Raw genomic sequence first — 144,179 nt, forward strand, 5'->3', positions numbered from 1 at the left:
AGAGGAAGGGAGAGAGATAGAGAGTTAGAAACATCGATGAGAGAGCAACATTGATCAGCTGCCTCCTGCAAACCCCCTACTGGGAATGTGCCCACAAACAAGGTACATGCCCTTGACCGGAATCGAACCTGGGACCTTTCAGTCTGCAGGCCGATGCTCCATCCACTGAGCCAAACCAGTTAGGGCTAAACTGTAATCTTAATACATGTGAACTCGCATTAATATTTAAGATTTTTAATCAGGAAAAAAATATAATTTTTATTTTACTCAGCAATGCATCTATTTTTTCAATTTTTAAAACTAAACAACTTGGAGGAAAAAAAGTTTATTATAAATAATTATGGTAAAAGGTTACAATGACTCAGATAAATTATTCTGACAATTGTAGAAATGATTCCATTTCTACATGGAATGCTTGTTTTCATTGACAGACCAAACAGATATTTAAAAAATAATGGAGAAAATGTGTTTTATTTAGTCCTCCAAATAAGAAAAGTAATTGAGATTTACTTTGAGCTACATTATATCAAAATGTTCCTTTTTCTCCGCCCCCATCCCCCATTCCTCACCACACAATTTTAACTGAAATGGAGTACTAATAATGATTTCTTATACTGGTAAGTGCTTCTCACTTTATAATCTGTCTTCATATCCATTATATTTTTCAACCTTCACAATAACACTGGGAGAAAATTCAATAGAAAAAAATCAAAAGAAGTTAAATGATTGGCAGAGATTTCACAACTGGTAATTGAAACTAGAAATTAAAATCAAATAATCTGATTCTTCAATTAGTGTTCTGTATTATGCAATAAGCAACCAATATTCCACTTAATATTTTCTTACTTTATGGAAAGCTTACTTTATTTTCTTTCATATTTCAAAATCACTAGTAAGAAAGTAAGCCGACTGACTCACTCCACCTAAAAATGGGTAAGAGTTTACCTGGTTTATTTTACTAACCTGCTTTTAAAAGAAAATAAAAATAGATATTGGTATAGTAAATACAGATTAAATCCTTTGGCAGGTATATCATTATACTAATTTCAGTCTTTTTTAATATAAAAGAATATTATGCTTATTAAAAAATAAAGAAATGGAAATATTTGTGGAAGATTTTCTACTTTAAGTTTTTTCTACAGTTCTTAATTTTTATCCAACTCATTTAGTTGGGTACCCAGGTCAACAGGAATCCCTAAAAGTTCGTTTGCATGCTATGTCCTTGTTAACAAGCCATTTGCTTCTTTTCACCAATTTTTAAAATAATAAATATTGCTAGGCCAGCTTTTTTGCTTATTGTTTTTGCATTACTGATGTCAAGCTGTGAAAAATTAATGGGATGACATCACTGTCATTGTACCAATTTCCATGCAAATTGTTCTTTCTCAAAAAAAGAAAATAGACTTAATAAAGAAGACACACTAAAGTTAATTTACTAGTGTCACGAGACTTTAATGTATATTAGAGAGGAGTCATAGGGAAAAGGGAGAAAATTACCCAAACTAAATGCTAAACTATAATTTAGAAAGTCAGATTGATAAATGCAAATGTATCTGTTGGTATATCAAATCAATGGTTGCTTCATATTTTATAGTGAGCATTTCCCTATTGTGCTGGCTTTATTGGCAATTTCATCACTACAGCATGACAACTTACTATTTGTCTTAAACTTAGAAAAATAATTGGGCAAAAAGAGACTGAGACAAAGATGTATTATGTGACACTTCTAGATGAATATGTTTGTCATATATATAGTACCTTATAGCATAATCAGTAAATATACTATGCATCTTACTCCGTATTTTGTATCAATGACAGATATTACCAACCAATCATGATTCTTTTCCTCACTGAAGTCAAAAGTGGTGACTATTTTTTAAAAATTAAATTTATGAGAGTGACATTGGCTAATAAGATCATATAGGTTTTAAGTGTACATTTCTATGATACATCATCTGTATATTGCATTGTGTGACCACCACTCAGTGTCAAATCACTTTCTGTCACCATATATTTGACCACCATTTACCCTTTAATATCCCTCACCCTTCTTCCCTCTAGTAATCACCACACTGTTGTCTGTGTCTATGAGTTTTTGTTTGTTTTTCTTGATTGTTCATTTGTTGCTTTCAGTTTTATATTCTACATATGAGTGAAATCATATGGTTCTTAACTTTTTCTGTCTTATTTCACTTAGCATGATATTCTCAAGGTGTATCCATGTTGTTGCTAATGTCTCTCTCTCTCACTATGTATATGTGTATATATATATATATATATATATATATATATATATATATATATATGTGTGTGTGTGTATATATACATATATAGATATGTAAATATCTGTATATATACATATATATAGATATGTAGATATATGTACCATATCTTCTTTTTTAAAATTTAATTCCTTATTGTTTAAAGTATTACATATGTCTCCTTTTTCCCCCATTGACCTCTCCCCAGTCGTTCCCACCCCCCAGCATATGCCCTCAACTCCCTACTGTCTGTGTCCATGGGTTATGCTTATATGCATGCATACAGGTCCTTTGGTTGATCTCTCAACCCCTCCCCACACCCCCTGCCTTCCTTCTGAGATTGGATGGTCTGTTTGATGTCTCTGGATCTATTGTAGTTCATCAGTTTATGTTGTTCATTATATTCCACAAATGAGTGAGATCATATGTTATTTATCTTTCTCTGACTGGCTTATTTCACTTAGCATAATGCTCTCCACGTCCATCATGCTATTGCAAATGGTAAGAGTTCATTCTTTTTTACAACAGCATAGTATCCCATCATCTATTGAAGGATACTTTGGTTATTTTCATCTTGTAGTTTAGATTAGATATCCAAATGTAAAAAATAAGTGGAGGGCATTCTGATAAAGAGAAATAAAATAAGAATTATTTAAAGAAGAATGACTGGTTCTGGTGCATAGGAATACAATAAAGAAACTAGGTAGAGACTGGAGTGCAGACTCGCAAGATAAACTATATGTATTTTTCACTTATTTATCCACTCATTTATTTGAGAGATATGTATTTAACCTCTATTGTAATCCAGGAGTTATTTGAATACTTTGATATTAATTAGTGGAAATAGATAGAAATCCTGGCTGTCTTGGATCTTGCATTCTGTGGATGGTGCAGCCTGTGATTGTTGGTTGTGGGGTGCTGAGTAGGCCTCGACTATGCTAGTGACATTAGCAATAGAGAAAAATGAATATAGAAAGGACAAATCAGATAAATAAGCAACATTGCCTATCAACTAACTGGATGCTTAGGAAAACTGTTATTCTTAATAAGGGTGTCTGGTGGACCCATGCTACTGATTATACATGTAATCTACCTGAATGCAACAATGTACCATTCATGATCTTGATTTTATTTATGACAGAGAGTTCGAAAAGGATTCAAGGCACCTTACAGAAATATATAGTAAAATTGGATAAATCTTCACACTCTGTTTCCAAACTCTCAGAGATTGAGTTTTTCTAACAAAAATAATCTGCCTATCAAGAGCACATATTATTCACAAAGCCCAAGGGTGTGGGCGGCTCTAGAAAATTGTCTTTCTTGGATCGCTAAATAATTATTTTAAGGATTGCATGCTTCTATAATTCTTACTTCATTGGAATTTAAGGATTGATGAGCTCAAAAATCTGTTGAAGATTTAGGAGCTTTTCAGGGAAATGATCTATATAAATACAGGGTTTTACATTACAATATTCTCCTTTTTTATTGCCATGTCAAGGTGGGGCTTGCTCAGAAAGCAGCTTATGTGGCATTTACTCCATAAGCTGCTGATTATGTTCTTTAATGTCTGGGAGGCTCAGCTTCTCACAGATGGTGCTGCCGTAGTAACAACTTCTGAGCATGATATGTCACTCATCGCAGGCTCTCTACACAGTCACGATTCTTTTTAGGTTTTCAGTGACATTTGAAGTACATCATATTTGACAGCTGTTACACTTACTTGATAAATAGCATTAATGACAAAGTTTTTGTAATTTTTTGTTTCACTAACACCATTTACAAGTTAAAGAAGAGTTTGTGTTAACACAAAACATAAATTTGCAAATGAATGAGCAAATTACAATAATTTTCTAATTAATAGAAAATTAAAAACAAAATTACCCTCAATTACCAACAAATTTCAGTTTTAAAAGACCTGTGAATTGCTTAATTTACTTGCCTATTACAATTATTTTTCACATTTTTATCTGTTCTTTTACCATATGGCTTTGAGTAACCTATATAATTTTAATTGTTTATTATTTATATTTCTCTTCTTTTCCCTATAATGATATTTTCTGAAATTTACTTGGAGTTTGGATCAATGTTCAATAACATTAATAAAGAACATTACTATTTAGCTACAGCTTTGGCACATATTTTATTTAGAACTAGTAGCCCGGTGCACAAAATTCGTGCACTGGGGTGGGGGGGGTGGGGAAGGGGCCCCTCAGTCTGGCCTTCACCCTCTCCAATCTGAGACCCCTCAGGGAATGTCCAACTACCTGTTTGTGCCCACACATTTAACAGATCACAGCTCCATTGTTGTTTCTTTCTTATGCTTAAAACCATTGGAATTAGTAGGTATTCAAAGTGTGTATACATTTTGGGGGGAAACCCTGTATATCTCTAGTCAGCGGTGAGAGAAACCAACAGCAGATTTGGAACCCCCAGACAGGGAACCTCGCTCACTCCCCACATGTCTCCCCACTTCACGTTCCACCTTCGTGGACAGCAGGAGAATCAACGTTTTCTCTCATTAATTCGGAAAAGCACATCCTGTCACCCGCTGCCTGGCAGGAGTGCACTAGGCCCCAAGCAAGCGAGGCTCAGTCAGGGCAGCCTTCGCTCATGGGTGCTGGCACCTAAAGTTCACATTCCTCCTCTACAGTCGCCCCGACTATCCCACTGTTTCACTGAGAGGACGGAATTCCTCTCCACCTCTGGGTTCTTGATCTTGAACACTGACCGAAGGCACCTCAGCGAGGGCCACCTGTGCCCACCAGGTGTGTCTATCTGCACCTGCTCCCACCTCAGCACCTGCATTAACACCCCAGAGGTTATCTCATAGCTGCTCTGGCCTCCATGGTAACAGGGCATCACCACTCCGCCCTCTCACTGTCATCTCACAGGCATCCACTCTCAGCACCCAGAACACCCAGACACGCTCCAAAGGACATGAGCGCATCAGAGGGGATGTGTGCACATCCTGTGGGGGTGTTAGGCATGCCGGATTGATGGAAGTGTGGTGGAGAGGTGGGGGGAACTTGTGCACGCCTTGGTTTGCAACTGCAGGCGCAGGAGGGTGACAGTGTGCTGCGGCGTGTTTGCATGCCAGGGCGGAATGTGCACACAGGAGGCCTCTGGCTTTGCAGATCCACAAACCCCCGTGCTGCGGCCAGGAGGATGTCAGTCTGGCTTGCCATGGTGGCTGTCCCTGTGATCCTGCACCTTCTGGGCCAGGAGGCGGGACTTGCGCACCCACTCCTGGGTGCTGATGGCCTGCAGGCGCTACTTCAGCTCAGCCTGCAGGCTCTGCTTGGCGCGCTCACAGCTGTCACCACCACCATGTGGGGAGTACAGGCCGCCCTCCGCCGGCCTGCCTCCCCTGTCCAGAGGCTCTCTGCACTGCTCACCTGCCCAGAGTGACTGGGGCTGGGCAGAAGACAGGCATCCTGCCCTGCCCAACCCCAGCCGATCCTCCCCTGTGCAAGCTGCCGCCCCGCCGGCAGGGTCACAGATCCGTGTCTTGGTCCCATGGACAGCCTCAAGCACTGCCCCCCGCCTGGCAGGGTCATGGATCCGGTCCCAGACCACAGACAGCCTTGCCTGCTGCAGCCCGCCTTCAGTATGCAAATTAGCCGCCATCTTGTTGCTTCAGGGTGGGGTCCCACTTGGGTGCCTGGCCAGCCTGGATGATGGGCTGATGGCTGTTTGCAGCTGATCGTACCTCCTTCAGGGTAGGGGTCCCCACTGGGGTGCCTGGCCAGTCTGGGTGAGGGGCTGAGGGCTGTTTTCAGGCTGGCGGGCGACTGAAGCTCCCAACCTCTCCTTTTTTTTTTCTTTTATTCTGGGATTTATTTACCTTCTATGGTTGTCACTGGAGCTGAGAGCCGGCTTTAGCTCTGAGGCTGGGTCCAGCTTGAGGCCTCGGCTGCTGAAAGCAGGAATCTAGGGTTTGTTTGGGTTCTATAATTGCAACATTGTTTCGGTCCTGCTCCCTCCAGCTCTGACGGCTGAAAGCAGGTTTCTGGGTTTTGTTTAGCTTCTATATTTGAAAAATTGTTTCTTAGACTGCAGCTCAGAGGCCAGCAGCACAGGTGAGAACCTTGGCTTCCTCCATCACTGGAGCAAGCAAGCCTCCTGTTCGCTTCAGCTGCCTGGCTGCCGGCCACCATCTTGGTTGGCAGTTAATTTGCATATCGCCCTGATTAGCCAATGGGAAGTGTGTCGGAGAAATGGTTAATTACCATGTTTGTCTATTATTAGATAGGATTATGTGCTCATGCTATGTGTTCTATTTGTATTTTGACATCTAGAGTATAAACTCTTAAGTAGGAAGGATATAGTGAAGTCTTAAGGAGAAGTCAAGTGTGCTGAAATTGTGGGGGCTTAAGGGGGAGGAAGAAAAATATGAAGTCAAATCAGCAACAAAATAGATAAAAATGTATTTGAGAGTTACAAAATAGTCATGGGAATGTAAAATACAGCACAGGGAATATAGTCAATAATATTGTAATAAATATGTATGGTGTTGGGAGGGTACTAGACTTATTGGGGAAGTCATATAAATATCTAATCACTATGCTGTACAACTGAAACTAATATAATAGTGAATGTCAACTATCATTGAAAAAACTTTTTTAAAAAACTACAATAGTCATTACTTGATTTAGAGTAGTTAAAAAGAAACAAATCATCATTTATCTACCTTGGAAACTCCATGAGGACAAGAATGTTGCCTGTCTTGAACACATCTGCATCCCTAGCACCTAAAAAGCACAGGATAAGTATTTGTTGAATGAAAATAATTAATTTTATGTGGGAGGTTTGCAGTTTGCTCTTTGATACTGAATTTTTTTTAGCCTTTTCAGAGCAATACCTATGCCATGGCTAGAGCCACCATGGTATTACCTCTGCTAAGGCAACAATGCTACCTTTCAAGGTACAGTATACTTGGAAGCCTTTCTAATTTTGATGTGAACTCTCAGCCCAAATTCATGAGATTGTTACCTGAAGCCCAGGTAGTGACTAAGAAGGCCTTAATTTACCTTGACTAAAGGTTAAACAGGCTTCTTCCTGACTACAGGCCCCTGACCTTCCTTACGTTAGAACATTTGCTTTATGCTTTAGGAAACTTTTCACTGTAAGTTCTTCCTTTGGTCCTTTGAGATGTAAATCTTCTCCCAGCCTCTTACCAGTTTTACAACCCAGAAATGTATTTCTCAAGGATGTGGGAACCATCCATTTGAAATGCAATCATCAAGAAAGATGGAGTCCCTATCTCCCATTTCTGTAGGAGAGCAGGAGCCTAACTTCAAGAAGCTCCAATCAGCAAACACAGTTGGGCTCATCACATTGACTAACTTCCCTCTTGACTTCCTTCTGTACTTTTTTGCTAGCTCACCCTGTCACTTAAAATCTCTACTATCCCCCCCACCCCAGGACTTAATCAAGTTCTCTTTCCTACTGCAATAATCATGATCCCTATTGTAATAGTATTAAATAGTCTTCATTATTGGTGTAATTTTTTCTTTGACACAAGTTTTGAGAGAAATATTGTGACTCTAGTTGTATCTGAATCTCTATAATTATGAGCTGTATTTCAACTGAGTAGGACTATTGTAAAGAGTTACCAATATGGGGAATTCCTTTAAAAGTGAAATAACAGCTCTAGCTGGTTTGGCTCAGTGGATAAAGCGTCAACCTGTGGAATGAAGGGTCCCAGGTTCAATTCCGGCCAAGGGCACATGCCTGGATTGCAGTAGGGGGCATGTAGGAGGCAACCGATCAATGATTCTCTCTCATCATTGATGTTTCTATCTCTCTCCTTCTACCTTCCTCTCTGAAATCAATAAAGAAATATGTTTAGAAAAAATATATAAATATAAATAAAAGTGAAATAAAAATCACATGAAGACATAATGAAGAAAATGCATCTTCTCTAATCAGCAGATATTTGTTTTCATGAGAAGCTTGAGGGACCTTTGGAATAGAAGGAGGCTGTCAAGGTTAAAAAGGTTTGATCCATAATTTATGTAGGGTGGTAGATGTGTCCACCTTTTTATTATAGCTGGTTCAGTTTAGATCATTGCACTTGGCATAGACCTGAGTAGAGAGATCTTTAGAAAAAGCAGTGCTTCTAAGGGAGTGAAATACTGAGTGAGGTTGGCCATTCTGATGCTACTTCTAGAGGTCACCCCTTTTATCATCTTAGAACTCAAGCTGCTCAGATTATGTCATTTCGGTAGTAAGAAACAGAACTTTTATATATTTTTATTTTGACTACTGCCTTTTATTTCTTAATTTTTTCTCAAAATTTGAAAGAATTCTTGTAAGCTTCTTTTCAAATTTAAAAAGTGAAAATGTATTATTCATAATAATTTTTATTAGTTTAAGTGAAATGAAATATTCTTAATGATACTCAAATTCTGTTAATTTCATTTAAAAGTTAAATCTTTTAAATATGTACTAGAGGCCCGGTGCACAAAAATTTGTGCACTGGCGGGGGGGGGGGGTATCCCTCAGCCCCACTTGTGCCCTCTCACAGTCTGGGACCCTTCGGGAGATAACAACCTGCTGGCTTAGGCCTGTTCCTGGGTGGCAGAGGGCAGGCCCAATCCCTAGGTGCAGCCCCTGGTCGGGCTCAGAGTAGGGCCGATTGAGGAGTTAGGGCACCACCCCCTGTCATGCACAGAGCAGGGTGGATCGGGAGGTTGCGATGCCACCCCCAGTCACGCTCAGGGTAGGGCCTATTGGGGGGTTGGGGTGCCGTCCCCTGTCGCACTCAAGCTGGTTCGATGGGGAGGTTGCAGCGCCACCCCCTGTCATGACAAAGCAGGGCCCATAAGGGGGTTGGGGTGCTTCCACCTGTAACACACAGAGCAGGGCCAATCAGGGGCCTGGGGAGCTCCTCCCTGTCACACACAGAGTAGGGCTAATCAGGGGGTTGGGGCACTCCCCCCTGTCACACTCAGGACAGGGCCGATGGGGAGGTCGCGGCTCCACCCCCTCACACACAGAGCAGGGCCCATGGGGCGGGGGGTTGGGGTGCTGCCCCTTGTCTCCCACAGAGCAGGGTCGATCAGGGGGTTGGGGAGCTCCGCCCTATCAGGCACAGAGCAGGGCCGATCAGGGGGTTGGGGCGCCTTCCCCTGTCACAAACAGAGCAGGGCGGATAGGGAGGTTGTGGCCCCGCCCCCTGTCACACACAGAGCCGCAGAGCGATCAGGGGGTTTGGGCGCTGCCCCCTGTCATGCTGATCCCGGTGCCAGGAGGCCTCGCTACTCCTCTGATCCCAGTGCTGGGAGGCATATTACCCTTTTACTATATAGGATAGAGGCCTGGTGCATGGGTGGGGGTGGCTGGTTTGTCCTGAAGGGTGTCCTGGATCAGGGTGTGGGTCCCGCTTTGGTGCCTGGCCAGCCTGGGTGAGGGGCTGATGGCTGTTTGCAGCTGGTCACACCCCCTTCAGGGTGGGGGCCCCCACTGGGGTGCCTGGCCAGTCTGGGTGGGGGGCTGAGGGCTGTTTTCAGGCTGGCGGGTGACTGAAGCTCCTAACCTCTCCTTTTTTTCTTTTTTTTTTATTCTGGGATTTATTTACCTTCTATGGTTGTCACTGGAACTGAGAGCTGGCTTTAGCTCTGAGGCTCAGCTGCAGGTCTGAGATCTTGACTGCTGAAATCAGGCATCTGGGTTTGTTTGGCTTCTATAATTGAAACACTCTTGCAACTCCAGCTCGGCCGGCTGGCTGAAAGCATGGGGTTTGTTTAGCTTCTATAATTGCTACATAGTTGCTTAGAGTGCAAGCTCAGAGCCCAGCAGCGGCAGGCGGGGAACCTTGGCTTCCTCCATCACTGGAGCAAGCAAGCCTCCTGTTCACTTCAGTTGCCTGGCTGCCAGCTACCATCTTGGTTGGCAGTTAATTTGTATATCGCCCTGATTAGCCAATGGGAAGCGTGTCGGAGGTATGGTTAATTACCATGTTTGTCTATTATTAGATAGGATGTGTGTCTGTATGTAATATATATATATATATATATATATATATATATATATATATATATATATATATGTATGTATTTCTTAAAGTTTGCATAGATTTTTGTGACATTAATAATTAACATTTATATTTTTATACAATCATTTATATGTTTTATATAATATATAGAGCTAGATTCTCTGCTACTACAATATACATGCATTTTTTTTCCTGGTGTATGAACTCTTTCTTAGTGGAGATGATATAGAGAAAGACTCCAAATTATATTTCTTTACATATTATTTCTTTACATACACATATACACACATTATATATATGACTATACATGCATATCACTATATATGCATGGTGAACAAAGTTTATAAAATAAACACATTTTGTGCATTCTCTACTATATCACATTGACATGGAAAAATAATAGAATGCTGATTAATGGGGTTTATTATATATAAATTTATACATTTATTTTAAAAATTTATAAGATAAATTTCAAAAAGGATTATTTTTCCTTTACTTAGATTTTGACCAATTTTTCTAATAGTTAGGATCAAAATATCTGAGTGAGGCCTCTGATGGTATTTAAGCTCCAGGCCCCTTCTAAAATCAATGGAAACATTCTAAAGATTTCCTTTATTTGACTCTCAGTTTGTCATTGATTTTTCAGGATGTCAGTTTGAGTGTAATCTAAAGAAAGATTGGAGGACTGCTTAGTCAATATGCCATTACTCTTCATGAATTTGCTTGATTATCCACTTACTTTATTGGATATTGGGTAATAGTTCAACAGTGTAGTTCCTGACTGGCAACATTTTTTTAAAGCCAAAAATGTGGCTAATCTTGTGTCTGAACATACATTATATTTGCTAGTGACCTTCTTCTACATGATCCCAGTTTTCTCACAGATTCTAATGCTGTAATTTAAAAGTTTAATTAACATGAAAACACTTGGCCTTAGAAAAATTTAGCCTTCCTCCTTGAGTAAATATGATTCAAAGAACCATCACGTAAAATGGCAACTCAATTTAATGGGGATTAAATATGCTCTGACTATGTAATGAAAGGTAACTCAAATTACATTTCACCACTACAGAAACATTTAATTTTAAATCAATTAAGAGTACAGTAATTTGAGGGTCAATGCCCAAGGTAATGAATGGCACCTCAAAACAAGAACAGTGTTTGGAATAATTTTGTAAAATATATTATTAGCCTGGTTTTGCATGTGTGGGTATAGAAATTTGATTGCAACTACTGACTGTATTTACCCAGTTAAAATATTTCACCTTAATTTCACCTGATAGAATACTATTAACTCAAAAACTTATAAAATAACAAAAACAAATAGTTGTAAATATCTGAACTGACACCATGAGAATAATTATAAATGTACATTGATACACAGTTAGTTTACATTCTGCAACTAGAACTAATTTTCAGAGACTAATTGTATTAGCAACATAATCTAATCTAATAAAAGGGTAATATGCAAATTAACCATCACTTTGACACAAAGATGGCAGCGCCCATAGCGGCCAGGACAGTGGACAGCAGGGTGTGGCGGCTTCATTCACGTGGCAGTTTCATTCTCGTGACAATGGAGGTGAAGTCTCCAGGCCTTGCAGACAGAGGACAGCGGGGTGTGGCGGCTTTGTTGCCATGGCAGTGGGGAAGCAGCCAGGCCCCGCAGAGAGCTGAGAACCACAGGGAGTGGGCCTAAGCCTTCAATAGGACAACCCCTGACGGCTCCTGGATTGGAGAGGGTGCAGGTTGGGCTGAGGGACTCCCCCAACCCCTGAACAAATTTCATGCACCAGGCCTCTAATAATTGTATAAAAGGAAACAGAACTTAGAATGGTAAATATCTCGACAAACATTACAGAATTCAAAAGCAGGTAAAGGCTGGCCCCATGGGTTTTATTTTTGTATCACTATGCTATACACTTAATAAAGTTTTTGACAGAAAGTTTTCAGATGATTTTTTTGGTTTTGATTCTGGTCAGGATCCACTCTCAGGGAGGTTGCTTTCCTATTCCTATGATAATGCAAGGCAGGGAAGTTATTTCCTTTCAACACACATGTTATGACCCTACAAATATTTTAGTTCCTGTAAATGGATCTATCAATCATTGCAAAATCCCAGTACATAGCAATGACCTACTTTCTACTTTGTTCATCCACAATGATGCCTGTTATTGTAATCTGGCCAACTGCTCTTTATTCTAATTCTTCCTGGTTCTCAAACCTTCATTTGGCTTTGCATGTTGGCTCTCAAAATTTGCTCCAGGTTTTTTGTTGTTGGGATTCCTTTGGGAGGCCCCTACACATGTCCCTTCAGTCTTTGCTCTCTAATGGTCTTCTGGAATTTGTCTTTCTTGACTTACAAAACTTCACTAAAATGAAGATACCCAACTACCATTCTTTCTAATACCACAAAGACACAAAAAAATGACTCCTTGGTCAGGCCCAATCAGTAGTTTCTGATTGATAAATAAATTAAATGATCTCTGTATGTGTGCAGTTAGCCATTTGGTTCTCTGAGACATAGAATCTACATTATGTGCAAGATTGTTGTTTCAGTGATTTCCTTTACAGATTTGCTCTTTTACATACCTGTGAACACGCTGGAATTGTGGCTGTTGCCCAGTGTTTGCAATGTTGTCATCATTCCAGTGGTTCACAAATGACATGTGTGGCTTCAATGGGAGAGGATTTAAAAACCTCACTGGTTTTTGGCAAAAGATAACCTATCATCAAATGAATGACTCCCTCCTAACTATAATTTTAAAGCTTAACATAGTCTATTTTCAAACAACCACTCCTACTACCTCTTAACACATATAGTACCACAGCCATTTGAACTAATTGAAATTAAAATTTGATGATGATTTTAAACTTTTTTCTTTCCAATTTTTAAATTCATTATTCTAATAATACATTACACTAGTTAAGTGATGTAGAATAACAATAAGCAAATAATAAAAAATAAAATACAATAAAGATTTTTTTAAAAGTTAAGGTAACCAAATAAAGTTTTTCAAATAGTTAATATACTCATATAAATATCATTTAAAATGTATCAATAAAGTTAGAAATTGTAACCTGTCAGTTATTCATAGAAAGAAAATGCCAAATGTAGAGTAATTACTATGTGCCAGGCTATGCTAGATATTCAGAAATAACAAAGCTAATATGGTATAGACTTTTTCCCCTCCAAAAACATGAAATTTAATATAGGAAAAACAGTTTAAATGAAAAATGGCAGCGCTAGATGTATAAGTGATATGGATCTGTAAAAACAACTACGGAAATGATGTTAGTTTTTGTCCGTTGAGTATGATGCTGGCTGTGGGCCTGTCATATATGGCTTTTATTATGTTGAAGTATGATCCTTCTACTCCCACCTTACTGAGAGTTTTTATCAAAAATGGGTGTTGAATTTTGTCAAATGCTCTCTCTGCATCAATTGATATGACCATGTGGTTTTTTTCTTTCAATTTGTTTATGTGATGTATCACGTTTATTGATTTGCGGATATTGTACCATCCTTGCATCCCTGGGATAAATCCAACTTGGTCATGGTGTGTGATCTTTCTGATGTACTGCTGGATTCGATTTGCTAAGATTTTGTTGAGGATTTTGGCATCTATGTTCATGAGGGATATTGGCCTGTAATTCTCTTTCATTGTGTTGTCTTTACCTGGTTTTGGTATTAGGGTGATGCTGGCTTCATAGAATGAGCTTGGAAGTGTTCCTTCCTCTTGAATTTTTTGTAGTAGTCTGTGGAGGATAGGTTTTAGTTCTTCCTTGAATGTTTGGTAGAACTCCCCTGTGAAGCCATCTGGTCTTGGGCTTTTGTTTGCTGGAAGCTTTTTGATGACTGCTTCAATTTCTTCCATAGTTATTGGCCTGTTGAGATTTTTAGATTCTTCCTGATTGAGTTTTGGAATGTTGTATTTTTCTAGGAATTTGTCCATTTCCTCCAGGTTGTCTAGTTTGTTGGAGTAGAGCTGTCCATAGTATTTTTTAACAATCATTTGTATTTCTGTGGGGTCTGTTGTTATTTCGCCTCTATCGTTTCTGATTTTGTTTATTTTGGTCCTCTCTCTTTGCTTCTTGGTGAGTCTGGCTAGAGGTTTGTCAATCTTGTTTATCCTTTCAAAGAACCAGCTCTTGGTTTCATTGATTTTCTGTATTGTTTTTTTGGTCTCTATGTCATTTATTTCTGCTCTAATCTTTATTATCTCCTTCCTTCTGCTCACTCTGGGGTTTTCTTGTTGCTCTCTTTCTAAATCTTTGAGTTGTAGAGTTAGATGATTTGCTACCATTTTTTCTTGTTTTTTGAGATAGGCCTGTAGAGCTATAAACTTCCCTTTCAGGACTGCTTTCATTGTGTCCCATAGGTTTTGGATTGTTGTGTTTTTATTGTCATTAGTTTCCAGGATGTTTTTAATTTCTTCTTTGATCTCATTGGTAACCCAGTCAATATTTCCCCTAAGAACAGGAACAAGACAGGGATGCCCCCTCTCACCACTCCTGTTCAACATAGTACTGGAAGTGTTAGCCATTGCAATTAGGCAAGAAGAAGAAATAAAAGGCATCCAAATTGGAAAAGAGGAAGTAAAACTGTCCTTATTTGCAGATGACATGATATTATACCTACAAAACCCTAGAGACTCCATCAAAAAGCTACTAGACTTAATACATGAATTTGGCAATGTAGCAGGATACAAAATTAACCCCAAGAAATCTGAGGCATTTCTATACACCAATAGTGAACTTTCAGAAAGAGAGATTATAAAAACAATCCCGTTTACCATCGCACCAAAAAAATTAAGCTACCTAGGAATAAACTTAACTAAAGAGGTAAAAGACCTCTACTCAGAAAACTACAGGACGTTGAAAAAAGATATAGAGGAAGACATAAACAGATGGAAGAACATACCGTGTTCATGGATTGGTAGAATCAACATCATTAAAATGTCCATACTACCCAAAGCAATCTATAAATTCAACGCACTTCCCATTAAAATACCAACGGCATACTTCATAGATCTAGAATGAACCCTCCAAAAATTCATCTGGAATAAAAAAAAGACCCCGAATAGCTGCAGCAGTCCTGAAAAAGAACAAAGTTGGTGGGATCTCAATACCAGATATCAAGATGTATTACAAAGCCACTGTTCTAAAAAAATGCCTGGTACTGGTACTGGCACAAGAATAGGCATATAGATCAATGGAATAGAATAGAGAGCCCAGAAATCGGCCCGAACCAATATGCTCAATTAATATTTGACAAAGGAGGCAAGAACATACAATGGAGCCAAGATAGTCTCTTCAATAAATGGTGTTGGGAAAATTGGACAGATATATGCAAGAAAATGAAACTAGACCACCAACTTACACCATACACAAAAATAAACTCAAAATGGATAAAGGACTTAAATGTACGACGGGAAACCATAAAAATTCTAGAAGAATCCAAAGGCAACAAAATCTCAGACATATGCCGAAGCAATTTCTTCACTGATACAGCTCCTAGGGCACTTGAAACGAAAGAGAAAATGAACAAATGGGACTACATCAAAATAAAAAGCTTCTGCACAGCAAAAGAAACCATCAACAAAACAACGAGAAAACCCACTGTGTGGGAAAACATATTTGCCAATGACATATCTGATAAGGGCCTAATCTCCAAAATTTATAGGGAACTCATACAACTTAACAAAAGAAAGATAAACAATCCAATCAAAAAATGGGCAAAGGACCTAAATAGACACCTTTCAAAAGAGGACATTCAGAAAGCCAAGAGACATATGAAAACATGCTCAAAGTCACTAATCATCGGAGAGATGCAAATCAAAACAACAATGAGGTACCATCTCACACCGGTCAGACTGGCTATCATCAACAAATCAACAATCGACAAGTGCTGGAGAGTATATGTAGAAAAAGGAACACTTGTGAACTGCTGGTGGGAATGCAGACTGGTGCAGCCACTATGGAAGACAGTATGGAGTTTCCTCAAAAAACTGAAAGTGGAACTCCCATTTGACCCTGTGATCCCACTTCTAGGAATATATCCCAAGAAACCAGAAACACCAATCAGAAAGGATATATGCACCCCTATGTTCATAGCAGCACAATTCACCCTAGCTAAGATCTGGAAACAGCCTAAGTGCCCATCAGTAGATGAATGGATTAGAAAACTGTGGTACATCTACATGATGGAATACTATGCTGCTCTAAAAAGGAAGGAACTCTTACCATTTGCAACAGCATGGATGGAACTGGAGAGCATTATGCTAAGTGAAATAAGCCAGTCAATGAAGGAAAAATACCACATGATCTCACTCATTCATGGATAATAGAGACCATTATAAACTTTTGAACAATAATAGATACAGAGGCAGAGCTGCCTCAAACAGATTGTCAAACTGCAGTGGGAAGGCCGGGGAGGGTGGGTGCAGGAGGTAGGGGGGTAAGAGATCAACCAAAGGACTTGTATGCATACATATAAGCATAACCAATGGACATAAGACACCGGGGCATAGGGGAGGCTAGGGGACTGTCTAGGGCGGGGGGAAAAAATGGACACATATGTAATACCCTTTGTAATACTTTAAGCAATAAAAAAGAAAAAAAGAAAAAAAAAACACAACTACGGAAACTTCGATGAACAAATGGCACTCTGCAGGAAATCCTTCACAAAAGAAAATTTCATTTGCTTTAAGAGTGAGTACATATTTCCATATTGTAAAGAGGGATATTGAGGCAGTTAAAGTATGTGCTAAAACTTGAGCCATAAAAGGATTGTGTCTTTGTATGCATTATGGTCCAGTACTTGAACTGGATGTAGGTGAAGGCAGAATTGAATTTAGAGCTGAAGAGATGAGAAATACTAGGCCATTTAAAGATAATTAATCGAATCCAGGAAACTAGGAGTTTAAAAATTCATTGAGATGGCTGGAGGGGTCAGTGTCATGGAACTGTCCCATGGTACTGATGTCCAGAACAAACTGTTATTGGAACTCCATTTCAGAAGTAAAGGACTTCCTGCCCTGGTCATGGCCTTTTAATATCCACAGAACAGTTCAAAGATACTGGAATGCAGAGTCTAACCCTTGATGCTTCCTCCTATCAAGAACCTTGCTGTGACTTCTATTACCAGCTGAAAGAGCAGCAGGAAGATGTACTTTACCTTATCCACCAAATATCACCAGAATTCACTTAATTTGTGGATTCTAATTTGCAATGTCTTTTGCATATGAGAAGGCACGCTAGAGAAATAATTGAACAGACCAACTCCCCACAGACCATCTCTTTGAATACTCAATATCTACATACACTTACACATATATTTTATTTTCAAATATAGTAGTAGTAACCATATGTCTGTAGCATTATAAAACCATATATTTTTTAAAGGAAGATTCACTCACAATAAAAAAAGCCTCAAAGTTTCTCAGTTATAATGTAAACTGCAGATAGTATTCATTCTTCCTATAGTTTGTCAAATTACTACTTGATAGCCTATAATATAACAAAATGATAAGCCAATCAATCTTCAAAGTACATCTTATATTAAGTAAAAATGGTAAATATACTTATATCAAAATAATGCATAAATATATACTGAGTGGCCAGATTATTATGAACACCTGATGTTTATAGGCAAGTTAGCTATAATTTCACACTGAAGTTGCTAGAGGGCCAGGTCATTATATACATCTGAATAGCACAACATACCTAAGTATCGTTGCTGATCAAGTTTATCCTATCATGTTGATGGCGTATCCTAATGGAGATGGATTCTTCCAACAAGACAATGCACCATGCCACTGTGCTTGTATTGTGCAGGAGTGGTTTCAAGAACACAATCACCAGATCTCAATCGAATCGAGCATTTGTGCAACGAAGTTAAAAGAGCCATCAGGCAGCTGGTTCCACAACCATCAAATCTCACAGAACTGGACAGTGCTATTCATCGGGCATGGTGTCAGATTCCTTGCATCATCTTTCAACATCTCATGGAGTCAATGCCAAGAAGAATCGCTGCAGTATTGAAGGCAAAAGGTGGCCCAACGAAGTACTGATGGGGTGGTCATAATAATCTGGCCACTCAGTGTATATACACACACACTACACATGTTACTTCTACAAAAGCTTATTAGTGTTGATAAATTTCTGGTTCTTCTAAATAGAAGACATTTTGCAATATTGTTCTGTAGCCTAGATGAACTGGCCTTACTTATTTTGGCCCTATGTGTCACTCTGCCAATGAGTCAGAGGAACACAGAAATATGATATGTTTGTCTCCAATATCCAGAATCTTACAAATCATTGATCTCTAAGTGGTGGGAAGATCAAGGGGCTGAAACTCTTTGGAGGGCTTATTTGAACCAGCATCAGACTACAATATACCTAGAAAGTCACTGAAGTGCAAGGTCCCTAAATATTTAATTATATCTTTTACTTTCTAATATGCCCTTAGGATACATCATCCTCCTTACTCAAAAAGTAAATGGGCATGAGATGAATTAGGTGATATAACCCGACAGTAACTCTGCAGCTGGAAAAAAATTCTTTCTGGTTTCTTATCTTATTGGTACAGAGAAACAGTAGCCAGTTGTGAGCTAGATAACCATATACCAGGTACTAGTGGCAATGTCAAACCTTCCTGTTTGAAAAACCACATCTGGAACATCATTTGTGATAAGAGCCATCATTTGAATAAGTTCAACATATTTAATTGTCATTTCCCAAGCAGTATCTGTCTTTGACATAAACTAAATATGTGAATTAATTGGAGATCTACTAAAATATTCAATCTAAAGTTTTCAAATCTTTGACACTAATCTCTGTAATTTCCTATTTTATGCCACTATTTTTGCAGGGGTATATAGCCTCAGAGATTCCCACATAACCCTCCCCACCATAATAGCCTTACTCCAAGGCCCAGGGTTAGTAAGTGAGTAACCAATGCTTCACTCAGAAACTAGTGTATAGCTACTGGATGGACTCTTAACATGCAGTAACGCAAAGTCAGACTTAAACTATATTTTCACTTGATTCTCAGTAGTGGGCCCCAGTAATATTTGGTTCCCCACAGGTTGGAGTTTTCTCAGAGAATGTATCTATTTCTGCTTCAATCAGTGTAGGCCAAAGTTGAATCCAGTTTTCATCAACCTACTGAGGTACACCTTATTTTCTCTTTCAGCTAATGATGATCAGATGTGAAGTCCAGAGTTTTGGATGGGTATGTATATATCAATTTGGAGTTATGTTTCTTCATCCTCTAGAATCCTTAGAATCCATTACCAGGTTTATGTCGATATAAATTGACAGCATAGTGCAATACTGTTGATTTATGTTTCATCCTCTCTCAGGTTTTATACTTGTCTCCTGGGACCAAGGCTTTCAACTCTGGCTACATTTGGAGACTTGTGTGGGGTTTAGGGAGGAGTGTGAGGAAAAGGTGTAACCTTTTCAAAGAAAAGTACTTAAAATAAGCCAGTACAAGATTGCTAAGTAAGGCAGACCTAGTTACATCAGCAAGAGGCAAAGGGACTGTCTAATCCTGGCAAGAAAATCTCAGTGGAGTATAGGGTCAGGGTTCAAAGCCCTTTCAACTAATGACCAAATTTTACCACCACCACCACCACCACCACCAAAAAATGGCCAGAATCCCACTAACATGGAAATCAGCAATTTGTAAAATCATTTTCCACATCTGATATTTAGATGTGTAAGACCATGATGAAGTGAAAACTTGTTCTGAGGAATTCACAGAAACTACTTTGACAGTATGTCTTGAGTCAAAAGTGTAAAACTCTGAGCTTGCCAATTTTTTCCTCTTCAAACTCTCCTGTGTAGTCAGGAGAACCAGACTAAGATAGAGTGTTTTTATTTCTTACTAGAGGCCCGGTGCACAAAATTCATGCATGGGGGTGTGTGTGTCCCTCAGCCCAGCCTGCACCCTCTCAAATCTGAGACCCCTCGAGGGATGTCCTACTGCCTGAGTGGGATCGGGCCTAAACAGGCAATCGGACATCCCTCTCACGATCCAGGACTGCTGGCTCCCAACAGCTCGCCTGCCTGCCTACCTGATTGCTCCTAACCACTCCCCTGCCAGCCTGATCACCCCTAACTGCCCTCCCCTGCAGGCCTGGTCCCTCCCAAATGCCCTCCCCTGTCAGCCATCTTGCGTGTTGGAGTGATGGCCAATATGCATATTACTCTTTTATTAGATAGGATTTCCCCATAATGATCTGTTGAAGTTGTTATTGGATATGCCAAACTTGGTCTTTAACAGACACTTCTTTGCAGGTTACCACAGTTGATTAATGGCATAGCTGTTTTGCTACCAGGTGCCACAGACTACCAGTATCTAATGTTCCAGTGGTATCAAGATTGTTCTTCACTGCCCACACATTCAATCAGGTCAGATCATCAATGTCTGCCGCTACTTTTGATACATAACTGCTGTAGTAAATGAATGTTTCCCAAGTTTTTTTTTTTTTAAATAAATGTTTTACATGGAATTAGGTGCAAGCAAAATTGGAGACATGGGGAAAATAAGTTGAGTCTATATGCAAAGGGTTTGAGCATGAAATCAACTATTGTGATATAGTAGTTGCAACGCAGAGATCAAGAAACTCACTGTCCTCACCATTGCACAACCACCTATTTTCACCCAAAAAAATGCGTGTTAGTCCACATGAACACAATCTCTGGCTAAAGAAAGGACTGCAACTGTCATATTCTTGAAGCCTGTGGCTAGGTTCTGTAAGGTCAGATCTAGGCATTACAACTGCCTTTTGGCCATCACTTCTCTTAGACTTCTCATGCCAGCAGCAGCAGCCAGGGAATGATACCCACTTCACTTCTACCTTATAAGTATCAAATAGATGCATATAAATGGAAAAACTGAACTATAATCCAGAATCAAGATTCTCAGGATCTTTCTTTCTTTCTTTCTTTCTTTCTTTCTTTCTTTCTTTCTTTCTTTCTTTCTTTCTTTCTTTCTTTCCTTCCTTCCTTCCTTCCTTCCTTCCTTCCTTCCTTCCTTCCTTCCTTCCTTCCTTCTTTCTTTCTTTCTTTCTTTCTTTTTTTATTTTTTAAATATATTTTATTGATTTTTTACAGAGAGGAAGGGAGAAGGATAGAAAGTTAGAAAGATCGATGAGAGAGAAACATTGTTCAGCTGCCTCCTGCACACTCCTTACTGAGGATGTGCCCGCAACCAAGGTACATTCCCTTGACCAGAATTGAACCTGGGACCCTTCAGTCCATAAGCCAACACTCTATCCATTGGGCCAAACCGGTTAGAGCAGGAATTTTCTTTCTAACAGGATAGTCTCTTAAATGAAAAAAGGCATCCTACCAGTATGGTAGCTGCAAATATATTTTTGCTGTTAGTAAAAATATCATACTATTACATATATGTATTATTCTGCATAATGTTTTAACAAACCTATTTTTCTTGTTCACTTTCTGCAAGTTAAAGGAGAGGAAACATAAATAAAAAGTAAAAGTAGGAGATGGTTAAGAACTGAACTATGGCATGAAAATGTGTAAGTAAAGATAAAATATAGGACCAAGTAAAAGTAAAACAAGTTATTATTTTTGGCAGCTAAAGTTATTCTTATTGCCTATCTAAAGGAACCAGAGATCTATATTCTTGCATTGCTAATTCTGAAAGTTCTATGTTTAGACATTTCATATATCATAAAAATATTTGTAAAACAAAAGTAATTTATAGTAATATAGATAGGTCTTTCAATCCATGCTGTTACAATGAGTTAAATCCTATTTGGAATATAAAACTAGACAACTACAATAACAAACACTTCACAAAATTATAAATAGTAAGTTCTTTTATTTGGCTGCTGGCTGATTTAAAAAAAAACGCATGCATCTATAAAATATACTTGTGATTATCAGAGTAAGATTGTATCTTAAAAGTATTTGACAAATATGATAGATGGTTAGAAAGATAAATGACAAGCAAGAAGCCAGAGTATAGGCATGGATGATATATTTAAACTTGCAAGCACATTTCAACATAGCGAATAACTATACATTAAACTAAGGCAGACATTTTTGGATTGCAAACCTATTTAAAGAATATTTTCACTTCAGTTATTTTTTACTTCTCTTCATTGTTAAGTCAAAAGCACTGCTGTTGAATTTTGAAACCAAATGAAATGAATTTGAAAAGACAAAAGAAATTAAATGATAAAAAATGATTATACCAGTGCTTGCTATACCCAGTTATAAAGAAAAACCTTTGAAAATATGATGTAAACAAAAATCACTTAAGGTTGTATTATGTTTCCCACTTATTTTAAGGATACTGTGGATTTCCACATTTTTGTATTGTTAATATAATTGAGCTCCGATATGTCAGGCTTGTGTTAAGCATTGTGCATATATTATCTCTTTAAATTTTAATGAAGGCCCATTCTACTTCATCAATTTTAAGTCAATTAATTATTTTTTCTTTCTTTTTTGTTTTTTTGTTTTGTTTTGTTTTGCCTCTTTGAGATCAGGATTCATATTACAATATATAATGCCATAGCATATTTGGTCAGTATTTTTTTGTTGTTGTTTAATGCTATATAAAAAAAATGATTCATCTTATGCTATAAGGCATCTTAGAGTATTTGGCAATGTGAAAATTTTTATATGAAAAAAAAATGAGCATCAGAGAGGCTAATGAGCCTGATTAAATTTAAATAACTAACAAGTTTTAGAACCAGGATTCCAACTCAGGACTCTGTATCTGCACATATATGCTTCACAAATACTATATAATATTTTCTTCCAAATTATGTGTACATAATATTTCCAACATTAAGATTCACTTAATGATTATAAGGACTACTTTACCATTATTTCACCTACAGTTAACTGATGAATTTCAATAATAGTTACTATTAAAATAAAAATAAACACTTTTATTTCATTCTATGAATTAACGTATTATGTTAATTCTATTTTCTGAACTTGAAAGAGTTCCAGCAATGACTTTTGACAAAAAGTTACAAAGCAAAATTATTGTTTCTACCATAATGTCCATTAACATTCTGATATCCTTAGGATATTGTGTGAGAAAACATCTATACTAATAAAAGGGTAATATGCTAATTCATCTGGGTGACTGACCATCTTCTGGACATCCAACTTCCTTCCGGACAAAGCCACGGTGGTTAGGGCTGAGGCAGAGGCAGTTAGGAGCAATCAGGCTGGCAGGGGAGGGAAGTTGGGGGCTCTTTGGCTCTCCGACCTCCCGTAAGGGGTCCTGAATTGCGAGAGGGTGCAGGCAGGCCAAGGGACTCCACCAGTGCATGAATCCATGCACTGGGCCTCTAGTTATTAAATAAAAACACTCTTCATCTTCAAGGATGATCAAACTAAAAAAGGAGATTTATATTAAATACTAGAGGCCCAGTGCCCAAAATTCATGCACAGGTAGGGTCCCTAGGCCTGGCCAGTGATCAGGGCTGATCAGGCCCCCCCTCCACCTCCCTGCTGGCACCCACTTTGACTGGCTTGGGGCCTGTGGGTTGGGGGCAGCTCTTGCATTGAGCATCTGCCCCCTGGTGGTTAGTGCACATCATAGCGACCAGCCGTTCTGCCATTTGATCGATTTACATGTTAGGCTATTATACAGGATTTTTGTTAATGTACATATTAACACAAATTTTGATATCTGCTCAATAGAAGAGAGAACATAATGGTCTGTTAAGCTATTAGACTTCCACTAGAGGAAGAGGGAAGAGTTATGGAGGGCTTCTGTAAAAAAGTAACATTTAAGATGAATTCCAAGCATGAATAGAAATTGGTAAGAGTAAGGGAAGCACACTTTACAGCAAATGAACAACAATGTGAAGTCAACTTCTCTTTGCCTCACCCAATTCTTGTTCCATCTGACCCTGCAGAAATCAGGTGTGTGTGGGTTTTGACTGCCCTCATATAGACGACTGTGCCTCAGCTCATATTCCAGCTGTGTGTTTTACTTTCAATCTATGGCTTCTCTTTTTATGCCATTGGACCCTTCTCAAGGCGCACTCATGCACAACTTGCAAGTGAAACATTTAACACTTTCTGGGCCAAAGGTTTCACCATTGGAAATTAAAAGCTCATGATTAAAATTCTCCCCACTTTTTCCCCGTCACAGATTATCCTAAAATACAGTTTAAACTGCTTCTGGGAGACTATTCCTTGGAATCAACAGATTTGATGGGAGGGCTGAAGAAACAGATGCAAAAATGAGCAATCGAGATGAATCTCAGAGTCACACATGGTATGGGCCACCAAGGGAGTTGTTGTTTCTACCATAATCAGAAACTTCACTTAATTATTTGGAAAAAGTTTTATCTAAATAAGTGTGTTTTTATGATTTTTTAAGTGGGTCTAGAACAGTGCTCTATTTATGGTTAATTATTCTCCAGTGTTGAGGACAGACTTTTCTAAGTACTCAACCCAAGTTCTATGAAATATGAGGGTTTTTTTTTCAGTTCAGCTGGTGAGAACAGGTACAATTCCAGCCCTATGCCAGCACTGGATGCTGTTTCTTGTAATCATTTTGGATGGTTATTTCCTAGGCTTCATGTAGTTTCCTCAAATGCATTTACTAATTAGAACACTGGGATTCTTTAGGTGTGGAGCTCCCTCGTTTCTAGTACACTGTTCTGAAATCTGACTGCACTGCACTCTCTAGCTCTCAACTTTCTCCTTGGTTCAGGGAGTCAGTTGGGATTCAAACCAGTTCTATTTCTTGACCAGAGTTCTGAATAATTTCTCATGATACAGAGCTGGGGCAATCATAGAACTCAATTTGTTGGTTATCCATGTCTCAAGAATCACTGTCCTTTATTGCCAAATTGCCAGTGTCTTAAAAATGATTGTTTAAAATCCTGTGTGTTGGGGGGGGGGGAGGAGAGGGCAGGGTAGGCAGGGAGAGAAAGAGAGAGAGAGGGAGTTGGGTGGGATGTTATATCAAACATAAAAGTAAATTTGTTTTCTGTTATTCCATTTAATTTAATTTTTTTTAAATATATTTTATTGATTTTTACAGAGAGGAAGGGAGAGGGATAGAGAGTTAGAAACATCAATCAGCTGCCTCCTGCACATTCCCTACTGGGATGTGCCCAAAACCAAGGTACATGCCCTTGACCAGAATTGAACCTGGGACCCTTCAGTCCACAGGCCAATGCTCTATCTACTGAGCCAAAACGGTTAGGGCTATTTAATTTTATTTTAGTTAATCCTAATGCATGGATATTTTTTCTATTGATTTTTAAAGAAAGTGGAAGGGTGGGGGGAGACAGAAGGGGTGGGAAAGGGAGAAAAAGATGTGACACAGACACATTGATTGGTTGCCTCCCACACATGCCCTGACTGGGGCCTGGATTGAACCTGCAACCAGACCTTGACTGAGAATTTAACACTTGACCCTTCAGTGTGTGGGTTGATGCTCTAACCATTGGGAAAAATTGGCCAGGGGCCATTATTTTATAAGGAAGTGGAAGTCCTCATGAGCTGATTTTTAAGTTCTAAAATATCAACCTACAATGTTTCATGAAGAGTAGATTGATATCCTATATAATAAAGAGCTAATATGCTAATTAGATGGAACAGCAGAACGACCTTACGGACGATGATCCGGACAAAGCCAGGGCTGCTAGGGCTGGCTGAGGCTGCAAGGGGCTGCAAGGGGCTGCAAGGGCTGGGCAGAGCTATGAAGGCAAAGCCCCTTGCACAGATTTTGAGCATTGGGCCTCTAGTAGTACTGTGAGCGTGAAAGCAGAAAGATTAGATTAGAGACTATTGTAGAAAAAAAAGAAAAAAACAAATGCTGAGTTGGATTAGAAAGATGGCTGATTACATAAAGAGAAATAAATATTTTAAAGATAGGTCATGATGATAATCATGCAAAGTAATTTTAATCTATTAAATTTTATAATACTACTAGAAAGCAAATAAATAGCATATTAAAAACTATAGGCCAAGCTTTGTATGCCATAACTAGTAATGGGAATGCTTAAAATATTAATGGAATGTAAAGTTTTTTATTACATTGTAAGATTGAGCATTATTAAACAAGCATTTATTATAATGGGAGGTTTTCACTGTTTTCAAAAACATGAAATGGAAAAGTTAGAAATAATGCATTTAAAAATATATTTTAGCATATATGAAGCTGATTTTCTAAATTCAGACATACTTAAATTAATAATAATTTACATCATTATTCTCAAATTAATATATCTAGATAGATAGATAGATAGATAGATAGATAGATAGATAGATAGATACACAGTGGGGCCTTGACTTACGAGTTTAATTCGTTCCATGATGAAGCTCGTAACTCAAATTACTCGTATGTCAAATCTTAAAGTGAACGAGTGAGACACGTGATGCTGATGTTGTGGCGTTCACTGTGACGTTCGCTGTGCCACCTAGCGGTGGGGTATCTAAAGCTGGCTCATATCTCGAATTTTAGCTTGCAACTCAAACTGCTCTCGTATCTCGAAAAACTCGTTAGTTGGGACACTCGTAAGTCAAGTACCCAATGTATATAATTTATTGCAACCTAGTTAGTTTAGTAGATTTTTTTTTAAATTCTTTATTCTGTGTGGCGAGGGGACTCGTTGCCCATTTTAAATGAAGTGTCACCTTGGGCCTGTGGGAGGACGGGCTGCCTGTGTCCGAAAAAAAAAAATAATAAAAAAATAATAAAAATTCTTTATTGTTGAAAGTATTACAGATGTCTCCTTTTTGTTCCTCAATGACCCCCTTCACTCTGCACTTTCTGTCCCCTCAGGTCTTTACCACACTACTATCTGTGTCCATGGGTTATGCATATATGCATATAAGATTTTTGATAAATTTTCAAGATTCTTATTTGCCTTGACCATGATGGCAATGACAGCAATTTAATTGATCCCACAGTCCTCCAAACCACACTATCAAGTAACAGATGGAAATAACTAAAAGTTTTTACTATTCAACACTATATAAATTATATAAAATATATTAACGCAAAAAAGCTGAATTCTACATAACCGTGACAATCTTATATTGTAAAGAAAATCTAATAGGTATACAATTGTATCCTATCTAATAATAGACAAACATGGTAATTGACCATACCTTCGTTATGCCTCCCATTGGCTAATCAGTGCAATATGCAAATTAACTGCCAACAAAGATGGTGGCTAATTTGCATACTGCAGGCAGGGCGGGCCAGTGTCAGCCACCATCCGGGCCCCCGTGTGTCGCCTAAGCCACGCCCCCAGCCGGGACCCCTGTGTGAGGCCCTGGGCAGCGGGACCCTGCAGCCGTGATCCGAAACCAGGCTGCAGACAAGGTGGCACCCCAGGACCAAGGAGCTGCCTTGCCTACGGCCCGTGATCATGATCGGAAAGCCGGGCCAGAGACAAGGCTGCCCTCTGGAACCCAGGAGCCTGTTGGCAACGTCTGCAGGCGAAGCAGTGGTCAAGTTATGAGGGGGAGGGTGGGGCGCAGAAGGAGCTACAGGAGCAGCTCTGGCCGGAGACTGAAGACTCCCACCGGAGCAAGGAGAAAAGACTGAAGGCTCCAGGCGCAGCAAAGACTCAGTCCAGAGGGAAGAGGGAAGGCAGTGGCCAGAGCGAAGGTCTGGGTCCCAGGTGCCAGAGGAAAACTGGTGCTGGCAGCCAGGGGAAGGAAGGCCTACTGCACAAATCTTTTCATGCAACGGCCCTCTAGTTTATAAATAAAAGAATATGTGCTTTCTAATAAATGTGTTATAAGTGTACAGTTGCCATTTGATAGTATGTTGTTTTTTTTAACCACAACTGAATACCTGTTGTTTTATTGAGGCGTGATTGAATATAGTATTATACTAGTTTGTGTTGTACACATAATCCTATCTAATAAAAGTTTAATATGCAAATTGACCATAGCTCCAACACACAAGATGGCCGCCCCCATGTGGACCCAAGATGACCACCACAAGATGACCGGCAGGGGAGGGCAGTTGTGAGTTATCATGCCAGCAGAGGAGGACAGTTGGGGGGGACCCAGGCCTGCAGGAAAGGGCAGTTGGGGGCAACCAGGCCAGCAAGGTAGGACAGTTAAGGGCAATCGGGCCGGCAGGGGAGCAGTTAGGTGTCTATCAGGCCGTCAGGGCAGTAGTTAGGGGGTGATCTGGCTGGCAGGCAGAAGTGGTTAGGGGCAATCAGGAAGGCAGGCAGGCGAGTGGTTGGGAGTTAGCAGTCCTGGATTGTGAGAGGGTTGTCTGACTGCCCGTTTAGACCCGATCCTGGTGGGATCGAGAGGTCCCAGATTGGAGAGGGTGGAGGCTGGGCTGAGGGATACACACACACCCGTGCATGAATTTCATGCACTGGGCCTCTAGTATTTGATATTTGTATATTACTGCAAAATGATCACCACAAGAAGTGTAGATACTATCTATCACCATACATAATTACAACTTTTTTTCTGATAAGAACTTTTAAGATTTACCCAGCAACTTTCAAATATGCAACACAGTAATATTAACTACTAGAGGCCTGGTGCACAAAAATTTGTGCACTCGGGGGGTCCCTCAGCCCGGCCTGTGCCCTCTCGCAGTCTGGAACCCCTCGGGGGATGACCACCTACTGGCTTAGGCTCGCTCTCTGGGGGATTGGGTCTAAGCTGGCAGTCAGACATCCCTCTGGCAGCCCAGAAGCCCTCGGGGGATGTCCACTTGCCAACAGGAAGCAGGCCTAAGCTGCAGTTGGACATCCTTAGCACTGCTAAGGAGGCAGGAGAGGCTCCTACCACCACCGCTGTGCTGGCAGCCATCAGCCTGGCTTGTGGCTGAGCAGAGCTCCCCCTGTGGGAGCGCACAGACCACCAGGGGGCAGCTCCTGCATTGAACATCTTCCCCCTCGTGGTCAGTGTGTGTCATAGTGACCAGTCATTCCTAGTCGTTATGCTGTTAGGGTCAATTTGCATATTACCCTTTACTTATATAGGAGTGCCTGGACAGTCTCGGTGAGGGGCTGATGGCTGTTTGTAGGCTTGCCACAGCCCCTTCAGTTTGGGGATCCCCACTGGGGTGCCTGGCCATTTGCAGGCTGGCCACAGCCCCTTCAGGGTGGGGGTCCTGCTGGGGTGCCTGGCCAGTCTGGGTGAGGGGCTGAGGGTTGTTTTTAGGCTGGCTAAGCCCCGCAGTGGGGACCATCACCCTATGAGGGTGTGGCCATCCTGGGTGAGGGGCTGATGGCTGTTTGCAGGCTGGCCATGGCCCCCGCCACCCAAGCTCCCAGTGGAGGCTGGCTGGAAGCAGGTATCTGTGATTTATTTGTCTTTTATAATTGAACTTTGTTGCTATGAGTGGAGGCCACAGCCAGCTCAGAGCAGGCGGGAAGCTTGGCTTTCTTCATCCTGTTTGCTCCAGCTCCGTGGCTGCCGGCCACCATCTTGGTTGGGTTAATTTGCATATAGTTGCTCTGATTGGCTGGTGGGCATGGCTTGGGGTGTAGCAAAGGTATAGTCAATTAGCATCTTTGTCTTTTATTAGTGTAGATAGTCACTATTCTGAACATAGAATAGCCTCTCTTTCTAAAGCATTCATAATATTTTTTTTTCCTGTTGGATCCTCTGTTAGGCTGAGCAATAACTGTTTTATGATTGTTTTCTGATTATTGCTTTAAGTTGCTTGGGAAGAGTTGCTTTTTTTGGGCCTATTTTAGACATTTTCTTAACCTAATATTATTTATCTGCCTCATTGTTACTTCAGCCCCTCTGTTGATCTAGCACAAAGAAGATACAGTCATATGGCTTTAAAAATACCCTTAAAAGCTTCATTTGAAAGAAAAACATGTGACAGTAGGTGAATTTTAAAATATTTTTTTCTGTAATTAAAGTGTTGGTGAATATAAGTACGTGCATATATTTTAAATAAAAATATAATGTTCAAAAATAATTTTTTTTATTCATTTTTAACTCACTTTTTTCAATAATTCACTAACTAATGTTTCCAAACTTACTAGAGAAGTTAATTTACATTGACTGAAAAGGAGCTAAGATAAAAATTTAATATATATATTATAGAGAATATAGATATAATGTTTTTTCCAGTATCATGTATTCAATTATAAATAGCATATACATGACATGCAGAATTTACAGCCTCTTTCCACTTCTACTTCCACTAATGTCTTTACACATTAAGAAGTCAATTACTTAAATAACCCTGGATTATTCAAAATGATAAATTGAAAGTTTAGTCTATATTTCAAAATGTTTTTTCTCATTTCTAATAACTTATAATAATTATTTATAAATTTGAAATAATTACACTAAATATTCTCCTTTTAAATTGAGTTAATATGAATTGAATTTAGATATTTAGGAGAAAAATTCATATAAAAATCAACAACTACAGCATTTAAATGTCCTTCACAGTATACAATCTATCAGGCCTTTCATTGGATCTCAGCAGTTAACCTAGCTTATCTCAATTTGTTCTGCATGAGCATGTACATTTCAATCCATACAATACGGGGAGCAAGTAATGTATTGCAGTGTACATGATAGGCCCACTGAACCAAAACTAGTTTCTGCATCCTCTATAACTTCTGAATGTTCTGTTAAGCGTGGGTGAGAATGAGAATTTGTGTATATGATCTGTATTTAGAATCTAACTCCATTAAATGTGTAAGCATCAGTAGGGTTGTATAATTTTCCTACTTAGTGACATTTACCCAGGGATAACTACAGTATACATTGAGGAAACTGTTTTATTGGAAACTTTGTCAAGCTATATACCAATTATTAAGTTCAATCTGAAATGTGTTTCTGTTTCCTCTTTCTCTATTTCATAAATGTCAACTACGTTCTTACAGTCACACAGGCCCCATATCTTGGGAACATCTGATTCTTCTCTTTTAGACATCATACCCAGTCTATACTTTTTTATGCTCCCATATGTTCATTGCAGAATTATTTACAATAACCCAGATCTGGAAACAGCCCAAGTGCCCATGAATAGATAAAAAGCTGTGGTACATTTCCACAATGGAAATATTACTCAGTCATAAAATAAAAGGGTGGGGGATCTTACTTTTTGTGACAGCATGGATGGATCTGGGGATAATTATGCTAAGTGAAATAAGCTAGTCAGAGAAAGACGAATACCAAATGATCTCACTTATATGTGGAATCTACTGAACAAAATAGAAACAGAAGAATAGATACATGGAATAGATTGGCGGCTGTCAGAGGGGAAGGGGAGTTGGGCGACTGGATAAACAAAGGTGAAGGGATTAACCAAAACACATATACATAACACATAGATACAAACAACAGTGTGGTGTTAGGCAGAGGAAAAGAAGGGTGGGGCTAAGTGGAGGTCAGAAAAGTGGGGTAAAATGGAGGCAAAAAGAGACCTTGCTTTGGGGGTTGGGGGTGCAGGATGTAGTGTGAAGATGATGTTTTATTGAGTCGTATACTTGAAACATGTATGGTTTTTGTGAACCATGTCACCCCAATAAATTCAACTGAGAAAAATATTTTCACTTTAAAATTAAGGTAAATTCCAAATCCAACCTCTTCAGTTCACCTTATTCAACCTACCTGATCTTTACCAAGACAATTGCAATAAACTCCTATTTCTCTTGTGTGTGTGTGTGTGTGTGTGTGTGTGTGTGTGTGTGTGTTTCCCCTTGTCCCTCATAATCTCTTGTTCATGCAGCAACCAGAATGCTGCTTTCCTTACAGGTCTTCCAATAGCTTCTCATCTTCCTCAGAGAGAAATTTAAGTCCTTACAATGCTCTACACAATGCCACAAAATGACATCTACTACTATTCTTTCTCTCTGGTTCACATGCATAGTCCCACCTCTGAGACTTTGCATTTATTTATGCTGGGATTAGAACCCACTTCTCCCAGGGCCTGCACTCTCAGTGCCTTCAGGTACTTAATCAAATGTCACCTTTTAAAAGAGGTGTTCTCTAATGATCTCTTATAAAACAACATCTCCTCCTTTTTGTTATATCTTTTCCCCCCTATTATGTTTTGTTTTTCTACATAATGCTTTATGAACATCTAATAGATTATATATCTAATTTTTATTTATTTATAACTTTCCACAATGATGGGCACTTTGCCTATTTTGTTCACTACTATGTTCCCCATACATGTCCAATATAGTAGCCTTAGTCACAGGGAGCTATTTAAATTTAAATAATTTATTAAATTTAAGAATCCAGTTCCTTAGTTGCACTAGCCGTATGTCAAGTGCTCATTGGCCACATCTGACTAGTGTTAGCATAGTGGACAGCACAGACATAGAATATTTCCACCACAGAAAGTTTATTGAACAGCACTGGTCTAAAATATCCTGAGAGCAAAGATAGGCTTTAAAATGCATTGTCTGATTAAATCAATATAATGAAAAAAGTGAAAAATGTCAAACAATAGGATGAATAAAGGGAACATAATCACAGATACATAAGTAATTATAACAACATTAAGTCACTATTACATGCAAATCTATTGCAAACCTACATAGAGTGCCATGTGAAAACTTTGTATCCATAGATAAACTTAAGTTAGAAGAATTATCCAAAGGAAGTGGAAAAGTTAATCATTATATAACATATTAATAAAATGATTAAAGATTTACTTTTTTAAAAGAATAAGTATCAATAGATGTGGTGACAGTTGAATTTTAGATGCTTTAAAAAGCAAATAATTTGAAATAATTTACTTTTTTGAGACACATAAAAGTTTTAAAAGTTTTAAGTCAGTATGATTCATAAACATATATAACATTATGAATAGATATTCAATAATTTAATATTTAAATTTATAAAGGAATAAAAATTATATATTATACTATGATTAAGTTTAATTTTCCTTATGATAGAAAAATGCGATTAATATCAGGAAGCCTGTTATTATGATTTATTACAATAAATTTAAATTAAAAAATAAACACATGAAATTATCAATGTTCAAAATATTTTCTAAAATATGTCAGCCATCACTAATTAAATTATAGATAAAATGAAGTAGAAATATTCCACAAGGAAATATTAAGACTATTTAAATTAAAATCAATATCTAGACACATTTTTTCCTCTAGCACCATTATTTCTTAATTTTACTTGAACATTTTTTTTCCCAGAACACTAAGTCTATATAACAGCTTGGCTTGTCTCATAAAGGAGAACACTAGAATAGTTTAGACTTTGTTGCTATAACAAGCTCAAACTGAACATTCTTGTCAGTATATATCGACTTTTATAAACGGAACAATCACCAAAAAGAGAAAATAAATTTCACTTTGTTGTTATTATGATTGCTCAGTTAAATTAAAACTGGAATTAAAATGAAATATATTCATGTGACTAGATATCAGTTACACATTCTAGTAATGTTTTCTCTCAGCAATTAGCTCATAGGTAAAGGACATAATATATATTTCATAATAGTGATAATATTTTATTTTTTAAAACTTATCTTTACTGCTGAAAGTATTACAGAGGTCCCCCTTTTCTCCCTCATTGAACCCCTCCACCAAACTCCCTCCCTACCTCCAGCTTTCACCTTACTATTGTCTGTGTACATGGGTTATACATATATGCATATAGGTTCTTTGGTTAATCTCTTCCCGCCCTTCAAGGTAAGAGTGCTTTCTTTATTACAGCTGCATATTATTCCATTGTGTAAATATACCACAGCTTTTTTATTCACTCATCTACTAATGGGCACTTGGGCTGTTTCTAGATCTTAACTATTGTAAATAGTGATGTTAAGAATATAGGGGTGCATATATTATTTCTGATTGGAGTTTAGGGAAGAATATGTAATATTCATGGATTGAAAAAATTAACATCATTAAAATGTCCATACTATCCAAAGCAGTCTATAGATTCAATGCAATCCCTATGAAAATACCAATGGCATATGTCACAGATCTAGAACAAATTCTCCAAAAATTTATACAGAACAAAAAAAGACCCTGAATAGCCACAGAAGTCTTGAGAAAGAAGAACAAAGTAGGAGGATTCCAACACCAGTATCAGATTATACTACAAATCCATTTTAATCAGAACAGCCTGATACTGGCACAAAAACAGACATACAGATCAATGGAAGAGAACAGAGAAACCAGAAAGTGATCCATACCATTACCCTTAATATTTGACAGAGAAGGCAAGAGCATACGATGGAGTCAAGAGAGTCTCTTCGATAAATGGTGTTGGGAAAATTGGTCAGATACATGCAAAAAAAAATGGAACTAGACCACCAATTTACAGCACACATAAGAATAAACTCAAAATGGATAAAAGACTTAAATGTAAGTCATGAAACCATAAAAATCCCAGAAGAAACCACAGGCAGCAAGATCTCAGACATCTCTCACAGCAATATGCTTGTGGATACATCTCCTAGGGCAAGGGAAACAAAAAAGAAAATAAACAAATTTATCCCAGGGATGCTAAGCTGGTACAATATTAGCAAATCAATAAATGTGATACATCACATAAACAAAAAAATAAAAATCATATCAATAGATGCAGCAAAAGCATTCAACAAAATCCAGCATCTATTTTTTATAAGAACTCAAAGCAAAGTGGGAATAGAGTGATAAATCACACTTGGTCATGGTGAATAATCTTTTTAATATATTGCTGGATCAAATTTGTTATACAAGTGGCCAAGAGAAATAAAAAAATGCTTAAAGGCACTAATCATAGAGAGCAGTAAATTAAAACAATGACGTATCGCTTCACACCTGCCGGAATGGTTATAATCAACAAATCAATAAACGACAGGTGTTGGTGAGGATGTGCTGGTGGGAATGCAGACTGGAGCAGCCACTATGGAAAACAGTATGCAGTTTCCTCAAAATATTAACAAATGTGACTATTTCAAAATAAAAAAACTTGTGCACAGCAAAAGAAACCATCAACAAAATGAAAAGGGTGCCCACAATATGGGTGAAAATATTTGCCAATGATACATCTGATAAGAGGTTACGTTCCAAAATATATAAAGAACTCATACAACTTAAGTGGGAAGAGATTAACCAAAGAATTTGTATGCATATATGCATAACCCAATAGTGGGGCGAAGGCCTAGGGCAGAGGTTGGGTGCCCGCCAGAAAGAGTCAATGGGGAAGGAAAGGGGACATACATATGTAATAATTTCAACAATAAAGATTAAAAAAAAAGGAAGACAAACTTTCCAATAAAAATGGGCAAAGGACTTCTTAAATAGACACCTCTCCAATAATGATAATATTTTAAAATTTAGAAAATCTTGCAACAAAAAGTATGACATAATGTAGTTGAAAAATGTAAATTGAGGTTTGAGCAATGTATGTAATATCTATGGTCTTACATATTAAAAACAGCTTTATAAAAACTTAATTAGCATAAAAATAGCATATAACCGTAAGCAATTCCAACTAAGTTTCCAGCAGAGTTGTTATTGATTTTAATTGGATACAATTACTTTAATATTGTTCCATAAGAATAAATGCCCTTACTATAGCCATGTAAAAATAGTTACAGGCATTTTCTTCCAAGGTATGAGAACATGTATCACATTTATCAATTGTGTTGGCCAAGTGGATAAAAAAAATTAAATCTACAAGAGTCAGTATATACAGTATTTTATCCACTGCATCAAACCAGCTAGGGCATGTATATACAGTATTTTAATTTAATATGTGGCAAAAATGGTTTTAGTTAGAAAATGTTTTATTCTTAATACAATGTACAAATTTATATTCATTGAGAAGAAAATAAAATGATATCAATAATTGCACTATATGAAATGATATATACACAAAATAAAGGCTTAAATGTAAAACAAAGAAACTTAAGAAAAATAAGCAAATTACATGAATGGCAAAGGTGCTGGAGAAAATTACTTCAGCAAGATGAGCTAGAAACTTAAAAGGAAAAGACAGACATATGTGATTGGTAAATGTGAGCATGGCAAAAAATCCTATATAATAAAAGCCCAGTGACCGGAATGGTGGAATGACCAGAACAACCAAAGACAAGAATGACCACACCCCTCACCCCTATCCGGGCATGGCCAGACAGCACATCACCCATGGCCCTAAACCTTCCCTGGTCCCTAGCCCCTGACGGCCCCGCCCCCCAAAGGGGACCCCCACCCTGATCCAGGGCCCCCATCAGAGTAGGCCAGCCTGCCCCAACTCATGCACTGGGCCTCTATCCTATATAATAAAAGGGTAATATGCAAATTGACCCTAAAGGTAGAATGACCAGAATGACCACTCAATCAGTCATTATGAGGCGCACTGACTGCGTCTGGGTCCCTTTCCCTGGCCTGCAGGCTTCGATCGCCCGGTGGTGAACAGGGAACCGGAAGTGGATGATGGCGGTGAGGGGGGCAGGGACAGCTGCAGGCAGCTGGGGAAGATGGCCCTGATCACAGGCCAGGCCTAGGGACTTACCCATACATGAGTTTCATGCACCAGGCCTCTAGTATATATATAAACAGAATACGTGGATAGACCATAAATTATTTTAAAAATATTTTCAATGCTGAAGATAGAGTTATCTCTAATTTATAATAGTACTTAATCAATGACAAGAAGTGTGTTACATATTAGGAAATTACGAAGTGTTTGAAGAGGCAATTCACAGAAGAATAAATTCTAATGAAAAGATGCTTAAACTCATTAATTTTCAGTGTAATGCAAAGTGAAGTAACAATAAGCTATGACATTATAGAATCAGACTGAGAGAAAAACTCTTATCACATTCTTTTGGTAGAAAAGTATGTACGTACAATTTGGGACTATGTATACAGCTACATCTTGTTTAACCCCTTGGTCCCATTCTTGGTAATTTATACCACACACACAAAAGCACCAGTCTATAAGAATATGGGAGCAATTATCTTATGTTCACATTGTTTGGAGTTATAGAGAATCCTGAAAGTGGATTTATATTTATAAGGGAAGAATTGTTTAAATTATAATATTATGGTATACCCATGCATTAGAATTTTATGCATAAATTGAAAACAGTAAATTTGAAATATACCAAATGATTTGAAAAATAACAGACATTTTATAAAAAAAATTAAAATTAAAATCTATACCAATATAATAAATCAGTGTAACACATATATGGATAATTAAATGTAATAAACATTATATATTTTAATTATTTATTACATGATCATATATAAAAATATATTTATTAATCATATATAATATTAATTATAGAAGCATAGAGAAAGATACAGCATAAAATATGCCTATATGGATTGTGTTTTTGTGTATGTGTTGGGGGTGGATGGAAATGGTCTGTGGGAGGGGTAGGGAAAAGGGTAGAAAATAGTTTAAAAATTAAAATAACAAAAGTAATGAAAAATAAAAATATTGTGTATAATATAATGATATGCGTAAATATATGCCAGTAAGTATTTGTGTAAATAAGTCTTTTTAAAAGGAAATAAAAGAGAATGAGCATTTTATCACACAAATGAGTTGAAGATAGTAGACAAAACACAATTACCTTCTCATAATCCATTAAATATCATTCATAGTACCACAATTAAATAAAAAATGAGAGATAGACATAAACAGATCAGAACTGTGATCACATATTTAGAAGACAGATAACAGATTGCCGTTTGTGAATGAGCACATTGTGGAAGCTGTAGGCTTCTGAAGAAATGAGTTAGGTTTCCAACTTGTCTCAAATGAAGGTGAGAAGACATGAGTGCAACTCTTATGAGAAATGTTTGAAGAAACTGAAGGTGCTCACACTAGAACATAGCTCATGGGGAACCACAATGCTGCATTTATCTATTTGAATGAATGCTCTGTGTATTAATTATTGGAGTTTAAATTCTACATACAGATTATAGAAAAATAACATGTAATCACACAGAAAAAGTATAATAAAAAACGTGTAGGAGAGCCAGTGATTCTATAGAGGTATGAAGTGAGCACTTAAGTGGCCTTGGAAGAAGGAGGCATTTGATTTCCCATCACTTTGTCATTGCCATATTCTGTGACTGTTATAGTTCCAACATTTTTTCATTCATTCAAAGTAAGCTTCACACTATAAAGATGTTTGAAATGACTATTATATTAACATCTTTAAAATTGGCATATACACAAATGTTGCATAATATTTTAAAATCATGAATGCTTAGTCTAACTGAGGCAGCAAAAGTTAACAAAGGAATTAATAAATACCATTACCACCAAGAAGAAAGTTAAAATTAAAGTAGTTCTCTCAAATATGTCTTAGGCTTTTTAGAAATCTATATGTAAACCTCACTATAATTAAAAGAGAGAGTTTTTTTGTGTGTTTTGTTTTTAGGGAAGGGAAAGAGGATGAAAAACAGAAGAAGGATGGAAGTTAACATTCATATCTTTACTTATAACTTAACTAATTTATAGTTTATTAATAATGCACTTTAATAGTGTATAAATCATAACACTTAAATTGACAAATGTAAATTGCTACATCATTGCAAATCCAATTTAAAGAATAAGATTTTATATTCCCCAAAATGTACAAATATAAGCTAAAAATTCAGGAAAGAGTAGGTGGTTTTTTGCCGGGAGCTGGTCCATCCTTGCTGTTTCAAGGGACCTGGCATATATGGCATACTGTTCTTAATATGTTTGCTCCCCTTAGCGCTGTGTGTTTTAACCAAGGTCACCTCTCCGAGAAAGGTTGAATCCCCAGGTAGGGATTTTCCCCTGAAGTTAGGGAGGGAATAAAACCCCTCAACTAAGTGCCAGGCGGGTAATTAATCACTTTAACTACGAACAATCATGCTTAAGCTACATAATATTTACTCCCTGGAATGGAGATAAGAAACGCCCTAACCTTTGTAATAGAGATTGATAGGATTGAATCAACTGGTATAAATACAGATGTAACAAGACAGAAAGAGACAGAATTTAGAACACAGAACTTAGGAGACAGGGCTTGGAAGACAGGACCAAGAGAGACAGAGCCTAGGCACAGAACCTACGCAGAACGTTCTCTAGAGACAGAAGAACTTCCCTGGAGAGAGCATGCCTGAGGATCCTGGACAGGGACTGGCCTCAGAGCCTGGAGGCGGAGCCTGGCGAGAGAGCATGGCAGGGGATCCTGGACTGAACCTGACTGCGGAGATTGGCAGGAGAGCCTGACTAGAACCTGGTGACTGAACCTGACTGGAGAACCTGGACAGAACCTCTCTGGAGATCCTAAGCAGAACCTCTCTGGAGATTGAGACCAGAACTTGGCTGGAGATCCTGGCTAGGCTGCTGATCAACTGAACGCTGTCTCTGTGTCATTCCTTCTTCGCTGACTCCGTCTACGCCTTTGGGAACCCCTGGACCTGCTGGGGTTGAACCCCGGCAGTTTTTGTTGTTGTTGTTGTTTTCTGGTATAAAAAAATAACTTTTAAAAGGCAAATCTGCATTTAAATTTTCAATACAAATTATCCAGTTATTTGCAAAGTGAGTTTACTGAAAGTAAAAATTTTCTTGGGGAATATTTTTAAAGGATCTACAATGGATACTAAGGTATACTGAAAAGAAAAGAATTTGGAGACCTACTTGGAAGATTCTGTTGAGACCATACTTATAATTATGTATTTATTTGCTTTTGCTAGTGTAGTAATTTTTATCTCCTCTGCTAATGTGTGAGCTCCACAAAGATGAAACCAGTATATAATCTGCTCAGGGCATAGCCTTTAAATTCTTAAATAGTAAATTAATTAATAAAGAAACTGTAATATAACTGATTGCCCAGTAGAATGGTATGAATTATTATAATAAATAACACTATGACATTTGTAGTTATTATTGGATGCGTAGTTAGTGGACATTTAAATGTGACTTTGTGATTACTCTTTTATAATTATCCAAATATATATATATAGTTAAGTGACCAGCTGACTGGTCGACCAGCTTACCGGCCAATAGCTTTAACACACACTGACCACCAGGGAACAGACGTTCAATACAGGAGCTACCAAGCAACAGCAACTTTATAGAGTGCCCTCTTGCACTCCAGACCCCGTGGGGGATGTCGAACTGCCAGTTTCGACCCAATCCCTGCAGGCCAGGCCAAGAAACCACACCTTCTAGAGGGTCCCTGCTCACATCGCAGATGCCCTTCAAGCCCCAGCACTGCCCCAGGTGTGGCTGGCCGGGGAGGGACCACAGGAGGTTGGCTCCAGGGCATGTCTGGCCCATCTCGCCCAGTCCCACCCCTCCAGCCACCTTCAAATTAATTTCCTTTCAGTGTGCACAAATCCATGCACCAGGCTTCTAGTATCTTATATCCAAAAGAAAAGTTATGTTAAAGTTTAAATATAGATGTAAAAAGAAGGCTAAAGAAATATGTTAAGGAGAAAGGGAATCTCTAAAAGTAATGAAGTTATCTTGTAAACTTTGCAAAAATGTGATAATATTATAACAAGCAGAAAGCTAACGCACAGGGCACAGAGATTGAGAAAAATAAATATTAATATTTCCAGAAACAATACAATTATTTGGATACATGATTATGGGTAGTTTATTAGAATATAAAGTATATACATTTAGGGACATTTTCTACTCTGATTTGCATATCTGCAGAAACGGGGGAGAAAACCTAGTATGTCTCAGAAAAAATTAATATTTCTTGAGTCAATTAATTAAATTAAATTGTAATGCCTTGCATTCCTATAGTTGGATTATATATATTTAATAAAGATACTTAAATATAATATACTAGATTCCCGGTGCATGAAAATTTGTGCACTCGGGGCAGGCGGGGTCCCTCAGCCTGGGCTGCACGCTCTCACAGTTTAGGACCCCTTGGGGGATGTCCACCTGCCAGATTAGGCCCGCTCCCCAGGGGAACAGTCCTTAGCTGGCAGTCAGACATCCTTCTGGCAGCCCGGGAGCCCAGACATCCCTCTGGAAGCCCAGCTTGTGGCTGAGCGGAGATACCCTTGTGGGAGCTCACTGACCACCAGAAGGCAGTTCCTGGGTTGAGCGTTTGGACATTTCTGGTCATTCTGCTGTTAGGGTCAATTTGCATATTATCCTTTTATTATATAAGATATGTTTTATAAGTATTTATTACATATTTAGTATATATAGCTATATAAAAATATATATCTTAATATTATAACACTAGAGTCCTGGTGCACGAATTTGTGCATGGGTGGGGTTTGGCTGGCCCAGCCCCAATTGGGGCCAATTGGGGGTGGGGCCAGCCAGAGGGAGGGGCTCTGGAGGTTGGCCAGCCCTCCCCACCACCAATCAGGGTGGGAGACTTATCAGGGCCACGGGGAGGGGCTGTGGGAGGTTGGCTAGCTGGCTCTGTCCCCAACAGGGCCGGTTGGCCAGCCACAGTACACATCATAGCTACTGGTCATTCTGGTCATTCCAGTCATTCCGATGTTCCCATTGCTTGGCTTTTATATACATAGATCATAATATAACTAGTTTATTAATTATAATATTAAAAATCCATACACTTAAATTTTACTTTTCCATCTAGTCTTATTACACTAATTTCATAGTCTTAATGTCACTGATTTTGTTTATTCCTTCATAAGTAAACTATATTTATCAATTAATCCCTTTTCCTAAATATGTTTTTATTCCCTTGGGCAATGAAAGGGGTTAATGATGGGAAGAATAATTCAAGTTATGAATTCCAATCTACATTACACATTAGAAAAACAAATATTATAATGTGCATATCATGAAATACCAATTTTTATTCTTGAATATTTCCATAAATGTGTATTTAAAACACATGGCTTTAAGTAAATGAATAATTACAAACTTCTTTACAGACAGTGTTTCTGTAGTAGATTCATCTCACAATTTATAACAATATTTAATCTCTATTTTATGTAGGTAAATAATTTCATCATCTTAATACATCTAGGAAGTTAGTAAGCGATGTTTAAAATAGATAGTTGTGCTATTACAATAAACATCTTATGTGAGTGAAATCCTGTCCTCTTTGAAACTGTCTTATTTCATTTAGTACAGAACATTTTTAAAAAGTATATTTTTATTGATTTCAGAGAGGGAGAGAGAGATAGAATCATCAATGAGGAGAGAGAATCATAGATCGGCTGCCTCCTACATTCCCCCCACTGGGGATCAAGTCATGACCGTGAATCAAACAGTAACCCCCTGATTCATAGCTCAGTGCTCAACCACTGAGCCACACCAGTAAGGCTTAGCATAGGACTTTTGATGCCTTTCCATTGTAGTGGGCTGAATGATGGCCCCAAAAGGTATGCCTGAGTCCTGTGCCTAGAACCTGTAAAGAGTACCTTATAAGGCAAAATAATAAGGATAATGGGAGGTGCTTAACCTAGATTATATGTGTGATCCTTAAATGCAATAATATGTATCCTTATAAAAGGAGGTAGAGGGAGTTTTGAATCAGAGAAATGGAGATGACATGACCACATAGAGCAGAGATGTGACCATAAGCCATGCATGCTAACAGCCATTTGAAGCTGGAAGAGGCATGGAATGGAGCCATTCCTAGAGCCTCTAGGGAGAGTGTGGATTTTAGCAAATGAATGAGAGTTTCAGTTGCTCTGCACCTCTACCCACACTTAGTATTTTCATAAGATTTTCTTACTTTTAATTTTAGTGAAAGTGTAATGACACCTCATTTTGTTTTAAATTTTTATTTTCTAATAATAAATGATGTTGAATACAACTTCATGTGCCTATTGCTCATCTAAAGGGGGTGTGGTCAGCCTGAAAATAGGCCTTAGCCCCTCACCCAGGCTGGCCAAGAACCTCAGTGGGAACCCCCACCCTGAAGGGGCTGTGGCCAGCCTGCAAACAGCCATCAGCCCCTCACCCAGGTTGGCCAGGCACCCCAGCGGGACCCCCACCCTGATCCGGGAAACCCTTCAGGGAAAACCAGCTGACCCCCACCCATGCACCAGGCCTCTATCCTATATAATAAAAGGGTAATATGCAAATTGACCCTAACAGCAGAACGACTGGGAATGACTGGCCACTATGACACACACTGACTACCAGGGGGCAGATGATCAATGCAGGATCTGCCCCCTGGTGGTCAGTGTGCTCCCACAAGGGGAGCTCTGCTCAGCCACAAGCCAGGCTGATGGCTGCCAGCACAGCAGTGGTGGCGGGAGCCTCTTCTGCCTCCTCAGCAGCGCTAAGGATGTCTGACTGCAGCTTAAGCCTGCTCCCTGCTGGCAAGTGGACATCCTCCAAGGGCTCCTGGGCTGCCAGAGGGATGCCTGACTGCCAGCTTAGGCCTTATCCTCCCGGGGAGCGGGCCTAAGCCAGCAGGTGGACATCCCCTGAGGGTTTTCAGACTGTGAGAGGGCACAGGCCGGGCTGAGGGACCCCCCCGAGTGCACAAATTTTTGTGCACCAGGCCTCTAGTCTGTAAATAAAACTGGTAGTGCCGAAACCGGTTTGGCTCAGTGGATAGAGCGTCAGCCTGCAGACTGAAAGGTCCCAGGTTCGATTCCGGTCAAGGGCATGTACCTGCGTTGTGGGCACATCCCCAGTAGGAGATGTGCAGGAGGCAGCTAATCAATGTTTCTCTTTCATCGATGTTTCTAACTCTCTATCTCTCTCCCTTCCTCTCTGTAAAAAATCAATAAAATATATTTAAAAAAAATAAAAAAATAAAACTGATAGAAAGAAACCGAAGAAAAAAGTCAAACAAGCAAAATCTAAGACTTCTCTAAGGGAGCAGTTTATTGTATCAAATCTGCAAAAAGATTAAGTAAAATGAAACTAAAAATTGTTGCTTGGTTTTGGTAAGATGGAGCTGACTGGTGAGAATAATAAAAGTACTTTCAGGCCTGGCCAGGTGGCTCAGTTGGTTGGAGTGTTGTCCCATACACCAAAGGTTCAATTCCTGGTTAGGGCATGTTCCTGGGTTGCGAATTCCATTCTCGATTGAGGGGAATACAGGAGGTAAAGAATTGATGTTTCTCTCTCGCTCTTCCTTTCTCTCTCTCTTGAATTAATAATCATGTCTTTGGGTGAGGATAAAGAAAAAAAATACTTTCAGCAGAGTGGTGGATATGGGATACTGATTACAGTGTGGTAGCAGTATCTTTATTGGTATATAGGAAAACTCATGGTGTGACCAGTTAGAGATTGAATTATTAAATCAATGAATGCAGGGAACTCTAAATCCAGAACTACAGAAAATCATGCCTGTTGTCTGAAAGTTCTTCCCTATTCTTTTAAAGCATGTTGTCATTATTTAAGCAACAGACAAAATTAGTTTTTAGAAAAATACAATACTCTACCCGACAACAACAACAATGAATAGAAGGTATGTGATTTTCTGGTGCCTTGGATATTTTCTTAGCTGCTGGCCTTCACCATAACACAATAATTTTTTTCTGGTTTATCCATTTTTATTGGGAGCCACGGGATGGGGTACTCCTCCCTGTTAGCAGATGTGCTCACAACTTCTTCATCCATCATAAGCTTGGGCCTCAGTATCCTGGATGTGGCTGGGCACATTGGGCATGTTTCCATTATCTTGAAGATGCACTGGGTATTTATAGGATATGATCTGGTTGATCATGATGGTGTCTTTGGTGTCAGGGCTAAAAGGGAAAAGAATGATAATGAGGTCTTTGATGGTGAAGGATGAAACCAGCACCAGGCATTTTTTAAAATAAATCTTTATTGTTAAAAGTATTACATATGTCCCTTTTCTCCCCTCATTTCCCCTCCTACCTCTCTCCCTGCAAGCCTTCACCACCCACTGTCTGTGTCCTTGTGTTATGCATTTATGCATATGAGTTCATTAAAATTTATTTAATTTTGGAGAGAGAAAGGGACAGAGTGAGAAAGAGAGAAAGAAACATCAATTTGTTGTTTCACTTGTTTATGCATTTATTGTTTGATTCTTGTATGTACCCTGACCAGGGACTGTATGCATAACCTTGGCGAATCAGGAAGACACCCTAACCAACTGAACTACCCAGCCAGACCCCCAGGCATTCCTTATGGGGGAAGGTGGGGAGTCTCAGACTATCTTGGTCTCAGAGGCAGTGGCCCAAGAGTTCTCAGTGTCAGCTGAATATATCAGGAGATCCTAATACAAAACTTACAAAAGTTCCAGTTGTGCCTGTTTTCAGACTGACCTATGATAATCATTTTAGATTTACTCCTTTATGGAGCTCTTTCCTCATTTTAAGCCCAATTTGTTTGTGTGATGAAACCTGTATTTATTCTATACTATCTTTAATTAAAAAAATGCACATGGTATGTTATAATATGAAATGCCATTTTTTTTTGCATCCCAGATAAGATTTTATTGACATAGTTCAAGCCAAATTTTTCATTCAACTTCAATTTTTTAAAACTTATTTTAATTATAATTGACACACAGTATTATATCAATTTCAATTTATACATAAAAATGAGTTAACACTGGCTCCGTATTCTACCCGGTTCAAGTCCTACGTATTCATTGAATGATCCCTGTTTAAATTAATACCTATTTATTTCCTTTTAAACAATTATTATATAACTAGTGGCCTGGTACATGAATGCATGCACATTGAAAAGAAAATAATTAGAAGAAATATTTTAATATTGCTATTCGCCCTTTCTCTATAATAGAAGTGTCAACCAAATTCATGATTGACAATGACAGATCGAAACATACATGTAGGATTGGCACCAGCAAGACCTTTATATGTATCACGCATGTGAAAGTCAACTTAGCCTATATATATATATATATATATATATATATATATATATATATAGAGAGAGAGAGAGAGAGAGAGAGAGAGAGAGAGAGAGAATAAACTTGCTTAATTAGACCTGCTTTCTGATTTAGCTATACTTGTTCCAGCCCAGTGAAGCACCCCAAGTTCTTTTTCAGGTAATTGTCTGCAACACCACAATAAATATCAACATGAAGCAGATAATTAGTGTAGATCATGCAGGGAGAACAAAGGGTAAAATATTTAACTGCAGCAGTGTTTGTCTATATTCTGTGCAGTGAGAAAACCTGAAGTCATTTTCAAGGTTCACCATTTCTTACTTCTTTTCAGTCAGGTCAAGTTTCTAAACTTTCTAAATCTCCATTTTTTGGCTAATGAAAAAAAAAAAGGATTTCACTGAGCCTCCTATCAACCTACTCCAGGACTTCTGTGAGGATCAAGTGAGATGAGGCACAGGAAAATGGTTCACAGACATTTGGTTAAAGTGTATAATGTTTGCACCTGGCTATAAAGCAAGTCGTGTTCCTGGGCTGAAGAAACTCCAAGGAGGCTAGTCACTAGGTAGAGGAAGCAGGGTGTTGCTACGTGATGTCATTACCCAACACTCACAGCCACTGTTTCTGGGCTGGGCAGTAGGCTGGATTTTACACCATGGGGTCTCGGTAGGGGAGGCAATATGGTGGGTGTTCCTCCAGGATGACGGGACCTGTGTCCCACTTGGGGGAAGCTGAGTGTTGCTTTGTGGGCACCACGTCTGTAGTGCTCTTTCTCTGTAAATGGCCAGTGTGCATCACGGCAGCTCCTGTGTTGAGTATCTGCCCCTTGGTGGTCAGTGCTCGTCATAGCGACTGGTCAGCCAGTTGGCCTGGCCAGCAATCAGGGCTGATCTGTGGGGCCATCAGGGCCCCTGCTGGCACCCGCCTTGGCTGGCCTGTCACTGCCCACTTGCCGGCCCTGTCCCCCACCACTACCAGTCACCTCCCTCTGTGAGGCAACCTGCAGGGCAATGGAGGGGCCCCACTTGCACCCACCTTGGCTGGCCTGGCACCATCGGCCACAACTGGTCGCAATCTGTGGGCTGGGAGCACTCCTGGATTGAGTGTCTGCCCCCTGGTGGTCAGTGAGTATCATAGTGTCCAGTCATTCCGCATGTCATTCCACCATTGGGTTATTTTGCATATTAGGGTTTTATATAGATAGATATGCCAATGTTTAATTATCTAAAATTGAAGTCATTACAATTTAAAATACTGATAATAGATATTATATTGTTCATATATATCACATGATATATAGGATAATATATAAATTCATGTATACTTATATACAGATATACTTTTAATATTAATTTATTCCATTTTAAAATGATTAAAATATTATTTGAAGATAGTGTCATAGTTTTATAACTAATGTTACATTGCTCAGTGCTAGATACTGATACTGAATGTAAACTTGCTGATTAATTTGATAATTGAAAAAATGGATAACAGTCTTCATTAATACATTTGAAGTTTATTTTTGTCATTCTGAGGGAAATGGATGATTTTTCTTTTCAATTAAAGACAAATATGAGATAATTTGGTAAGGTTTATAAAATTTTCAGTTAATCAAATGACGACTTACAATGAATGAATTAATCTCACACACATTTACAGAGTGCCTGTTCTGTCAGGCATTGTGATAGTGGTGTGATTAACGTACTAAACAAGACTGACAAGGCCCTGCCACACTGAAGCTTGTATTTGAGACAGAGTGACAGATAATACAATAAACAAGTGATTCAATCATGTTTAATGGGAGTGGAAGCTTCTTTAGATTCAGCAACACATGCTGGACTTTGAGAAGCATGCCAAGCTCAAAGCCAGAAGAGGAATATTCCAGTCTTGGAAAAGGACAAACAAAGCCCCTGAGACAGAAATGTTACATTGTATTAGCAGTGATGAGAAAATTTTAGCACATGTCAAAATCACATGTGTTGTATAATTGAAATTTGCAAACATAGTAGAACTTAAATGCTCTACGAAAAAAGGAGAGGTAAGCATGTGAGGTGATGGATGTGTTAATTAACTCAATGGTGGAATCCCTTTCACAATGTATTCATATGTCAAACCATCACACTGTACATTTGAAATATCTTATGATTTTTTGTTAATTATACCTCCATGGAGCTAGGAAAAAAATCATATGGAAAACTTATTAAAAGCCAGTTTTTTGCTCCCACACCTGGAGTTTCTGAGTCAACAGATCTTGGCAGGGACTCAAGATTTGCATTTCTATGTGCTTCAGGGGCCACATTTGGAGAGCTCCTAGGTTAGAGACACTAAAAGACCACCGTGGTTAATATATGGAGAATATTCTAAACAATGAGAGTATTTTATAAACTGAAAGTGTGTGCAGAAGTCAGATCATACAGACTCACACTGAACCCCATACGGAGTCTGAATTTGTTCTAAGTCCTATGAGAATACATTTAAGGGTTTTCAGCGGGGTAGTATTATAATCTGATTTACATTTTAAAAATATCACTCTGGTTTCTATTAGTAAAATGTGTTATAGTGTTGAAAAAGATGAAGTAGAGAGACTTGTAGACTATCATTGTAATAGTCTATTTCAGAGAGAATAGCTTTTTATACAGGGAACATGTCAGTGGAAATGGATTTGCTGAAAGAACAAATCTGGGATTTGGCATGAAGGGAGAAATCAAGGATGACTCTTAAATTTTGGGATTGATCACCTGGGTAGCTCTACTAATGGGGGTGATGATACACAGGATCAAGAAAAAGTTGCTCTTACATTGTTAACGCTGATGGTCTAAAATCTACACTTTGAATTGAACTAAGTTAGCGGCTGTGTACAGGAGTATAAAGATTACTAGAGGCCTGGTGCATGAAATTCATGCATGGGTAGAGTCCCTAGGCCTGACTGGCAATCAGGGCCGATCGGGGCCTTCCAGCTGCTGGCTGGGGCCTCCCTTTATTCTGTACCACTCCATGGTGGTCTGCACACATCATAGTGAGTGATTGGACTCCCAGTCTCCAGGTCAAACTCCAGAAGGGGCAATTTGCATATAAGGCTTTTATATAGAGAGACTGATGATTTTCACAGGAGGAAATTTAGTACAGAGATATTGATAGAAGCATGGTTTTAGTGGTCTAAAATTTTTAGAAAAGTAAGTAATTTAAGACAGCACATCATGGCAAAACTTTCGAGAAATTTTTAGGGCAAAAAAAGTGGACTTGTATCCAAAGGGGATTAGAGTTCAATGTAGTTTTGTTGTTGTTGTTGTTGTTTGTTTGTTTTGTTTTTTAAATTGGGAGACAGAATTAACTTATGCATTTGTGAAAATGATAAGCAGAGCAAGAAAAACTGGTGAACATGATAAAAGAAAGAATAAAATCTTTGGAGAATGCAATCAAAATAGCCTTTGTTGGGATGAAGGCCATTATTTTTCTTATAACTGGAAGCCAGATAGAAAATATGGTACATGATGATGCTAGATTTATTAGTGGAATTAAGGTAAAAGTTCATTTTTTTTTATTTCCTCAGTAGATTGTAATGTAAGGCTATCAGCTGGGAGGCTATGAAGGAGATGAAATTTGAAATTATTATTTTGGCTACTAGACAGATAACATTATTTAGGAATCTTCATAAGATTTCATAGAAGTATTGGAAGTATGGATCTATGAATTTAAATTGAACATATGTAGCCAGTATTTAATTTACCCAACAATTTCAAATATTGAAATAAAGGCCCAGAGAGGAGGATAATTGGTTTAATTCAGAGTAAAGGTTTTGCTTATAGTAGAAGAGACAAAAGCGAAGGCAGCAAAGTTGAAATGTATGGAAGCATTATACCATCATTGTAAGCTGAAGAGGTGAGGCATCATGACTAGAAATGATTAATAGTAAATGAGAGGTTAATAAATAAGGAAATCTATGTGAAGCTGAATAATTGTTACAATATAAACATAGAGATTGTCAGCTGGAATATCAAATATATTTTTGATTAAAATATGTTCTCTAAATAATGATATGATTTGTTTCAGAATACATTTTACCCCCTCTCAAAGTTCTACTAAAATGTGCCTGTGTTTCAAATGGAGCATATAACCCATGATATAGAGACATGCATATTGGGGATAGATTAGTGCTGACAAGAGAGAAACAAAAAAAAAAAAAAAAAAGAAAGAAAAGAAAAGAAAAGAAAGAAAGAAAAGAAAAGAAAAGAAAAGAAAAGAAAAGAAAGGAAGAAAGGTAGAAAGAAAGAAAGGAGTAGGAAGACATTTCTTTTTTAACACTATTTTATTTATAAAAGTTTATAAATAAATTTATATCTATTGTACCTTTACTATTTTAATTACTCTTAGTTAAACATTTACCACTTCCCAAAGTGTAAGAGGACAGGGAATTAATGTATACCATAAATGTATTTGTAAATTATTGTCATTTATTATGTACTAGAGGCCCAGTGCATGAAATTCGTGCACTTGGGGAGGGTCCCTCAGCCTGGCCTGCGCCCTCTCTCAGTCCCAGAGCTCTCAGGGTATGTCTGACTGCCAGCTTAGGCCCGCTCCCCACAGAGGCAGGAGAGGTTCCCGGCACTGACCACCAGGGGGGCAGCTCCTACATTGAGCGTCTGCCCTCTGGTGGTCAGTGCACGCCATGGCAACTGCTTGTTCCGCCATTTGGTTGATTTGCATATTGGCCTTTTATTATATAGGATATCTAATTAAACTGAAAATTTAACTGTGCTTGCTCATTACTGAAAATTATAATCAGCTAGATGAACCTGCTTTCTTGCCTCCCTTAAGTTCTAAGATAGAAGGTCTTCTTGGGTTTTATTAAATATAGTTTTGGGGAAAGCTTAAATGTCAATAATACAAGATAGGTGACAAGTGCTGTCAACCCTTTGTTATTAAGTGCTTTGAACCCTTAAAAATAACACTATAGAAGCACAATTATTTATGAGAAAATATTGTCATAACATATTGTTGAGAGACAAAAGCATCAGCTTGAAAAAGAGGAGCTACAGTATGTTTTTTTTTAATTTGGTTTTATTGTTGTTTTATATATATATGCAGAGAATAATTTGGATGCACATACATAATTAATAGTTATTACCTCTAAGTTATATAATATTAATTTATTACTACACTTTACTTCTGTATTTTGTTTCTCCAATGAACATATATTACTTATGTAATTTTGCAAATTTATTCTTTAATATGAGCATCAGCCTAGTTCATCTTCTAAATGGGCACTATTTTTCTCACTTCACTTTGATCTCCATATATTAGAATGGATGCTTTATTCCCTGAGCCATGCTAATTAACATATTTTATATCCATATTGAAAAAGTAATGTATAATTTAAAAAGTATTAAATGTATGTCAATATGTATTTATTAAAGAGAGAAATTATTTTTCTTGGGAAATACTCTTATATGTGAATCCCTTCCATTCCATATTTCTTATTAAGTTACTAGAATTATCTTTTCTGTTACCATTTCTGAGTGATAAAAAGAAATCACAAGCACTAAGAAAAAAATAATTGGTTACCTGAAAAATTATCTTATCTATAGAAATAAAAACACAAGTAGCCTCTATAAGTCATAGATGATTATCATAAAGCATTCTGGCAAACTCTACTGTATAAATAAAATTTCCTTGTACTCTTTTTTTTCCATTTTATTGAATGTTTTCTCTTTTTTATTTTCTTTTTTATTTTATTTTATCCAATTGTCATTCTATTTCCTCACTACACTGGTAGATTAGAGTTCTCTTTTTTTGTAAAAATCTATGCTAATTCTGTATATATATATATATATATATATATATAATATATATATATACACACATATATGTGTGTGTGTGTGTGTGTATATAATATATATATATATATATATATATATATATATATATATATATATACACACACATATAATTGATTTCAGAGAGGAAGGGAGAGGGAGAGAGAGAAACATCAATGATAAGAGAGAATCATTGATCAGCTGCCTCCTGAATGCCCCCTAATGGGAATCCAGCCTGCAACCCCCTGCATGTGCCCTGACCTGGAATCGAACTGTGACCTCCTGGTTTACAGGTTGGTGTTCAACCACTGAGCAACACCACCGGGCCATTCTGTATCTTCTTAATTGCTTAGTACCAAATTACTTTTATGTCGCTTGTTTTAGACAGTATTTTAAGGTTTACATTTAGTCATGGCGCCAGTATTTTGGCTCACAAGTTGAGCCAAAAAGCCTTGACCCCTCAAAACCATCTGAGTACTGTTTGTGTCAATATTTTTAATTAAAATCACAGCTATTGAAAATAGAGATTTTATTTTAAAATCAATGTAATTCTTTATTCATACCAGCTCTACAAAAATTGGAAATGTGCACACAAGCATGATTTTATTCATTAAGATTTACTTCATAAATTCATGTTCACTGTACCTTTACTCTTCCAATCCAGACATCCCCCATCTAGCATAACTTTGAGCTAAAAGACCTCTGTCATTATCCTCACATGTTCTCTGTCACCCACAACTTCATCATTCCAAGAAGCTTATGAATATATTATCCAACAAAATGGTGTCTAGCTTAAGAGAAAATTTCAATAATAAAAAAATAAATTTTTTCACTATCAATGAGAATAATGGTAAATGAGCCGGCTGTGTTCAATATTTGGAGCATGGTATTTTACGTATTTGAATGTGCATAATTTTAAATTATAGCAGTTTTTAGTTAAACCTTTTTTTATACAATAAGAAGTATAAGTATTAATGTACACTCCAAAGCAAAAAAGCAAGCAGATGACTGTTTGTCTCCAGCCCTAGTCAGTGATTTCTCCTTGTCAGTTGTCACCACAGCTAATACTAAATAGTTATTTTTTTCAGTTATTAGGATAATTAAGTTGGGCTTAGCTTCTGTCCTCACAGTGACATATTCAAAATGGTGGTAAGCAAATTTTGTGTAAAAGCTGGGTAGTATATATTTTATACTTTGAAGACCATATGAACTTTTGCAACTATTCAATTCTGCCATTTTATTTCTAGAACAGCCAGGGGAAATATAAAACAAAGTGGGCTGTGTGCTAATAAATGTTATTTGTAAAAGTAGGTGACAGTTCCAATCTGGATTAAGATGGTGTAGACTCATGTTTCCTTGCTCCTCCCTTCTAAATACTACTATATACTTGGGAATAATGACATAATTATCAAATTGTAAAAATCTTATCAAAATATAGAAGTTTAGAACATGACTAAAAGAAAAGCATAGCACTGAAAAATACAAAAAATAAAATAAAATAAGATTTGGTAGTAGACTGGACATAGATAAAAAGGATATTATCAGTGATTTAAAGACCGTTCAATAGAATTTATTCAATTTAAACAAAAAAGAGAGTAGATTTTAAAGCAACATAATCTCAGGAATCTTTGGGACAATAACAAAATATGTAACATTTGTATCATTAGAGGAAGGAAAGGAGTAAAAGAGTAAGGATGAAAAAAGTGTTAATAAAAAATAGATGGAACCTGACCAGTGTGTTCAGTGGTGAGTGTCAGCCCATGAACCATGAGGTCACTGCTAAATTCCCAGTCAGGGCACATGCCCACGTTGTAAGCTTGATCTCCAGTAGAGGGAATGCAGGAGGCAGCTGATTGATAATGCTTCTCTCTCATTGATGTTTCTATCTCTCTGTCCCTCTCCCTTTTTCTCTCTAAAATCAATTAAAAATGTATATTTTTAAAAATGGATAGAAACTTCCCAAATTTGGTAAAAGACATACTTACTAAATATTTAGTAAGCTTAAGAATGCTAAATTGGATAAGAGCTAAAAAAAATATCACCAAAACATATCATAATTAAACATCTGAAGACAGAGGATTTTTTTAAATAAATATTCAGAAAAATGATACATTAACTTTGGAGGAACACCAAGTGCAAATGATAGTAGATTTATTATCTGAAACCATTGAGGCCAGAAGAAGCACAACAACATTTTCAACTGATTAAAAAAAAATAGCTGTCAATCCAGAATTATATGTCCTGAGAAAAATCTTCAAGAATCTAGGAAAAATAAAGAAATACTTAGATGAAGGAAAACTAATACAATTCATTGTAAGCTGATATGTTTTTTAAACATAGCTATGGAAAACTCTTCACAGAGAAAGAAAATTATAACCAAGGAAGAGTAGGACTTTCAAAAAAGAAACTAGCATCAAAATTAATAAAAATAGAGAAAAAGTATAATAATCAATCTTTTAATTTATAATTTCCTGTAATCATATTTTATGACTGAAGCAAAAACATTTAACAAGTTCTGATATGGTACTCAATGGATGTTTGTAGAAGAAACAATCACTTGTTACAATAATACTTAAAAAATCAAGAGGGTAAAGAGACCTAAATGGAAGCAAGGTTTCTACATCAATACCAATAAGTTGCAATTAAACATCCATAAAAGTATAAAGGATAATACCATGGAAGTACAAAAAATAATCAAGGTGTTATCAATACTTTTATAGACATATATAAGCTTATTCTAAAATTTACATGGAAAGGGAAATGTCATAGAATAACAAAAATAATTTTTAAAGAGAAGAATAATAGAGGAGCAGTACTATTCCTGATGTTAAGGGATACAACATAGCTGCACTATTCAAGAGAATGCTGTACTAACCGAGAGGCAGATATACTAGTAAATCAATGGAGCAGAATGTAGGACCTAGAAATAGACCAACACAAATGTGCCCAATTAATATTTTACAATAGAGCAAAAGCAAATAAATTGATGAGAACTAGCCTTTTCAAAAAATAGTTGTATAATAATTAGACATTCATGGACAAAAAAAAAGGTAAAGAAAAGAAAAGAAGCCTTGACCTAAGTCTCACCTCTTTTAAAAATACTAATTCAAAATAAATCATAGAGTTAAATGTACTGTAAACATTAAATTATAAAACACCTGGGGAAAAGTAAGAAAAAACTCTTTGGTATTTAGGACAAAGCAAAGACTCTTTGGTACTTAGACTAGGCATGAAACATGATCTGTAAAAGAAAAAAAATGATAAATTGAGGCTCATCAAAATGAAAACCTTTAGCTCTGAATGAACCCATTGAGTGATTACAAATTACATATTAAAAGGGAATATTTATAGACAACATAACTGGCAGAGATAAAATATCTAAAATAATTTTTTTAATGTATTTTATTGATTTTTTTACAGAGAGGAAGGGAGAGAGATAGAGAGTTAGAAACATCGATGAAAGAGAAACATTGATCAGCTGCCTCCTGCACACTCCCCACTGGGGATGTGCCCACAACCAAGGTACATGCCCTTGGCCGGAATCAAACCTGGGACCCTTGAGTCCACAGACTGACGCTCTATCCACTGAGCCAAACCGGTTAGGGCAAATTTTAAAAAGCTCAAAACTCTGTAGTAAGAAACAATTTAAAAATGTACCAATGATATTAGCAGATGCTTCACCAAAGAGAATAAATAAATGCCAAATAAGTACATGGAAAGATGTTCAAAATTATTAATGAGTAGAGGCCTGATGCATGAAATCCGTGCAAGAGTAGGCCTTCCTTCCTCTGGCTGCCCACACCAGCTCCCCTCTGGCACCCAGGACCCGGGCTTCCCTCACAGCCCGGGCTTTGTCTGGAAGGTCATCCAGTCTAATTAGCATATTATGCTTTTATTATTATAGATTAAGAAATTGACATTAAAACCACAATATACCCACAGGAATAACAAAAATAAAAAATAGCTTCACCACCAAAAGCTAGTGAGGATGCAGAAAAGTTAACCACTCATACATTACTGGGGGAATGTTCGTGAAAACAGTTTGGCAGTTTCTTAAAGAATTACACAAGTAATTGTCATACAATCCAGCATTTACATTCTTGGGCATTTTTCAGACAAATGAAAATTTATGTTCACACAAAAACCCGTGCATGAATGTTTAATAGCAGTTTTAATTTTTTTATTAAATTATTTTCAGTATGTATTATCATATGCGATTTTTTTACTACTTATGAAAAACAAAGGATATGCTTCTATTACCATTTTAATGATATGTCTGCCAAGGCTCAAAGGGAGTCACTTAAGAGTCTCATAGTTAAATAAGTTGAATAATGGAATCTTGGAGAAAATATAATGCCCTTTGACCAAATCTTACCCATCTTTCCCAGCCATAAAAATAAGAGAAATAGCAGCAAATTATAGATACTTCTTTCAAGATTCAGCCTCAATAGCTATATTGCAAAAAAGTTGGAAAATTTTGCAAGTTCAAAGGCATTGTTTGTTTGTTGTACTTAAATAAAGATGTAAAAGCCTGAATGAAAATGTTCAATGAAACTATAATAGCTCTGTTGAATTAATAAATTATGACATGGTGAGAAAAAGAAGAAAATAATTTTTAAAAACATGCCAAAATATCATCCCGTTGATCTTCTGTCAGTCTGTTCAATGTAGTCCTGAATTGACTCATATGCATTTTCCCAGTATTGGTGATAATTATTTTATGTTTATGTAACTCTTTTTCAAGGAGCTTGAGCTCTTAATACTTCAATTAAGTAAATCACGAGAGTCAGCACATACAGTATTTATATACGCTCTAATAGGACCAGGTGGTTTCTCTAAAATAATACTATTAAAATGGTTTCTCTTGTAATTATCTTTGTTGAATCTAGCTGGTAGTCACTGTGATTCATAGGAAAAAAAATGGATTCAATTACCTTGCCAAATACTCCTCTCTTTAAGTTGAGGTAAAATCATGTAGAAGGGAAAAGTGTCATTCACACAAAATTGGTTGATTTATGAACATTTTGAAAAAAAAATTATCAAAGATATATTTATCAATGTTGACAAGGCAGCTATCATTTAGCCTTAGAAACTTTACAGTTAATTATTATAATGTGGCCAGATAAATGAGTAAATAAGTTCAGATTTTTCATTCTTCACAGGAATCATAAAATTATAATAAACCTTTATAACTATGTAATGTTCCACAGGGGAAATTTTTTAAAAGAATACATTCACTGTATATTATCAGCTCTTAAGGAAAACTGTGGTGAAACATATAGCAACATATTATTATTGTGATTATTATACTTATTCCGAAGTTCTTAAGTATAAGATTGAAGAAAGAACAACTGATGGAACATTCACTAGGAATTTTACTGTAACACTAGGTCTCTTTATAACAACCTTTAAAATGGAACTTATGAATAGGCTACAGGCTTGGTGCATGAAATTCATGCACTCGGGGGGTGGGGGGGAGGGGATTTTTTCAGCCTGGCCTGAGCTCTCTCACAGTCCGGGAGCCCTCTGAGGATGTCCACACTATGGGGAGGGGGCCTAAGCTGGCAGTCGGACATCCTTAGTGCTGCCACAGAGGGAGAAGAGGCCCCCCCACTGCCGCTGTGCTCACCAGCTGTGAGCCTCACTTCTGGCTGAGCAGTGCTCCCGCTGTGGGAGTACACTGACCACCAGGGGGCAGCTCCTGCATTAAGTGTCTGCTGTCTGGTGGTCAGTGCACATCATAGCGACTGTTCATTCCGCTGTTTGGTCAATTTGCATATTAGCCTTTTATTATATAGGATGAGTTCAAGGAGATGTCATTCTTCCTAAATACATTCCCTTAAGTTTCTATTTTATAAGTAAATTAATTTTACTTTTTTGTTCTTTCCCCTCTTATTGTACATGGAGTACTTACTGTAAACCTGTATACTAATGATCAAGTTACACAAATGACAAAATGAGAGACCATTATGTGATGAATAGCAGGAGTAGTGGCCAGTAAATAATATCAGCCATTATTCTCTACTTGCTGCTCCCATGTGTGACCTTGTAAGATGAACTTTGGAAGTATGTTATCATTTGGGAGGTTAATCACCTGGTAAAAGCAATCCTTAGGAGAAAACACGGTTTGGTCACTGCAGCTTTTCATGTTGTAGAAATCTCAAAAATATTATAAATTCAAGTTGAAATTACACGGGGCTGTTATTATCTTTATCATGGGATTTGTTAAATTCTAAAATTTAGTCTATCTTCGTCATGGCAGAGGCATTTATTCTTGCATATTCTGATACATTTTTCTATCAATTTGTCATTAATGACTAATTCTTAGATACAGTAATTTACTAAGAGACATTGCTGTATTCTTCCTGACTACACATTCACAAATTTCCTTTACAATGAGTTTACTTGCCTTCTCATACACACCACACACACTGTGCTGTCATAAAGGACTATTAAGCTTAGAAAACTATAATATGTTGAACAAAAGAACACATTCTTTATCATTAATATCAGTAGATTCAGTGGTAGGAAAAAAGCATATGACCTATATACCATATTTCTATTACTAAGGAAAATTTAAACATTTAAAGACTGAAAGCAAGGGATCAAGATGAGAATATCATAACTTAAAAATCATCAGTATATCTACACAATGGAATATTACTCTGCATAAAAAGAAAGAGAATTTTATCCTTTGTGATAGCATGGATGGACCTCAAGAACATAATTCTAAGTGAAATAAGCTAGACGGAGAAAGACAAGTTCCACATGATTTCACTCATATGTGGAATTTAATGAACAAACAGAACTACAAAACAAAATAAGGATAGACTCATAGATAGAGAGCGGGCAGGCAGCTCTGGCGGGGGTGGTGATGGAGGGATAGAGAAAAAAGAGAGAGAGCTCATGGGCATGGAAAACAGCATGGTGATTTCCGGAGTGGGAAGGTGGTAGATAGAGTTGGAAGAGGGCATAAAGAGAATAAATAGTTGCTGTCAGGTCAAAATTAGTGAAACCAAGTAGCTCTATCAATATTTCCAGTACTGAATACAACTTCTCAAGGTGCTTTGGGGGAAAATGTTGTTTATATTTGAAATAAGATTTTTTCTTTGCTTACTGAAAATAATGTGAATCCAAGATCTTGGCTATTCGATAGGATGTTTAGACATTGTTCTAAAATAAATGAGGACCCCCTGGAGTTTTTTAAGAAGTGAAGTAACATATGAGATATTGTTGTTTTTGTTGAAAATGATTCTTTATGCTGTGTAAGAAGTGGGTTGGAAGAGTAAAAAACAAAAGCCAATTGCATGTTAGTAATATTAGATTGGCAAATGGTAGTTGTCTTTGGAAAAGTCAATGGAAAATAGGAAAATAAATGAATTTGAGTTATACTTTGGAGGTATACTTAGAATGAGTCTGTAATTAATTGGATGCATGGTATGAGCATGAGACAAATCAAGAGAGATGCTCATGTTTATGGTGTGAGAAACATTGTAGCTATACAATAACTACTGTGAATTAATCTTGGTTACTTTAAGAACATTTGAAGACTGAATAAATATGCTCAATATCAGAAATTTATATGAGATTCAGAATGTTCTTCACAAATATCCAATTATATACATAACTAGAGGTCCGGTGCACAAAAATTTGTGCACTTGTGCGGGGGTGGGGAAGATCCCTCAGCCTGGCCTGTGCCCTTTTGCAGTCTGGGACCCCTCAGGGGATTACCATCTGCTGGCTTAAGTCTGCTCCCCAGGGGATTGGGCCTAAACTGGCAATCAGGCATCCCCCTGGCAGCCCGGGAGCTCTTGGGGGATGTCCACTTGCCAGCGGGGAGCAGGCCTAAGCTGCAGTCGGACATCCTTAGCGCTGCTGAGGAGGCAGAAGAGGCTCCCACCACCACCGCTGTACTGGAAACCATCAGCCTGGCTTGTGGCTGAGCAGAGCTCCCCTTGTGGGAGCTCACTGACCACCAGGGGGCAGCTCCTGCATTGAGCGTCTGCCCCCTGGTGGTCAGTGTGTGTCATAGTGACCAGTCATTCCCAGTCTTTCTGCTGATAGTGTTAGTTTGCATATTACCCTTTTACTATATAGGATAGAGGCCTGGTGCACAGGTGGGGGCCAGCTGGTTTTCCCTGAATGGTGTTCCGCTTGGGTGTCTGGTCAGCCTGGTTGAGGGGCTGATGGCTGTTTTCAGGCTGCCCACACGCCCTTCAGGGTGGGGGTACCCACTGGGGTGCCTGGCCAGCCTGGATAGGGGGCTGATGGCTGTTTGCTGCTGGTCACACCCCCTTCCTTCTGGGGGTCCCCACTGGGGTGCCTGGCCAGCCTGGATGAGGGGCTGAGGGCTGTTTTCAGGTGGGCCAAGCCTGCAACTGAAGCTCCCAGTCTCTCCTTTTTTTTTTTAGTCTGGGATTTATTTACCTTCTGTAATTGAAACTTTGTTGTGGCTCCAGTTCTGAGGCCGGCTGGCTGAAAGCAGGTTTCTGGATTTGTTTAGCTTCTACAACTGCAACATTGTTGCTTAGAGTGAAGCTCAGAGCCCAGACATGGCAGGCGGGGAACCTTGGCTTCCTCGATCACTGGAGCAAGCAAGCCTCATGTTTGCTTCAGCTGCATGGCTGCCGGCTGCCATCTTTGTTGGCAGTTAATTTGCATATCGCCCTGATTAGCCAATAGGAAGCATAGCGGTGGTATGGTTAATTACCATGTTTGTCTATTATTAGATAGGATAAACATTTTTTATTAAATATCAAACACAAATTAATAAAACACACACATGCACACACAAAGACATATACACACAGAGTCATCTCTAAAAGGACAATAGAAGATTGTACTTACAATTTCTGTAAAAATATATATATTTTTCTCCAAACAAATCTCAATATCCAGATGAGATAACCCTGCATTTTGGAAATATATTTAATTTTTTATTTTCACTTTAAAATTATGCTTGGAAATTTTTAATGATTATTTTCAAGAATAAATAGAAAATTTATTCTCAATAATAAATTTAATACAGGCTACCCTTCTTTTTTCAATAGAATATTTTAGAACAGCTTTTGGATTTTCTACATTTACAATGATGTCACATGAGAACAAAGACAAGTTTATTTCTTCCTTCCCCATCAGTGTATCTTTTATTTTTTATTCTTGTCTTATTGCATTAGCTGGGATATCAAGTATGATGTCAAAAAGCAGCAGTGACAGGGGAGCATCCTTGCCTTGTAACTGATGTTAATTGCTTCAAGCTTCTCACTATTAAGCGTGATGTAACTGTAGGTATTTTGTAGATATTCTTAACCAAGTTGAGAAAGTTCCTAGTTTACTGAGAGTTTTTATAATGAATGGATCTTAGATTTTTGTCAAATTCACTTTCTCCTTCTATTTATATAATCATATAATTGTTCCTCTTGAGCCTCTTGATATAATGGATTGCATTAATGAATTTTTAAATATTGTACCTGCCTTGCATAACTGGTTTAAATTTGAATTGGTCATGATGTATAAATTTTTATTGGTGGATTTGACTCGCTATTTTGTTGATGATTTGTGCATCTATATTCATGAGATATTGACCTATATAGTGTTCTGTTCTTGCAATGTCTTTGTCTGGCTATGGGATTAGGGCAATAATGGGCTCACAGAATCAGTTAGGAAGCTCTCTCTCCGCTTGTATCTTCTCAAGAAGGTTGTATAGAATCGGTGTAATTTTATTCCTAAATATTTGATATGATTCACCAATGAATCAATCCACATCTAATACATTCTTTTTTGGAAGTTTATGAATTATTGATTTAATTTTAATAGATAGATACTTATTATCACCATCTATTTTTCTTGTATGAGTTTTGGTATGTTGTATCTTTCAAGAATTGATTTTTTTCACCTCAATTTACAAATTTGTGGGCATAGAGCTGTTTATAGTATTCCTTTTCATAGTTATGTTCACCCTTTTGATTCTAATACATATTAGTAATTTGTATATTTTCTTTATTATGCTTGGTTAGCCCAGTAAAAGTTTATTAATGTTTGTATCTTTGGGTTTAATAGATTTTCTCTGTGTATTTCCTGGTTTCAATTTCATTGCTTTCTGTTCTAACTTTTATTATTTCTTTTCTTCTGCTTACTTTGGGTTTTATTTGTTCTTCTTTATGTAGTTTCCAAAGGTGTAAGCTTAACTGATTGGTTTTAAAATTTCTTCTTCTAAAATATTTATTCAATGTTTTAAATTTCCCTCTAAGCACTGCTTTCATTGCATCCTACCCTCTTTTGTTTTTATATGATGCCACTGCACTTATCATATTATGGAGCAAGTATAATGATCACATTATGTGTCTGTGTTTTCCATTATATTACAAACTCCAGTAGGATAGAGCTTGCCTCATTCATCTGTGCATATTTAGCATTGGACACAGTTTCTGATACTTATAGTTATTGAATGTAAAGATATTGAATTAAATGTATTGGATAAATTATTATATACTTTTCTTTTAAAAAATTATTACGGAGATGCATATTTGTATTTAAAAATTCCAAAACAGAAATGATTTCAGATCTTAGTAATAAATTAGTAGAAAATATCATACAGAATCTTAGAATAGAAACTCACCTTAGAAGTCATTTATTCCAACCACTACTCAATATAGTTATGTGCCACTTAAGGACAGAAATATATTCTGAGAAATGAGTCCTTAGGCAATTTTGTCCTTGTGAGAGCATAGAGTGCACTTACACAACCCTAAATGGTATAATTTACTACACACTTAGGCTACATAGTATAGCCTATTGTTCTGTAGGGGAGGGAAAATAGTTTTATCTCTACTCTTCTGAGTTCTTGGCTGAGACTTCCTTTTACTTAAAAAAAAAAACATAAAAACAAGCAAAGTTTAATTATATATATAAATATATTCCTTCTGTATACTGGAAAAGACCTAGGAAAACTGAATAACTCATTAAAATGGCTACGGCCACCACCTTAAATACCATTTATAGCTGAAGACAAAATAAGATGTTGGGAGTCTGTAGTGTCTGTTATGGAAAATCACAGTAAACAAGGGTAAGGTTGTAATGCAGATTTTAGTTATTGTCCCCTACATTAATAAGAGTTTCTAGACATAAGGTCATCCACCTCATCTAGTTAGTATAGGAAGGGAGACACTTACAAATGGAGAGTTCCCTTAGGAATGTAAATGTCTCACAAAGGATTCCTTTCACTTCTCCAAGTCCGCTGTTTCTTAAAATTAACCAGACTAAAATAATCATTATACCAAATAGACAGATTTGGGGATAACAAATGCTGTTTCCCTATAGCTCCTGGCTACAAACCTATACAACATGTTACTGTGATAAATACTGTAGGCCATTGTACACAAAGCTATTTGTGTATGCTTTAAGATGGCTATGACATGACTAGCCAATAGAAAATGTTCAACTCCATTTTAATCTTATGGGACCACCATGATTTATATGGTTTATAGTTGAATAAAGCATCATTATGTGCCGCACGACTGTGCACAAAGCTGTCTGTAGCATTGATTGATGCTCTTTGAGCCACCTAACTTCTTTATTGCTACCCTAGAAATGGGAACAATAACAGGTAACCTCATACACCACTGGAAAAGTTCCACTACTTGAACTTTATTTCTAATATTGATCTCAAACCTCCCCAAGTTAATTCTCCCCAGAAGTTTGATTAGTTTTCTACTCTCTTCAGCATTAGAGTCCTTTTAAATCTTAAGTTGCCACATTTTAACAGTTTACTGAAATATAATCAACTAAAACTCCCAAGTTTTTTTTTATGTTTGTTACAATTAATACAACTACACTATATTCCAAACATAAGTAGTGTGTGTATCTGTGTGTTTTCAATAAATTCACACACATGCCTATTAAAAATTTATGCTTTCATTCATAAAACATTAAATACTAGTATCTCTCTCTTATAGATTTTTAAATTTTTTAATCACTTTTGGTTTCTTTGATTATACATCTGTTGTCATTCTAGTTATAAATAAAAGTGATAAAGAAAATGAGATTAAATCAGAGTTCCTGTGGTTAGGTTAAAAGAAATCTTTTGAGCTTGGGTATACATTATACACCTGTTTTATTCTAGTTTATAATCCTTTGTCTTTAGGAATAGTAATAAATATTGTCACTTGTCTTGCTAAATTAAGGAAGATTTAAATTTATGATACCATGTTTTTAAAAATAAATCTTTATTGTTGTATTACATATGTCCCTGTTTTTTCCCATTGACCCCCTCCAGCCTGCCCCCATATCCTGTTCCACACCTTCACCACCATATTGTCTGTGTCTGTGGGTTATGCATATATGCATACAAGGTCTTTGGTTGATTACCTCCCACCCACCTAACCTCTTCAGCCTTCCCTCTGAGATTCCACATTCTGTTTCATGCTTTCTTGTCTCTGGATTCTCTCTGTTCATCAATTTATTTTGTTTCTTAAATTCCACATATGAGTGAGATCATATGATACTTGTCTTTCTCTGATTCACTTAGCATGATACTCTCCAGGTCCCTCCATACTGTCTCAAAGAATAAGAGATTCTTCTTCTTTACTGCTGCATAGTATTCCACGGTATAAATGTACCACAGATTTTTTTTAATCCACTCATCTATTGATGGGCACTTGGTCTGTTTCTAGATCTTAACTATTGTAAATTGTGCTGGTATGAACATAGGGTTGCATGCATTTTTTTCTGATTATTGTTTCAGGTTTCTTAGGATATATTACTAGAAGTGGGATGTGATACCAAATTTTTGAAAAAGAAAATATTTCCGATACATAAATTGAGAGTTATAAAAGTTGTAAATCTGTTATAATTAGGTTATGAACACCTTTAGATTTATTTGCTTTTGAGTAATTTTTCGACTTTTGAATGTTTTCCTGTTTATTTAAGTGGAAAATTCAATCCAACTGGGTGAGTCTCAGGATAAATTGGGCTATTGGCTCTACTGCAAAGAGTAGGCTTTGCATCCATTTTAATAGTACACCTTTCATCCACATTTTTTTTTTTTTACAAATAATTGACAATTCCTAGTTCGAATTGCTAAGTAGCAAACCCAACATCTGTAATCAAGTACGAAACCTTGGCAAAACTATTGCATAAATTCTGCAGCCATGTTTTCCCTTTGTCTCATAGTAGAAAATAAAACTTTATGCACTTATTAAATGTTTCTCAGTCTTATTGCTATATAATTGACATATGACATTGTGTAAGATTAATGTTTACATGTTGATTTGAAACACTTCGATATTACAAAGTAGTTTCCACAGTATGGCTAGTTAACACCACCATCATCTCACATGATTACCATTTCTTTTTTGTGGTGAGAACTTTTGAGATCTAATCTCTTAGCTACTTGCAAGTAAATGATAGAGTATTGTTAACTGTAACCACTATCATATACATTAGATCAGTGGTCGGCAAACTCATTACTCAACAGAGCCAAATATCAACAGTACAACAATTGAAATTTCTTTTGAGAGGCAAATTTTTAAACTTAAACTATATAGGTAGGTACATTGTTATTAACTTAATTAGGGTATTCCTAAGCTGGCCTTTGCTAAAAAACCTCCTCAATCTGTGAAGGAAAACCCCTATTCTGTAAAACTACTGTTTGGAATTCTCTGCTATTCTTTGGACGGCCTCTTATTCTGAAAAAGTAACTTTGCTTTCTAGCCTGCTTGAATAGTTGGGGAAATAAACTTAGCTATCTGGCCTTGTAGGCCAGAGACTAGATACACCCAATGCCATGCCAGGTGCATTTTTTATTTGGAATAGAACTGTATAGTTTTCAAGGCCGCTGCCAGCAAGCACACAAAGGGTTGGCTCTTCTATAAAAAGGGAAGTTCTGCTTATAGTTTTTGCTTAGATTTTGGATTCATTTCCCTAAGCCCACCGTGGTGAATAAAGTATAACTCCAAACTCTCAGAGCGCTGTTTGGTTCTGGTCCGGTTTTTCCGTAACAAATCTGATTGAGATACATTTGCTGAGGTCGACCCCTTCCAACTCTCCCATCCACACTCATCTTGTATACTTGTTTCATCTATCTCCTTTCGTTCATCCTCTCTATATGTCCAAACCATCTCATCTTTCTCAATCCTCGACACTACATCTTCTTTCACTCCACAACGTTCCCTAAAATTAACTTAATAAACTTTACTTAAAGTTTTAAGTCAACTTCGCACTGTACGCGCGCGACACACGTGGTATTTTGTGGAAGAGCCACACTCAAGGGGCCAAAGAGCTGCATGTGGCTCGCAAGCCGCGGTTTGCCGACCACTGCATTAGATCCCAGAACTTATTCCTCTTATACCTGAAAGTTTGTACCTTTGCCAATGTATTCCAATTTGTTTCCACCCTCCAGTCCCTAGCTACCACCATTCTACTCTCTGATTCTGAGTTTGGTGTTTTTTTGATTTCACATATACGTGTTATCATACAGTGTTTAACCTTCCCTGTCTAATATTTCACTTAGCAAAATGTCTTCAATGTCCATCCATATTGTTGAAAAAAGCAGGATTTCCTCTTTCTCATGCTGAATAATATTCTATTGGAGACATATACCACATCTTCTTTACTCATTCATCTATATGATACGGAATTTTTGGACTGTAACCCGGATTCTTTGTCGGCCAGAATTAAAGAATGAATCAACAGACAGAAAGTGGTATAGCAAAGATGGAGATTTATTGAAGAATGAGTACAGACTCCCACATGGGAGAGGGAAAGAATCCCACAGTACTCACTCCCATGTAGGGAGTGGGAAGACTCCCACTGGGTTCCCTTTCCCTATGGCTTATAAAGGCTGCAGATCCTGGTGCCTTGATACCCCCTCTGATTGGTCACTATTCCCTTAGACTGGTTACTATAGTAACTCCTGGGCTCAAAGGTTGAAATTCACATGGACATGTGAGGTCCCCCCCTCCCCCTGCCTATTGTTTTCCTCTTCCCTTTGGGCTTTCTTCTTCTCCTTCTGGATGAAGGGCTTCCTTCTCTTTATTTTGTAAATAGAGACCTTTTGCTGTTCCCCGCTCCCTCATTCTATGGAAATGTACCTGTTGCAGCTTTCCAGCTCCCCCTTTTATGGAAATATACCTTCTGCTGCTCTGCAGATCTGTGCTTCTTCCATGGTCCCCTTAATTTCCAAAATTTCTAGTATTTCTTAAACCTGTCCTATCTTACCCCCAAAATTCCTGTTTCACATAGACAAAATGAGCACATTTTCATATTTATTGGCTATTATGAATAATTCTGTAATAAACATAGGGTGCAGATATCGCTTCAAGTTACTGATGTTACTTTCTTTGAATATATATTTAAAAGTGGGATTGCTGTATCATGCATAGTTCTGTTTTTGAACTTTTGAGGTACCTTCTTACTGTTTTCTATAACAGTATGATGTAGAATGCCACTTTACATTCCCACAAACAGTGCAAAAGGTTCCCTTTTTTTTTAATTAAATCTTTATTGTTCAGATTATTACATTTGTTCCTCTTTCCCCCCCCCCCCATAACTCCCCTCCTCCCAGTTCCCGCCCCACCCTCTGCCCTCACTCCCCACCCACTGTCCTCACCCATAGGTGCACGATTTTTGTCCAGTCTCTTCCCACATCTCCCACACCCCTTTCCCCCCCAAGAATAGTCAGTCCATTCCCTTTCTATGTCCCTGATTCTATTATAATCAACAGTTCATTCTGTTCATCAGATTATTTATTCACTTGATTCTTAGATTCACTTGTTGATAGATGCATATTTGTTGTTCATAATTTGTATCTTTACCTTTTTCTTCCTCTTCCTCTTCTTAAAGGATACCTTTCAGCATTTCATATAATCCTGGTTTGGTGGTGATGAACTCCTTTAGCTTTTCCTTATCTGTGAAGCTCTTTATCTGACCTTCAATTCTGAATGATAGCTTTGCTGGATAAAGTAATCTTGGTTGCAGGTTCTTGCTATTCATCACTTTGAATATTTCTTGCCACTCCCTTCTGGCCTGCAAAGTTTCTGTTGAGAAATCAGCTGACAGTCGTATGGGTATTCCCTTGTAGGTAACTGGGTTTCTTTCTCTTGCTGCTTTTAAGATTCTCTCTTTGTCTTTTGCTCTTGGCATTTTAATGATGATGTGTCTTGGTGTGGTCCTCTTTGGATTCCTTTTGTTTGGGGTTCTCCGCGCTTCTTGGACCTGTAAGTCCATTTCTTTCACCAGGTGGGGGAAGTTTTCTGTCATTATTTCTTCAAATAGGATTTCAATATCTTGCTCTCTCTCATCTTCTGGCACCCCTATAATTCTGATGTTGTTACGCTTGAAGCTGTCCCAGAGGCTCCTTACACTATCCTCGCATTTTTGGATTCTTTTTTCATTTTGCTTTTCCGGTTGGATGTTTTTTGCTTCCTCGCATTTCAAATCATTGACTTGATTCTTGCGCTCCTCTGGTCTGCTGTCAGGCGTCTGTATAATATTCGTTATTTCAGTCCGTGTATGCTTAATTTCTAGTTGGTTCCCCAATATAAGATCGAGGGTCTTATTAGTTTTCGTGTAGATCTCATTAAGTTTATCGGCAGCTTCTAAACAGTTCTTGAGAGACCTTAAAAGTGTGGTTCTGAACTCTATATCTTCCATTGACAATTTTGTCCTGTTTCTTTGTCTCCGCATTTTGTTATGCTTCCTTGGTGCACCCCCTAGTGGTCTTTGTTCGCAGTCTTATAGTTAAATCTTGATTGTTGTAGCTAATTCCAGGGAGGGTTTGACCTCCAGGCCAAGTGGCTGTGAGAATCAGCTGTGTCAGCAGTGAGAGAACTTTTGTCCTCTAGGGAGGTGCTAATCTAGCCTTTGCCTGAGGCTCTCCAGCAAATGCCTCTGTGCAGGGCTTGGGCGGGGCGGGTCGCACAGGATCAACAGGGTGGGCCAAAGAGAGCAGTTATGGCGGCTCTCAGTCCTGTCCCCAGGGGCTCTGCCTCTCTGAGTCCCAGCACCCGCTGCAAAGCTTGGAGAGAAAGCTGCACTCGCTCTGACCGAAGCCAGACAGTCCCGCTTCTCTCGTTTGAGTCTGGGTCCCTAAAGACTCGCCTGTATCTGGAGCTCAGAGTCTGCGACTCCCTCCCGATTGAAAACGCCAACCGCACCCTCCGCCGCCAGCCCGCTCCGCGCACTCCGCACCTCAGAATTTGACTTCAGCACTGCGCCTCCTCTGAGTGTCCGTGTGCGTTTCTCTTTCCTCCTAGTTGTAGGACTTCCACTCAGCCAGCGTTCCTGTGGTTCTGCTTGATGTCCGTTCTCTCTTTTAGTTTCACTTTTGAAGTAGTTGTTCAAAGCAGCAAACTCCGGCGTTAACCTATGCCGCCATCTTGGTTTTCCATTTCTTGTCTATTTCATGATAGCTATACTAACAGGGTTGAGCTAGTATCTCTTTATTGTTTTGATATTTATTTCCTTAATTATTGGATATATGGGGCATCATTTTATGTATCTGTTGGCCATTTGAATGTTTTCTCTAGAAAATGTCTGTTCACCTAAGTTCCTCTGCCCATTTTTAAACAGATTTCTGGTGGGGTTTTGTTTGTTTGTAGCTATGAAGTATATTTATACACTTTGGATATTAACCCCTTATTAGGTATATGATTTGCAAATATTTTCTTCCATTCTGTTGATTGCCTTTTCATTTTGTTGATGGTTTCTTTTGCTGTACAGAGGCTTTTTTGTTTGATGTAGCCCCATTTGTTTATTTTTGTTGCTTGTGCTTTTCATGTCATATTCAAAAAAATTTTTGACAAGACTGAAAGGGCGAGTCGTCTCGGGGCCTGACCACGCTGCTGGCGGCCTCGGGCACCGACTCCCCAGCCCACGGCGGGAGCCCGGCGCAGGCTGCCACCCGCCCGCCGCCCCCGGACCGGACCCACGCGGCAGTGGTGGCGGCGGGGCGGGGCGCGTGCCCTCGCCCGAGGAGATGGAGGAGGAGGCGATCGCCGACGCCCCCGGGAACGAGACGGAGGACGTGGACTTCCTGCCTGGGCTGGAACTGGTCGATCTACTGGACCCCCAGCAACCGGACTGGCCCCTGGAGCCCGGGCTCAGCTCGCCCTGGGGGGGGCTAGGACTGCACCCTCCATCTTGCCCTGGGTCCTCCATTTTTGGGGCGGCCGCCATGTGCTCAGGAGAGTGCCTTCTTCCCAGAAGCCCAGGCCCCTGCTGGCCACGCCCAGGATTTCTTTAAACTAACCAATGACAATCAAGGGACGTGCGCGCCATAGAGATGACCCGACTCGCGCCTGGCCAATCAGCGGAGCCCACAGTCCCCTCTCCTGCCCTCACTCCACCCCCCTTTAAAACCCCCTGTCCCATCAGGCCTCTCTCTCTCTCGGCCACTGGAGCTTACCGTTACATCGGTGAGTGTGGCAGGGGAGCCAAACCCGGGTTTGAAATAGATGACTCTTTGCTTTTACATCGGACTGACTGGCTCCCTGGGGGTCTTGGGAACTTTGAAATCTGGGCACAACAAAGACCAGTGTCAAGGAGTTTTCCCCCTATGTTTTCTTTAAGGGGTTTTATGGTGTCAAACTTATGCTTAAGTTATTTAATCCATTTTAAGTTAATTTTTATGAGTTGTCTAAGATAGGGGTTCAATTTTATTCTGTCACATATGCATATACAGTCTTCCCAATACCATTTTTTGAAGAAGCTATCTTTTCCCCATTGTGTGTTCTTGGCTCCCATATCAAATATTTGTTGACCTTTTATGCAAGAGTTTATTTCTGGGCTTTTGATTCTGTTCTATTCATCTGTTTATTTTTTATGCTGGTACCATTCAGTTTTGATTTCTATGTCTTTGTAGTATAGTCTTTTAAACTATTAATGGAAGGCAGCACAAATTTATTTGTCCTCATGGGTTTTTACATATATCATGTTAAACATGGGAATGCCCTGGTTATCACTTTTAATTCATCAGACCCAAGAGTAATATTTTCTCTGTTTAAGACTGCAGGACCTTCTGTTTCCTTATTCACTTGTTGTTTTTTTATTTTTATTTTTTATTTTCGTCTAGGCATTTGCAATATAAGCCTGTAGTACAAACCTGCTGGGAAAACATGGATAGATAAGCCAATGTTGTAGAGTTATGCTCTGACTTTAGAGTCATCAAGTACATTCTCTCAGCATGTCCACCATCTGATTTTTAAGGACAAAAATAAAATGCTTTTGTTGGAAAACATCAAAGATTACTAGAAAAACTATTATGTCTTCTGAATATGGGTGAAAGCCTTCAGTAAGAGATAATAAAACTATTAAAGAAAAAGACAATTGCGGTATAGTTTTGAAAACTGTGAAAAAGAAGCACAAAAAATTTCATAGCATTATAAATGTAAGTTCTAGTGGGGCTAAGAGATCAAAATTCCAAGTTTTCACATTACAGAAGGAAACTGATGTTCACACAGATCCAATATCACAGAAACTATTAGTGGCAATCACATGACTTCAACCTTTTATTATACCATAATTCCTTGTTTTATTTATGTGTGTAGTCAATATATGTTTATGTAAAATAAAAGTATATCAAAAGAATATAAACAAATAACCACAATGTCTAATGATTAATAAAGCCTTATCTTCTCTGAATTCATAAATATTTTTCATATATAAATTCTAAATGGTAATATTGCCTTAATATATTTATGCTAGGCCATCAGCAATAAAACACACCTAATATAAGAGAAGTATATGTGCATAAGTATTAAGCATATATTTATAACTCTCCTATGTTTCAGCATAAGCAAAAACTTTCTTCTACATTTTAAGTGACTATATTTAATCTCCATTCTGTTTAATTTTACATTTAGATTCTTTGAAGCCCAATTTTATGATTTAAAATATTTTGTGGCTTAATATTCTAGCTGTCATTATGAACAGTGAAAATCCAATTGAAGTATTGCGAAACAAAGAAGTAAAAGGAATGCAAAAGTTTCATCTGCTGAAGAAAAATGTTACGTGCCGAATTCTCATTCCATGTAATTTGTTGGCAACTGGATATGAGAAGAATCTAGCTTACATAGAAAACATCTTATTTAAGAAATAAGAGGGTGAGACAGTTCATGAATTATTATTATATTTCTTCATTAGCAATTATAGAATATGCACAGTAGCTGAAGATAGCTAGAAGATGATTATAAAGCATTCTGAGAAAATGAAGGTGGTGCATAACAATAAGCACAAAGGTTATGATAACAAAATGATAGCTGGTGACTTCAGCATTTTTAGTTTGCAATCATATTCTGTTTAAAAACTTTTATTAGATAACCTGATGTGTTTCTGAGATTAAAAAAAAAATGAAGGTATATAGGCAACAGGGAGGGCATTAAGAGAAAATTTTCCAGAGAGAAAGGAACATTAGCAACCTTTGAGGAACCAGAAAATACAATCTCAAAAAAAATAGTAGTTGATGACATTATAATTGCTTAGCCTTGAATGAAAACACTAATAATGACAATAACTTTCTTCAGACATAGGTTTCAACAAAGAGATATTGTATTTGCACTTCAAATAAATATAAATATCCTACTTGGATAAATTTTTGATGGACAAAAAAGTGATAAAATTATAGTAGCAAACACATTGTCAGAACAAAATAAATGTAAAAGAGTACTTATTTATGAGCAATTGCGAACAATGAGTTATTTGTGATTTTAATTATTCCAGATATATGAACTTGGGTCATCACTTAATATTCTAGAGTCTTCTTGCCAATAAATTCAAATATTGACTAGATGCAGCTTAAGGCAAATTCTGATTCTGAAGGACATTCTTATAATCTGATGAACCTCATGATTGTATGTCAATAAGATATAAGTTCCATAATTAGTGTGACAAAAGCTACATATGAGGTGACCTAAACTCTTAATATAAATTGCTCTGCATGTTTAATAAATATTAAGTATGTAATAATTCAAGTGCTATTCCAAAGCCAGGTTTTAGATAAATTGATGAAATACAGCTCTTACATTACTCTCTAATTGAAGCATAGTAATCTCCATCTTGGGTAAAAACTGCTATTTAAAATTTTAACCCTGCTATTCTGGCTTCTGTAAACATTTGCTTGCTTAAATAATAAGGAAAATAAGACTACTCCCCACTCCAAAGAGGCCATAAAATATGCCCTAGACAGAGTTGTCAGTGCTGGCACCAGGCCAGGCCTTGAGATATGGTCTCACAAGACTTTTTCTCAGAAGGTCTGGAAGTTTCATTCCAAATTTGGAAAACAAAGAGCTGAAAAACATATAAATTGAAAAAACTTCCACCATATTGGGCCCCAGAATTTGAAAAGCGGGAGTTCCTCTGGGCCCACTAGTGCTAGCGAAAATGAACAGGACTCCAAATAATTTGACTTATTGTTAAAGTGTCTTCTGATTTACAATATAACATATTCTAGGACTACAAAGTAAACTCTGATTCCTTGATCAGGCATTTATAGTCTGCTCAAGAGAATTCTGTACATTAGCTGAAGTTATCTAGAAAATGAATATGAAACATTCTGAGAAAGTAGTGCATAACAATAAGCACTGTTAGAATAACAACAAAATAGATCCATAGACAAGTTGCACTTTTTAATGTGACATCTTAAAATATATTTACTAAATTAAATGTAATGTGTAAAGAAAAATAAATGAATCATTATTATGGACACACACACACACATGCACACACATTTAGGAACACTTTTTACAAAGCCTTTTCTCTATAATCATCACCATTGAGCATGATAGAACAAAACTAAGATAAATTACCATATTCTGGAATCCACTACACAAAAAGTGAGATCTATAACTAAATCCATTTTATTTAGTATTTTTATTCTGTTAAATATACTTAGGGGTGTTTGTGTACTTTTACCACTCTTCATTTTTTTAGCTATTTAAAAGGAAATAACCTGTATAATACCTTTGTTTTCAAATTTAGTTTTGTATTCTATAAGTTTATATGAAGGATTTATGTGATAATCATCTACTACTAAGATATATAAAATCTAAATTCATCTGCATTCTTTCAGTAGTCTGAGCACAAATCAAAAATTTTAAAAATCATGATCTTCTAGACTTATTGGGACTGACTACCACTCTTCCCAGCCATCCTGAAAAGTGCCAGTCTTGCTATAGAATTTGCCTTCGGTGCAGGAAGAAATTTATATTTTATTGTATTTTCAAATACTTACTAAAATTATGTACAAAATATGTAACTTTGAACAAAGACTCAGAAGTTACCATAATAAAACTAATCTCATTAAGATTCTGTGAATGAGGTCAGTCACTTAAGTTATTATCCCAGGAACCAAACTGGTCCTTTTTTATTATGTTTGTTTGTTTGTTTGCTTGTTTGTGTGTGTGTGTGTGTGTGTGTGTGTGTGTTTTAAGTTAAATTTATTGGTGTAACATTGGTTAATAACATTATATAAGTTTCAAGTGTACAACTCTATATTACATCATCTGTATTTACATTATGTGCTTATCACCCAGAGTTTAGTCTACATTCATCACCATATATTTAACCCTCTTACTCCCTTTATTCTTCCACCACTATCCTTCCCCTCTGGTAACCTTCATATTCTTGTCTGTGTGTATAAGTTTGTTTGTTCATTTATTGCCTTCTTTTTTATACCCACATATGAGTGAAATTGTATGGTTCTTGTGTTTTCCTGTCTGAGGTCCCAAGTTTTTAATTTTTTAAATTAATTTTACAGTGCATGAGAGAGGAAAAGAGAGATAGAAATATCACTGATGAGAGATAATCATTGATCAGCTGCCTTCTTTGTAGCCCACACTGGGGATCTTGTCCACAACAAGGGCATGTGCCCTGATGAGGAATCGAGCTGTGACCTCCTGGTTCATAGGTCAATGCTCAACCACTGAGCCATGCCAGTGAGATGTGAGGTCCCAAGTTTTTAAGGAGCAATCTGGCACTGACTTAACTGGCTGCTATACTAGGCATAATAACAACAACAATAACAATGGCATGAAAACCTAATCTTCAAGCTACCAGTAGCATGGAAATAATAAATTCAGCCAAAGATTGCAAGGACTCAGAGTCAATCCAATGTACTCTCTGATGTGTTTGGGTAATTTATTATGAGTAAATTGATTATCTATCTGGCTGATGGTGCTTATTATAGATCATCTTTTTGACCTTACTTTGTATTGTGTGAGTAAAGTGACAAAAGGCAGAAGGCACGAGAAAGAAAGAAGAAAAGCCTTTTGAATAAAACTAAGTGGACGGCAAGTGGCAGTGCTCGAAGCAGTGGTGAGAACAAATCCAGTAGTACCTTGGAAACTGCACTGATATTGGTGAGAAATGGAGATTACAGATAAATACAAACATCATGAGCGATGGCAGATAAGAAGATTGCGGTAATGAAGAAACAGAACAGGGGAAAAGTTTACATTCAGTATCAGAGCAAAAATAAAAATAAATAAAAGAAACAGAAACACACACACAAAAATTAAATTTCCTGAGATGGCATTGGTTAATAAAATTATATAGGTTTCAAGTATTTTTTAAGAAGTCCATCATGCTAACTTAGCTAGGAAAAACATAATATGGTACCATTAGATAGCTTCCACTAAACTAATGTAGAAAATTATAAAAAAGCCTAAGCTATTGTCATTAAAAATAATTAAATAAAAACTGTAATAAATTAATTGCAAAAAAGCTCCTCAATACATATACATAATATGATTTATGTGCTACTCAGAATGCATGGCAACAAAATATACCTCCACATCCACCATATGTGGAGGTGTATTCTGCATTTTACACAAGGACGGGTCTCAATACTGGATGAAATTTAGAATCACTTGTGAAACTTTAAGAACATACAAATGCAAGTGTGTCGCCTCCAGAAATTCTAATTTAATTGAACCATGGTTGTTCCCCAGGTGATTCTAACATACAGTCAGAGTAAGAACCATTGGGCTCAACCATCTCATTGTATGCACTATAGTTTTGAAGATGTCTCTATAGCCCCAACCGTAGCAAGCTATAAAAAATGAAGATTCTAAATGTAAAAGTATGTGGTATATTTTTAGGAAAATATCCATTAAAAACATTTAAATGTATGCAGAATGTTTTCCTCTTCCAATTGGATTATATTCCTCTATTTATTCTGCCTTTAAAATTATCATTTTACCTATGAGTTTAAAGAGCTGAGTTTTTGTTTAAAAGTAAATATTAAGAACAATAGAATCTTTAAATTTAAATATCACATTTCTATTTAATTTTCTTTGAACCTAGTTGGATAGTCATATCCTTCATTTATATTAATTCTCCTAACATTTTTTCTTCTACATAGCATTTTAAATTTGAGAATAGTTTTATATGACAAAAGAGTTGTGAAGACAAAATTACTATTTACCTCAAACTTTGTTTCTCCTATTATTAACATTTCACATTAACAGGATAGATTTGGAACAATTAAGCCAATATTGACACATTATTATTATTATTATTTATTAAAGTTCATACTGTATTCAGTTTTATTTAATTTCTACTTATTTCCTTTCTCTGTTTCAATATCCTATCCAGGATACCACATCACCATTTTTCCATATCTCTGTAAGAGTCTTCTCGAGTGTGATCGTTCCTTAGATTTCCCATATTGATTAATCATTTTTTAATCCTTACACCAGGATATGTTTATTTCTTTCTAAAATATGTTTATTTATTTTAGAAAGAGAAGGAAAGAGAGACTTAAGAGAGAAACACGGATTGGTTGCCCCCAATCACACCCCAACCAAGGATCAAACCCACAACTTAGGTATGTGCCCTGACCAGAAATTGAGCCCACAACCTACTGGCATATGGGATACTGCTCCAAACAACTGAGTCACCCAATTGAGACTATTTTTTATTTTATTTTATTATTTACTGATTTTTAGAGAGAGTCAATTCCCCAGTCCTTAAGTGTGAGCTGTTCATAATTCTATTATTTTAAAAAACCCATATTGAGACAATCTTTTCCAGCAATTTTAATTGTTTAAATGCCCATGTGTACTGTTTCATCACTAAAATCTAACTTTAAATGCATTGTTAGTTGAGTTGTTCCTAGATATTTGCTTTTAAAAGGAAATGAGCCCTGGCTGGTTTTTTCAGTGGTTAGAGCGTCAACCCACAGAACTGAAGGGTTGTGGGTTGGATTCCTGGTCAGATGTGTCTCTCTCACATTGATATATCTCTCTCTCCCCCCTTCCATTTTCTCTTTTAAAAAAATCAATGGGAAAAATATGCTTGGGTGAATATTAAAAAAAAAAAAGTAAATGAATATGCTTGGTGGCTCTGGTTAAATATTCATAAAACATATGTTAGTTTCCAAAATTATTTTATTTATCTATAAACAGAACTTAGAAAACTTAGGGAGTTTAAATATTTAGCAAACATTAGAATGCCAATTTATCAATATATTTAGACATTTTATGTGAAATATTAAACAAGTATCAAAAATAATAAGATTTTGTTTACTTTGAGAATTTTCCATTAGAAATCTACTCACAATAGTAACATGTAAAAAATGTTATTTATATGAGTGAACTGGATTTCTTTCTTTTAAAATATATTTTTATTGATTTCAGAGAAGAAGAGAGAGGGAGAGAGAGAGAAACATCAATGATGAGAGATACTCATTGATCAGCTGCCTCCTGCATGCCATTCACTGGAGATTGAGCAGGCAAACTAGACATGTGACCTGACTGGGAATTGAACCATGTTCTTCTGGTTCATAGGTCGATGATCGACCACTGAGACACACCAGCTAGGGCTGAACTTAATTTCTTATCTAAATTACTTGACTAGCTGATAATCTTTAGTATAACTAAACTTTCAGACACTAGAAAATTCAACTGGGATTTGGATTAAATTTTGTCTTCTGATCTACTGCATTTTTATTATCTTTCACACTATGTTTTATTAATTTTTCAAATATGTTTTTATTGATTTTTAGAGAGAGAGGAAGAGAAAAGGAGTAGGGAAAAGAGATAGAAGCATGAGAAATATCATCAGTTGCCTCCTGCACGGCCCCTACTAGGGATAGAAGCCACAACCCAGGCATGTGCCCCGACAGCGAAACAAACCAGAGACCTCTTGGTACATGGGTCAATGCTCAAACAGTGAGTCACACTGACTAGGCAACTGTTTTATTTTAAAAAGATGTTTGCACCATTGTTATTTCTAGAAAATATAAAAAATAATGTTTTTTAAAAATATTTTCAACATATTTAATTACAAGTAATTTATTGAATGTAATACACTGAAGGATGGAAGTGAAAGCATTTTATTATTTCTCACTAATATCCCATGAAATTTATCTTCTGGACTCAATTTCACAACTGTGCTATAAAATCTTAGACACATTTTATATCTGTTTTAGTCACTTACATATAATAGGGTGGTTTTTTTTGCACTTTTAAAAATTCTAAGCCAATATTATATCAAATTTCCAAAATCTCATATAGTTTATATATTTTAACCTTTTTATTGGATTTATCGGGGTGACACTGGTTAGCCGGATTATACAATACCACAACATGTCATCTGTACACTATATTGTGTGCTCAACACCCCAAGTCAGGCCTCCTTAAGGGAACCCTCGTGCACTGCTGTCGGGAATGCAGACTGGTGCAGCCACTGTGAAAATCAGTATGGAGTTTCCTCAAAAAATTAAAAATGGAACTGCCATATGATTCACTAATTCCACTTCTGGGAATATATCTAAAGAAACATGAAACATTAATTTGAAAGAATACATGAACACCTATATTCATTACAGCTTTATTTACAATAACCAAAATCTGGCAACAGCCCAAGTGCCCCTCAGTAGATGAGTGAATAAAAAAACAACAATGGTACATTTATACAATGGAACACTACTCAGCTGTAAAAACGAAGAAACTCTTACCACTTATAACAGCATGGGCGGACCTAGAGAGCATTATGCTAAGTGAAGCCAGTCAGAGAAAGGAAGTACCATAAGATTTCACTCATATGTGGAATCCAATGAACAAAATGAACTAACAAACAAACTAGAAACAGACTTATATAGTTTCTTTTTGTAATTTTTCAGATTAGGCTGAGAAACCTTCACCTAAGAAGTAGCAAATGCTTGATTTATTCTTTCATCCTCTCTCCATTACCTTCTAGATCAGCGGTTCTCAACCTGTGGGTCGCAACCCCTTTGGCGGTCGAATGACCCTTTCACAGGGGTCGCCTAAGACTATCCTGCATATCAGATATTTACATTACGATTCATAACAGTAGCAACATTACAGTTATGAAGTAGCAACGAAAATAATTTTATGGTTGGGTCACAACGTGAGGAACTGTATTTAAAGGGCCAGAAGGTTGAGAACCACTGTTAAATGCTGTTTTAGGCAATCATATATTTTCCAGATACTTTTTAGGAGCCATGAGTTTGGAACAAGGAGAATCTGGAGAGGTGAATGGGAGTTTACATCATTCACATGGATGTAATATAGCCATGGTGTCCATTGTGAAGAAATTCATCCACAAACTGATTCTTCCTCTGCTGCTGTTTCTTTTGGTTCTTAGGAGATCCTTATTCATTGAGATCTCCCAAGAACAAGTGAACATTTCTGAGATTTAGGATTTCTCTCTTAATTCTAGTTTCTGAAAGCCTCTCAGGTTTTGTTTCTCTCAAGGCAGTCATCAATGGCTAAGAGAACATTCCACATCCTTTATCCAACAAACCCTTGGTTAGCAACCATTTTAAAAGCAGCCACCTCCCATTGTGTCATCCAGAGCAACCAGTCATAACTTCTCACATTTAGACTCCTCAGGTATAAATGATACCACTCCTTGTGTTCTCTGGGAGTGTAGAGCTGAGTTCTTTGAGTATTTGTTTTCAAGTCCCCCTCATGTGATTGAAGTTAAACTTATGTGTGGTGAGAGGTGCAGAATGCACAATACATCAACAACTTTCTCTTAAGGGAAGGGTAGGAGAAGGGACTATACCAACAAGACACACTTTGGTTTACCTCTGTGCAAATTCTTCAGAAATATTCTGGCACTTGGCTTTGGAAAATGAGAATAAGTATTACCTAAGTTTCAGTCATATAAACATCCTGTTCTTACACAACTAGGAAAATCATATATACTGCTATTTTATAAATTTGCTGTATATTTAAATATATAAAACCAGAGACCCAGTGCACAAAATCTGTGCACGGGGGGTGGGGCATCCCTCAGCCCAGCCTGCAACAACGCAAGTGTTCTGCGCCCGGCCTGCCCAGAGGCCCTCTGTGGCCGGGATGGATTGCTTGCCTTGTCACCATGGCAACGAATCAAGCATTCCACCAAGCCACTCACGCTGCCCACTCTTAGCGGCCGCCCCCCAACCCCAGGACTGGGGGACTCCAGCAGGGCTGAGAGGACTAGGCGATGCCATCCTGTGGCTATGGGTGCCACCATCTTTGTGACAGAGTGACAGTTAATTTGCAATTACCTTTTTATTAGATAGGATTAGACCACAAATAAAATATCAGTTGCCTATTCATCCCAGTACTATACACAAAGATTGAAGTCAATTAATAATTGATGTTAATCTTCCTAAATGACTTATTATATATTGATATTATACATGTGCTAATTTAAAATGTCATTTTTTATTTCTGAGAAACTATTATATAATAACTTGTCATATTATAAAATATTATAATGCATTATTATTGAAGTTCTACAAGATTTTCACATTTATTTTATATCATAAGCATATGCATATGCAATAGTAGTATTAAATAACAAAATGTTCCAGCAGCAACTGATATAATTTTTTAGGCAAACTTAACCTCACAAACTGATTGCTAAGTCTAGGGATCAAAGCAGTAAGCTTCACTACAGGCAAGTCTATATTGTAAGTAAGTAAAACAATAGTGGCCCTGGTGCTTTTAGTTTGCCCATGTTTAAGGTTAATGTGAATCGCTACATTATCCTGATCACTCATCTTGCTAATTGATAATATCTTGAATATATCAGCTATGCTTCTCTGAGCGTGAGTGTGTGGGTAGGAAAATATTAACGGGATTATTCACAAAATCTCTTCCTCTTTCTGTTATAGAAAACCCACTTTAGGCTAGTTAAATCCCTAGTTTTTCGCAGTGCATCATCAGGGTAACTGAAACTAGTGGAAGGATTAAGGGGCACCAGACTACCTTGGTCTTCAATATAGTATAGGAGTTTTGGGTGGAAAAGGTCTTAAAAGTCAGAGAGAAAGAGGGAAAGACAAGAAAGTATACACAATGAGCAACAAAATAAAATTTGGGGAGTTTGAGTGGACATCAAAACCTTCGCACATCTTGCCCTGGTTGATGTGGCTCAGTTGGTTGGAGCACCATCTCATACACCAGAAGGTGGCAGTTCGATTCCCAGTCAGGGCACATGAGCAGGTTTTGGGTTTGATCCCCAATCAGGGAAGGCTGGAGAGGCAACTGATCCATCTCTCTCTCTCTCTCTCTCTCTCTCTCTCTCTCTCTCTCTCTCTCTCTCCCCTTCCCTCCCTCCCACCTCCTTTCCTCTCCCTCAAATCAATTTTTATAAAAAGAAAAAATACATCTCTCTCCCTCCTCCCTTCCTCTCTCTCAAATCAATTTAAAGAAAAAACAACAACCCTGGCCTATCCTTTGTGGATGTGCGGTATTGTGATAAAAAAACAAGAAAAAAAAAAGGAATTGTAATTCTGTGTCTATGTGAAAGAAATCACATTATGCATTTCTAGGAGTCTTAAATAAAAAATTTAAATTGATTTTATATCACATAAATATTTCTATATTACTTTAGAGATGTCAGATTTTTTAATGTGCTCTCTGTGCCCAGGTTGACCACATAGAAGCTACAGTTCAGATGGACTTGATTTTAAATCTACCTCTTTTCTTCCCATTTCTCTATTTCTAAAACTTTTCTATTATGATAATAATTATATGCTGGTTCATATCCGGGTGCCCCCTCCAGAAAAAAATAAATAATTATATGCTTAGGTCATAGGAGATACAAGGTAGGTTGATGGACCAATGAATTAGTCTCTGTTTCCTTTCCTATAAGTACTTGGTATTTTCTTCTGTGAAACCATGTTTTTATCAGTATATGACCATTTTTCTAAAATTAAATGCTAATCTTTTTTTTTCTTTGTCCTTGTCAACAGGTGGTAATTTTCAAAAATAAAACTTTGTGACTTCAACTGTCACTTAATGTCAGTCTTGGCTGATGAAGAGCATCTACAAATCACATTTTAAATTGCTTTAACTATTTCCCAATGTAATCAATCGAACAGGGGACTGCTTCAATCTCCTTTTGAAGAAAGGAAAAAAAACAGCTAAGGCTCTCACATCTAGATTTTGAAAAGTAAATGCTGAAATAGCGTTTTAAAAGTTGTCAATTTTTTTCTTTGCCTAAATGTGCAGAATCAGACCCTCTTCAGTTGATTGTCCATCAGCTCTGAACATCTGTGCCAATTGGAAAGACTTTCTTTCCCCTTAAAGATACTCTACAAGCCAGTATATGCCTTATCTTCAAACCACAATCAAGAGTTAAGTAAAGCGTTACCTCAACCTGATTTCTGTTACATTAGAGCTTACTTAATTGCACCTTTTCCTGTAGGCTTAGTGTTTTGGTCCAGAATAGAAAGATCACTCAGTTTATAGTAAACATAGTAAATATGTTATAATAAATAGTGTAATTTCTTGTACATATCTAAATATAAATAAATGCATTTGCTAAATATCAACCCAGGTAATTAAATGTTATATTTAAATTCATATAATATTTAAATGGCATATATTATTCAGTTGCATATTTTCCCATGTTTCTGAATGCATACTGCTTTTAATCATTTTCATTTTATGGTAAGATTTACATTCCATTTTAAAGGAGTAAATCTAGTTTATTTTTATTCTTGGTAAAGATAATATGAAATATTATTATTCTATTAAGAAAAAGGTAATAAAAGCTAAGTTCTTCACTACCTTCTTCATATAAAATATGATTAAATGATCTTTTTGTTTGTATGAATTACTATTCACATTGACTTACATTACATGTACTCTATAAGACACCACTTCCTTAAAAACTGCTTTGTCTACAAAACCTCAAGATACCCAAGAACTTACAAAATTGCTGATAGAAGTTGTTGCAATTTTGAATTTGCTTATTTAAATCTGTTCTGCATTATCATTTCTATTTTTATATGTTTGCCTTACTATCTCCGTTAGTTTGATCAGTAAGAGCCTGTGTTTATCCTTTCCATTGTACCTCACCACTGAAGCTTAGACATTTTTTTATGGGTCCAGCTAAGAATTATTTTTCGGTCATCTCATTCTGAAAGTAAAATTAAGCATTTGTATTTCAATATTTTTATTATTTAGCATTAAAGAATAAAGTAAATGGGATTAAGAAAATAAATCATTTATGGTTATTGTAGGACCCGGCATATAGTTTACATAGAAGTTGATACAATTTTACTATTTATTATGAAATGACAAATATAATATTGCTATGTAATTACTAAAAACAAAGTCTGTAGAACACATCTGTATAATACTAAGTGACCATCAACGTGATAAATCTTGCAAACATTTTTGTTAATTTGAGGACCTAATTAATAGAAGCAAACACATTTGAGACTTTTAAGTCTGTTTTTGTGTCATAAAGCCTGGCTTCCAAGAATACAATATATAGGTTAGTAATGAATGTAAACTCAACAAGTACATGTTAAGTTATACTTCTATTTTAGTAAATTGCTGAATAATACTAGTTAATATTATCTTTCCATTTATTTATATTTATATCTATGTTTAGCTCTAATTCTATTTTTCTATGTGACCACCATTGCTATAGTATAAACAATATTAAAATATAGTAACATCCATCCAGAAAATACAAGAAATCACAATCCCAAATTTTGAAGAAGAGCTGGTTTTAGAAGATCATAAAATGTTCTCAGGCTCTATAAGAATACAACATTGAGTGTACTGGTGAATATAATCTAAGGATCAATAATGAAATGCAAGTAAAACTAGATATATATTAAAATGTAAGTATCTCCTTTGTATTCCTAAATTTTGTTAGCATAAGGTGATGTCAATAGTTTGAATGAAAAGGGGCCATTAGCTAAGTCTAGATTTACAAAACTATTTTCAATATAAGATATTTTTTAAATGTTTAAAGACATCTATAAATGGAAGGCCATATTCAAAATAAAACAAAAACAAAATAGGCACATCATTTGAATATGCATGTGAAATGATATATCTAAATAGCTGAGTCAAAAGAATAGAGTTGATTCAAGAGAAAGTTTCTTGTCAAACCTGGGATGCACTAAAAGATTGATTCTGTAAGTAGTATTAAATTTAGTTAGTTGCAATCAGTGCTCCTAATGTTTTGTATGTTGCTGCCTTGTAGCTTTCCAATAGATAAAGATAAATGAGAGTGAATAAATTTTCATTACATATATTTACCTCCACTGGCAAGGTATAAAAAGTTTGCTATATTTTACATATAGCAATAATTTCTGGTGTTGACAGTGTTTTACTGATTTAATATTTATGCTCTTCCTACTTTAATTTAATTTTATACTCTGAGAGTCATTGTAAATTAATTCATATTCTCACCTTGTGAACTATGGCATATTAGAATGAGCCTTTACTAGTCCTATTTGCATATAGAGAAGTGATTAAGATACCTTTGGTCCCATAGTAGGATGCTGACATGCCAGGTTTAAGACTCTAAAACAAAATGATGACTTACAAAGTGTTCCTCCTCATCCATTTATGGACAACTGCAGGTGGACTGTGAGGTTAATTTACTAAATTGTTGAAGAAAGTTGAGTTGCCTCAAAGACATTCAGAATTGATGCTGGGGAAAGGAGAGGGATTTCAGTATGACAATTTGATGGCTACTCATATTTCTCTGTCTTGTCCTTGGGAGACTTGTCTCAAGGTCCTCAAAAGAAAAATCTTTAAGAAAACTGCATTGGTGAAGAACATTTCTTGAACACACAGACAGTTTAAATTTCTTAGGGGTCAGACATTTCTTCACCTCAGTTGCTACAAGGATTCGAGGCACACACTGGTGAAAGAAGATACTGCTGACTAAAGTTTGGAATTCAGAGCACAGAACTGATGACAGAAACAAGAAATCACAACTGACTACCAAGCACATGTCACCCACATAAGAGTGTGCCTGATGAAAGGAAAGGTTGACAGACCTTAGGAGTGAACTGACTTCTCAGGATAGAAACTCACTTAAAACAAGCAAACAAAAAATTAAACAAAACCATGTTTTCTAGTTAGTTGGTATCTTGTGCCTTTCATGTCCCTTCCTTAGACTTGATCTCAGGGTATATTCAAGAGTCTTATATATAAACAGATTTCTTTTGTGTGTGTGTTTTTTAAGAACATACTTTTATTGATTTCAGAGAGGAAGGAAAAGGGAGAGAGGGATAGAAACATCAATGATGAGAGAGAATTGTTGATCTGCTGCCTCCTGCACACCCCACACTGGGGACCAAGCCCACAACCTGGGTATGTGTCCTGACCAGAATCAAACCATGGCTTTCCGGTTCATAGATTGACGCTCGACCACTGAGCCACACTAGTTGGGCAGATAAACACATTTCTTAAGCCCTGACTAAGTAATACCGAAGTTTATACAAGTAAATATATAAAATAAATACATTTTAAAAAGTAAAATATAATTGCCAGGTTTTGGAAACTCAAAAAAAAAAACACACAGAAAATACAGAGGTGGGCAAAAGTAGGTTTATAGTTGTAGTACATGAAACAGTTTTTATTCTTATATTATTATTAATTATTTTATTATTTATTACTTATATATTGTATATATTATATGTACACATTATGCTTGGATAAACATGATGTTAGACTTTAAATACTAGAGAAATACAGGAAAGTTTATTCTAAGTTAAGTGTTCATAACAAACTATTTAGGGGAGTTAAATTTAAGTGAGGGAGTAGGTATAGTACTGCGTAATAAAAATTGCTAACATATACAGTGTTTTCTGTGTGCCAGTTACTATTTCAAAAGCATGTATTAACTCATGAATCCTTCATACCCATCCTATGAAATAGGTGTAATCATGGACCCCATTTTACAAGTGAGGAAACTGAAGGCTTTATAAGGCTTTACAAAAATTCTGAGTGTTCAAGAAAGAGAGCTCTGGATTTTAAGTAAATTTGGTCTTTTACTGAGCGTATAGCCTACCTAACATGATTGCTATGTGTGTTAAATGAAATGTTATATGTAGGAACTTAAATAGCTTAATATAAGTCATGTTATAGGGTAAGATATAAATAATTATTAGTTTGTAAATATTACAATTATTTTTACATTTTTTGGTCTCCTTTGTCAGAGAGAACAGGAATAGCTGCATGAAAAGGCAAGGAATGAGGAAAGGAAGGTATGATAGAGCATGGAAAGAATGGTGGGAAATGAGATTGGTAAAAATTTGTGATGTGTCTGAAAGCTATGCAAACATTTGTATTTATTTCAGTGTGGTATGGATAGCCAATTAAGAGTCTTAAATAAAATTATCATGATTATTTCTCTCTTTTATAACATAATTATGATAACATTGTGAAGAGTGAATGTATTGGAGAGATTAAAGAAAGATAAATAATTTAAGAAATTATTGAAATATTTCATGTGAGGACTAAATGACTAAACAAGAAAAATCTTAAGAATATAGAATAGTAGCAGCAAAATATCAAAGGAAAAAATCAAAGATACCCTAAAGTTTCTAGCTTGAATGACTGGCTTGAATGGTGATGATATTGTTAAATGAGAACCAACTCCACGCCCTCCCCCCCCCCCCAAAAGGAAACAATTTTCAAAGAAGAAAAGTTTGATTTTACGTATGTTGAGGCATTGTCACCATTTGATCACCATGTAATAATTCTAAATAAGGTTAGCCTTGGTTGTAATAGCTTTGGGAGATATACACAAGGAGGACATAGTTAAAGGAAATATTATAAATTAAAGTCAAAGAAAAGCAGAAAAATAATGTGAATAAAGAAGCTAAGAAAAGGGAAAAAATAGAGAAATATGAACCATTTAAGATTACAGCAAAGGCACTTGCAAACATATAATAGATATTTAAGTAAAACAAGCGGTTACTAATGACTTGAAAAATGTTTCTGAAATGTATGACTTGGTAGTTATTGCAGATGCACATTAAATATCCTCCTAGTTCCTTGACAGATGAAACAAAGAGTCAGGTGATGAGGCCATATTGATTTCCTGACATGTTAAAAAGAAACATCTTTCTTCTGAAAAGATAAATGACTTCCTGACAGTTAATTCAAGGAGCAATACTATCAAGTGAGTACTTAATAAACATAATTTAATATTATACCAGATAATGCATGCAATGGAATTTTTTCAGAAGAATAAGCAATGACCATATTTTATATAGACACTTGAGAAAAGCAAACTTGGTATGTATAAAACAGAAAAAAGAACAAAAAGAGCAAGAAAAGCAATATACTCAAGAGAAATACAAAATAGGCAAATATGCAAAGAGTGTCTAAGCATTGAAATGTTTGATAGGATTAAAAATAGTATCTTAATAAATGCTCTAAATGAGTGAAATACCATACATTGCACTATTTTAGGCCCTTTTTTTCAATAACAATTGCTCTTAAGCAATATATTTTTGAATTTTTCTATGACATAAATTTTTGTGATTGGATTATTTTGCCTTTGTTGAATGATTAGTATCTTTAAAAAGTTTGCAAAACAAGATGCAGAGTATTTAAAATCTTAAGGAACTTTCTAATCCTAATGGCTTTAAACAAATCTGGAAAGGTTGCCAGGTATAATCATTATATTGCATTATTTTTTAATGTTCCTCTTTCAAATTATTAATTTTATTAAAAATAAAACTTAGACAGAAATATAATGCTAAACCTTTTACTCTCTCAAAAGTCCTAAAATATGTGTCAGATAAATTGCTTTTTTCTTTCCAAAATAGGTTCTTGCTGCAGTTTGTTTTATTTTTATTTGTTTTGCTTTTTGGATAAATAGTATAAAAAGGGGGGAAATTATGATTATTTGAGAATGTTTAAATAGTATATTGACTTATAAAAGGATGAATTTTCACTTGTCAGACTATTTTATACTGAAAATGCTTTATCTTAACCATTATCTAAAAATGTGAAGAAAGATGGTCACAGAAAGGGAGTTTGAAATAATAATTTTAGAAATTGGTATAGATACTGTGAACCTTCGCTTTGCATTTGGTTTATTAAAGCAATGTAGAGTCTATAAAAGCTTCATTTCTTCTTATGCATTTTATTTTATACTTAACATCTATAAATAATATATAATCATTATAACTAGTGAAAACATCAATGTGTTACTTTGGTAACATTTAGGACATCATCATATAGGGACTAACACCTCTGAAACACCACCGTTTAAAAATGTTTCTTTTTTCATGCTTGACTAACAAATTACAACATTTTATCAAAAGATAAAGGATCAAGTTACTGTCAATATTTTGTGAAAGATTTGCTACAAGTACTGTTGAAAATGAGCGGGGGGGGGGGAGCATCTAACAAATAACTTAATGGAAATCCTTTTAGGTATAGATATCATTTTAGCTAGTACTGTTGACTTTTAAGTCTTTTTGTATAAATAACGGAGAAGGGTTTGTTGTTGTTGCTTACCTCAATTAAAGCCAAAGAAGTAATTTAAATTTCCAGGGTCCATCCTTTTAATTCAAGGAAGATAAAAGCAAAAATTTCAATAGGAGTAAAAACATGATTGTTTTTTTCTTATTCCTGAAATGGAAAGTTGGTAGAGCTCCTAAGGGCTCAGCTCTAAGTCCTAATGACTGAGAGAATATGTCAAATAGTAGGGGCCAGTGCATGAATTCATGCACCTTGAAAGGAACTGGGGGCTGTGAGGCTGCAGTGGGCACAGGGGAGGGTCTCCCGCCTGGCCCCTCCAGCCCTGGCCCCCCATCTCCTGTCTGCCCAGCTCCTGCCACCACTGCTCCCAGGCTCTGACTGTGCAGAGCAATTGGGGCTGGCACCAGCCGCGAGTGTGAGTGGGGCTGGCACTGTCAGTAAGTGCAAGCAGCGGCTGCTGCCTCTATCGCCCCTCAGGAGCCTGGGGAGGTGGAGAAGCCCTGAGGGGCCATTGGGGCTGGCAGCCACTGCTCGCACCCACTGACAGTGCTGTGCAATCAGGACTGGCGCCAGGCATCAGCAGCAGGCGCAAGTGGCAGCTCTGGCATCAGCTGTAGTTTCGAGCAGGGCCGGCGCTGGCAGTGGGTGCTAGTGGTGACTCTGCCACTGGCAGTGGATGCGAGTGGGGCTGTCCATGGCAGAGGGTGCTAGCGGTGGCTGCCAACACTGATCACTCCTCAGGAGTAAGGGAAGGTGGAAGAACCCTGAGGGGCAATCAGGGCCAGCAGCCGCTACTCACACCTGCTGGTGGTACCAAAAGATTGGGACTAGTGCCAGGTGCCAGCAGTTGGTGTGAGCAGCGGCTCTGGCATCCGGTGCAAAGCACCCAGCAGGACCATGGCGTGTGGGAGCAAAGAATTTTTAGTTCCCACCAGAGGCTCGCCCAATGACAGCAATCGGTGTCCCGCCATGGTCTGGTGCCCCCCACTCACCTGCTCCACCATACTGCCACAGCTGATGCCCGCCATGTTCTGCGCTGTACCGCTGCCTGCCATGTTCCTCGTGGTCAGTGCACGTATTAGGACGGGTTGTTTGATTGTTCGATTGTTCCGCTGTTTCGTTTATTTGCATATTAGGGTTTTATATGTATAGATGGTGTCTGAGAAAAGTTGGGTGACTGAAGACACCTACTTTGAGGGAGGGGGTGAATATTGCTTGGCAATTGTATTTGATGGAAAGTGAAGAGTGTATCAATCCCTATGCCTGGTATTCAAAGACACACAGAAAGGTGGTTCAGAGAGAACACATATTTGAAAGGCTCTGTAAACCTAAAGTCATAGATATAAAAGAAAAAATGATCATTTTTCTCCTAGCACCTTTCCCCTCCATTCCCTGATGCAGTTTTGGCAATAGCCACAGTATTTTCTTTTCATATATTTTCCAAAAATAATAAACTATGTGCAAGAATGCATACAATAAATAGTATGTACTTATAATACTCTGGTTTTTCTTAACAAAAATAATGATACTATGAAAAAAACATACCTTTTGCAAATGGAAATGAAAAAAAAAAACTAAGGTAGCAATATTTATATCTAACAAAATAAATTTTAAAACAAAGACGATAGCCCTGGCCAGGGTAGGTTGGTTGGCTGGAGAGTCATCCTGTGCACAGAAAGATTCTGCTTCTATTCCTGGTCAGGGAACATACCTGGGTTGTGGGTTTGATCTTCAGTTGGGGTGCATGAGGGATGTTTCTCTCTCTTTCCCTCGCACCCTCCCTCTAAAAATCAATGAACATATTCTCCAGTGAAAATTAAATTTAAAAAAATTCTATAGTAAAACACAAAGGATACTACATAAATAAAGCAATCCAATAAGAGGATATAACCTCACCAATATCTAAATATGTAAAGCAACTTTTGATGGACATAAAGGGAGAGACTGAAAATAATACAGTCATAGTAGGAAATTTTAACAACCTATTGGCATCAATGGATAAATCTTCATGACAGATAATCAAGAAGGAAATGTTCACCTTATATGATATCCTAGAACAGATGGATTTTATGTGTTCCATGTTAGGACAATATATTTAAGAGGACTGAAATCATATCAAGTATCTCCTCTGAACATAATGGTATGGAACTAAGAATCAATCACAAGGAAAAAACAAACAAACTGAAAAACACACAGACACATGGAGGCTAAATAATGTTACTAAACAATACATGGGTTAACAATAAGATCAAGTATGAAATCAATTTCAAAAAATGAAAATGACAAAACAACCCAACATCTCTGGGTCACAGTGAAAGCATTGCAGGCCTACCTCAAGAAACAAGAAAAATACCACACAAAAAGTTTTAACTCTACACTTAAAGGAACCTGAAAAAGAACAGCAAATAAAGCCCAAAGGGAGGAGAAGAAAGGAAATAAGAAAGACTAAGGCAGAAATAGTAGAAAAAAAGCTGAAAAAACCCAAAAGAACAATAAACATAAATAAGATTGACAAACTTTTGATTTGCATCTCTCGGATGATGAGTGACTTTGAGCATGTTTTCATATGTCTCTGGGCCTTTATTATGTCTTTTTTCGAAAAGTATCTATTTAGGTCCATTGCCCATTTTTTGATTGGGTCGTTTACCTTCTTTTTGTTAAGTTGTATGAGTTCCCTGTAAATGTTGGAGTTTAAACGCTTATCAGTGAAAACATTGGCAAATTATGTTCTCCCATGCAGTGGGCTTTAATAAGATTCATTAAGAAAAAAAAGATAGGAGATGCAATAAAAAAATAAGAAATGAAAGACAAGAAGCAAAACTGATACCAAACAAATACAAAGGATTGTAAGAAAATTTGATGGAAAAGTATATGCCAAAAAATTGGACAATTTGGCCAAAATGGACAAATTTCTAGAAACCTACACCTTCCAAAACCAAATCAGGAAGAATCAGATAATCTGAATAGACAGATTACAGCTAGTGAAATTGAAACCATAATAAAAAACAAACTCCCAACAAATAAAAATCCTGAATCAAATGGCTTCACAGAGGAATTTAACACTCAAAAGGAATGAATGCCCATCCTTCTCAAGCTATTTGAAAAAATTCAAGAGGAGGGAAACTCCCTAGCTCATTTTATGAAGCCATTATCCTAACCCCAAACCAGGTAAAGACATTACAATGAAAGAATATTATAAGCTAATATCCTTGATGAGTATATTAGTAGATGCAAAACTTTACATAATGGTATACTCCTCAGCCATATAAAAGAAATAATATATTCCTAGAAGTAGGATCACTGGGTCAAGTGGGAGTTCCATTTTTAGTTTTTTGAGCAAACTCCATACTCTTCTCCACAGTGGCTGCACCAGTCTGCATTCCCACCAGCAGTGCACGAGGGTTCCTTTTTCTCCACATCCTCACCAGCACTTGTCCTTTGTTGATTTGTTGATGATAGCATTCAGACAGGTGTGAGATGGTACCTCATTGTCCTTTTGATTTGCATCTCTCGGATGATGAGTGACTTTGAGCATGTTTTCATATGTCTCTGGGCCTTCCTTATGTCTTCTTTCGAAAAGTATCTATTTAGGTCCATTGCCCGTTTTTTGATTGGGTTGTTTACCTTCTTTTTGTTAAGTTGTATGGGTTTCCTGTAAATGTTGGAGATTAAACGCTTATTGATGAAAACATTGGCAAATTATGTTCTCCCATGCAGTGGGCTTTCTTGTTGTTTTGTTGATGGTTTCTTTTGCTGTGCAGAAGCTTTTTATTTTTATGTGGTCCCATTTGTTTATTTTCTCTTTAGTTTCCATTGTCCTAGGAGCTGTTTCAGTGAAGATATTGCTTCGGCGTATGTCTGAGATTTTGCTGCCTATGGATTTGTCTAAGATTTTTATGGTTTCCTGTCTTACATTTAAGTCCTTTATCTATTTTTGAGTTTATTTTTGTGTACAGTGTAAGTTGGTGGTGTAGTTTCATTTTTTTGCATGTATCTATCCCTAGAAATGCCAATCAGAAAGGGTATGTGCACCCTTATGTTCATAGCAGCACAATTTACAGTAACTAAGATTTGGAAACAGCCTAAGTGCTCATCAGCAGACAAGTGGATTAGAAAACTGTGGCACAGCTACATAATGGAATACTACGCTGCTATAAAAAGGAAGAAACTCCTACCATTTGCAACAGCATGGATGGTCCTGTAGAGCATTATGCTAAGCAAAATAAGTCAGTCTGAGAAAGATAATTATCATATGATCTCACTCATTTGTGGAATATAATGAACAGAATAAACTGATGAATAAAAACAGATCCAGAAACAGAGAAGCATCAATCAGATGCTCAAACCTCAGAGGGAAAGTAGGGGAAGCTGGGAGTAAGGGGGATAGATCAATCAAAGGACTTGTATGCATGCATATAAGCATAAGCAATGGACACAGACACCAGGGGGGTGAGGGCATGAGTGGTGGGGGGGTAAAGACACATATGTAATACCTTAATCAATAAAGAAAGAAAAAAAAGGAGGAAATCTTACCTTTTGTGACAGCATGGATGGGCCTGAAAGGTATTATGCTAAGTGAAACAAGTCAGTCAGAGAAAGATAAATATCATATTATTTCATTTATATATGGACTATAATGAACCAAATAAAGGAAAAATAATAGAACAGACTTAGAAACAGAGACCATACTGACAGCTATCAAAGGGGAGGTGGATTGATGACTGGGTATAAAGGTAAAGGATTAAGCAAAGAAAAAAAAAACACCTCATAGACACAGACAACAGTGAGATGATCACAAGAGGAAAAGGGTTTGGGGGGAAGGTAGAGGAGGATAAAGAGAAAATAAATTGTGACAGAAGACTTGACTTGGTGTGGTGAACACATAATACAATATACAGATGATGTGTTACTGAATGGTATACCTGAATCCCTACATAATTTTATTAACCAATGTCACCCCAATCAATTCAATTTTAAAAACTCTTTTAAAAATGCTGCAATTTGCATTTTAACAAATAACCTTATTTTATTACATTTTTAGATTCATAGAACTATTGTGAAGAAAGTGCAGAGTTGCCAGATATCTCACACCCAGTTTCTCCTATTATTAACGTTTTCATTATGGTACTAGTGGCCTGGTGCATGATTCACGCACATTGAAAGGAAATTAATTTGAAGAAAGATGCGTGCAGTAATTATGTTACTGCAAAAAATGACATGTCAAAATAATATCTAGAGTATGGTATTATAAAATTAAAACACATATGCGATTGGTGCCAGCAAGAGCTTTATATGTATCACACATGCGCTAGTCAACATTTATTTTTACATTGCCAGTGTGCATCATATGTACTGGCCGGTTGGTCGTTGGACAATCGGTGAATAAATCGCGATGTGATTCATGTTGAATGTCAGCAAAAACAACCAAATTCACAATCGACCATGAAAGATCAAAACACACACATGAGATAGGCACCAGCAAAAGTTTTATGTGTATTGTGCATGAGCAAGTCAATGTCTATTTTTAAATTTCCAGTGTGCGTCATAAGTACTGGCTGATCGGTCTTTCAGATGGTCGGACAGATGGATGGTCGGTCACTTAACCTTTTATATATATAAATATTTGTCACAACTAATGACCTATAATTGATATATTCTTATTAATCAAAGTCTATATTTCATTCTTATTTCTTTAGTTTTCCCCTAATGTCCCTTGCCTGTCCCATGATCCCATCGAAGATACTTTATTACATTTATTTCTCATGCCTCCTTAACCTCCTCTTGGTGGTGCAAGTTTCTCATACTTTCCTGGTTTTCAATGATATTACCAATTTTGAGGATTGGTAGTTAGGCATTTTGTAGAATGTTCCTCAATTGGAATTTAGTGTTTTTTCCTCATGATTAAACATTTCTGTTATGCTATGGTCAGTGATATAGAGCAGGAAATCTAAGACAGGACAACCTGTGTTGAAGTCCCGTGTCTGCCACTAAATAATTATTTGATCATGAACATGTTACTATTATTTACTACTAACATGTGACTGTTTTGTAATCTGAAAAATATATGTATATATGCATATGTTTATAATTAAAGTAACTATGGCATTTCATTTTATTTACTGAGTTGAGACAACTTTTAATTTCATTTCTGAATCACTGATCATTTACCGACTTGGTTTGTGAACCATCAAAAATTCTAAATTCGCCGAGACCGGTTTGGCTCAGTGGGTAGAGCGTCGGCCTGCGGACTGAGGGGTCCCAGGTTCGATTCCGGTCAAGGGCATGTACCTGGGTTGCGGGCACATCCCCGTTGGGGGGTGTGCAGGAGGCGGCTGATCGATGTTTCTCTCTCATCGATGTTTCTGACTCTCTGTCTCTCTCCCTTCCTCTCTGTGGAAAATCAATAAAATATATTTAAAAAAAAAAATTCTAAATTCTTATTGTGGATAATTATTTTCATTTCATATATTCTTGAGCCTAAAAGAATACACTTAAGAACATACAGATGAAGTTTCTGATAAACAGGTAAATATTATAAATAATTTCTCATAATATTATCTTTAACTAATGTAGAATGGATAACCTCAAAAGATTATGTCAAATCATGAATGTAGTTGTCGAAAATAAGCTGTGTCAATGATTTGGTGAGGATTTATGGCAGGAAAACTAAATGGAAGTCGTACTCAATGACCTAAGATATCTTCCAACAGAGTGAGTCTGATGAAAAAAAGTGCATTGTACTAGATCAAACACTTTATTTTCAAAGCTATATTCCTCATAAATTATGAACTAGGAAGAAAAATTATAAATCAGTTTCAGTTGAATTTAGCTAATATATATCCAATACCTATGATATGCTTAGCAATTGCCTAAGCACCATAGAGGGTTAAAATGAGCAAAGATAAAAAATCTTTTTCAACTTTATTGAAACAATAAAGAGCCCTGGCTGGGTTTCTCAGTGGGCTGGAGCATCATCTTATACACCAAAAAGGTTTTGGTCCCATTCCTGGCCAGGGCTCATACCTAGATGACTGGTTTGATCGCTCTCTAGTCAGGGCTCACACAGGAGGCAACCAAACAATATTTCTCTCTCATATTAATGTTTCTCTTTCTCTCTCTTTCACTTCCTCTTCTCTAAAATCAATAAACATATCCTAAAGTGAATATAAAAAATAAAGAGAGCTATATGAAACAGATAATCCTATATAATATAAGCTAATATGCAAATGACCAAACAACAGAATGACCAGTCAGTGGGGAGGGCAGGGCTAGTGAGCAGGCGGGGCCAGGCCAGCCAAAGCAGGTGCCAGCAGGCAGAGGGAGGGTACAGTGATTGGGGGCAGCAGTGACAAGTGGTAGCAGAGGGAAAATTGGGGGCAGAGCCAGCCGCTCACTAGCTGGTGCAGTCCCGATCAGACAGCGGACACACCTCCTGTGGAGGGAGGCCAGACTGCAGCTTAGGCCTTCTTCCCATAGGGAGTGGGCCTAAGCCACCAGTCAGACATCCCCTGTGGGGTCCCAGACTGCAAGAGGGTGAAGGCTGAGCTGAGGCACCTCTGCCACCCCCCAAGTGCATGAGTTTTTGTGCACAGGGCCTCTAGAATAAAATATTGTAAGATTACAGCTCCAATGAGTAGTATACAAAAATAGAGCTACTCCTCCAGGGTGTTACCTCAAAGCCATTACTGTTCTAAACTCGAGTCAGCTGAATATCAGCATTTCTAATTACTCATAATGAATACTCACTCAAATGAATTCAAGGTGTTCTAATGCTAGCCATTAAAAAATTGGAAATTTATAGATAATTTAAGAAATTATGGGTAGTTATATATTTTCTATTCTACTTACATTTTCTTTTTACTTATGTAATATAAAACTAAAATAAGATATATAGATAGATATATATATAGATATATAGATATATATATTTTAGCTTTATGATATATTTTTCAAAAGAGGCACACACTAATTTATTGTTTAATTCAGGGGTCCTCAAACTACGGCCCGCAGGCCACATGCAAATACAAATATTGTATTTGTTCCCATTTTGTTTTTTTACTTCAAAATAAGATATGTGCTGTGTGCATAGAAATTTGTTCATAGTTATTTTTTTAAACTATAGTCAGGCCCTCCAATGGTCTGAGGGACAGTGAACTGGCCCCCTGTTTAAAAAGTTTGAGGACCCCTGGTTTAATTAATTATAAAACTTGCTATTATTTGTATAAAAGCCATAATATAATTAACACATATAATTTTAGAGATAAATTTAAATAGAAGAAAATTTAATTTCTATCTATGAAATGATAAAGTAATGATGGTTGGACAATGTTTCTGATCTCTCATACAGTGGAACTGCCATTTATAAAAAGGTTCCTTCAATTATGTTTTTAAATTGAGAAGTTTTTGTGACTTATATGTATTTCTGAATTCTGGTTAAAACTAAGAAGTGATACACCATTCATTCAAGATAATTACTAAGTAGAATTTTAAATTCAAGTATGTACATTTAAGCATCTCTTTTGAATTTTTAATGAAGTAGTGAAAGTTGGATGACACAAAAGTTTGGCACATGTTTTCACAGAAATAATTTGACATACTTCAATTGCATTTCCAAAGTGTGATTTATTTTGTTGCTTATTACAAAATTTACACTAATCTCCCAACTATGGTATTTATAAGAAATGTGTCATTCTCTCGCCAGCCGTGTCACTAAGGCAGTGCTTTTATTGTTATGGCAGTGATGGATCATCAGTGATCATTGGAAGACCTGTAATTTGCAAAGTGAATGACAGGCAGCAATAAAAATGTGCCATGGGGTCCTTTTCTAGGTGAGTTGGAAGCTTGTGGTATGAGATTTTCTCTCTTTAGGTTGTGTTTTATTTTAGTCTGCACACCAGGTTTGACATTTAAATTCAGAGTGTATAAAGGAGATGTTCGGGTTTTGAACTAAAAAAAAATGGTTCAAGGAAAAAAGCAGTAAATATTTTACTTTTCAAAGGATGCTAAGACATTTCATCAGGATACTGTACTGTCCTCATCCATCCAGTGCAAGCCTTGGTCTCTTTCAGTAGAAATCTGTATCATTATCTCTTCTATTTGATGTATCTGGAAGATTGAACAAAAGAAGAAAACCTCAGCATCTCATAAGAAGCAGCATTTATTTTTGTCACTTCCCCCTAGAGGCAAAGTCAATTATTCTATAACCTGGAATTGAGCTTTCCTTCCTTTTGTGACTACTCAATTTTCAAAATGCAGCAGAGGTTCAATGTCCTTACAGATCATCTACTGGCCAAACAACCCTACCGATCTCTCCTCGTTAACGTATCTACTGTTAAGTTATAACTTGATAAGCTGTTTTTGCTCAGAGTAGTGATTTCATAACAAGTACAAAGTAGCCATTCATTAAACACATGTTGAATTATTAGCAAAAAAAATTGCATTATGGTAACCTTACAAAACTACTGGTTAAATTTAAATACCTACTCGGCTATTTAATTTTCCCATGCATGTCTTTCCCAGATAGATGGTGAGCTCCCAAGAGTGAGGAGTGATGTTCACTACATCTCTGTATTACAAATAGCAAATTAAATATCTTATACTTAATGCCTCTTGTAGAGCCTATATGGTACTATGCATATATAACAGAATACCTAGTAGTAGCTGATAAATGGTAAATATTTCATGATAAAAACAGCCTCACACACTATTATTAAAAAAAAATAGCAAACAACAAAATGCATGTAACACAAAACATTAATTCTAAATTGCTACATTAATTTGCATTGGCAAAGCAGGATATACCCCCAAGCAGCCTCTCTGACTTGACAGATGTGTCCCTGATTTGAGTGGAACGTTTCTATAATGTAGGACATGTGAGTACTATTTTAAATTGCTTTGCTGCAGACCCTGGAGCAGTCATAATTTTTAGTTACTCTGGTTTTTCTGGCTCTGAATGTAAGTAGCAATTCCTGTCATCTGTACAACTTACAGTCATGTGATGACCTTAATATACTAAATCATGTTTGCGAAGATTTTAAATGTTGCCAAAAGTCATTCAGTATACAGGACAACATTCCTGTGTCATTTTCTGTTAGGGTTCTTGACTAAGGTATTAAACTAACTTGCCGCTCATTCATTGATTCAGCTACTAAATAGTGAGTAGCACTGCATGACCTGCTATGCAAACAAATTGCTCTAAGATAATTTGCATAGGTATTATATTGTAGGCAAAAAAAAAAGTGCAATAAGTGCACAGAGCAAGAAGCTATACAATTCTTCTGGGGGAAATTAGTGGACAGACTTTTACTATTAAGTGCAGTTACAGAAAAGCATTCTAAATGCATTCATGACTGCTTGATTAGAAACATGTGGAATATAAGTTGGGTGATGGCAGAAAACAGGAAAATCACACCTGGTTTAATGTCCTCATGCAAACAATTAGGCAATGGAAATCTCCAGTAGGATGCCACAAGGATTTATGTTTTTCTAGGGTTTATCATTTTTATCTTTGAGATAAAGACTGATTATTAAATTTGTAGGTGACAGAAAACTGGGAAATATTACATATATTGTTGGGACAGAATCACCTTAAAAGACTAAAAAATAGGCTAGTATTAATTAGATGAAATTCAATAGGGATAAAAGCCTCAACTAAAAAAATTAATATAAGATTAAAAGTGCCTGCCTGTGCTACATTTGTAGCTAAATCACTGTGGATAAGTTAAAGAAAAATCTTAAGTTGGCCCTAAGCAGAGATGTGTCTCTGGAAAGCAAAACAAAACAAAACAAAACAAAAATTTTGAACACAAATTTTGGTTGTACTGGTAGATATATAATGTCATGGACAAGGATTATATTTATTCTCTATTGTATGTATGTATATTGTACACCTATCAAGTTTACTTTTGGGAAACGATTAAATGTGTAAAAGAAATACATTTTTGGTGTTTAAAGAACTTATTTGTTTCTTTATAAATTTATTTTATTGACTTTTTGGGTGACATTGGTTAATAAAATTATATAGGTTTTAGGTATGCAATTCTAATATATGTCATGTATATATTGTGTCATGTGTTCACTACCCCAAGTCAAGTCTCCTTCCATCACTTTTTATCGTCCCTTTACCCTTTTCTACTTTGCCCGTTTTGCCTCTGGTTATCACTATACTCTTATCTGTGACTCTGAGATGTTTTTCTTTTTGTTTTTGTGGGGTTTTTTTAATTCCTTCACCTTTACCACCCAGCCCGTATACCTGCCTTCCCTCAGACAGCTGTCAGTCTGTACTCTGTATCTATAAGTTTATTTTGTTTGTTAGATTATTTTGTTCACTGGATTCCACATATGGGTGAAATTATATGGTACTTGTCTTTCTCAGACTGGCTTATTTCACTTAGCATAATGCTCTCCAGGTCCATTCATGCTGTTACAAAAACTTAGATTTCCTTTTTTTCTTTCTTTCTTTCTTTCTTTCTTTCTTTCTTTCTTTCTTTCTTTCTTTCTTTCTTTCTTTCTTTCTTTCTTTCTTTCTTTCTTTCTTTCTTTCTTTCTTCCTTCCTTCCTTCCTTTCTTTCTTCCTTTCTTTCTTTCTTTCTTTCTTTCTTTCTTTCTTTCTTTCTTTCTTTCTTTCTTTCTTTCTTTCTTTCTTTCTTTTTTTTACAGCTGAATAGTATTCCAATGTGTAAATATACCACAACTTTTTTAATCCACTCATCTACTGATGGGCACTTGGGCTGCTTCCAAATCTTGGCTATTGTAAATAACGCTGCAATTAACATAGGCATGAATACATTTTTTCCAATTAGTATTTTAGGTTTCTTAGGATATATTTCCAGAAATGGGATTGCTGGGTCATAAGGCAGTTCTATTTTTAATTTTTTTGAAGTAACTCCATACCGCTTCCCACAGTGGCTGCACCAATCTTCATTCTCACCAAGAGTGCACGTGTGAGGTGCTATCACATTATGGTATTAATGTGCATTTCTCTGATGCCTAGTGACATCGAACATCTTTTTATATGTCTCTTGGCTATCTGTATGTCCTCGTTGGAGAAGTGTCTATGACACTTTGCCCATTTTTTAATTGGATTGTTTGTGGTTTTTTTTGAGTTTTATATGTTCTTTATAAATTTTGGATATTTAGCCCATGTTACCTGTATCATTGGTGTTTATGTTCTCCTGTTCAGTGGGTTGGGCTTACATTTTGTTGATGATTTCTTTTGCTGTGTCAAAGTTTTTTTAGTTTGATATAGTCCCATTTGTTTATGTTTTCTCTGCTGGAGGCAACATATCAGGAAAAAAAAAAAACTATTGCTTTGAGAAATGTCTGAGATTTTGCTGCCTAGGTTTTCTTCTAGGAATTTTATGGTTTTGAGTCTAAGAGTTAAGCATTTAAGTCATTCTGAGTTTATTTTTGTGTCTGGTGTAAGAAGGTGATTTAGGTTTTTTTGTTTGTTTGGTTTTTGGTTTTTGTTTTTGTTTTGTTTTGTTTTGTTTTTGCACATATCTGTCCAGTTGTACAAACTCCATTTATTGAATAGATTTTTCTAGTCCATTGTAAATTTTTGCCTCCTTTGTCAAATATTAATTGATCATAAAGGCATTGATTTACTATGGGCTCTGTCTTCTGTTCCATTGATGTATTAATATATATCTTTCTTTAAAAATTATCTTTATTATTAAAAGTATTACAGATGTGCCCTTTGATTTTTTCCCCACACCCCACCCCTTCCAAGCCTTCACCACACTATTGGCTGTGTCCATGGGCTATGCATATAAGTTCTTGTGGGGGGGGAGGATCTATGAATCTTTTTTATTTTATTTTATACCAGTACCATGCTGTTTTGATTACTATTACCTTGTATTATAGTTTCATATGAGGTAGCATGATTCTTCCAACTTTGCTCTTCTTTTCAAAGATTACTGTTGTTATTCAACATTTTGTTGTTTCATAGTAGTTTCTGGAATATTTTTTCTAGTTCTATAAAATATGCCATTGCTATCTTGGTAGAATTTGTGTTAAATCTATAGATTGCTTTGGGTAGTATGGATATTTTAATATGTCAGTCCTTCCTGTCTATGAACACAGTATATGCTTCCATTTATTTGTATCTTCTTCAATTTGTTCTTCAGTGTCTCATAACTTTCTGAGTACAGGTCTTTCATAGTCCTAGTTAAATTTATTTCTAGGTGTGTGTTTTTGAAGCAATTATACATGGGATTTTCTTAGTTTCTCTTTTTTATGGTTCATTATCCTAGCTAATAAAATAGTAATATGCAAATTGACCATCACTCCAACACACAAGATGGCCACCCTCATGTGGTCAAAGATGGCCACCACAAGATGGCCAGCAGGGGAGGGCAGTTGTGGGTGATCAGGCTGGCAGGGGAGTGGTTAGGGGCAATCAGGCAGGCGAGCAGTTGGGAGCCAGCAGTCCTGGATTGTGAGAGGGACCCCAGATTGGAGAGGGTGCAGGCTGGGCTAAGGGACACACCCCCTCCTCCATGCATGAATTTTATGCATCAGGCCTCTAGCTAGTGTATAAAAATGAAACTGATGATCCTGCTACTTGAATGGATTAACTTATGGGTTCTAACCGTTTGTTGAGGGAATCTTTAAGGTTCTCTGTATACAGTATCATGTCACCTACAAATAATGACAGTTTTACTTCTTCCTTTCTAATTGGAAACTTGTATTTCTTCTTTTTGTCTGATTGCTATGGCTAGGCCTTCTAGTACTGTGTTGAATAAGAGTTGAGAAAGCAGACATTCCTGTCTTGTTCCCGACCTTAAGAAAAAAAAAATATTTTTTGTTCATTGAGTATGATGTTGGCTGTGGGTTTGTCTTATATAGTCTTTATTATGTTGAGGTCTGATACCTCTAGTCCTACTTTGCTGAGATTTTTTTATTATAAATGCATGCTGGATTATATAAAATATATTTTCTGAATTTATTGATATGATCATGCAATTTTTAGCCTTCATTTTGTTTATATGGTGTATCATGTTTATTGAATTACAAATATTATACTACCCTTGCATCCCCAGAATAAATTTCACTCGATCATGTTATATGACATTTTTAATATGTTGCTGGATCCAGTTTGCTAAATTTTTTTTGAGGATTTTAGCATCTACATTTATCAGGAATATTGGCCTATACTTTATTTTCTTTTGTAGAGTTTTCATCTGATTTTTTAATTAGGATTATGTTGGCCTCATAAAATGAGCTTGTGAGTCTTTCCTTCTCTTGAATTTTTCAGAATAATTTTGAGAAATATAGGTGTTAGTTTTTCCTAGAATGTTTGACAAAACTCACCTGTGAAGTCATCTGGTCCATGACTTTGTTTGTTGGGAGGCTTTTTTGTTTGTTTTTGTTTTTTGCTTTGTTTTGTTTTGTTTTGATTGCTGCTTCAATTTCACTAGTTGTAATCTGTCCATTAATATTCTCTGATTCTTCTTGATTCAGTTTTGAATGATTGTATATATCTAGGAATTTATCCATTTTTTTCAAATTGTTCAATTAGTTGGCATATAGTTTTCCATCAAATTATCTTACAATCCTTTATCTTTGTTTGGTGTTCATTTTTATTTCTCCTCTTCATTTCCTGATTTTATTTATTGGGTCATTTATCCTTTTTTTCTTGATGAGTCTGGTTAAATATTTGTCAATCTTGTTTATCTTTTCAATGAATCATCTCTTGACTTTATTGATATTTTGTGTTGTTTAGTTAGGCTTTATTTATTTATTTCTTCTCTGATCTTTACTATTTCCTTTCTTCTACTCACTTTAGTATTTATTGGTTATTGTTTTTAAGTTCCTTTAAGTGTAAAGTTAGAATTTTTGTGATATTTTTCTTGTTTCTTAAAGTAGGCCTGTAATGCTATGAATTTCCCTCTTAGGATTGATTTCTCTGTCCCAGAGATTTTGGGTTGCTGTGTTCTCATTTTTATTTGTTTCAAAGTATATTTTAATTTATTCCTTGATCTATTGTTAACCCATTCATTATTAAGTAACATGCTGCTTACCCTCCATGTTTTTCAGGTTTTTTTCTTGTGACTGATTTCTAGTTTCATATCATTATGGTTAGAGAAGATGCTTAATATTATTTCAATCCTTTTAAATTTATTGAGGCTTATTTTTTAGAAATATGGTTTTAGAAATTGTTCCATATGTATTTGGAAAGAATATATATTATGCTGCTTTGGCGTGAAATGTTCAGAAGATATCAATTAAACCCATCTGATCTAGTGTGTCATTTATAGTCACTGTCTCCTTGTCAGTTTTCTTTACTATGCTGTATTATGTGTTTTACTATATATTTTGATATGCTGATTTTTTCCCTTTATTGAATAAGATATTATAAATGTGTCCTTATCCTCCCAATGTCCCCTCATTCCCCCAATCCTGCCCTCACCCTTACCCCCTGTTGTCCACATCCATCACTTATGCTTATATGCATGCATACAAGTCCGTTGGTTGATCTTTCCCCCTCACCCCAACCCTCCCCTGCCTTCCCTCTGAGTTTTGAGCATCTGATCAATGCCTATATAGAGTTTATTAGCTAAACCTTTAAAACTTATGTCATTCAAAAATTTGAGCAAGTAGGACTAAAGACATAAATATAAAATCTACTTAAAAATGTCTCCACTATCCCTAACCAGTTTGGCTTAGTGGATAGAGTGTCAGCCTGCAGACTGAAGGGTCCCAGGTTTGATTTTGGTCAAGGGCATGTACCTTGGTTGCGGGCACATCCTCAGTAAGGAGTGTGCAGGAGGCAGCTGATGTAGATGTTTCTCTCTCATCGATGTTTCTAACTCTCTATCCCTCTCCCCTCCTCTCTGTAAAAAATCAATAAAATATATTTTTAAAAAATGTCTCCACTAATTTATATCAATTTGTATTTAAAAACACATAGTGTTTATGTTTTTGCTATTATTCTTGCTGGTATTTTACAATGGCAATACTATTAGTAGATGTAGCTATTATTTGTCAAATGCCTTTGCTTCATAAATTCACTTTTCTAACAGCTACGGAATTTATATATGATGTTTAATGTTATCTTTAGGTTACAAATTAAGAAACTGAAAAGTTGAGAGTTAAGTAATAAAACAATATCCTCCAATTATAAAATGCCAGAATCAGGATTCTAATCTGGTTATATTAGGTTTCAAACCTGTTTCTTTCTCTTTAGCATATCTCCCCTCTTAGCCTCTAATGCTAACTTTTTGCTTTACACTACACAGATTTTTAGGGCTTATTATATTAGCACTAAGTTTGTCGATTACATCTATAAGGAAACTTGCTGTTACTATACACAGTTTCACTGTATGTTAAAATGAATATATCTCTTTTGCTGAGTATCAAGACATTTCCATTTGAAAAAGACATACCATTAAACATTTTATTTATTACTTTGCCATAAATATCTTTAGCCAACTGCCTTTGCTGTCTTTTTGTTTCATTTGTAGCATGACAGAAAGGACAATGGGGCACCTGGGCAAGCTCCCACATTTTGGGATTCTGTTCTGTGCACAGCTTTTCTGCTGCCATTTTGGAGAAAGAAAGGGACTTGTGACAATAGTTGTGACAGCAGATGTGCTTTTATGTGGTGCCAGCCCTTTCTTTCTGTAGAGGTAAGTAATATCTAAGTTGATGCTAAAAATGCAAAGGGTACCATGCCAAAACAGAATATACTATTTCAAAATTTCCTTACACTTTATTGTAAAGGAAGCTTTACAACATTTGAATAAATTAATAAACACATTTAATTTAGAAAGCAATACTTCACTAATAATTAAGTAAAAATTCCATGTCATAACAGATAGAGAATCAGTAAACAAAATAATCCACTAGAACCTCATTTTCAGTGTATCCTTTTCTCATTGGAAGCCATGGAAATTGCTCTATTTCCTTCTTCATATAGGACTGCCACTATTTTCTTTTGGAAATAATAATTAAAATATAAGGAGTTCTAGGATAGTAGGGAATAAAATGAAAAGCAAAAATAGACACTTTTTAAACACAACACAGGAAGAAATTATTGACTCATCGTGATGTACAACATGGTAATATAATTACTAGTGTTGTATTATATATTAGCAAGTTGCTAAAAAAGTAAATTTTAAAAGTTCTTATCACAAGAAAAAATATTGTAACTATATGTGATGTATCTTAAGTAGACTTATTTGTGATGGCCATTTCTCAATATATTTGAATTATGTTGTATACCTAAAACATAATTTTATATAAATCATATCTCAATTCAAAAAACAAAAACAAAAGAAACAAAATGAAAGGACAGAAATAGTAAATTTAAAATGGCTTTTGTATTAAACGGTATTAATTTTGGACATTTGTGCAATACTTTGACATTTTCATTGTCAAATTATATACTTTATCAAATGTGATCTTTACTAGAATACTAATAAATAGGCCATGTATATGGGCTAATTTGAGAGGATTCAGTAAATTGTATCCTTTGTCCCAACAAATATTTGGAACAAAATGAGAGATGGGCATAGAAATCAGCAAAAATTCACTAATTCAACAAATACTTAATTCTTATTCATACTTGATACTTTTAGTGAAACTGGTGATGAAGCAGTGAATAAAACAAAAATATCTGCACTTGTGGAACTTGTAGTGCTCAGAGCAATTGATGTCAAACACTGTGGAAGACACAGAGATGCCCTACTCAAAGCCTCCTTCAAGACAGGACATGCTGCATTGCCCAGCTATGAGAACCAAGGTTCAACGCCAGTCCCAGGCATTGGCTGATGCAGGCCTGGGTATGCTTCAGCTTTAAAACCAAGTTCAGCCCTAGCCGGCTTGGCTCAGTGGATAGAGCGTCGGCCTGCGGACTGAAGGGTCCCAGGTTCGATTCCGGTCAAGGGCATGTACCTTGGTTGTGGGCACATCCCCGGTAGAAAGTGCAGGAGGCAGCTGATCGATGTTCCTAACTCTCTATCACTCTCCCCTCTTCTCTGTAAAAAATCAATAAAATATATTTTTTTAAAAAAACACCAAGTTCACATTCTGCAAAGCAGACACCAGCCATGCCTGAGCAATAACCTAGCCATTCCTGCCCAATGTGTGACTGACTCCCTTAACAGACTCACTTGGGATTTACAGAGAGTCTAAAGTCTGCATCGGAATAAGAGTGTTCCACCTGTCCAATCTTGCAACCACACATCTTTCAACAGTTTTGGCGCCTCAAAAATCTATTGTACCTAATTCAGTGACTGCCGGGAGCCGGTCCATCCTTGCTGTTTCAAGGGACCTGGCATATATGGCATACTGTTCTTAATATGTTTGCTCACCTTCTTGGTGCTGTGTTTTAACCAAGGTCACCTCTCCGAGAAAGGTTGAATCCCCAGGTAGGGATTTTCCCCTGAAGTTAGGGAGGGGATGAAACCCCTTAACTAAGTGCCAGGCGGGTAGTTAATCAATTTAACTACAAACAATCATGCTTAAGCTACATAATCTTTACTCCCTGGAATGGAGATAAGAAACGCCCTAACCTTTGTAATAGAAATTGACAGGATTAGAATCAACTGGTATAAATACAGATGCAACAAGACAAAAACAGACAGAACTCAGAACAAGACAGCAAGAGACAGAACTCAGACAGGGCTTGGAAGACAGGACCAAGAGAGACAGAGCCTAAGCACAGAACCTACACAGAACGTTCTCTAGAGACAGAAGAACTTCGCTGGCGAGAGCATGCCGGAGGATCCTGGACAGGGACTGGCCTTGGAGCCTGGAGGCGAGCCTGGTGAGAGAGCATGGCAGAGGATCCTGGACTGAACCTGACTGCGGAGATTGGCAGAAGAGCTTGACTAGAACCTGGTGACTGAACCTGGCTGGAGATCTGAAGCAGAACCTCTCTGGAGATCGAGACCAGAACTTGGCTGGAGATCCTGGCTAGGCTGCTGATCAACTGAACACTGTCTCCGTGTCATTCCTTCTTCGCCGACTCCGTCCACACCTTTTGGGACCCCTGGACCTGCTGGGGTTCGACCCCGGCACAGTGACCATACCCTTTCCTGGAGAGTTATCATGGATGTTGGTAAACAAAGATAAAACATGCTACTGTTGTAGGAAAGAAAACCAATAGGTTAATGTGGTTTCAGAAGTGTGGCCAAAGGGGCTTTTGTACTCTTTACTTGTGAAGCACACAGACTTACGCACACAGTCTCAGACTGTATTGACAATTATAGGGACATCTCTTACTGACGTGTGGAGAATATACACTGAGCAACAGAAAGATAAATAAAATAAATATAACCCCAGATTCATCACCAGCTAAGCTACTTCTTCCATAGGGATGTGTGAGTGAGGGGTGGGAGAGATAAGCTGTGTTACTCCAGCTGAAATTTATCTGAATGGAAACATGATACCAGGGGAAATGAGACTGTCTGTTTACAAATCCATCAGGTATTATCTTTCCCACTTCAAAATAACAAAAAAGGTACAGAAATATAAAGTCACCTGTCAAAAATATATATACATCATAAATTTGGGGGCCTGAAATCTTTTAATATAAGTAAATTCATTTGAGAATCTTCTTTATATTTGAACATCTTCCATGTATCAACATCGAGTACAGGGCATAAAGAAGTAAGTCGCCACCTTTACCTTTATGATATGTCAATCAAGTGAGGGAGTCAAAAATTTTGGATGATTTCAATGTAGTGTTATCTACATAATGTTTGATTGAGGATACCAATAGGACACTGAGACAAGCATACTTGTCAGCAATCGGTTTATGAAAGATTATGCATGGCTTCCCAGAAGAGGTGATATTGAGTTGAATCCTGAAAGAGAGTAAGACCCAGTCAGATGAGTGCAGTAGGAGATGGAAGATAGAAGGTGATTCTGAGAAAAAGGAAATGAGGGTTAGAAATAGGAAAGATCACAGAATATTGAGGGATGGCAAGTGTTTCCAAATGACAGGGCATGTAGCACCAAGGAGAGAGTGTTAAAATGTGGGATTATAATTCAGTCAAGGACCTACTATGTCAGACAAGGTATTGTGTGAATGTGTAATATCTATGAATACCACAAACGTTTTCTAGGCCCACAAATGATACCATGTGAAAGTGTTCTGATTGGAGAAGGGTATGTTGCTCTTGGGGCATAGGAGGTGGCATTTACTTTACCCCGAGATGACATATACATTGCTTTCCTAGCAGAAGGAAAATAAACCTAAGAAATGAAGTATGACTAGGGTTTCACCAAGAGAAAGATAGAGGAAGAAAATGCCAAAGAGAGAAAATAGGATGTGCAAAAACCAAAATATGAAAATAACAGGGCATAACTCAAAAACGGAGGAAGAACACTGGAGAACAGACTGTGAAGCAAAGATCGGTGCGAAAATGATATCCTAAGAGAAAACATATATAGTCTATTGTCCCTGCAGTAAATATTAATTCTATATCAATCACTTCTCAAATCGGTGACTATCTGAGAATTTTCCTTCCTATTTTACCAGGCCAAAAGAACACAAGAAGGGACAATCACATGACTACTTATATAGTGTTTGGGAGGCTGCTAAAGTAGCCCTAATTTGACAGTGATCATATAAACACCTCAAATTTCATGACTGTACTTTCATCCAACTGACTGCAGGCATTTTTTTAAATTATCAAAATGCAAATGCATCTAGTAGTCTAATATTTTAACTTGACTGATATTTATAGCAGAGAAGTAATAAACTATCCATATTTAATGGAATAGAGGCTGAACACATAAAACTTGACATGGAGCACCTGCTCTAATTTGTCAGAGCTGCCTAAATTTAATTTTTCTTCAGAAAATAGGACCAGTAATAAGGACACGTAAGTTGGGCTTGCAAATCATATTATTAGCAAAAAGACCTCAAAACTAAGTACTGAGATATGGATTTTTTCAGGTGTTTTCAATCTTACAGATCTATGAAAATGTTTCAACTTTTAAGCTAAATCTTACATGATTTTCTTAATATCTCAGAATCTAATTTAAAGTTTTGTGCAAACATTTATTATGTACATAAGTATTTTTGATACAACTATATGTAATATCTAACAGATATTTTAAAAAGCAAATAATATTAGCTTTTTATTTCATAAAAATTATATGTTATGTTTTAATGTGATATACTTAAAGGAAATCTCAAGTCTCATAGATAAAGTGGTATGTGAGAAAAAACTAAAATGTACCAATAGGACAAAAGAAATAAAATAATGCTTTAAAAAGTAGTTTTAAAATGACTCTAGTTTTAAAGGATAACCATTAAAAAATATGGAATTGTCAGCATTAATGCTTTTCTCTAAATCAGCCATACTTAATTTTTAATGATGCTAAGAATAGCAGCAGCCCAGCCTCTTGTTTTGTTTTGTTTACATGTTGTTATTTCACCATTACTTTGACAAGTGGAGTTCAGAGGGAGTTCACTTGGAGTTAACCACATCTTTTGGAAGATGCAAGACTCACACAGGAAACCACTGGGGACTCTATGCCTCAGTCTAGATATGAACACGCTTAGAACAATTTGGAATTTTCTATTTCCTGTCCTTCCTCTGGCTATCCTATTTGTTGGAAACTGTGATCAGATTGCAGAAAGATTACACTTTAACTTACATTTAATCTAAACTAAATAGATATCAGAAGCCATGTTAAGAAATTCAATTCCGTTGTTCTTAAGAGCCAGGTGAGGGGTGGGGTTGTATTCTGGTATATTAAATGTTGCTGAGCAACATAAAATTGTTTTCAATGTAGTTTATATCTGTGAAGGGCAAAAGTAAGTAGTTCCTTCATTTCAAGGGGATACTTTCTATGAAATTTCCTCTGCAGATACCAGCATCTCAGTGGGTAAGAGGTCAAGAAGAATTATAACAAAATGTGTGTTGGAGAAAAATCTTAGGGGGAAAGGTATTACTCCTAAAAAGACATTTCAAAGTCTTAGAATTTCAACCCTGTCTTTTAAACACAGTAGTTACTTTTTTTTTTAAGAGTGAAGTACAACTTGTTATTCTTACCTTTTCAATTGCTGTTCTGATTTCTATTTGAGGCCAGTAACTTTACAATCCATTCTAAGCTGTTTGTTAATAAGCTTTTCCAGTTAAACAGACCTGGGTTGTGCTCTATTATTTCCAACCTTCTTGAAGGTCTATGCATTTTCATACGACTTTCCTTATGCACCATAATGAAGTCACATAGACTTAGTGATTTTTTGTGATTGTGTGCATGAGTCACTTTTTATGGATAACTCACAATGCCACCATTAATTTTATTTTTTATATCATGTAGGAATTACTTACAGCAATATAACTGCAGTTAGTGAAAACTGCAGGACGTGCTATGGAGTCCTAGAGATCCAACTTGTCACTTATGCTGAGACGTTTCAGGTCTTACAAGAAAACACGCAAGTGGCAGGAGCTGCTTTTGTTTTGTGTTGTTATTTACACACTGCGTTCAGAAAAATCAAATAATACATGCTGCAAATACAAACAATGCTAGGAAATATTAGGAAAACATATAATTACACAAAGACTGCCACAACTGTAAAGTGAAAATTTTTCCCATTTTAACTGTTGGCATTTCCCCCCCTCTTCTTCTTTGAACAAGTACTTGAAGTGAAATGTTAATAAAATTTAATTAACTGCACAATGAACTGTCTTTATCGTCTACTTTTGAATAGTTTCTTTTGCACATATTTTTTTCTCCTTTGTTTCAAACAAGGGAAGCAATTAATCTTCCCTTTAAAATAATAAAAAAAAAGTGCACAAAAGCTTTGAAGTACTGTATGGTAGAGGGTTGGAGGGATTACTGGCTCCTTGTTGCTGTTGTTAAGGGGAACAACCCTCTTCCACACTGATACTTGCAAGAGGTTCCTGTTTGGGCTATTGGAAGCCAATCCATGGCTGCATTTCTGGAGAGTACATAAAACTAACATTGTTATGTAGTTTCGCTGACAGAGGCGCACTCATGCAAAGCAAGATGGATGGGATGTCAGCTTTCTCTATCATGGGATCTCCATTTAGTGACCCAGATGAGGACTGAGAGAACTTGTCACACAAGCATGACAGGGCCAGATAGGGCTTTAAATGGAGCTCCAAATCTCATAGAGATCTGAAGTTGCTGCTAGAGCACAAAATTTGTCATAAAAGACTTGTCAGTGCAGAGTTCATTAAGGTAAAGGATGATAGTACTTTATCTGGACACAAGTGAGCTCTCCTCCAGCAGCCTGAGCTTCTGTCACAAGAGAGTCCAGTTTTATTTTGTTTCTCTTCTTGATGGCCTTTTAAAATGATTTCATTAATTTTCTCCTTGTTCTTTAATCCTAACTCAAACGTTTCTTACAGCATTTGCTCCCAATTTTACTCCTTTGTTAAATTTGGAGGTGTGTTTGTGATGTCAATTCACAGCCACTGGGGACTTGACTGAGTCTGGAGGTGAGGTGTTATAGCTCCCAGGGCAGAATTGTAGCGCTTAAGGTGAAAGACAAGGTTCTTAATCACCAAGCTAGGAATTTCATGGCCTCCATTGAATTTTCTTTTACTCAGAGTGCAGAGATCACTAAAGGTATTCAGCAACACCAGGCTGTCTGGGGTTTAACTGAAATCCCAATATGACAAAGTCACGAAGGGTACAATGCCCAATTGCAAGCAGGTTTATAAGAAGTTAAGTATGTTGCTTAAAATATATAATTTGATAGCAATCCATTACTGTTCATTTCAGCATAATTCAGATTTATTATATCTTCTTCAAAGACCATTAAAACTTTGGTTTGTTAGCATTTCATTTTTTTTTCTTTTTAAGTCCAAGGAACCTACTGTGAGGTCATAAAGAGCATGGCTTCTATTAGTCTCACTTTACAGTTGGGGAAAACAAAGCAAAAACTAGTTATTTTTTCTTGTTTCAGAATGTAAGAAAATGGTGACTGATTTACTTTGTACTCCCAATTCCCAGCTTAATGTATTTACTTTATAACATGATAAAATATTAAATGATAAATCATGAACATGGTTGTTCTTCTTCATCTACTATAAATGCTGCCAGATGTCAGCCCTCAGCAATGGCCTTCTCCAGGAACTGGCCCTTCCCTGAGTAGCCAGCATCCAATGAATGGTCTCTGCAGGGGAGAGAGTGGCCCTAGCCCAGGACATCTTTAAAGTGTCACTTTAGTTTTAGAGTTTACCATGGACCAGATGGCATTTTTGTTGAGATTACATAGCAGTGTGACTTCTTGCTCTGCCCCATTCTGATTCCTTCCCTTCTCAGGTTTTAGTCCCAAGAGCACTCTACAGTAACCTTCCTGCACCCACATTTTGCTTTCCAGTAAATCTGACTTGTGACATCAAATTTAGAGCTTGTGGAGATGGGGGTTGGGGTTCACCAATACTTAACCCTTTCACTTTCCCTCTCAATATTTCTGATGCACATTATTTTCTTTCTTTTAGAACTTTGAATTCAAATAGCTTTTGAAAGAAATAGTATGATGGTGTTCTTATTGAAGATGATCATGAAAATAATACAACCAATGTGCAAGTAGGCAAATGATTTGGTTTCCTTATGTCATTTTGAGTATTAATTAACAACGATCTTTTAAGGTAATCGCATTAAGTGCATATTTGAAAAGATCAAGTAGCTCCACTCCATAGACAGAACCACCCATCTAGACTTTATGCTAAAGCCATGAACTTGGGTCTCTCTTCATCTGACTGATCACCTAGTGAGATGGTTCCTCCTATCAGGTGCCCATTATTAGATGTTTATTGACTCACAATCTCATTCATGCTGCTTTAACTTTAGTGCAATGGATCGGCTTTCCATTTCTATGTAACAAACTGTCACAAATTGAGAAGCTTAAAACAACATACATTTTTTTCACTCAGCCAAGCTAGCTCCTATGCTCAGGCCCTCAGCAAGGCTGGCAGGTGAGGTTACCATTCGGAGGCTCAGCTAGGGAAAGGTCTCTCTCTAACACCTTTCTTGTTGTTGGCAGAATTCATTTCTTTGCAGAGGTAGAATTCATTGCAGGAAAAGAGATGAGGAGAGAGAGAGAGAGAGAGAGAGAGAGAGAGAGAGAGAGAGAGAGAGAGATGCCCTGCTTCCAGACTCTGACCCTTAGATCCTCTAAAAAAATAGCTCTCCTGATTAGGGCAGGCCCCGTTAGGATAATCTTCCTTTTGTTTAATTTAAAGCAAGTTGGACAGATACTTAAATTACATCATTGAAATCCCTTTACTATTGCTATTTTCTGTTGGTTAGAAGCAAGTTACAGATCCTATCACTCTCAAGGTAAGAGGATTAAAAGTAAGTGAGGGTCATTGATGGTCATCTTAGAATTTTGCCTACCATATGAAATAAAATTATACTTATTATAAAGCCAGGAGCAGTAGTGTTTTTTCATTTTTCTTTTCTTTGCTTTCTTTAATCCTCTCCCTAGGATATTTTGTTCCATTTATTTTTAGAGAGAGTAAAAGGGAGGGAGGGAGGAGAGAGAGAAAAAGAGAGAGAGAGAGGAACATCAATGTGAGAGAGGCATTGATTAAACCTGCAACCCAAGTATGTGTCCTTGACAGAGAATTGAACCCATGACCCTTCAGTGCATGGGCCAACACTCTAACCACCAAGTCCTACTTGCCAGGGCTAGGAGCAGTAATTTTTGACGTTACAAATTGTGATAAGGTTTTTTAATTTGATTTTTTTATTATAGGTAACTACAATTTAATAAAAGGAATACACATTTAAGTTAAGAAAGAGTCACAAGATTTGAATTTTATTACTCTGACATTGGAGACCAACTAATTATTAGCCCAGGTTTTTATTACTTGACTCATCGACTTCCTGTTTCAACTCTTATGTGCTTCTACTCCCAGAGAAGGCAGTGCCCCAAATAAGCTTCCTAGAGTAACACAATCAGTTTGTTTCTGGGTCTCATACTTCTTTAATCTTCTATTTTCTCTTACCTAGCTGACTAACAGCTTTGCATATTGCTAGCTCCGAGTCAATCATTCCTTCCTAGAGAAGACTGATAAACTTTTTTATTCTTTGAAGTGGCAATATATGTGTACATATAGTTCTTAGGCTAAGGTGCATGCTTCTTGTGTTGCCCTAGAGAAGGTGAGGGACATTTTAATAAATGTATCATTGTTCTTGGGTTTGAACACATGACTGATTTTGGCCAAAGGAAAGTTATTGGATGTAATAGCAGAGGCCTTTGGATTGGCCTCTTGACTTTCTGCCATTCATCATGAGAAGAATTTGCATTGAGTAGACCCTGAGCTAAGATGGATGAGAGTCAGTCTAAACTCAGCCCATACCATAAAGCCAGGTCAATGTGGTTGGCACACACCTCGAGTAGAACCACCCAGCAGAATGAGCCTAGATTGGCTTAACCATAACTGACAGATAGTCAGGTCAAGTGAGCATGAGAATAAAGGTGTGTGATTTAAGCCACTGAATTTTGCAGTGGTTTGTTAGGCAGCATTATTGCAGCATGGTTGAGTAAAACTTAATCAGCTATGTATGAATTTACATATATCTATGTGAAGTTTAATTAATATATTAAGTAGCTTATAATATAGAAAAAAAGGGATATTCATGGCTTAATGAATGGAGAATTTTGCCCCTCAGTCAATTTTATTAACCTATCAAATCTACACTCAGGTCATACCTTTTTCTGTGATTATTCCTCTAGTTTTTTGTTAGACACTTCTTCAGATCCATGAAAGATGTATTAATTTGCTACTTGTTTTAGATTTATGTATATTATGTGTATTCAGTTAGGCTAAATTTCCTCCTGTGCTTGTGGTTAAACATGGTATAGGGGCTAATATTGTCATTTACTAACTTTGTTCCCTAGTAGGGCACTATTACCATAAGTGCTATTTATGTATTAGTTCATGAAATATTTCAGAGCCTAACATGGACAAGGTTCCATGCCAAATTCATTTTTATTGCTTACTCTTCTCTGACGATAGAGCTTCTCAACTCAAACTTACTGTTAGTGATCATAGACCCAACTATACTGTAAAGTAGACTTTGTTAATGCCTATAAAACATTTTCAAATACTATACATATGTACAAAATAATTTAATATAAATAAGACAAAATCTTTAAAGGTTGCTGTTGGCATAATCAATAGTAAAGATGAATTAAAATAAAATGACTGAGTAAAAATTAAAATATAACAAAGTTGACATGTATTATGTATTTTTCTAGTCCAAGTACTTTTCAAAAACCCTTTACATGCATTGGGTCACTTAATTCTTACAGTCTTCTGTGATGTTATTAATATCATATCTTCACGAAGCCCAATAAAATTGCTTAAAAACACAAAATGAATGTTATGGAGGCAGTTAAAATCCTATTCTGCAACAGGAAACAAAAAATGTATATGTGGAATGTATGTGTTATAAAGGTGTTATATAACATACTGATGAAGAATTCAGCTTTTAGAATCAGGCTGCCTAGTTACAAATTTTAGTTTTTACTTATTTGTTGAGTGACCATGAGCAATTTAAATCAATTAACCTCAGTAAAATTGAGAAGAATTGCATTACTTACTTAAATTTTATGTAAAATTAAGTAAGATGTAAACATTCTTAGAACAATGTTTAGCAAACGAAAAAAGGCTGAATAATTCCAGAAATTACTATTATTTCATGGTCTACCCAAAATTAATTGAGTGAATCAGTAGTCTTTATAGGCACTGCATGGATGAAATAAATAGATATGCTCATCCGAGAAATTAACCAATTATAGAGAAATGCTTGCCAAGAACAGCTCTTGCGAATTTCAATGTAGGGTGTACCCCTGAAACCAGGATTACACTCTTTGGCCATAGAATTTCATACCTAAGACATGTTTCTCCTAATTATCATACCACTCTCTTTCTCCTAATTATCATACCAACAGTTTCAGTTGTTCTCATGGATGATGGTTGTACAGAAAAAAATGAACTTACTTTGTACAAACATTGTTCTAGTTGTAATCAATAACCTTAAGTGACAGGTGGGAAAATGACAAAATAACTTACCCAAAGGTAGAAGAAATGGATCTGGATCATAGAATCTATTGTACTTATCTCCTTAAGAAGTTCATTCCTAATTCAGATTCCTTAAAGTAAATTTTAAAATTAATTGATTTTATTTTTACAACAGTTTTAAGTTTATAGAAAAATTTAGCAGAAACTAAAGTTTTCAAATAGCCCTTCCTCTTCACCCTCTATTTGCTACCCCAACTCACTCCCATACAGTTTCCCTGATTATCAACAACTTGCATTATTATAGTACATTTGTTAAAATTTATGGTTTTCTTTTTTATTATTGTTTAAAGCAGTACATATGTCTCCTTTTTCCCCCATTGACCTCCCTGGCCTCCCCCACCTCCTGGCATATGTCTTCACCCTCCCAGTGTCTGAGTCCATTGGTTATGCTTATATGCATTCCCACAAGTTTTTTGGTTAATCTCTTAGCCCCTCCAACCTTCCCTTGCCTTCCTACTGAAGTTTGACAGTCTGTTTGATGCTTCTTTGTCTCTATATCTATTTTTGTTCATCAGTTTATGATGTTCTTTATATTCCACAAATGAGTGAGATCATGTGATATTTTTCTTTCTCCGACTGGCTTATTTTGCTTAGCATAATGCTCTCCAGTTCCATCCAAGCTGTTGCAAATGGTAAGAATTCCTTCTTTTTACCACAGTGAAGTATTCCATTCTGTAGATGTACCAGTTTTCTAATCCACTCATCTGCTGATGGGCACTTAGGCTGTTTCAAAATCTTAGCTATTGTAAATTGTGCTGCTATGAAAATAGGGGTGTTTCTGTTTTCTTGGGATAATAATATTGATATATTATTATTACAGTCCATATTTACAAATGGGTTTGTTTTTTGTGTTGTGCATTGTAAGGATTTTGCCAACTGTATAATGGTATATGTCTAGCATTATCCTATCTAATAAAAGAGAACCATGGTAATTAGCGTACAACCGCTACCCTTCCCATTGGCTAATCAGGGCGATATGCAAATTAACTGCCAGCTAAGATGGTGGCCGGCAGCCAGGCAGCTTAAACTGATAATGAGGCTTGCTTTCTTCAGTGACAGAGGACTCCAATGTTCCCTGCCTGCCTCTGCAGGCCTCTGAGCTTGCAGTTTGAAACATTGTAAAAAATATAGAAGTTAAACAAAACCCCAGAAACCAGCTTTCAGCCTCCGGGATATCAGAGCTGGAGTTGATACAGAGTTTCGATTATAGAACCTAAAGAAACCAGATACCTGCTTTCAGCAGCTGAGGCCTCAGAGCTGGAGCCAGAGCTAAAGCTGGCCCAGAATAAAAAAAAAAAAAGAAGAAGAAAAGGAGCGGTTGGGAGCTTCAGTCACCTGCCAGCCTGAAAAAAATCCCTCAGCCCCTCACCCAGACTGGCCAGGCACCCCAGTGGGGACCCCCACCCTGAAGGGTGTGTGACCAGCTGCAAACAGCCAACATCCCCTCATCCAGGCTGGCCAGGCACCCCAGTGGGGACCCCCACCCTGATCCGGGACACTCTTCAGGGCAAACCAGCCAGCCCCCACCCATGCACCAGGCCTCTATTCTATATAGTAAAAGGGTAATATGCCTCCCAGCACTGGGATCAGCGTGAGAGGGGGCAGTGCCCAAACCCCCTGATCGCCTGCGGCTCTGTGTGTTACAGGGGGTGGGGCTGCAACCTCCCTATTGGCGCTGCTCTGTTCCTGACAGGGGAAGGCTACCCAACCCCCTGATCCGCGCTGCTCTGTGCCTGATGGGGGGAGCTCCCCAACCCCCTGATCCGCCCTGCTCTGTGTGTGATAGGGGGTGGTGCCCAAACTCCCCTATCGGCCCTACTCTGTGCATGACAGGGGGGAGCTCCCCAACACCCTGATGGGCCCTGCTCTGTGGTGACAGGGGGGAGCTCCCCAACCCCCTGATCGGCCCTGCTCTGTGCATGACGGGGTGGCGCCGCAACCTCCGCATCGACCCTGCCTTGAGTGTGACAGGGGGCGGCGCCCCAACTCCCCAATCATCCCTGCTCTGAGCCTGACCAGGTGCTGCACCTAGGGATTAGGCCTGCCCTCTGCCACCCGGGAGCAGGCCTAAGCCAGCAGGGTGTTATCTCCCGAGGGGTCCCAGACTGGGAGAGGGCACAGGCCGGGCTGAGGGATAACCCCCCCCCACCCCCAGTGCACAAATTTTTGTGCACCAGGCCTCTAGTAGTATCATAAATAATAATTTCATCACTATAAAAATCCTCTGTTCTTTACTTATTCATCCTTCCCTCACTCTCCCCAAACAGGGCAAATACTGACCTTCTTATTGTCTCTCAAGTGTTTTTCCTTTTTTTTGCTTTTTCAGAATTCATACAGTTGGAATCATGCAGCATGTACCCTTCCAGATTTGCTTGTTTACCTTAGCAATATACATGTCTTCCTATGGCTTGGCATCTTAATTTTTTTTATCACTGTAAAATATCCCATTTTATGGTTATGCTACAGTTTATCCATTCACCTAACTAAGGACATTCAGGTTGTTTCCAAGTTTTAGCAAGTATGAATAAATCTGCTATACATATTTAGGTATAGGATTTTGGCTGGACATGCATTTTCAGCTCATTTGAGTAACTACTTAGGAATGCGATTGTCAGATTGTATGGTAAGATGTTTAACTTTGTAAATAACGAACAAACTGTTTTCTAAAGTGGCTGTACCATGTTGCATTCCTACCAAAACTGAATGTGTGATCTTGCTGTAACGCTTCCTCACAAGCATTTGGTGTTGTCAGTGTTTTGGAGTTAGCCTTTCTAATGGGTGTCTAGTGATATCACATTGCAATAATTTGCACTTCTCTAATGATGTATGTGAAGTATTTTTTTTTCATATGCTTATTTGCCATCTGTATATCTTCTTTGTTAAATTATCTGTTCAGTTGTCTAATTTTAGCTGGTAATTTTGCTTCCTTATTGTTGAGTTTTAAGAATTCTTTGAATATTTTGGATAACGGTCCTTTATTAGGTGGATCTTTTGTGAAAGTTGTCTCCCAGTCTGTAATTTGACTTTCATTCTCTTAGCAATGCCTTTTGCAGAGCACACACTTTTAATTTTGATGAAATCCAACTTATTCTTTTCTTCATAGATCATGTTTTTTGTGTGTGTTGTATTTCAAAAAGTCATCATCAAACCCCCAAATATAGATATTTCTCTGGTACTATCTCCTAGATTTATAATTTTACATTTTTCAGGTCTATGAACCATCTGAGTTAATATATGTGGAAAATCTAATATCTATGATTAGATCCTTATTTTTGCAAGTGAATATTCAGTTATTTTAGCACCTTTTGTTGCAAATGACTATCTTTCTACATTAAATTTCCTTGATAATTTCAGACTAAATTTTTAATTCTAAGTATATACTACCATTTAAGTTAACCCTCATAAAAATATTCTTTAAATGTGGTGAATGTCCATCTAGCCATTTTGTATAATGACAAACAGATATAATATAATTTAATTTCTATAAAAGTTTTTAAAAGTGGGAAAAGCATGGATGCTTTAATATATAGTATGGTGGCAATTACTTGCCCTGTAGGAAAAAAATAAAGTACAACTCTATATCAAACATACACCAAAATAAATTCTGGAAATATTAGTTATGAGTAAATTTTAAATAATGAGAATAAACTCGAATAAAGTTAGATTAATTATGGAAAATATGTTATATTGCATTTTTATAAATTGTACCCCATAATTATGACATAACTATTCAATATTTATCAAAATCCTATGGTGTATGATTTGTATTAAAAAGGCCAGTGAGAATTAATAACATTTAAGAAAAAAATAGAGTATACTTTCTAATAAAATTTATAAGCTATTGAGGGAAACAATCATTAACTTAAAATCTCACAAATATATCTTTGAGATAAATTAAATTTTAAAAACAATCACATAGAATGAACAAATACTGCTGTATTTTGTTTGTTTGTTTTTTTCATTTTTCTACAATTAAATTCTCTATCAAGTCTCTATTATTTCCAATGCAGGAAAATGAGCTACTTATATCAGGGTAAATCCAGTTATTTACTTTTTTTTTTTCTTCAGTGAATTTCAAGGTTTTTAGTTCTACATTCTCCTTCCCTTGGAGAAGAGTTTTAGATGGGAGTACGGGGGAGCTTCACTCTTATCCTTTGGGAATCAACCATTACCTATAATCCTTTACGTGTCTCATCAGCCCTGGTACCCTCTGAGCTCTACTCATGTCTTAATTTGATCCCCATATTGACATTCTCTCCACCACCCTCTACTGACATCCTTGAAGGTCAATCAGCTTAACAAAACATTGAGATGAAACAGAGGCTAGCAAAAAAAAAAAATACATGTTAAGAAGAAAGAGTCTAGAAGCACGTAACAGAGGAACCTGTTCTTCACTGAGGAATCAAGAAAAATTTTCCTGGAAAATTTGTGCTAGAAGTGCCATCTGAAGAATGAGCATCCTCGACTCCATGGAAGAGAGGGAAAGGAGATATGTAGCATTCTAAGGGAGAAGAAACCATGGCACATGCAAAGGAAGGAAGAAGAGCCCTTGGTTTGGAATTGAGTTTGCAGTATGAAGGTGGGGTTATATTTGAGTAACCTGAGAATTTAAGTTTTCACATTTCCTTTAGAGATCTTCTAAAGGAGATGGACACTTTTGGATCAAATTAATCTTTTGTCCTTCTTGTCTCTTCAACAATGACTATTCATTGTTTATGAATAATTGGTTCTAACTTTCAGATGTTGACAAATGCATGTTGGCAATGCTCTCTCATGGAAGGTTAATACAGGTCTTGTCCAAAGCACAATACTTAGTCTTCAAATTATCAATGGTTTTTCTGAAAGTGTGATTCAAACACATCAGTTTATGAGGTTCCCAATTATATACCTTGTAAATCAGTAAAACCAACACTTGAGCATCATTTAATTATGCTTTTAATGATATAAACTTAGCCTCAAAGGCCCCATAATTATGACACTAGCAAGTCATCAACATCAGAATGAATTAGGTGGCGGGCCAAAAAGAGAAGAAAAAAAATCATCTCTTTGAGTATTATTGCATAATAGTGACAAATATACAACATCCTCGATTATTGTTTGTGCTTTCCTATGACTAGCAAAATATTTGACACTGATAACTAATATTTCCCTAGAAACATGCTAACTATATTGTCTTTCAGTTGAAAATAGAAAAAAACAAACAAACAAACAAAAAATATATATTTTTTGTCTTATCAAGTATACTAATGGACAGTTTTTAGGAAATTGACGCTTTGCCATGCTGTGTAAGCAATCATGACTAGAAAGAGTTAAGACAATAAAATTTAAAATTTTGTTCCAAGAAGGAATCTGTGCATCAGAAAACTGTACCTTTTAAAAGTGTAAAAATGAAAAATCCTTTGTAACTTTTAATTACCTTAGTTTGAATTTAACACTTTCTTGGTTTCCTTACTCCCACTTAAGTCTCTCAGAAGCTGAAATATATCATAATTAACAGTCTTATTCATGCATTTCATGTTTTCATTTTGTGAATAAAGCCCTAAAATTCCTAATTAGATGAATACAATCTTTCTAAGTAGTGAATTTGGAATGGATCTTCTATTTGAGATGGCATTGTAATTCCTAATAACAATATTAGCAATAATCACCATATTACTCAATACCACCATGTGACTCTCTTTAGTAACATCAAATAGTCTAACTTTTCCAATTTTTTTTCTACTTAAAAACATTTATATTTTTACTGCCAACTATAATAGACCATGAATTTGAAACATCTCATTTCTAGGACTGATGCCTGCATGTCATTATCATCTCCTGTCCTTGTCCCTAATAAATGTTTCCCTGTGGGAGCCACATGGCACTCAGAGCTGCCTGCAGTCTTTCCAGGAGGCAAATAATTAGCCACAAAAAATAATTCATTTCCGGAGGGAATTTAAATTAGCTACATTTCTCATGTATCTCTCTATGAGAATATAAGTTAAGTAACAGTGCTTCAGTTTGGACTTAATTCTGAGCCTTCAATTATTGCTTTAGGCATGAAGGGTGGTCTTATCTTGGGGTCAGATGGATTCATCCACATTCATTGATTTTGTCTTTAAAACGATATTAAAGTAAGTTACTTACACTGGACTTTTAAAGACAAAAAGCTTATAAGATTAATGGACCATTATTATATAATTACTAGTGGCCTGGTGCACAAATTCGTGCACAGGTGGGGTCCCTAGGCCTGGCCGGAGATTGGGGCCAATTGGGCCATCTCACCCAGTTCTGATCAGGGCTGATTGGGGCTGGCAGGCGGGGGGAGGGACATGGCAGGGTGGTCAGCTGGGGGAGTGACCACGGGATGTTGGCCAGCCACAGGAAATTGGCTGTGGGAGCGTACTGACCACCAGGGGGCAGGTCGTGCATTGAGCATCTGCCCCGTGGTGGTCAGTGCACATCATAGCAACCAGTTGACCCGTCATTCAGTCACTTAGGCTTTTATATCCTATCTAATAATAGACAAAATGGTAATTGACTGTACCTTTTCTACGCCTCCCATTGGCTAATCAGAGCGATATGCAAATTAACCACCAACAAAGATGGAGGCTAATTTGCGGGACAACAGGAGCCACCATCCAGGCCCTCGTGTGCAGCCCGGGTGGGGAGGGGCTCAGGCGGGGCATGGTGATCACGGGGGCCCCGCCCCATGTGCAGCCCCATCGGGCCGCCACAGGGCTCAGGATTGTGGGTCCCCTGCCAGCGCGGGTCTCAGGAGGCGAGATCAGCAAAGCGGAACTGAGGATTGGTGAATGGGCGCAAGGCAGACCTCCTGGTACTTTCCCCTCAGCTGGCAGGCTCCTATCAATCTTCAGTTTCTACTGAAAGGAATGTGGCGCCTCCGCTGCACAGCCTCCCAGGACTTGCAGGCTCCGGAGTGGAGACTTCAACAAGGACTTCAGCGCCTGCTCAGGGGAATAACCACCACCTCCCTAATCCATACTAGCTTCTGTGTCTGCAAGAAACTGCACATGCTCCTCCCTGTGACATGGGTGGGTCCAGAGCCCGAGTAGAGTGGTTCCAAGATAGGATAGCAGCTGGGCCAGTGCAGGGATGGAGGGAGGGAAGGCAGGGAAGGAGCAAGAGGGAAGTCCTGGTTCCCTGCTCCTCCTCCCACAGGCATGGCCCTTGCTGCTGTTATGATAAAAGGAGTTGTGTTTTTCTAACTCTGTCTGGGTAAAGGAAACAAGTGTCTGTGGACTTCTGATCTTACTCTCTGAGCTGCCAGTTAATCCCTCTGGATGCATCATATCCAACCTCCAAAGGATCCAAGGGGCAGGATCAACCTTCGTTCCATAGTTGAAAAAACTGACCAATAAACACATGTGTCTCATGCCTCAGTGTCAACTCCCGCAGAAATCTCTGGGTAATGACTCAGATTCTATATCTAAGGGTATATTTTCTTCTGTTTCCATGTTTAATTCAGCCCCAAGAATCAAATAATACAATAAAGAATAAAATGAGTTCAGAGGGCTCAGCATTGTATTCCCAGGGCCTTTGGTCCCACACAAACCGCAGAGCTCAGTTATCCTGAGATGAAAGGAAAGGAAAGAGAAACGTGAAAGGTTTCCCAGCTCAGTCACAGAGACATCTCATAACCACCTATTAAGGACACGGCATTAACTTAGGGGTGGAAAGGGCACAAATGGAATAGAATATGGAGCCACTTGGAGTGAGCAGGCCAGCAGGGGGACAGTTGGGGGCAAGCAGGCCAGCAGGGGGGGGTAGTTGGGGTGAGCACACTGGTACAGGGGGTCTTTGGGGGTGAGTAGGCTGGCAGTGGGGGGAAGTTGGGGGCAAGCAGGCTGGCAGGCAGAATGGTTAGGGGCAATCAGGCAGGCAGGCATGTGAGTGGTTAGGTGCCAGCAGTCCCAGATTGTGAGAGGGATGTCCGACTGCCAGTTCAGGCCTGATCCCTGTAAACCGGCAGTAGGACATCCTTCCAGGGCTCCCAGATTGGAGAGGGTACAGGCCGAGCAGAGGAACATTGCCCCTCCCCACCCCACCAAGTGCACAAATTTTTGTGCATCAGGCCACTAGTATATAGATATTTAACAAGTTGTCAAAATTAAATATATAAATATGAATCATAGATATAGGAAAACTCTCAAGTGAGTTGATGTTCCCCTCTCCTATTTGTGGACTAATTTGGTATCTAACTCTGTTTCTTTTTACCACTTTATGAGGTTCTATATTTTCCTTATCTCATCTACTAGCTAAATTGATCTTATCTTTTGTAGAGCCTCTACCAAGGAAAGGCTGTATTGCAGACCTCTTGTATACTTACTCTGAAGGTGATTCATCAGGTTTGTTTTTTTGTTGTTTTGTTTTTTGCTGTGATTACTAGATTTGCAATATTTGGTCCAATCTTCAAGATGGTCTCCTATTTTTCTCTTTCTTCCTTTTAAACTATTCCTTTTCTACTTCTCAGACCTAATTTTCCAACCCTTTACTATCTGTATACCTTGCACTCTTTCACTACCTTGATTTCTGTTGCCATTGAGTTATTATATTCCCCTCAGCTGCTTTGGGTCCTATATCATGAATGTGACTACTTTTTTTATTGCATCACTAGCTTTTTGGTTGGAGAAATATTCCCCTTATGATGCATTCGGATGTCTTATGTCTTCCAAAGCTTTTTCTCTGCCCTTCACTATTGTAGAAAAAATTATTGATCTAGCCCACTAGAAAATCTATTTTTTGGATGGAAAACAGCTAACTTCTATGCAGTTCCACAAGAAGACAGTTCTCATCAAGAAACTAAGGAAAACCTGTACTTATACACTTTCTGTTTCTTTAAATCAAAGTAGCCATGTATCAAAGGCCGCGGGCTGGCAGAGAAAAGAAGAAACGCTCTCTCAGCACTTTCATCTTTAACTCTCTGCACTCCATTAAATATGCGTTATATAATTATAATGGAAGCCATAACAAAAGGGAAAGTCACAAGTATATACAAACAATGTATATTAAGCTAAACTTTATTTTTTAAAGTCCTTATTTTCTGTTATACTTTCATTAACTTTCTTTTGGTTTGATTTCATTGAGTTTGTGTTGTTGTTGTTTTTTATCTTAGATGAACCTGCAGGCAAGATAGTGCTAAATGTCTCAAAAACCATCACAGGGCGTTGAACTAATTAAAAGACAAATTTCAGGGAGAGAGCTGCAATTACCACACAAGGAATATATTACTGTCAGTAAAGAAAATATAATCACAACGTCTTATTGCCTGCCTGCCTTCCTCTCTCACCCTTCCTTTCCTTTTCCTTTCTTTTCTTTGCTGATAAGTGTGGGAATCATTAATTTTGTTCATAATACCTCCCTCCAGTGCTGGTTCTCTTAGGCACATGCTGGGGAGAGTGGCTCAGCTCCATCTCCGCTGCATTTAGCACTGGCTCTGAGACCTGCTTTGACTATGCTTAACTTCTGAATGTAACTTGAAGAGCCAATGGGATGATTGTCTATGTAATTTTCTCTCGATTAATGCAGCAGGGAACAGAACCATCAAAAATGGTAGCTTTCCCATGAGTCCAGGCCAGGGAGTGATGAAGATGACTTGGAGCAAAGGCTCCAGTTGACTTAAGAGTCAAGATAAACATTAAAAGAAAAAAATTAAAATAACCCAAAATGCAAATACCAGAGATAATCACTACCATATATACTAACAAAGAATATATACCATACAAAGAATAACAACAAAATAACTTACTCTTTTACTTAATAGAAACATCTCTCCAAAAAATTAAATATTCTTCAACAATATATTAATAAATGCCTTACCTCATGTGATTTGATTTTTCAAACATTTGTAATAATAAATAACTTTTGATAAACATCCTACTTTCAAAATATTTACACAAGAAATAATTATTTTCTCTGAGGTTAAATTTCTACATGTAGAATTTCTGTGTCACTGCATATGCAAAATAATGTTTGATTTTATGTAAACACATTTTCAAAAATCTAAAAATTTGCCCTTATGCTAACTACATGAGGTTCAAAGTTTTTCTATACTTTGCTAAAAACAGGAATTACTTTTCCTTAACTATTACCAATTTTACTAGTAAAATAGTTTTAGATTGTTAAAAATATTTTCATTTTTAAAAACAATGGTTAATATATGCATTTTTACATTTTTTACTTCTCACTTATTTTGTATTCTCTACAAGGTATGATAAAACTATAAACATTTGTTATGTTTTGGCAAGTATAATAATGTGTAACACTATTTTCCTAGGGTGAGCCATTAAGAGGAAACTTTCTTTCTTTTGGAAAGAAAATGGTTTACATTTTTATGCTTGTTGGTAGTGCCATATTTTTATTTGATCAAAACTAGTACTAAATTTATCAAAGCAAAATGAATTTGTTTGATTTCTTCATGATAAATTCATTTTAATGTTTCATTATTGAATTTTAATTATGTGGAAATATTTTCTCTCCAGAGGACAGAATCACCGCCATAAAACTACAACAGTGTCATTTAATAAAATTCAAAGTAGCTCATTTTCATAATACCATTAGGCATAGAATCAAATCAGTCATCAGAAAAAAACAAGTTATAACAATGATTTTTAGAAATCTAGGTGATAATTATATGATTCTTTTTTTATGTATGAATATAATTGAAATAGAAAATGTAAGTTTGAGGAAAATAAAAGGAAAATTTAGGTAAATCTGGGTAAGTTGCAATGTATTTGCAAAGCTGTTTTGAGCAAGATAAATGAAACAAAGGCACAGGTCATCAAAAACTTGGTTTGAACTATGAATAGAAGATAAAAGAGCAAGAGACCCTTACATATTACGAAACATAGCCACATCTCAAATCTGTATCTTCATCTAAAGATCACAACCCCCAAAACAAAATCAAATTCTTAGTAGCTATTTATTTGAGATAATCAAATTCCATGAGTGGGAGCTAGACATGCCAAAATGTTTATACAGAAATATAAATATTTATACAATCTTTTCTTTCTCAATCACTTTTTTTTTCATGCAGTAGAGCCATGCTAACACTTGCCATACTTTGCATCCCTAAAATTCAATTCCCAAGCCCTGGTCTAGCAAACCTCTTGCTTCTTCCATCTTTCTTTCTGCTGATTCTGTGCTAAAATGCTAGAAATAAGTTGTTTCTCAAGAAAGGATCTGCCTCAAACTTAAGTAGGGGAAGAAAATGATTTGGCCAACCCAGAATCCTCTTTTGCAGGAGGATCACAGAGGCCATTAACAATGGCTGTTCTGTACAAGCACACATTCTTTTAACTGGGCAAGGGGAAAATTACAATTTCATATTCAAGGCGATCTCTAAATATTGTCATATAAAAAGGCAAATTTAATAATTTATATCCTACCTATAGAGTCCAACATGTGCTTCATTCCAAGAACCATGAATCAAAATTGAGCATATAAAAGCTAATAACTTCTCTAGAATATGAACAAAATGTTACACAAACCAGAAAAAAGTTTTTCAGGAAACTAAGTCTCATCATTTGTCTTCATTATCTTATTAACATTTAGAGTTTAATACACCTATGAGAGAATGATATGTGAGAATTAAAATAATTATGTATAAAAATAACTAAAAATTTGGATAAATGTCATCATGGGTATATTAGTTAAAAAGAAATGGTTATATAAGCTAAAATAACCAGCAACCTCTAAGTATTTATAAAATAAAATAAAGTTTATTTCTCACTCATAGAGTCTATTACAGCCTCGTCAATCTGTAATTCATGTGTTGATTCAGAGAGCCAGGACTCTTCTGTTGTGGAGCCATTACCTCCACAAAGCACAAAAGAAGATAATTTGAAGACATTGCTTTTATTTATTTATTATGAACATGTAGTGCATTTTTCCTGTTCACATTTCATTGGCTGAGCTAATCTCTTGGCCTCATCTAAATTCAAAATGGCAATAAAGTATAGTGTTTTTTAAATATATTTTTATTGATTTCAGAGAGGATTGGAGAGGGAGAGATAGAAACATCAATGATGAGAGAGAGAGTCATTGATTGGCTGTCTCCTACACACCCCCGAACATGTGCCCTTGACTGGAATTGAACCCAGGACCCCTCAGTACACAGGCTGACATACTATCCACTGAGCCAAATCGGATAGGGCAAGTATAATTTTCTATGTGTAAACAATGAATAAATAAAGAATAATTTGTGGTAAATATCCAGCATAAGTTCAGCCAAAATGGAAATATATTATTTAATTATAAAGAGGATTTATAAAAATATAAAATTTCCCTAAAATACATATAATTATACTTACTATTGGAATTATATGCTAATATATCAATAGTGACTTACAGATGAAGGAATTGTTTCTTACTTGTTTTATCAATTTGAGCTATTTTTGCACAGTATTTTATAACTTTCAATTAGAAACAAGTATAGTATATACACATATAATTATAATGTATATGTAATTGTATATATACTAGAGGCCGAAGCACAAAGATTCATGTAAGAATGGCCCTTCCTTCCCCTGGCTGCCGGCACCACCTTAACTCTGGCCAGAGCCGCCTTTCAGCCTTTGCTCTGGCCTGGAGCCGCCTTTCTTCCTTCCTATGCTGCAAGCATCCCGCCCCGCCCCTGGCCACTCTGCGCCTGCATATTCGAATTAACCCGCCATCTTTGTTGGGTTAATTTGCATACTCACTCCTGATTGGCTGGTGGGCATCACAAAGGTATAGTGAATTTGCATCTTTCTCTTTTATTAGTGTAGATATGTATTTGTGTACACATATGTATAGAGAGTAAACATGGCTTTGTTTTTCTCTCAACTTAATTTATTAAATATGAATTTGAAAAATGCTTTTATGTAGCTTATTTTGATTTATTCTGGAAAATTGCCCTTTCAAATACTTAATAGTCTACAAAAATTATAATTTTGCTATCAATGACTTGATTAACTCATTGATTTGTTCAGTTAATATTTATAAATGTTTTCTTTGTGCCAGAAAATATTCGAATACTGAGGATTTTACAGTGAAAAAAAATTGTGTCCCATGGAATTTACATTCCAGTGAGAAAAATATATAACATAGATACATAGATGAGAAAACTCAGTAAAATAAATAGAATGCTAAAGGTGAATTTTTATCTCTGTTATCATAAAACAGGTAACAGAGATAGATGTTCAAAGGTGGTAGAAGGAGGGAATTCAATCTTAAATAGTCTGGTAAGTAAAGGTCTTTTCATTAAAATGATTTCTGAGTAAAGAATTTAAGATTATGAAGAAGTCAGGCCACAGGAATGTCTTTAGAGAGAGTATTCCTGACAAAGAGACCAGTGGAAAAAGTTCCCTGATTCAGAACAAAGATAAATATTCCAGGACAATGAAGCTGATGAGGCCAAAGAGGAAAGTTCTAGAATCGGAGAAGTCAGGCATGTGGCAGTATGTTCTCTGGGATCTTGAGTACAACATTTTTAGTGGAAAAGTCCTAAGAGTATTGTAAGCAGAGGAGATCATATGTATTCTGGATCACTCTGGCTTCAATGTGGAAACATATAAAGAGGGCCAGTAGCAGAGCAAGGAGATCAGTTAGAAGCAAAAATCCAGATAAGCAATGATGATCCTTCCAAATAGAGTAGTGGCATTGAAGTTGGTGGGAAATGGTCAGATTATTCATTCATTTTGAATGCACAGCCCAAAGGATTTGCTGGCATATCAGATTTAGAATTTGAGGAAAAGACTTGTTCCTTAAAAGAATAGAATTCCCTTTTACTTAGAAGGGAAGACTATGAGGACAGGCTTGAGGCAATAAATCAAGACGTGTTTTGCATATGCTAAGTTTGGAGTCCATACAAAATAGCAAAGCAAAGGTGATCAGACAGCAACCAAATACACTAGTCTGTAGTTTCAGGAAGAGAGAAATGCCATGAAATTACAATAATAGTATGAATTAATGCATATGTTGCACTTATATGCCAGGAAAAAGGTTTTTTTTCTATTATGTGTATGAGTGATTTATTTCATACAAAATTTCCATGAAATGTAGGCAACATTATTATCAACATTGCACAATGAGGTAATAGAGGAACAAGGAAGTTAAGTATTTGTTTCAAGGACAAAGAGCTAGCAATGAATATTGAGAGTATGTGTCTATTAGCCCTACTACCTGCCTCTCTTGGTAACTAATCATCATATTGCTAGTATTTAAAACCATAAAACTAAATGAGATCCTAAGAAAGTCAGGCAAGAATGGAATACATCAAAGACTGAGCTTTAGAGCACTCTAGAATTAAGAGTTAAGGATGTTGAGGAAAATAGCCTTGAGGGTGGGAAAAAGAGCACCTTATATGAAAACTAGAGGTCCAATGCACAAAATTTATGTACTGGGGGGTGGGAGTAGTGTGCCTCAGCCCAGCCTGCACCCTCTCCAATCTGGGACCCCTGCTGGTTTAGGCCCTATCCACCTAAACTGGCAGTCAGACATCCCTCTCACAATCCAGTACTGCTGGCTCCCAACCACTCGTCTGCCTGCCTGCCTGATTTTCCCTAACTGCTTCTGCCTGCCAGCCTGATCACTCCCTAACCACTCCCCCGCCAGCCTGATCGACGCCTAACTGCTCCCCTGCTAGCCTGATTGTCCCCAACTGCCCTCTCCTGCAGCCCCGATCTCCCCTAACTGCCCTCCCCTGCTGGCCATCTTGTGGCTGTGGATGCCACCATCTTTTAGGGTGGGGCAGTCAATTAGCATATTCCCTCCTTATTGGCTGTGGGCACCACCACCTTTGTGACAGTGTGAGGTTCAATTAGCATATTCCCTCTTTATTAGATAGGATAAGTTGTATTACCTTAGAAGCAAAGATAATGTTTCAAGGAGAAGTATGTGAGCAATTATTTCAAAAGATGCTGATAGGTCAAATATGAGAAATTCTCATTGATTTTTTGACTTGGTAACATGGAGGATTAGATTCAATGAAGGGACTTCAGAGGGAGAGGAAGTGAACTTCAGAGGCAGAGGAAGTAAAGACAGGAAATATAGACAATTTTTCAAAAAGTTATTTTGTAAAGAAGAAAAATAGGTAGCAGATAGAAGAGATTTTAGGGTCAAGAAAATAAATTTTGTTTGTATGCTTGCTTTTTAAGTTAAAATAAAAAGCCACTGTTTCAGTATCTTCCTAAGATGAAATATATAGGTACAGATACAAGGAGGTGTTAGGAGTGGAGGAAGTTATCCTATTTTATCTATTATTTCAGTGAATAAGAATGACTCAAAATCTAAGAATAATTCAGAGGTGACAACATGGGAAAAGGATGAGTGCATGATAGAATAGACTGGGGATGTCTACTCTGAAAGCTAGGCAGCATTTGGGGTCAACTTTACCCCTAAAGGAGGCAATATAAATTATTCTATGCAGAGATGCCATTCATCATCTAACAGATGGCCCAAAACTCAAAAGTTTGATCTTAAATTATTTGAGGGTGGCATGAAGAAGATAAACTCACCCATGCTTTAACAATAAGATGTTTTTTAAAAATGGTGCACTCCTAATGAAGAGTAATTTCTCAGTACTTAGAAAAATCATATATGAATTTTGACCCAACAAGTCAACTATTAGGAAATATTAACAAAAATATAAAACAGCCCACACATATGGTTATTTATTGCAAACCTTCGGAAATAATCCAAATATCTATATGAATGCAGGATTAGTTGAAAAATCCATGGTTCATCCACACACTGAAACACTCTGTCAGCTTGAAACATGAAGGGGAAATCTTTCTACATTGACTTGGATGAGCTGCAGGTAGAATTGTAAAGTGAAAAGGCAGAGTACAGAGCAATAAATATTGCATGCTATTCTTTTTCTGTAAGAAAGAGGGAGGGGAGTGAATTTATGTAAATTCACTCATATACATATATATTTGATTTAAAAAATACTAGAAGGGCAAATAGAATAAATGCAAATGCCATTTTATAGAGACAGAAAAGAAAAGGTAGAGGGGATGAGATAAAATTGAGGACCCACATAACAACCTTTGATATTTAGTATTGACTATTATAATTTATGCACATTTTATATACGTAAAAAATAAAATTTCATCAAAAGAAATACTGACACTAAGATAAATAGCTACAAGGTAAAAAAATCCAAAGTTTGAATTAAAAAATATTCTAATGGTATGCAACAATATATTTTAATGGAATTATTATATTTTTGAGTTTGAATGATTATTTTTTCAATACACTTGAAATCATATTATATTAGTTTTAGGTTTACCACACAGTGATTAGACATACAACTTACTCAGTGACCACCCCAATAAGTCTAGCACACATCTGATACCAGACATAGTTATCTATACTAATAAAAAGGTAATATGCTAATTAGACCGGGAGACTGGACATCTTCTGACTGTCTGACTTCCTTCCAGACAAAGCCACAATGGTGGGGGCTGAGGCAGAGGTGGTTAGGGGCCATGAGGCCGGCAGGGGAGGGAAGTTGAGGGCCAGCAGGCTGGCAAGGGAGCAGTTAGGTGGTGATCAAGCCGGTAGGCAGGAAAGCGGTTAGGAGCCAGCGGTCCCAGATTGCGAGAGGGTACATGCCAGGCTGAGGGACAACCCCCACCCCCCACACCTGTGCACCACTTTCCTGCAGTAGGACTCTAGTAATAATATAATTTACTATATTCCCTATGCTATACTTTACATCCCTGTGACAATTCTGTAACTAGCAATCTGTGCTTCCCAGTACCTTCATCTTTTCACCCATCCCCTCTCATCTAGCAACTGTCAAACTGTTCTCTGTGTCTATAAGTCTGTTTCTGTTCCACTTTTTCATTTATTTTGTTTTTTTAGATTTCACATATAAGTGAAATCATATAGAATTTGTCTTTCTCTGTCTGATTTATGTCACTCAGCATAATACCCTCTAGGTCCGTCTATATTGTTGATGATGACAAAATTTCATTATTTTTTTACTAGGGGCCCGGTGCACGAAATTCGTGCACTGGGTGTGTGTGTGGGGGGAGTGTCCCTCAGCCCAGCCTGCCCCCTCTCACATACTGGGAGCCCTCAGGTGTTGACTCCCATCACCCTCCACTCGCAGGATCGGCCCCTTGCCCAGGCCTGACGCCTCTGGCCTAGGCGTCCGGCCCGGGCAGTGGGGACCTGCAGTGGCAGCGGGGGGCGCTGCGATCGTGCGGGCTCCGCCCCTGCCCCTGCAGGACGCCTCTGGCCTAGGCGTCTGGCCCGGGCAGCGGGGACCCACAGCTGCAGTGGCCCCATAATCGTGGGCTTCGCTTTAGGCCCAGGCAAGGGACCCCTAGCTCCTGGGACTGCCAGCTTCGACAGTGCCCAGCTCCCATCACTGGCTCCACCCCTACTTCCTGCTATCACTGGCCAGGGCAGCAAAGGAGCCTGATTCTCCGATCATGGCTGGGGGGCAGGGCAAAGGCGGCCCCAGGGCCGCCTTTGCCCTGCCCCCCAGTTCTTAGCTCCCCCCTGGGTTTCCGATCACTGTCAGTGGCAGGGGGCTTCTTCCTGCTTTCCCTTTCGCCTCCCTGCATTGTGCCTACATATGCAAATTAACCGCCATCTTGTTGGCAGTTAACTGCCAATCTTAGTTGGCAGTTAACTGCCAATCTTAGTTGGCAGTTAACTGCCAATCTTAGTTGGCAGTTAATTTGCATATAGCCCTGATTAGCCAATGAAAAGGGTATCGTCGTACGCCAATTACCATTTTTCTCTTTTATTAGTGTAGATGGCTGAGTCATATTCCATTGCATACATGCACCACTTCTTTCTCCATTCATTTACTGATGGACACAGGTTACTTCCATGTCTTGGCTATGGTAGATAGTGCTGCACTGAACAGATGGTGCATATGTCTTTTCGGTTTAGTGTGTTGGGTTTCTTTGGATAAATTGCTGTATCGTTGTTGTTTTTTGGTCTCTTGTTATATAGTCTTTGTTTTAAAGTTTATTTTTCTGGTGTAAGTGTTGCTACCCTAGCTTTTATGTTTCTTTTAATTTTCATGAAATAAATTTTCCTAACACATTACTTTTACTCTGTCTTTCAATCTAAATTGAGTTTCTTATAGGCAGCACAAGGAAGGATTTTGTTTTGTTATCCAGTAAGCCTCCATATGTCTTTTGATTAGAGCATTTAATCCATTTCCCTTAAAAGTAATTGTTGAAAGATATGAATTATTGCTATTTTTATCTTTTTTTCTTTGTGTTTGTTTTTATTGTTGACAGTATTACAGATGTCTCCCATTTTCCCCCTTTTGCTCCCTTCATCCAATTTCTACCCTACCCCAGACCTTCCCCACACTATTGCCTGTGCCCATGACTGATAAATATATGCCTATATGTTCATTGGTTAAGCTATTTCCATCTCCTACACCAGTCTCCCCACTGACATCTGTTATTTTGTTCTAGGCATCCATGCCTCTGGATCTATTTTTTTGTCAGTTTATTTTGTTCATTAGATTCCACAATATGTGAAAACATGTGATATTTGTCTTTCTCTAACTGACTTATTTCACTCAGCATAATAGTCTTTTTTATAGCCACATAGTACTCCATTGTATAAATGCACCACAGCTTCTTTATCCACTCATTTGCTGATGGGTACTTGGGCTGTTTCCAGATCTTAACTATTATAAATAACACTGCTATGAGCATAGGGTGCAAATATTCTTTCTGATTGGTGTTTCAGGATTCTTAGGATATATTTCCAGAAGTAGGATCACACTGGGTCAAAAAATCCTTATAATACTGGTTTGGTGGTGATGAACTCCCTTTAGCTTCTTCTTGTCTGAGAAGCTCTCTATGATTCTAAATGATGGCTTTTCTAAGTACAGTAATCTTGGTTTTAAGTCCTTGTTTCTCATCACTTTGAAAATTTCTTGCCTGCCAAGTTTCTGTTGAGAAATCACCTGATAGTGTTATGGGAGTTTCCTTAGAGATAACTAACAACTTTTCGCTTGCTACCTTTAAGATTCTCTCCTTGTCTTTAATCTTTAGCATTTTAATAATTATATGCATTTGTGTGGATCTCTTTGGGTTCACCTTGTTTGGGATTCTCTGCATTTCCTGAACTTATATGTCAATTTTCTTGACCAGGTTAGGGAAGTTTTCCATAATTATTTTTTTTACAAGGTATATCTATTGTTTGCTGTCTCTCTCCACTTTATGGCACCCTCATGATGCAAATATTGGTAGACTTGAAGTTGTCCCAGAGGCTCTTTATACTATCATAACCTTTTTTATCCTTTTTCTTTTTGTAGTTCTGATTGGGTGGTTTCTGCTTCCTCATCTTCCAAACCACTGATTTGACCCCCTGCCACATCTGTTCTAAAACTGATTCCTTGTAATGGATTCTTCATTTCAGTTAATGTATTCTTCATTTTCCACTGGTTCTTTTTTGTTTGTTTGTTTTGTATCTCCCTTTTTATATTTCCTATCATTTTGTTGAAGTTTTCAGTAAGTACATCTACTCTTCCACTTAGTTCATTGAGCATCCTTATAACCAGTGTTTTGAATTCTGCATCTGGTAGATTGTCTCTATTTTGTTTAGGCCATTTTCTGGTTTTTGTTCTGCTTTTTCATTTGGGACATGTTTTTTTTTTTTTCTTTTTTTTTTTCTCCTCATTTTGGCAGCATTTCTTGTTGTTTTTCTTTGTTTCTATGTATTAGATAGAGCTGCTATGTCTCACAGGCTTGGTAGAGTTGCCTTATGTTAGAGGTGTCCTATAGGGTCCGGTGGCACAGCATCCTCAATCACCCCAGTGGTGCCCATTGAATCCACTACTTCAGTGTGCTGTTTGTGGAGGTAGTTGGGTGGTGCTCTGAAATGGCCTGAAGCTGTCCACCAGGTGAGCTGGCTTTAGAGCCACCTGGGAGATGCAAGTCAATGTCTGCCACTACCTGTGCTCTGCCTTGGGCCACCTGACATGAGCTATAAAGCAATCTGCAGATGGCCGCTACTTGTGATGGGCTTAGAAGTGCCCAGGAAAGTCCAAGCTGCAAACCAAAATCAGCTGTCACTAGTGCTGAGCCTGGGACCACATAGCAAGAGGTACAGGCTGTGCTGAGGCCAGACACTACATCTTTGAGAGATTTTAGGAAAGTCCAAAGCATGAGCCAAGACAGCATATTTATATGGAAAAACCACTGAAAATGGCTTGGCTGGGCCCACAAATTGGGTGGGGCAGAGTCTCATGGGATCACCAGGGCAGGGAGAACAGTGTCAAACAAATTGATGGAGACTTAGATCTGGTACCACTGGCTGGCTCTGTGAGGGTAGGGCTCATCAAAGAAAAAATGCCCTCCACCAATACTTCTTTCTGTGAGAAAGCTTTTCTCCAGCTCTAGTCCTAATGTCCAACAATTCAGTTTCTCTCCATATATCTCTGCTGCCTTTCCAGCTGCTGCCCCAGAAATCTATGTGTGGCCCTTTAAGAGGAATGCCTGAATCTCTAATAGCCCTGTCTCTCACTCAGCCACAATCCCTTATGTGTTTGTTTTTTTTTAATTGAGAGGTTTTTTTATTGTTTAAAGTTTTACATATGTCTCCTTTTCCCCTAATTGACCTCCCCACCAAGCCATTCCCACCCCAGGCAAGCCCCCACTGCCCCAGTGTCTGTGTCCATTGGTTATGCTAATATGCATGCATACACATCCCCTTATGGTTTTTATAGCCAGAAGTTATGCGAACTTCTCTTCCTGGTACTGGAATCCTGACATAGAGGGTAGGGGGAGTCTGATGAACCAGTGGGATCCCTTGATATTCAGAGGGAACCTCCACAACTGAGACAACCTTCCTGATTTTTATCCTCTAAATGTGGCTGTGGCACCAGCCTGCTCAGTGTTGCTGCCCATCCTACCAGTCTGATATGCCTTTTTCTTTTATTTTTTAATATATTTTATTGATTTTTTACAGAGAGGAAGGGAGAGGGATAGAGAGTTAGAAACATTGATGAGAGAGAAACATTAATCAGCTGCCTCTTGCAAACCCCCTACTGGGGATGTGCCCACAACCAAGGTACATGCCCTTGACCAGAATAGAACCTGGGACCCTTCAGTCCACAGACTGATGCTCTATCCACTGAGCCAAACCAGTCAAGTCTGGCTTCTTCTTAACATCCTTAGTTATAGGACCGGTTCAGCTAGATTTCACTTAGTTCTGAATTATGGCTGTTCTCTAGTATAGTTGTAATCCTATATAATAAAGAGTTAATATGCAAATTGACCATCATACCATCACACAAGATGGTAGCCCCCTTGTGGTCACAAGATGGCCAGCAAGGGAGGAGTTGGAGATGAACAGGCCAGCAGGGGAGGGCAGTTGGGGATAATTGGCCGGCAGGGAAGAAGTTAGGCATCGATCAGGCTGGCAGGGGAGTGGTTAGGGGGAGATCAGGCTTGCAGGCAGAAGCAGTTAGGAGCAATCAATCAGGCAAGTAGGAAGGCGAGTGGTTGGGAGCCAGTGGTCCCAGATTTTGAGAGGGATAGCAGACTGCCGAACCCTGTGGGATCAGGCCTAAAACTGGCAGTGGGACAGCCCTAAGGATTCCCAGATTGGAGAGTGTGCAGGCTGGACTGAGGGATACCACGCCCCCCAGTGTACAAATTTCATGCACCAGGCCTCTAGTTTTGATATGGTTGTGGTAAGTACCACATTTACCTACGCTGCCATCTTGACTGGAACTTCCTTTCTTTTTCTTAATGGAATTTTAGTTTGCATTTCTGTTACTATGGCAAAAGTGCATATATTCTTATACATGCAAATCCTTTTAATGTTTTTTAATGTGATCCAATTATTTGTTCCTAGTGAAAATTTTCTGTCATGTAGTAGTCCTGATTTTTAGGAGGTTTTCCTTTTATTAGAAGTATTTGCCTTCTTTCTGTGACATACAGTGCAATTTTCCCCACCAATTTATTTGCTTTGTAACTTTGTTCATTTTTTTTTCACTGCTGCAGGTTGTTTAATTATATTTAGAAAGCCTTTACCCATGCTCAAATTTTTAAGTAATTAACTTGTTTCTCTTGTAGTCTCTTTATGATCTCTCTCTCTCTCACTCACTCTTGCTCTAGCTCTTTGCTCTTGTTCTCACTTCTTGCTCTCTCTTTTCTTTACTCCTTCTTCCCTCCTTTCACTGCCAAAGCAAATAGTGTACCTGACATAGTTATATAGACAAGGCAAACTTTTTTCAATTCAGTTTGACAAAAAAAGAGAAGCTCACCTCCACTGAAACAAAGAGCTGGCAAGTGTTTAAGAATTTAAGAGCTGGGGCATAAAGATCATAGGACATCTGTATTTGCTAATTGGCCTTGCCAACACAGAAAATGGAGATATGCATTAATAAGGCTATTCCAAATATACAAAATTTTAAAGAATTAAAATGATTGTATGAGCTTCATTTTTTTAAGTTTTCCAATATACTTTCTCTCCTAAAAGCTATTTCTGGCTTTGCCTCTAATGATAATTATTAACAGATATATCAAAACATCATTCTCCCATATATAGGTGTGTTTTTATAAAGGTCAGTAAAAACAACCATTAATTTAAATGCAAAATTTGGTTTTTATGTTGCTGAGGAATACAATTGATAATTAGTCATGATACTATACTTTTTATCTGTCCAATCACTTTTTTAATTCTTTAAGGATCACGCAAGAAAATTAGAAAAGTCATAGTTTTTCTGCTTCATATTGTCATAGAATTACCTGAACAAAAGGGGTGAGTCCTTATCTTTCTGTATAGCTGATCTGAAGGGAGGGTGTAAAGAACAATAATAAGATATGTAATGGATGTTGTTCTCTAATATTTGATGTTTTTAAAATGTAATGAATCAATAAAAATTAAATCACTGACATGCTATTAATTTATTCTGTAGATTAAACAATAATAAGAGGTGATAACCATACATTTTAAAAACTATGGCGTTATTTTTTCCTGTCTACAAATAAACCAAGCAAATATTCACATGTGGTGAAAAGCTGATGTGGGTGGGTGTGTAATGCCTTTAAAAAGAAAAGAAAAGAAAACCCACTGTAGAACATGTGCAGAATACCACTTTTAGTGTTTAGAATCTACTTTTATTTAATGGACACAGAAGTCAACTTAAGGGAGTACCTATTGGCCAATGATGAGATGGTATGAGCATTAAAAATATAATAATGAATACAATTAATTGAAACACATTGAGTAAAATTGAAATAAAAAAGAAACAGCTATTCTAAATTAAAGTTGGATATAGAGACCTGCAACTTAAGGCAATGTGTGACCCTTGATGTAATAGAATTAAATGGCCATACCTTATTTGCCTCTCCTTACATCAAGTAGTGTTTTTCTCTTTCCCTTGAACCTAGCTTGACCTTATAAATTGCTTTGAACTATAACCTGCAACAGAAGTAGGACAATATCTGTTCTCAGGCAAGGCTTTTGGCTAGTATTTTAGTTACCTCAGCCAAGAAACTTCTGCTTGTGTTCTTGTATCCCAACTGTCATATTATAAGAAACTCCCAAATGATTAATGACCACATGGAAGAAGTTCCTATGAGGTGAGAAACCACTTTGGATATTTCAGTCTCAGCTAATTTCCTAACTGAATGTAACCATATGAGTGAACTCAGCTTGCATCATGTTCAGCAAATGGACCAAAAAGCTGAGCCTTGGCCAAATTCCAAAAATACAGAATATTGTAAAACAGTAAATTATTGCTTTTAGCAGCAACATATTAAAATATTTTAATGTATCCAAAGATAATAAAACATTATCTCCTATACCAACAAACAAACCAAAAAACAGTTATAAACAATATTGTGCTCAACTAATGTAGCTCGGTGGTTGAGCATTGACCCATGAGCCAGGAGGTCACTGGTTCAATTCCTAATCAGGGCACATGCCCGGTTTTGGGCTTGATTCCCAGTATTATACATTCAGGAGGCAGCTGATAAATGTTCTCATCAATGTTTCTATCTCTCTATTCCTCTCCCTTCCTCTCTGTCTAAAAAGAAATTATATTAAAACACACAAAAAAAATACCACTATTGTTCTGACACTGGGTTAACTTTAACATTGACTGAGTATATGGAAATCATATTTAAAATTTAAAATTTGGGTGCATTTTTTGGTACTGTACATATGTAGGAGAATATTACTATCCTTATGAAATATTTACTTCAAGATTAAGAATATAAATGTCCTACTCTCTGTATCTTATTTCCAAATAGTTCAGTCAAAGAGAAAGACAGAAAATGTGCCAAAATGTGAAATTTTGAGGATTTTATGTCAAAATTGTGAGGATATTCGTTGTGTTATTCTTTTAACTATTCTGAAGTTTGTTGTTGTTGTTTTTTTTTTCAAAAAAGAAGTAGAAAAATATGAGTTAACAAATAAGTGAATATATTGCAATGTTAGAAAACATCTATCTATGAATCCTTTTATAGCTCATTTAAAATTTTGTATATTGTTTTCACCAAGCACTCTATATTCCCTTTATCTGATTTACTTTTTCTCATAAAACATTGTAATGCGACAACTTATATGTTTTTATTTTTTTATTTTTATTTTATTTTTTAAATATATTTTATTGATTTTTTACAGAGAGGAAGGGAGAGGGAGAGGGATACAGAGTTAGAAACATCGATGAGAGAGAAACATCGATTCAGCTGCCTCTTGCACGCCCCCTCCTGGGGATGTGCCCGCAACCCAGGTACATGCCCTTGACCTGAATCGAACCTGGGACCATTCAGTCCGCAGGCCGACGCTCTATCCGTGAGCCAAACCGGTTAGGGCAACTTATATGTTTTTATATATTGTTATTGATATGGAGTTTTTGGACTAGAATCCAAATTCTTTGTCCACAGGAATTGACGAATGAATCCACAGACAGAAAGTGGTATAGCAAAGGTGGAGATTTATTGAAGAACAAGTATAGATTCCCACATGGGGAGAGGGAAAGAGTCCCACAGAATAGACTCCCAAGTAGGGAGGGGGAAAAGGGTCCCACTGGGTTCCTTTTCCCTATGGCTTATATAGGCTGCAGATCCTGTTGCCTTGCTATCCCCTCTGATTGGTCACTATTCCCTTAGACTGGTTACTATAGTGACTCCTGGGCAAGAAGGTTGAACCTCACATGGGACATATGAGGTTCTCCCCCTCCTTCCTTATTGTTTTCCTACTCCCTTTGGGCTTTCTTCTTCTCCTCTGGATGAAGTGCTTCCTTCTCTTTATTTTGTAAATATAGACCTTTTGCTGTTCCCAGCTCCCTCATTCTATGGAAATGTACCTGTTGCAGCTTTCCAGCTCCCCCATTCCATGGAAATATACCTCTGCTGCTCTGCAGCCCTGTGCTTCCTCCATGGTCCCCTTAATTTCCAAAATTTCTAAAATTTCCAAAACCTGTCCTATCTTACTCCTAAAATTCGTGTTTCATTATTAAGCACAAATTTATTTATCATTCACTTACATATTGTCTTCATTCTTCACTCCTGCCAGATACAAGTTCTAAGAAAGTGTAATTTAGCACCTGGCAAATTGAAAGTTCTCAGTAAATATTTATTGAATTAATTCATCTTGATTTTAGATATCTTATTTAATAGTACCAGTCTATTAAGAGTAATAATTTATACTAACATATAGTAGGATTATAGAATAAATAATAATGATTTTTAAAAATTTATGTCAGGATTATCTAAGTTATTTTACATATAATTGTTAACATCACTCAAAGGTAAGCATCAAGACCATTTTACAATGAAGAAACTTAGACTCAGAAATGTTAAGTGGCCCAAAGTTACACACAAAATAGAAAAATATTTAAACACTAGCCTTCATTCCTCCAAGAAGGAGACTTTTTAATTTATTGTTTAGAGTTTGTTTTGTCTAAATAGAACTCTCTGCTTTTATTATTGGATTCCAACTGCCATATTATTAGAAAGGCCAGACTAGATTCCCAAATGTTTTCTCTGAATGACTGAGTGTTGGGTGAAATTCATTAAGATAGGTTATGGAAAGTATTAGGCTGAATATATAAAATCCAATTTATAAAATTACAGCACATGTAAGGATTGGAAATATATTATTATTTTTTTAAAATATATTTTATTGATTTTTTACAGAGAGGAAGGGAGAGAGATAGAGAGTTAGAAACATCGATGAGAGAGAAACATCGATCAGCTGCCTCCTGCACATCTCCTACTGGGGATGTGCCCGCAACCCAGGTACATGCCCTTAACTAGAATTGAACCTGGGACCTTTCAGTCTGCAAGCCGACACTCTATTCACTGAGACAAACCAGTTTCGGCATATTTTTTTTATGTGTATACTAGTACATATGTAATTCTTTTTTTAAATTTTGTTTTATTGCTTAAAGTATTACAAAGAGTATTACATATTACATATGTCTCCCCCCCCTTGACATTCCCAGGCCTCCCCTCCCCCCCCAGTGTCTTATGTCCATTGGTTATGCTTATATGCATGCATACAAGTCCTTCGGTTGATCTCTTACCCTCCCCCTCCCACCCTCCAACCTTCCTCAGCCTTCCCACTGGAAATATATTATTAATCATTACACATTTATAGTTTTCCCTTCAATTTTATTAAAATATTCTGATTTAATAAAGGAGTTTTAGAGCAAAATGATACGGTTTTGTCAAAAATGATATGGTTATGTATTGCCAATCTGATGTCCAATCAATATAGATAATGGCATGTTACACATTCATTAGAGTGATTAGCGTTCACAAGAACAAAACAATTATAAAGTAAAGAAACCAAGATGACAAGTTAAGAAAAGAATAATAGAATTAAATGTGAGAAAATGAGCAATCTTGAATGTTGTTTTTTTAACAAGAGAGATTAGTCCCTGACAAAAGCAAAATGTTCCTAAAAAAAATACGCAGAACAATTACCTGAACTGAATAACGTGAAAATCTATTTAAAATAATCTATGCAATTGGGAATTTAATTTTAATCAACAATATTATTTTTCAAAAATCTCATAAAATGCATGTTGCAACTTCTAGAACAATATAACACTTACATATATATAATAATAAATGTTTACTTCATGTCAACATCGAAGAACACACTTGTTCATAAATATAATGATTTGCCTTCTAGTGAACATAATGGGAGTATGTTGCAATAGTGCTCTTACATTCTTCATTTCTCAGTAGTACAGCAACAGGTCATGAAAACTAAATAGAGTCAAGAGGAAAATTTATAGCCACTGAAATCATTTTGTGTATCATCTTGCTAAATATCATACAATTGGGGACAAATAAATATGTACAGTGGTATGAATAGAAGTTCTATATTTTATTGAGAAGAGAAATTTACAGTTAATGTGCTGGGGGAGAAATAAAAATGATCATAGTACTAGACATAAAGAATAAACATAATATGGTATCCTAGCAGGATACTAGAATACAAAATGGACATAAGGTGACAAAGAAAATTTAATTATAATAATTTATTAATATAAGTTCATGAACTGTGGCAAATGTAGTATACTAATATAAGATATTGAAACAGAAATTTGGGGGGGGGGGTGAAAAAGACAGGTTTTAGGAAATTTTAGAAATTAAGAGGACCATGGAAG

The sequence above is a fragment of the Myotis daubentonii genome, chromosome 2 (assembly GCF_963259705.1).
Source record: "Myotis daubentonii chromosome 2, mMyoDau2.1, whole genome shotgun sequence".
In the NCBI taxonomy this organism is placed as follows: domain Eukaryota; kingdom Metazoa; phylum Chordata; class Mammalia; order Chiroptera; family Vespertilionidae; genus Myotis; species Myotis daubentonii.